Source organism: Mesoplodon mirus, assembly GCF_964341445.2.
Source record: "Mesoplodon mirus genome assembly, chromosome: X".
Lineage (NCBI taxonomy): Eukaryota > Metazoa > Chordata > Mammalia > Artiodactyla > Ziphiidae > Mesoplodon > Mesoplodon mirus.
Window position 1 is genome coordinate 80,898,318 of NC_138981.1, and position 144,179 is coordinate 81,042,496.

Sequence of the window (144,179 nt, forward strand, 5' to 3'; positions counted from 1 at the left end):
ATCCAAAAATGTATAAATACTATTAGAATATAGAACCTCTAATGCTAATAGGCATAATATAATAAAAATAAAAGCAATATGAAACAGCATGTAAAAGTATACTTTCTCTCTTGGATTTTACACAATTATTCCTTTGAAGGACCAGAAAACATTCGAATTAGGGAATTACTGATTAGACATATCTTTCACTATAATGAACCTTACAGGTCGGGTATATTCATGTCTGCCAAAATTCAGGAAAAAAAATGCTTTCCAAATAATTAAGGAGGAACGGGGATAGAAAAAATTAACTGACCTTCTTCTACAGGTTTCTATAAAGTTGCCAATAGTGTCTGTAAGCTTTTAAAACCAAAAACATATTTCATACTGGGATGAATTATTTTTGCATCTTTATCAAAAAACTAGGTTTTATATGTCTTTTTCACCTATGGAAGAAATGTCAAAGAGAAGCATCTCTCATTCATAAAATGGTGTTTCATAGGGTAATCAAGAACATTTTATATTAAGTTGCTAATTTGTTTATTCATTCAATCTGTTAACTTAATGAGGAACATATATGTAAATAATTTAGAGTAGAGGTGGATATAATAATGTATTTTTAAAAATAAGCATTCTAAGACCATGAGAATGATGGTATGAAAAACACACTGAAAAACAACAACTAAGAGGCCTCCTGGTGTGCTGCAATCAGAGGTGACTCATTTTGAGCAAAGGCTTCACAAAATCCGTGAGACAAACAGAGGTTGAGCCACAGCAGTGACAGGACTGGAAAAGGGTAATTATAACTGTACAACAAACCAAACGATAAGGTGTCAGAGCAACAGGTTACCCACATGGTGCCATTTCAGGAGTACTAGACAAACATATCTTCCCTACTAGTACAGACATAGAGTCTGAAATGCCCAGGTGAGTGAAATATCATATGAATTACTGAGGAGAGACAACAGAATAACCAATTATCAGTTATTAACGTGGAAACACAGATTTCTTTATTGTCCTAACACCTCTCCAGCATGATTCTGAGTGGAAGAGCTACTGGATAGATAAAGTTGAAGTTAAGAAGGTAGTTAGGATAAGTATGAAGTAAAGGAGGGTGGCAGGGTGAGATGGGGGACTGGCAAGAATCAGATCACAGGAATGTTCTCTAGAGGGCAGGAGATAAGACTTTGAGAAGTTAGTAGGACACAAAGGGATTAGCAAGTAAATAAAATAAGACATGATCTCAAAATTATGATTGGTTATGTTTACATAATAAACACTGTGATCTACACATATAAAATAGGTCACACTATATCTTAAGGATGTGACAAAAAATAGGAAATGTCTACTAATAAGGCTATTAATCTACATCTAATCGCAGAATCAGAATGCTCCAACTATCAATCTTTAGGCCAATTAACATGTATTTATTGAATTCCTACCACTGGGTTAGCAGCCACTGGTGATCCCAAAATGAAGAAGGTAAGGTCACAAAGTAGATTATCTAGGCATTAGAAGGTATACATAGATTTTAAAATTCCCATGAAGCTGAGAAATAGCATTACCATTACATTACTACTGCATCAATTCTTCCATATTTAAAAGTTATTTTCAATCTCTAATTCCACTTTTATTTCTAGCAGAGATCATAAAGTCACCGCACAGCTCCAAGAAAAAATCAAATCCTCAAAGCAATATTGATCATAGTGACCCCACCCCCACTGCTGTGTCACTTGACACAGCATATAATAGTTGAAGCACCATGGTGAAATCCTTCATTACTCAAAGCATGTTCCTTTGTACTCAGTAAATTGCCTTTTGTTCAATAGTAAACCCTTTAGTCAGCAAACATGTCTTTGCTTATATAGCTCTGGGTATACTGCCAGGACTTTGCAAATAACAAAATTATAATAATTAAACAGTTACTCATGAATGAACATACTTAACCCAACAGTGTTCCAGTAGAAAGGGCAGGAAGAACTAATATATTAGTCAGCAACACACAGACCAGATGGGTGAGTTTTGAAAATGTTATTTGAAACAAAGGATACAAGGACAGTCTGAGAGACCCATATTCCTAAATCAAGTTTTCTGGGGAAGGAGCCAATGAGGAAAAACAAAATTTTATGCATGCATATATTTAATTAAGGTTCAAGTAATAATGTGCACGAGGTGCTTTTTCATTTTTCCTTTATCTCAGGAACCCAGAGAGCTAAGGGATCAGTGAAGTGTGTGGTTGATAGCCCCTGACTTACCAGATTACCATGAGACAACCTAAAGTTCATATCTACTTGCTATATATTTAGCCATTTTTATTATAATGCATTGCATGCCAGTTTTAGAAAATTTTGAATATAAAATAGTATAAGGACAAAAGCATTCAATCCCAATGATAACGACTGTTCACAAAATGTAAGTGAATTATTCCTAGTGTGTATTCTCATCACTCTCACACACATGCACACACACAAATGGAATTATTCTTTACACACAATTTTGAATTTCTTTATGCCTAACATTATAAGCTTAATATTTTCCCATGTATTATGAATTATGTGAAAACAGTATTTTTATATATATTTTTTGTATTGAGGTATAATTTACATAAAATGAAATACACAGAGCTTACGGGTACAATTCAATGAGTTCTGATAGTGCATATACTCATATAATCAACACCCCTATCAAGATTTAGAATATGTCCATCAGCTAGGAGACTTCAACATTCCTGCTTCCTGTGGTGGTTTCCACTCATGAGTCTCTGCTCTGGTAAACCATGACTCCCTGTATTCACCTGCCTCTCCAATCCTAGAGACTGTGGTTTGTCCTGTGTCCTCCCTTTCCTTATGGATCCTAGAAGAACTGTTGACTTTTCAGTCAGTTTTGTTTGTTTTTATAGTTAGGATGTAGTGGTGACTTCCAAGCTCCTTACATGTGGAACTGGAAACCAGAAGTCTAGGTTGCCTTTTCTCTTGGTTGATTGTTTCCTTTCCTGTGAAAAAGCTTCTTAGATTGATATAGTCAAATAAACAGTACATGATAAATAAAACTGAGATATACCTAATCTACTTATCATATAAGAAATATCTATCTGTAACTTTTTTCCATAATATGCATCTTTATAATAGATTGTTCAGATAAACTATGCAAACTAGTTTTATTTGTGAGGATGGTGGTGAGATGTATTGTGTCACATTTATTTGTGCATGCCTTCAAACCTGCATCTTACTCTAATCTTAACATGTATAGTTTTAGCCAAGAAAATTGTAAATTGGAGAAGACTCTGATTTGGTTAATATATCCTGGAATTCTTTTGATTCTAAAACTGTCTTATCATTATTTTTTAGTAGGCTGGTTTTGTTATTGGAGCTTTATTACTAAGACTATGATGAGATATGCACATTTCAAGTATTTCTAGTAATTTTTCAAATTATTTTCCAGATATTTCACACAAAACATAAGACAGATTTCTTGAAAAACTCTAGGATAAAGCCAAAGCTTTTAAACATAAAATACTAACATCTTTATCATTGTCTCTGCCATACTCTCCAGACTCACCCTCCCACCGTCAAATCTGACTGACAATATATACTCCTAATCCAATAATGCTAAACTGCATGCAATTCAAGCACACACACACACATACACACACTGTGTTTCTTCTCACCTCCAGGCCTTTGCTCCTTTTTTCCTCTGACCAATTTCTTCTTTGTCTCTGATCTATTCATTGGCTTCTACTTTATGTATTATTTCCTCCAGGATTATTTACCTGACAGCCCATTCCACACCAAGCTAAGCAATGTAACCTTCTTTTGTACTCCTTTATATTCCTATGCATATCTCTATTATAACAATATAGCACAGAAAAAAGGACTTATTTATACATTTGTCTCCCTTTCTAGGCCATAAGACCCTTGAGGTTCCTAATTTGTGCTTTATCCCAGTGCCTCACTCTATTCCTGGTACATACAAGATATTCAATATACTGTGACTGAATAGATGGATGGATGGATGGATGGATAGATAGGCAGGTAGATAGATGAATCTATGACAGTTACTTAAATTGTGGCCTTAGACAAGTACATCATTAATCTAATATCTCTGGACAAGAGTATCATAACCTATAAAATGGAGAAGACTAAATGCTCTCTATGTTTCCTTCCAGGTCAAATTTCTCAATTTCTCTACTATAAGATTGCATCTCTCTTGTGTCAGTTCTTAGAATTCCTAATTATCCATTGAGTTTATCTAAATAGTAGAAAATATTTGAACATTAGGCAATAGTGAGGCTTCATTATTAAAACTGATGATATGCTATGAAAAGAAATGTGAAAGGCTTGAAAGCCTTTTCAAACCCCATCTTTGCTTATATACCATGAGCACTTTAGAAATAATCAAATAGATATCCATTTATTTGACCCCTGCATCCCACATAGACAAACTTATTTTTAAAATCCTGCATGGCATTATTTGGGGAATATTAAAAAACCCATTCAGACCAAAAATGTGTTGAAGTTGCATTTTCTTTTTTCTTTTTTTTTTTTAACTTATACCAATACCAATCCCATTGTACATGGAGAGCGTGAGGGAAAGAGAGAGAAAGGGGGAGAGAGAGAGGGAGAGAGAGAGCGAGCAGTACAGGTATGTATACTAGTAATTTGCATGCAACTGCACTCATTGAGAATTAGACCAAGAGTGAACTATTTTCATCCTTTAGTCAGTGGCCTTGTATGCCATTTAGGATCTAAGCTTTTTGACATCCTAAATGCAAATCTAAGTTTTCAAAGGTACGTTATTTTATAGCACATGGACCTTGACAACAAGCCAATGTATCTACACACAAGCAAGAAAATAGTGATATATTCCAATACTAGCAGAGAACTAATATAGGACTAATTAAGATTCTATTTATTATTTGTCAACATATGCCTTCCTATGGTATTTCAAGAGTAATTTTGACCATATACCCATTTCACTTTACAGGTTGACTTTATAATCTATTCCTAGGTAAGATACATCTCCACTATATCTCTTTCACCTGTCAAAGTTCCTAAATTCGACTCATTTAGCTTTACTCGGTAAAGGGTGATATTCATCTATGCTGTATAAGAGTTACCAGGTATGTAAAAGAATTTGGGAATTGTAATGTGTTGAGGGAAGAACAGCTGGGGGAAGCTAACGATGTAGGCCAGGGTTGCTATTAGCTGAAACAATAATTTTGTGCAAATGAAAGCTTAAAAACTTCCTTTTCCTTAGGGAAATTTACTTCCAACTATCAAAAAGATTTAATAGTATACTGATCTGTTTAGGCCAAGACCCTTCAGTGCTATCTTTCAGAAATTCATAGAAAATATACAAATTCAGGATGTATACAATGTGACTGGTACCCATTTTATGTGCTGTTCCCTTGTGAAGTACACAATCTAAACAACCACACACAGCAGCACTGGTCTGGGGACCTAAGGAAGACTCATCAAAAGGATATGGCAGGTTGGAGAGGGGTAAGATGGCAGAAGAGTAAGAGGTGGAGATCACCTTCCTCCCCACAGATACATCAGAAATACATCTACATGTGGAACAGCTCCTACAGAACATCCACTGAACGCTGGCAGAAGACCTCAGACCTCCCAAAAGGCAAGAAATGCCCCACGTACCTGGGTAGGGCAAAAGAAAAAGAATAAACAAAGACAAAAAATAGGGACGGGACCTGCACCAGTCGGAGGGAGCTGTGAAGGAGGAAAGGTTTCCACACACCAGGAAGCCCCTTCGTGGGCGGAGACTGTGGGTGGTGGAGGGGGGAAGCTTCGGAGCTATGGAGGATAGCACAGCCAAAGGGGAGCAGAGGGCAAAGCGGGATGATTCCCACACAGAGGATCAGTGCCGACCGGCACTCACCAGCCCGTGAGGCTTGTCTTGTCAGTCGCTGGGGTGGGCGGGGCTGGGAGCTGAGGCTCGGGCTTTGGTCGGATAGCAGGTAGAGGACTGGGGTTGGCAGCGTGAACACAGTCTGCAGGGGGTTAGTGCACCACGGCTAGCCGGGAGGGAGTCTGGGGAAAAGTCTGGAACTGCCGAAGGGGTAAGAGAATTTTTCTTCCCTCTTTGTTTCCTGATCCATGAGGAGAGGGGATTAAGAGTACTGCTTAAAGGAGCTCCAGAGATGGGCGTGAGCTGCGGTTATCAGCACGGACCGCAGAGACAGGCATGAGATGCTAAGGCTGCTGCTGCCGCCACCAAGAAGCCTGTGTGGCTAAGACTGCAGCTGCCGCCACAAACAAGCCTTTGTGCGAGCACAGGTCATTATCCACACCTCCCTTCCGGGGAGCCTGTGCAGCCCGCCACTGCCAGGGTCCCGGGATCCAGGGACAAATTCCCCAGGAGAATGCAGGGTGCACCTCAGGCTGGTGTAACATCCTGCCAGCCTCTGCCGCCGCAGGCTTGCCCCGCACACCATGCCCCTCCCTCCACCCTGCCTGAGTGAGCCAGAGCCCCTGAATCAGTGGCTCCTTTAACCACGTCCTGCCTGAGTGAAGAACAGATGCCCTCCGTCGACCTATGCAGAGGCAGGGCCAAATCCAAAGATGAACCCTGGGAGCTGTGCAAACAAAGAAGAGAAAGGGAAATTATTCCCAGCAGCTTCAGGAGCACAGGATTAAATCTACACAGTCAACTTGATGTACCCTGCATCAGTGCAATACCTGAGTAGACATCAAATCATCCCAAAGTGAGGAGGTGGACTTTGAGAGCAAGATTTATTATTCTTCTCCCCTTTTCCTCTTTCTGTGAGTGTGTATGTGTATGCATCTGTGAGAGATTTTCTGTACTGCTTGTATTGTCTGTATATCTTTTCTTTCACCATTGGTCCTAGGGTTCTATCCATCCGTTTTTGTTTTTTGTTTTTGTATGTTTTGCTTTGTTTTTCTCTAAAATTTTTTTTTCTTAATAATTATATTTTTATTTTAATATTTTTTTATTTTACCTTAAATTATTTTATCCAATTTCTTTATTTCTTTCTTTCTTTCTACATTTTCTCCCTTTAATTCTGAGCCTTGTGGATTAAAGGCTCTTGGTGCTACAGCCAGGAGTCAGTGCTATGATTCTGAGGTGGGAGAGCCAAGTTCAGGACACTGATCTACAAGAGACCTCCCAACTCCACGTAATATCAAATGGCGAAAATCACCCAGAGATCTCTATCTCAACACCAACACCCAGGATCACTCAACGCCCAGCAAGCTACAGTACAGGACACCCTAAGCCAAGTAGCTAGCAAGAGAGGAACACAACACCACCCATTAGCAGAGAGGCTGCCTAAAATCATAAGTCCACAGACACCCAAAAACACACCACAAGATGTGGAACTTCCCACCAGAAAGACAAGATCCAGCCACATACACCAGAACACAGGTACTAGTGCCCTCCACCAGGAGGCATACACAACCCACTGAACCATCTTTAGCCACTGAGAACAGACACCAAAAACAAAGGGAACTGTAAACCTGCAGCCTGCAAAAAGGAGACCGCAAGCACAGTAAGATAAGCAAAATCAGAAGACAGAAAAACACACAGCAGATGAAGGAGCAAGATAAAAACCCAGCAGACGTAACAAATGAAGAAGAAAGAGGCAGTCTACCTGAAAAAGAATTCAGAATAATGATAGTGAAGATGATCCAAAATATTGGAAATAGAATAGAGAAAATGCAAGAAACATTTAACAAGGACTTAGAAGAACTAAAGATGAAACAAGCAATGATGAGCAACACAATAATTGAAATTAAAAATACTCTATAAGGGATCAATAGCAGAATAACTGAGGCAGAAGAACGGATAAGTGACATGGAAGATAAAATAGTGGAAATAACTACTGCAGAGCAGAATAAAGAAAAACAAATGAAAAGAACTGAGGACAGTCTCAGAGAGCTCTGGGACAATAATAAATGCACTGACATACGAATTATAGGAATTCCAGAAAAAGAAGAGAAAAAGAAATGGACTGAGAAAATATTTGAAGAGATTATAGTTGAAAAATTCCTTAATATGGGAAAGGAAATAGTTAATCAAGTCCAGAAAGCACAGAGAGTTCCATACAGGATAAATCCAAGGAGAAACATGCCAACACACACATTAATAAAACTGTCAAAAATTAAATAAAAGAAAACATATTAAAAGCAGCAAGGGATAAACAACAAAGAGCACCCAAGGGAATCCCCATAAGGTTAACAGCTGATCTATCATCAGAAACTCTGCAAGCCTGAAGGGAGTGGCAGGACATATTTAAAGGGATGTAGGAGAAAAACCTACAACCAAGGTTACTCTACCCAGTAAGGATCACATTCAGATTTGATGGAGAAATTAAAACATTTACAGACAAGCAAAAGCTGAGAGAGTTCAGCACCACCAAACCAGCTTTACAACAAATGCTAAAGGATCTTCCCTAGGAAAGAAACACAACAGAAGGAAAAGACCTATAATAACAAACCCAAAACTATTAAGAAAATGGGAATAGTAACATACACATCTATAATTACCTTAAATGAAAATGGATTAATGCTCACACAAAAAGACACAGACTGGCTGAATGGATACAAAAACAAGACCCATATATATACTGTATAGAAGAGACCCACTTCAGACCTAAAGACACATACAGACTGAATGTAAGGGGATAGAAAATGATATTCCATGTAAATGGAAACAAAAAGAAAGCTGGAGTAGCAATTATCATATCAGAAAAAATAGACATTAAAATAAACACTACTAGAAGACACAAAGAAGGACACTACATAATGATCAACGGATTGATCCAAGAAGATATAACGATTGTAAATATTTATGCACCCAACATAGGAGCACCTCAATACATAAGGCAAATACTAACAGCCATGAAAGGGGAAATCAACAGTAACACATTTATAGTACAGGAATTTAACATCCCACTTTCACCAATAGACAGATCATCCAAAATGAAAATAAACAAGGAAACACAAGCTTTAAATGATACATTAAAAAAGATGGATTTAATTGATGTTTATAGGACCTCCCATTCAAAAACAACAGAATACACATTCTTCTCAAGTGCTCATGGAATATTCTCCAGGATAGATCATATCTTGGGTCACAAATCAAGCCTTGGTAAATTTAAGAAAATTGAAATCATATCACATATCTTTTCCGACCACAATGCTATGAGGCTAGGTATCAATTACAGGAAGAAATCTGTAAAAAATGCAAATACATGGAGGCTACACAATACACTACTTAATAAAGAAGTGATCACTGAAGAAATCAAAGAGGAAATTTAAAAATACCTAGAAACAAATGACAATGGAGACACGACGACCCAAATCATATGGGATGCAGCAAAAGCAGTTCTAAGAGGGAAGTTTATAGCAACACAATCCCACTTTAAGAAACAGGAAACATCTTGAGAAAACAACCTGACCTTGCAACTAAAGCAATTAGAGAAAGAAGAACAACAACAAAAAAAAAACCCAAGCTAGCAGAAGGAAACAAATCATAAAAATCAGATCAGAAATCAATGAAAAAGAAATGAAGGAAATGATAGAAAAGATCAATAAAACTAAAAGCTGGTTCTTTGAGAAGATAAACAAAATTGATAAACCATTAGCCAGACTCATCAAGAAAAAAAGGAAGAGGACTCAAATCAATAGAATTAGAAATGAAAAAGGAGAAGTAACAACTGACACTGCAGAAATACAAAAGATCATGAAAGATTACTACAAGCAACTCTCTGCCAATAAAATGGAATGGACAAGCTGGAAGAAATGGACGAATTCTTCGAATTGCACAACATGTCAAGACTGAATCAGGAAGAAATACAAAATATGAACAGACCAATCACAAGCACCAAAATTGAAACTGTGATTAAGAATATTCCAACCAACAAAAGCCCAGGACCAGATGGCTTCACAGGCGAACTCTTTCAAACATTTAGAGAATAGCTTACACCTATCCTTCTCAAACTTTTCCAAAATATATCAGAGTGAGGAACACTCCCAAACTCATTCTACGATGCCACCATCCCCTTCATACCAAAACGAGACAAGGAGGTCACAAAGAAAGAAAACTACAGGCCAATATCACTGATGAACATAGATGCAAAAATCCTCAACAAAATACTAACAAACAAAATCCAACAGCACATTAAAAGGATCATACACCATAATCAGGTGGGGTTTATTCCAGGAATGCAAGGATTTTTCAATATATGCAAATCAATCAATGTGATACACCATATTAACAACTGAAGAAGAAAAACCAATGGTCATCTCAATAGATGCAGAGAAAGTTTTTGACAAAATTCAACACCCATTGATGATAAAAACCCTCCAGAAAGTAGGCATAGAGGGAACTTTCTTCAACATAATAAAGGCCACATATGACAAACCCACAGCCAACATCGTCCTCAGTGGTGAAAAACTGAAACCATTTTCACTAAGACCAGGAACAAGACAAGGTTGTCCACTCTCACCACTCTTGTTCAACAGAGTTTTGGAAGTTTTAGCCACAGCAATCAGAGAAGAAAAGGAAATAAAAGGAATCCAGTTCAGAAAAGAAGAAGTAAAGCTGTCACTGTTTGCAGATGACAGGATACTATACATAGAGAATCCTAAAGATGCTACCAGAAAACAACCAGAGCTAATCAATGAATTTGGTAAAGTAACAGGATTCTAAATTAATGCACAGAAATATCTGGCATTCCTGTACACTAATGATGAACAATCTGAAAGTGAAATCAAGAAAACACTCCCATTTACCATTGCAACAAAAAGAATAAACTATCTAGGAATAAACCTACCTAAGGAGACAAAGGACCTGTAAGCAGAAAATTATAAGACACTGATGAAAGAAAGATGATACAAATAGATGGAGAGGTATACCATGTTCTTGGATTGGAAGAATCAACATTGTGAAAATGACTCTACTACCCAAAGCAATCTACAGATTTAATGAAATCCCTATCAAACTACCACTGGCATTTTTCACAGAACTAGAACAAAAATTTTCACAATTTATATAGAAACACAAAAGACCCTGAATAGTGAAAGCAATCTTTAGAATGAAAAATGGAGCTGGAGGGGTGGGATAGGAAGGGTGGGAGGGACGGAGATGCAAGAGGCAAGAATATGGGAACATATGTTTATGTATAACTGATTTACTTTGTTATAAAGCAGAAACTAACACACTATTGTAAAGCAATTATACTCCAATAAAGATGTTAAAAAAAAGAAAGAAATAGAGTGATGATTTACAGACTAGTAAAAAAAAGAAAAAAAGGATATGGCAAGAAGACTAGAAGTAGGGTAAGAACAAAACAAAAAGAATGGAAGAACAGCAAACACAAATTTGTCAACCTTATCAATTTGTTCAGAACCTCTCACTCATTCATGACACAGAATCATACATCCTGCCACCCAAGAGATCAGCTGCCAGCACAAGATTCTTCATTTTCAATCCTGTTATGCCCACTGATGGGAAATATCAAGAAGAGTTAGAACAACTTATCAAAGATTACATAAGAATTCAGAATGTTGCTTCTAACTTCATTATGCATCTCTAATAAATTATTCGGTATCTCTTATCAAATTCATTTGGTATAACTGAAATACAACTGAACTTGCTTTCCAGACAATATTCAGTGCCTCATACAAACTAAATTTGTCTTGGCCAGTGGTGACTTAAGCTAACACATTTCAAATGTATGTTTTACTAGCCACCAGAATTAATAATCTCACCTATCATTTATCAATCAAAAGAAAACAGAAAATGACAGAAAATTTGAAACACATGCTGACACTCATATACCACAGACACATACACACACACACACACACACACACATATACATACACACACACACAATTCCTGGCCTATAGCAATTTTTTCCAGTTCCTTTAAAGCTTGCAGAATTTCAAATGTGATGCATTGGCTGGGACTGAGCTATAGCCACAAGACAAAATCCAGAAACTCTGTTACAGTTGTAGCTTTCTTTCTTAATGGACACTCTTCCTTGTTACCAGATAAATATATCTGTGGTCTAGCCACAGGGTTTTCAGACCCTATGATATTTTATTTTGCTGTTTCAATAATCCAAAGCATTATATCTTAATAGGATAAAGGTACAAAAAATAAAAGATGTTATTCTTCACATGATGAGGCTGAAAACATATCCATAATCATTTTAAATTGTCTTTCCAGAAGTGGTGATGATTTATGGTGAGATGGCTACATTCCTCTCATCCAAGGCACATTCCCATAAGACAACAGCCTTACACAACGGAGTGCTTTCCTGGTGTCAATGTCCTACATGCAGTAGGATAATGTGATTAAGACGATAGGTTGGTAATAATATTTCAAAACATTATAAAGATGATTAAATGAGATAATCCCCATTAAATACTTGGCACACAATAAGCACTCAGTAAACAAGAGCTATTACTACTGCTGCTGTTTTAGGAGGATCTATCCTGTGATATTGGCTTAATTAGCACTACAATATATAACATTATAATAGCTATATTAGCATAGATATATCACTGACTGGAAATCAGGACAGAAGTGAATCTTCTTAATGCAGTAAAGCTTAGTTTCCATGAAGCCAACCTTAGGAGGACTCTAATAGACCTCTTTCCAATGAAGAGGGCAAAAAAATGTGAAGTTAATAGAAACTACTCAACTAGAGGCAACATTCTACTTCTTATTGTACTTTATCCCCTGTAATTAACTATATTTTTATCTGTTATCTCAATTAATTGAATTTCATTATCTATTTTTTATAGGATAATGATAGGTGTGAGTGAATACATAAAAAGAGAAATTTTGAATCAAGTTATCTATTGACAGAGAACCTGAGGTCATTCATCAAAGACATAAAATTGCAGATGATATATTAGGTGATCCAAAATAATGACAAGTCAAATTATGGCCCCCTTCCAAGACAGAGATATTCTTATTAGAAACTTCTTTGGTACCTTGCATAGACCAGATTAATAAGTTTTAAGGGGGACAAACTCAACTTGAAGGTGCCCCAGTTATTGGCTCCTCTATCCATTTAAAAAATGTCATTTCTCTAGTGGGGGGAAATAAGGGGTGTGCGGATTCATGGATGTATGCAAGTCTCCCTGAATTTAGCTCTCTCTAATTAGATACTTCTTTCTCTTTTCTTTCCACTAGGATTTGGATCACTTTAGCAATGATCTACCACAGAATCACCAAGAAGCAGAATGGATCAGACTCCTTGTTAGAACTAAGCCTTAAAAAGAGGATCAAACTGATCAATTTCCAGTAAAGAGAATCTGTGTATGGTGTGGTACTGGCACAAAAACAGAAAGATATATCAATGGAACAGGATAGAAAGCCCAGAGATAAACCCATGCACATATGGTCAACTTATCTTTGATAAAGGAGGCAGGGATGTACAGTGGAGAAAGGACAGCCTCTTCAATAAGTGATGCTGGGAAAACTGGACAGGGACATGTAAAAGTATGAGATTAGATCACTCCCTAACACCATACACAAAAATAAGCTCAAAATGGATTAAAGACCTAAATGTAAGGCCAGAAACTATCAAACTCTTAGAGGAAAACATAGGCAGAACACTCTATGACATAAATCACAGCAAGATCCTTTTGGACCCACCTCCTAGAGAAATGGAAATAAAAACAAAGATAAACAAATGGGACCTAATGAAACTTCAAAGCTTTTGCACAGCAAAGGAAACCATAAACAAGACCAAAAGACAACCCTCAGAATGGGAGAAAATATTTGCAAATGAAGCAACTGACAAAGGATTAATCTCCAAAATTTATAAACAGTTCATGCAGCTCAATAGCAAAAAAAAACAAACAACTCAATCCAAAAATGGGCAGAAGACTTAAATAGGCATTTCTCCAAAGAAGATATACAGACTGCCAACAAACACATGAAAGAATGCTCAACATCATTAATCATTAGAGAAATGCAAATCAAAACTACAATGAGATATCATCTCACACCAGTCAGAATGGCCATCATCAAGAAATCTAGAAACAATAAATGCTGGAGAGGGTGTGGAGAAAAGGGAACACTCTTGCACTGCTGGTGGGAATGTGAATTGGTACAGCCGCTATGGAGAACGGTATGGAGGTTCCTTAAAAAACTACAAATAGAACTACCATATGACCCAGCAATCCCACTACTAGGCATATACCCTGAGAAAACCATAATTCAAAAAGAGACATGTACCAAAATGTTAATTGCAGCTCTATTCACAATAGCCCAGAGATGGAAACAACCTAACTGTCCATCATTGGATGAATGGATAAAGAAGATGTGGCACATATATACAATGGAATATTACTCAGCCATAAGAAGAAACGAAACTGAGCTATTTGTAATGAGGTGGATAGACCTAGAGTCTGTCATACAGAGTGAAGTAAGTCAGAAAGAGAAAGACAAATACCATATGCTAACACATATATATGGAATTAAAAAAACATGTCATGAAGAACCTAGGGGTAAAACGGGAATAAAGACACAGACCTACTTGAGAATGGACTTGAGGATATGGGGAAGGGGAAGGGTAAGCTGTGACAAAGCGAAAGAGAGGCATGGACACATATACACTACCAAACGTAAAGTAGATAGATAGTGGGAAGCAGCCGCAGAGCACAGGGAGATCAGCTCGGTGCTTTGTGACCGTCTGGAGGGGTGGGTTGGGGAGGGTGGGAGGGAGGGAGATGCATGAGGGAAGGGATGTGTGAACAGATGTATATGTATGACTGATTCACTTTGTTATAAAGCAGAAACTAAAAAAAAAAAAAAAAGTGAATCTGTGGTAGGCCACGTTCAGGAGAAAAGTACATATCCTATTTGAACCAGGATATTTTCCTAATGATTAATGATAAGTCAATTTCAACAAGTCCTGTCCTCTTTTTACTTTATAGGAAATAAAATAAAATGTTAAACTAAAATTCATTCTTATTCATTCAACAAACATCTACTAAGCACCTACTATACCTTAAACATAAGGTAGAGGGTAATATGTACAGTTAGTGGAACAAAGGGCAATAGGAGAAAAAGGGAGAGAGAAATGAGATTGATTCCAAATGAATGATAAATAGGAAGGCCTTTTACAGTAGGTGGACTTGAGCACTGACTTGTCATCTCACGTTTTTTTAAAAAAGTTTTTGTATATCTCCTGGGTGCCAAGCATTGTTTTAGTTGCTCCTAAATGCACGTTGCCCAGAGCTACCTCTTACCAATAAAGAACAGTGAACTTAGTCTCATTCCACAGCTGACACTCCAAATAGCCTAAACACTAATATTGAGGGAAAGGATTATCTAAAGGTAGAGGAAACATCTGACTTTGGGGCACATATTTCCTTCCTTTGAAACAGATAAACAGTTCTACCAGAGTGTTCAAAATTACCAACTCATTCAGATAGAGTTGACACCTTCCAAATGGAACACATGCCTAAAGTTGAAAGATGAAATCCTGACCTGAAGAAGGTGACTTAGCTTTGAGGAGATGCAGTAGATAATTTACAGAAAATAGAATAACATTTGATTTTACTATATTTCATCCCATTACTCCTAAGTATAGGAGCCCTCTTTTACTTTCATAACTATTTTCCCACTTCCAGTACATGGATACTATCATCTTATGTTTAACTCCGGTATTAGTCAGGCTTCTCCAGAGAAACAGAACCAACATAGACACACACACACACACACACACACACACACACAGAGAGAGAGAGAGAGAGAGAGAGAGAGAGGTTTGCTTAAAATAAATGACTCAGACTTCCGGGTAAGATGGTGGAAGAGTAAGACGCGGAGATCACCTTCCTCCCCACGGATACACCAGAAATACAGCTACACGTGGAACAACTCCTACAGAACACCTACTGAACGCTGGCAGAAGACCCCAGACCTCCCAAAAGGCAAGAAACTCCCCACATACCTGGGTAGGGCAAAGCGGAGAGATCCGCACACAGAGGATCAGTGCCGAGCGGCACTCACCAGCCCGAGAGGCTTGTCTGCTCGCCCGCCGGGGCGCGCAGCGCTGGAAGCTGAGGCTCGGGCTTCGGTCAGAACGCAGGGAGAGGACTGGGGCTGGCGGCGAGAACTCAGCCTGAAGGGGGCTAATGTGCCACAGCTAGCCGGGAGGGAGTCCGTGAAAACTCTGGAGCTGCCGAAGAGGCAAGAGACTTTTTCTTCCCTCTTGGTTTCCTGGTGCGCGAGGAGAGGGGATTAAGAGCGCTGCTTAAAGGGGCTCCACAGACGGGCGCGAGTCGCGACTGAAAGCGCGGAGCCCAGTGACGGGCGTGGGACGCTGGGGCTGCTGCTGCCGCCGCCAAGAAGCCTGTGTGCGAGCGCAGGTCACTGCCCACACCGCCCTTCCGGGAACCTGTGCAGCCCGCCACTGCCGGGGTCCCGGGATCCAGGGGCGGCTTCCCTGGGAGAACGCACGGCGCGCCTCGGGCTGGTGCAACGTCACGCCGACCTCTGCCGCTGCAGGCTCGCCCCGCACTCAGTGCCCCTCCCTCCCTCCCGGCCTGAGTGAGCCAGAGTCCCCGAAGAGGCTGCTCCTTTAACCCTGTCCTATCTGAGCGAAGAGCAGACGCCCTCCGGCTACCTACACGCAGAGGCCGGGCCAAATCCAAAGCTGAGACCCAGGAGCTGTGAGAACAAAGAAGAGAAAGGGAAACCTCTCCCAGCAGCCTCAGAAGCAGCGGATTAAAGCTCCACAATCAACTTGATGTATCCTGCATCTGTGGAATACATGAATAGACAACACATCTTCCCAAATTGAGGAGCCCGGAGTCAGTGCTGTGCCTCTGAGGTGGGAGAGCCAACTTCAGGACACTGGTCCACAAGAGACCTCCCAGCTCCACATAATATCAAACGGCGAAAATCTTCCAGAGATCTCCATCTCAACACCAGCACCCAGCTTCACTCAACGACCAGCAGGCTACAGTGCTGGACACCCTGAGCCAAACAACTAGCAAGACAGGAACACAACGCCACCCATTAGCAGAGAGGTGGCCTAAAATCATAAAAAGTCCACAGACACCCCAAAACACACCACCAGACGTGGACCTGCCCACCAGAAAGACGAGATCCAGCCTCATCCACCAGAACACAGGCACTAGTCCCCTCCACCAGGAAGCCTACACAACCCACTAAACCAACCTTAGCCACTGGGGACAGACACCAAAAACAACAGGAACTACGAACCTGCAGCCTGCAAAAAGGAGACCCCAAACACAGTAACATAAGCAAAATGAGAAGACAGAAAAACACACAGCAGGAGAAGGAGCAAGATAAAAACCCACCAGACCTAACAAATGAAGAGGTAATAGGCACTCTACCTGAAAAAGAATTCAGAATAATGATGGTAAAGATGATCCAAGATTCTATTTCCCAGATCCAAAATCTTGGAAATAGAATAGACAAAATGCAAGAAACAGTTAACAAGGACCTAGAAGAACTAAAGATGAATCAAGCATCAATTAAAAACACAATAAATGAAATAAAAAATACTCTAGATGGGATCAATAGCAGAATAACTGAGGCAGAAGAACGGATAAGTGAGGTGGAAGATAAAATAGTGGAAATAACTGCTGCAGAGCAAAATAAAGAAAAAAGAATGAAAAGAACAGAGGACAGTCTCAGAGACCTCTGGGACAACATTAAACGCACCAACATTCGAATTATAGGGGTTCCAGAAGAAGAAGAGAAAAAGAAAGGGACTGAGAAAATATTTGAAGAGATTATAGTTGAAAACTTCCCTAATATGGGAAAGGAAATAGTTAATCAAGTCCAGGAGGCACAGAGAGTCCCATACAGAATAAATCCAAGGAGAAATACGCCAAGACACATATTAATCAAGCTGTCAAAAATTAAACACAAAGAAATCATATTAAAAGCAGCAAGGCAAAAACAACAAATAACACACAAGGGAATCCCCATCAGGATAACAGCTGATCTCTCAGCAGAAACTCTACAAGCCAGAAGGGAGTGGCAGGACATACTTAAAGTGATGAAGGAGAAAAACCTGCAACCAAGATTACTCTACCCAGCAAGGATCTCATTCAGATTTGATGGAGAAATTAAAACGTTTACAGACAAGCAAAAGCTGAGAGAGTTCAGCACCACCAAACCAGCTTTACAACAAATGCTAAAGGAACTTCTCTAGGCAAGAAACACAACAGAAGGAATATACCTACAATAATGAACCCAAAACAATTAAGAAAATGGGAATAGGAACATACATATCGATAATTACCTTAAATGTAAATGGACTAAATGCTCCCACCAAAAGACACAGAGTGGCTGAATGGATACAAAAACAAGACCCATCTATATGCTGTCTACAAGAGACCCACTTCAGACCTAGAGACACATACAGACTGAAAGTAAGGGGATGGAAAAAGATATTCCATGCAAATGGAAACCAAAAGAAAGCTGGAGTAGCAATTCTCATATCAGACAAAATAGACTTTAAAATAAGGACTACTAGAAGAGACAAAGAAGGACACTACATAATGATCAAGGGATCGATCCAAGAAGAAGATATAACAATTGTAAATATTTATGCACCAAACATAGGAGCACCTCAATACATAAGGCAAATACTAACAGCCATAAAAGGAAAAATCGACAGTAACACAATCATAGTAGGGGACTTTAACACCCCACTTTCACCAATGGACAGATCATCCAAAATGAAAATAAATAAGGAAACACAAGCTTTAAATGATACATTAAACAAGATGGACTTAATTGATATTTATAGGACATTCCATCCAAAAACAACAGAATACACATTTTTCTCAAGTGCTCATGGAACATTCTCCAGGATAGATCATATCTTGGGTCACAAATCAAGCCTTGGTAAATTTAAGAAAATTGAAATTGTATCAAGTATCTTTTCCGACCACAATGCTATGAGACTAGATATCAATTACAGGAAAAGAGCTGTAAAAAATACAAACACATGGAGGCTAAACAATACACTACTTAATAACGAAGTGATCACTGAAGAAATCAAAGAGGAAATTAAAAAATACCTAGAAACAAATGACAATGGAGACACGACGACCCAAAACCTATGGGATGCAGCAAAAGCAGTTCTAAGAGGGAAGTTTATAGCAATACAATCCCACCTTAAGAAACAGGAAACATCTCGAATAAACAACCTAACCTTGCACCTAAAGCAATTAGAGAAAGAAGAACAAAAACACCCCAAAGTTAGCAGAAGGAAAGAAATCATAAAAATCAGATCAGAAATAAATGAAAAAGAAATGAAGGAAACGATAGCAAAGATCAATAAAACTAAAAGCTGGTTCTTTGAGAAGATAAACAAAATTGATAAACCATTAGCCAGACTCATCAAGAAAAAAAGGGAGATGACTCAAATCAATAGAATTAGAAATGAAAAAGGAGAAGTAACAACTGACACTACAGAAATACAAAAGATCATGAGAGATTACTATAAGCAACTCTATGCCAATAAAATGGACAACCTGGAAGAAATGGACAAATTCTTAGAAATGCACAACCTGCCAAGACTGAATCAGGAAGAAATAGAAAATATGAACAGACCAATCACAAGCACTGAAATTGAAACTGTGATAAAAAATCTTCCAACAAACAAAAGCCCAGGACCAGATGGCTTCACAGGCGAATTCTATCAAGCATTTAGAGAAGAGCTAACACCTATCCTTCTGAAACTCTTCCAAAATATAGCAGAGGGAGGAACACTCCCAAACTCATTCTACGAGGCCACCATCACCTTGATACCAAAACCAGGCAAGGATGTCACAAAGAAAGAAAACTACAGGCCAATATCACTGATGAACATAGATGCAAAAATCCTCAACAAAATACTAGCAAACAGAATCCAACAGCACATTAAAAGGATCATACACCATGATCAAGTGGGGTTTATTCCAGGAATGCAAGGATTCTTCAATATATGCAAATCAATCAACGTGATACACCATATTAACAAATTGAAGGAGAAAAACCATATGATCATCTCAATAGATGCAGAGAAAGCTTTCGACAAAATTCAACACCCATTTATGATAAAAACCCTGCAGAAAGTAGGCATAGAGGGAACTTTCCTCAACATAATAAAGGCCATATATGACAAACCCACAGCCAGCATCGTCCTCAATGGTGAAAAACTGAAACCATTTCCACTAAGATCAGGAACTAGACAAGGTTGCCCACTTTCACCACTCTTATTCAACCTAGTTTTGGAAGTTTTAGCCACAGCAATCAGAGAAGAAAAGGAAATAAAAGGAATCCAAATTGGAAAAGAAGAAGTAAAGCTGTCACTGTTTGCAGATGACATGATACTATACATAGAGAATCCTAAAGATGCTACCAGAAAACTACTAGAGTTAATCAATGACTTTGGTAAAGTTGCAGGATACAAAATTAATGCACAGAAATCTCTGGCATTCCTATATACTGATGATGAAAAATCTGAAAGTGAAATCAAGGAAACACTCCCATTTACCATTGCAACAAAAAGAATAAAATATCTAGGAATAAACCTACCTAAGGAGACAAAAGACCTGTATGCAGAAAATTATAAGACACTGATGAAAGAAATTAAAGATGATACAAATAGATGGAGAGATGTACCATGTTCTTGGATTGGAAGAATCAACATTGTGAAAATGACTCTACTACCCAAAGCAATCTACAGGTTCAATGCAATCCCTATCAAACTACCACTGGCATTTTTCACAGAACTAGAACAAAAAATTTCACAATTTGTATGGAAACACAAAAGACCCCGAATAGCCAAAGCAATCTTGAGAACGAAAAATGGAGCTGGAGGAATCAGGCTCCCTGACTTCAGACTATACTACAAAGCTACAGTAATCAAGACAGTATGGTACTGGCACAAAAACAGAAAGATAGATCAATGGAACAGGATAGAAAGCCCAGAGTTAAACCCACGGACATATGGTCACCTTATCTTTGATAAAGGAGGCAGGAATGTACAGTGGAGAAAGGACAGTCTCTTCAATAAGTGGTGCTGGGAAAACTGGATAGGGACATGTAAAAGTATGAGATTAGATCACTCCCTAACACCATACACAAAAATAAGCTCAAAATGGATTAAAGACCTAAATGTAAGGCCAGACACTATCAAACTCTTAGAGGAAAACATAGGCAGAACACTCTATGACATAAATCACAGCAAGATCCTTTTGGACCCACCTCCTAGAGAAATGGAAATAAAGACAAAAATAAACACATGGGACCTAATGAAACTTAAAAGCTTTTGCACAGCAAAGGAAACCATAAACAAGACCAAAAGACAACCCTCAGAATGGGAGAAAATATTTGCAAATGAAGCAACTGACAAAGGATTAATCTCCAAAATTTATAAGCAGCTCATGCAGCTCAATAACAAAAAAACAAACAACCCAATCCAAAAATGGGCAGAAGACCTAAATAGACATTTCTCCACAGAAGATATACAGACTGCCAACAAACACATGAAAGGATGCTCAACATCTTTACTCATTAGAGAAATGCAAATCAAAACTACAATGAGATATCATCTCACACCAGTCAGAATGGCCATCATCAAAAAATCTAGAAACAATAAATGCTGGAGAGGGTGTCGAAAAAAGGGAACACTCTTGCACTGCTGGTGGGAATGTGAATTGGTACAGCCGCTATGGAGAACGGTATGGAGGTTCCTTAAAAAACTACAAATAGAACTACCATATGACCCAGCAATCCCACTACTGGGCATATACCCTGAGAAAACCATAATTCAAAAAGAGACATGTACCAAAATGTTCATAGCAGCCCTATTTACAATAGCCCGGAGATGGAAACAACCTAAGTGTCCATCATCGGATGAATGGATAAAGAAGATGTGGCACATATATACAGTGGAATATTACTCAGCCATAAAAAGAAATGAAATTGAGCTATTTGTAATGAGGTGGATAGACCTAGAGTCTGTCATACAGAGTGAAGTAAGTCAGAAAGAGAAAGACAAATACGGTATGCTAACACATATATATGGAATTTAAGAAAAAAAAATGTCATGAAGAACATAGGGGTAAGACAGGAATAAAGACACAGACCTACTAGAGAATGGACTTGAGGATATGGGGAGGGGGAAGGGTAAGCTGTGACAAAGTGAAAGAGCGGCATGGACATATATACACTACCAAACGTGAGGTAGATAGCTAGTGGGAAGCAGCCGCATAGCACAGGGAGGTCAGCTCGGTACTTTGTGACCGCCTGGAGGGGTGGGATAGGGAGGGTGGGAAGGAGACACAAAAGGGAGGGGTTATGGAAACATATGTATATGTATAACTGATTAAATTTGTTATAAAAAAAAAAAATAAATGACTCAAGTGATTATGTAGGCTGGCAAGTCCAAAATCTGAAGAGTAGGCTAGCAAGCTGGAGGCCCAGGGAAGAGTTAATGTTCCAGCTTAAGTCCAAAAACAGTATGGAAGCAAAATCCTTCTTCCCCGAAAGACTGTAGTCTGTTTTATTTATGGCCTTCAACTAATTGGATGAGATCCACTCACATTATGGACAGTTATCTGCTTTCCTCACAGTCTATTGATTTAAATATTAATCTCATCTAAAACATACCTTAAGAGTAACATCAAAATTGGTGTTTGACCAAATACATGGGTAACATGGCCTAGCCATGTTACACATAAAATTAAACATCACACCTCCCTAAGATATTATTTGGCTAAATAAAATGTATTTAGTCTCTTAATCTTTTACATGTGCTAATCCCATTAGCCTTTAATAATTTTTGTTGCTCTTCTCTGAATTTGTTCTAATATTTCCATGAATGATGCCAATTCATAAAATGCCAATTAGCCAGAAGATCTCAGCTATAAATATAGGACTAAGTGCACAAACCACTGCTCTATTACCAAGAAGTAAGAAAGCTACAGTCTCTGTTCTTATTGTACATTACTCTAGAGCTATGACTTTTAAATGAGTTCCTACATGTACTATGTTTCTCCATAGCAAAGAATAACCAGCATCTCAGCACAATTCTAGAAACGACCCATAATGCACTTTCGTGAATTGCATATTGTGTGCAAAATCTTGGACTATAGCCATGAACTATAGAATAGTACATTGGCACAAATTTTGGAAATATCACAATTAATTTATCATTTTGAATTTGCTTAATATACCCTGAGGACTAATGTTGAAAGGCATGTTTTAAATGAAGAAAAAATGCCTATTTACAGTTTAAAAATTGCTCAGCCAAATAATAAAAAGTGAATACATCTGGGTATTTTGAGGAAACAAAAAAAAAAGAGAAATTACATGCAAGTTCCTAGCTATTTAAATTGGTCATTCTTGAGTTTGCCACATATAGGTATTCTCCAAGTATATAATTCAGGAACAGATACTGGACATTAAGAAAAAATTCAATGTTCAGAAGTATTCGTTTCACTTTTTAAGTGGATTTACTCATGCCAGGGCAATTAACAAGTGCTGAAATGATCTTAGTTCAGTGTATTAACTCAAACTGAAAATACTTCCTCTAGGTAAGACACAGTTCACAGGTCCACTCAAAGAAATAAATGTTAATTGGAATCAAATTATATGAGACTTAAGCATTTAAATTTTTTAAAAAGAGCTATGCTTCATTCTTTGTTAGTTAAAATTATCAGTTAGTTTTATACAGTCTTATTTTACTGGCATGAGTTGTTCATTTCAGCTGTCCTTTCTGTATCACCTCCTCTGTGTTCCTACTGCTACTCATGTAAGTACAACTCTACTTGCCATTAATGTTATTACATCTAGATTATCTTTTCAGCATAACCTAAGTCTGATTACATCAGTTGTTCTGACCCAGCTCTTTGCTTTTTGGATTTTATTCTTGTTTTCAGGCATTCCAAAAAGCCAGAATGTGTTACTCGCTTACTTTATCAAATGGAAACCCTGGTACAAAAGAGAAAACAAAAGAGAAAACAAAACAAAACGAGAAAGCACGTTTGTATCTTTGAAAGTTTGCAACTTGAAGGTTTGTATGTAGGGAACTTACTGTATTCACATTATAAGGGAACCAGAAGATGAAGAGAAGGAGATATGAGCACAAAACATATTTGAAGACATAATAGATGAAAACTTCCTTAGCCTGGGAAAGTTTATATCCAGGTCCAGGAAACAAGAGATTCCAAAACAAGATCAACCCAAAGAGTTCCACACCAAGACACATTATAATTAAAATAGCAAACATGAAAACTAAAGAGAGAATTTTTAAAGCACCATAGAAAAGCATGTAGTTACACATGAAAACTACCATAATCCTATCAGCTGACTTTTCAACAAGAAACTTTGCAGGTCGGAAGGGAGTGCCATGATGTATTCAAAGTGATGAAAGGAAAAAACTTACAACCAGGGCTTACCTGGTGGCACAGTGGTTGGGAGTCTGCCTGCCGATGCAGGGGACACGGGTTCGTGCCCCGGTCTGGGAGGATCCTGTGTGCCACGGATTGGCTGGGCCCGTGAGCCATGGCCGCTGGGCCTGTGCATCCAGAGCCTGTGCTCTGCAACGGGAGAGGCCGCAGCAGTGAGAGGTCCGCGTACCACAAAAAAAAAAAAAAAAAAACAAAAAAAACCTTACAACCAAAATTAGTCTATGTGGCAAGACTATCTGTCAGATTTTAAGGATAGATAAAGTTTCACAGACAAGAAAAAGCTAAAAGAGCTCAGCACTACTAAATTGGTTTACAAGAAATGTTAAAGGTACTTCTCTAAGTGGAAAAGACACAACTAGAAATATAAAAATTAGAAAAGGAAAAATCTAATTGGTAAAGGCAAACATACAGTAAAGGTAGTAGATCAAACACATATAAAGCTAGTAGGAAGGTTAAAAGACAAAAGTAGTAAAATCATCTACATCCACATAAGTACTTAAAGGATACACACAAAAGAAGAAGAAAAATATAATGTCAAAAAACACTAAACATGTGAGTGGAGTAAAAATAGGGAGTTGTTAGAACGCATTTGAACATAAAAGATCATCAACTTGAAATAATCACATATATATAAAGCATAAATTCTGTATATATATATATAATATATATGTGTATATATATGTATCAATATATATAGACATATATATGCACACACAAACTAAAGATAGTTATTAAAACACAAGGGAAAAGAGCAAAGGAAGAAGAAATAAAAGGGACTACCAAAACAACCAGAAGACAATTAACAAAATGGCAATAAGAACATAGCTATCAATAATTACTTTAAATGTAAATAGGGTAAATACTCCAATCAAAAGACATAGAGTGGCTGAATGGATACAAAAACAAGACCTATATATCTCTGCCTACAAGAGATTCACTTCAGATCTAAAGACACACAACTGAAAGTGAGGGTCCTGAAAATGGTATTCCATCAAAATGAAATGAAAATGAAAAGAAAGCTGGGATAGTGATGATTATAACAGAAAAAAATAGACTTTAAAACAAAGACTTTAACAGGATACAAAGCAGGGCATTATATAATGATAAATGAATCAATCCAATAAGAAGATATAAATATTGTAAATACATATGCGCCCAATGTAGGAACACCTAAATACTTAAAGCAAATATTGACAAACATAAAGGGAGAAGTAGACAGTAATACAGTAACAGTAGGGGACTTTAACACCCCATTTACAGCAGTGGTTAGGTCATCCAGACAGAAAATCAATAAGAAAACACAATCCTTAAATGACATATTAGACCAGAAGGTATAGCCCACAGAATTATCTGCCATTATCTCATAATAAACTATAATTGAGTTTAAGCTGAAAAAATACTGAATCACTATTCTGTAAACCTGAAACTAGTATAATATTTTAAATCAACTGTGCTTCAATACAAAAAAGCACATTTTTAATATAGTGATATATTATTGAAAATGGAAATAATAAAATAATACCATTTATTATAGCAACACAAAACATAAAATACTTAGGTATAAATATTTCAAAATACAAACAAGACCTGCATGCTGACAACTAGAAAACACTAATGAAAGAAATCAAATCCTATATAAATGCAGAAATATAATGTGGTAGTGAATTGTGAGACTCAATATTGTTAAGCTGTCACTTCTCTACAAAATTATAATTTATATTATTATTGCATTCCCAATGAAAATTCTTGCAGGAAATTTTTGGGAAACTTCACAAGCAGATTCTAAAAGTTATATAGAAATGAAATAGAAATATGATATAAAAAAGAAGCTTGAAAAAGGAGAACAAAGATTTGATTAAACTTTCTAATATCTGGAGGATATAATATAAAAACTGTAATAAGTACAGAAAAAAAACCTATTAGATAAAGGATAGGCATATGAATCAATGAGACAGAAAAGAAAACCCAGAAATTTACCCACAAAAATCATCTCAATTGATTTTTGACAAGTGTGCAAATGCTTTTAAATGGGGAAAATATAATATTTTCAACAAATATCCATATAAACAATGAACCCTAATCCACCCTTCACACCCTATACAAAAATTTGCTTAAAATGGATTATAGACTTAGATATAAAACTATAATATTTTTCTGTGAAAACAGAAGAAAATCTTTGTAAACTTGGGTTAAAAGTAGTTTTTAAAGACAACTCAGTTTTTCTTTTTTTTTTAAATTAGTTTCTGCTTTACAACATCTTTTTTTTTTAATTCATCCCACCAACTGCTTTCCCACCTTGGTGTCCATACATTTCTTGTCTACATCTGTGTCTCTATTTCTGCCTTGCACACTAATTCATCTGTACCATTTTTCTATATTCCACATATATGTGTTAATATACGATATTTGTTTTTCACTTTCTGACTTCACTCTGGATGACAGTCTCTAGACAGCTTAGTTTTTCTGTAAAATAAAATTTCAATTAAAAATTATTGGATTTTATCATAATTAAAAAATTTACAATCTTCAAAAGACAATATTAAGAGAATAAAAAAGCCACACAATCTATGAGAAAATATTTCCATATCAACTATTCGATAAAGTACTTACACCTAGAATATATAAAAAACTCACAAGTCAATAATAAAAAACACCATTCCAAACAAATTGGGCAAAATATTTAAAAAGAGACAATGAAAAATAAAAGGATGGAAAAAAAGCACGTAAGAAATGATCAACATAATTAATCTTTAGTGAAATGCAAATTGAAACCAAAATAAGGAGAGACCTTCAAGATGGCAGAGGAGTAAGACATGGAAATCACCTTCCTATGCACAAATACATCAGAAATACATCTACATGTGGAACAACTCCTACAGAACACCTATTGAATGCTGGCAGAAGACCACAGACTTCCCAAAAGGCAAGAAACACCCCACGTACCTGGGTAGGGCAAAAGAGAAAAGGAAAACACAGAGACAAAAGAATAGAGACGGGACCTGCACCTCTGGGAGGGAGCTGTGAAGGAGGAAAATTTTCCACACACTAGGAAGCCCCTTCACTGGTGGAGACAGGGTTGGCAAGGGGGAAGCTTCAGAGCCACATAGGAGAGTTCAGCAACAGGGGCACAGAGGACAAAGTGGAGAGATTCCCGCAGAGGGGATTGGTGCCAACCAGCACTCACCAGCCCGAGAGACTTCTCTGCTCACCCACTGGGATGGGTGGGAGCTGGTAGCTGAGGCTCTGGATTCGGAGGTCAGATCCCAGGGAGAGGACTGGGGTTGGCTGTGTGAACACAGCCTGAAGGGAGCTAGTGTGCCACAGCTAGCTGGGAGGGAGTCTGGGAAAGTCTGGAACTGCCTAAGAGGCAAGAGAACATTGTTTTGGGGTGCACGAGAAGAGGGGATTCAGAGCACTGCCTAAACGATGTCCAGAGACAGGCCTGAGCCACGTGGCTATCAGCACGGACATGAGAGATGGACATGAAATGCTAAGGCTGCTGCTGCAGCCACAAAAAAACCTGGTGCAAACACGGATCACTATCCACACCTCCCCTCCTGGGAGCCTGTGAAGCCCGCTACTGCCAGGGTCCCATGATCCAGAGACAACTTCCCCAGGAGAACACATGGTTCACCTCAGGCTGTTGCAACGACAAGCTGGCCTCTGCCACCACAGACTTGCCCCACATTACATACCCTTCACTTCCCCGGGCCTGAGTGAGCCAGAGCCACCTAATCAGCTGCTACTTTAACCCCATCCACTCTGAGAGAAGAACAGACAACCTCAGGTGGCTTACATGCAGAGGTGGAGCCAAATCCAAAGCTGAACCCCAGGAGCTGTGTGAACAAAGAAGAGAAAGAGAAATTTCTCCCAGCAGCTTCAAGAGCAGTGGATTAAATCTCCACAATAAACTTGATGTATGCTGCAGCTCTGGAATACCTGAATAGACAATGAATCATCCCAAAATTGAGGCAGTGGACTTTGGGAGCAACTGTAGATTTGGGGTTTGCTTTCTGCATCTAATTTTTTCTGGTTTTATGTTTATCTTAGTTTAGTATTTAGAGTTTATTATTACTGGTAGATTTGATTATTTATTTCATTGCTCTCTTCCTCCTTCTTTTATATATATATATATATTTTTCCCTTTTTCTCTTTTTGTGAGTATGTATGTGTATGCTTCTTTGTGTGATTTTGCTTTAAAGGTTTGTTTTACAATTTGTCAGAAAATTCTATCTGTCTTTTTTTGGTTTTCTTTTTTCTTTTTTTTAAATACAGTTTTAGCCCTTGTTATCATTGGGGATATTGTTTGATAGTTTGTTTGCTCTCTTATTTCTTTCTCTCTTTTTTTTCTTTTCTATTACTTTTTAATTTTTAAATTTTTAACATTTTTTTTAATTTTTATTTTAATGACTATTTCTATTTATTTTATTTTTTCTTTCTTTCTTTCTTTTTTCTCCCTTTTCCTCTGATCATGTGGCTGACAGGGACTTGGTGCTCTGGCCGGGTGTCAGGCCTGTACCTCTGAGGTGGGAACATTGGTCCACAAGAGACCTCCCAGTTCCACAGAATATCAAATGGCAAAAACTCTCCCACAGGTCTCCATCGCAATGTTATAATGCAGCTCCACTCAAGGACCAGCAAGCTAAAGTGCTGGACACCATGTGCCAAAATAACTAGCAAGACAGGAACAAAACCCCACCCATTAGCAGAGAGGCTGCCTAAAATCATAATAATGTCACAGAAACTCCCAAAACTCACGACCAGACGTGGTCATGACCACCAGAAAGACATCATCCAAACTCATCCACCAGAACACAGGCACCAGTCCCCTCTAGCAGGAAGCCTAAACAACTCACTGAAACAACATTAGCCACTGGGGACAGACACCAAAAACAATGGATATTACAATCCGGCAAACTGAGAAAAGGAGACCCCAAACACAGTAAGTTAAGCAAAATGAGAAGACAAAGAAACACACAGCAGATGAGGAGCAAGGTAAAAATCCACCAGACCAAACAAATGAAGAGGAAATAGCCAGAATACCTGAAAAAGAATTCAGAATAATGATAGTAAAGATGAATCAAAATCTTGAAAATAGAATGGAGAAACTAGAAGAAACTTTTAACAAGGACCTAGAAGAAAAAAAGAGCAAACACACAACGATGAACAACACAATAAATGAAATTAAAAAATTTCTAGAAGGAATCAATAGCAGAATAACTGAGGCAGAAGAATGGATAAGTGACCTGGAAGATAAAATAGTGGAAATAACTACTGCAGAGCAGAATAAAGAAAAAAGAATGAAAAGAATTGAGGACAGAATTAGAGACCTCTGGGACAACATTAAATGTGCCAACGTTCAAATTATAGGGGTCCCAGAAGAAGAAGAAAAATAGAAAGTGACTGAGAAAATATTTGAAGAGACTATAGTTGAAAACTTCCCTAATATGGGCAAGGAAATACTTAATCAAGTCCAGGAAGAACAAAGACTCCTACAGAGGATAAATCCAAGGAGAAACACGCCAAGACACATATTAATCAACCTATCAGAAATTAAATACAAAGAAAAAATATGAAAAGCAGCAAGGGAAAAACTACAAATAACATACAATAGAATCCCTATAAGGTTAACAGCTGATCTTTCAGCAGAAAGTCTGCAAGCTATAAGGGAATGGCAGGACATATTTAACGTCATGAAAGGGAAAACCCTACAACCAAGATTACTCTACCCAGCAAGGATATCATTCAGATTTGACAGAAAAATTAAAATCTTTACAGAAACTCAAAAGCTAAGAGAATTCAGCATCACCAAACCACCTTTACAACAAATGCTAAAGGAACTTCTCTAGGCCGGAAACAAAAGAGAAGGAAAAGACCTATGATAAGAAACCCAAAACAATTAAAAACTTGGTAATAGGGACATAATACCAATAATTATCATAAAAGTAAATGGATTAAATGCTCCAATCTAAACACATAGACTGGCGGAACGGATACCAAAACAAGACTCTTGTATTTCCTGTCTACAAGAGAGCCACTTCAGACCTAGGGACACATACAGACTGAAAGTGAGGGGATGGAAAAAAATATTCCATGCAAAAGAAATCAAAAGAAAGCTGGAGTAGAAATTCTCATGTCAGACAAAATAGACTTTATAATAAAGACTATTACAAGACACAAAGTAGGACACTACATAATGATCAAAGGATCAATCCAAGAAGAGGATATAACAATTGTATATAGATATGAACCCAACATAGTAGCACCTCAATACATAAGGCAACTGCTAACAGCCAAAAAAGGGGAAATCGACAGTAACACAATCATAGTAGGGGACTTTAACACACTGGTTTCACCAATCGACAGATCCTCCAAAATGAAAATATATAAGGAAACACAGTCTTTAAATGATACATGAAACAAGATGGACTTAATTGATATTTAAAGGACATTCCATCCAATAACAACAGAATACACTTTCTTCTCAAGTGCTCTTGGAACATTCTCCAATATAGTTCATATCTTGGTCACAAATGAAGACTGACTATATTCAAAAAAGTTGAAATTGTAACAAGTATGTATTCCAACCACAATGCTATGAGACTAGATATCAATTATAAGAAAAAATCTGTAAAGAATACAAACACATGGAGGCTAAACAATACACTACTTAATAACCAAGAGATAACTGCAGAAATCAAAGAAGAAATCAAGAAGTAACTACAGGGCTTCCCTGATGGCGTAGTGGTTGAGTGTCCATCTGCTGATTCAGGGGACAAGGGTTTGTGCACTGGTCTAGGAAGATCCCACATGCCGTGGAGCAGTTGGGCCTGTAAGCCATGGCCTCTGAGCCTGTGCATCCAGAGCCTGTGCTCCACAACGGGAGAGGCCACAACAGTGAGAGGACTGCATACAGCAAAAAACAACAACAACAACAACAACAAAAAACTGACAATGAAAACACGAAGATCCAAAACCTATTGGATGCAGCAAAAGCAGTTCTAAGAGGGAAGTTTATAGCAACAAAATCCTACCTCAAGAAACAAGAAACATCTCGAATAAACAACCTAACCTTACACCTAAAGCAATCAGAGAAAGAAGAACAAAAAATCCCCAGAGTTAGCAAAAGGAAAGAAATCATAAAGATCAGATCAAAAGTAAATGAAAAAGAAATGAAGGAAATGATAGCAAAAATAAATAAACTAAAAGCTTGGGAATTCCCTGGTGGTACAGTGGTTGAGAATCCACCTGCCAATGCAGGGGACACAGGCTCGTGCCCCAGTCCAGGAAGATCCCACATGCCATGGAGCAGCTGGGCCCATGAGTCATGGCCGCTGAGCCTGCATGTCTGGAGCCTGTGCTCCACAACAGAAGAGGCCACAACAGTGAGAGGCCCGTGTACCACAAAAAAATAAAATAAATAAATAATAAATTAAAAATAAACTAAAAGCTTGTTCTTTGAGCAGATAAACAAAACTGATAAACTGTTAGCCAGACTCATCAAGAAAAAAAGGGAAAAGACTCAAATCAATAAAATTAGAAATGAAAAAGGAGAAGTAAAAACAGACACTGCAGAAATACAAAGGCTCATGAGAGACTACTACAAGCAACTATATGCCAATAAAATGGACAACCTGGAAGAAATGGACAAATTCTTAGAAATGCACAACCTGCCAAGACTGAATCAGGAAGAAATAGAAAATATGAATAGACCAATCACAAGCACTGAAATTGAAACTGTGATTTAAAAACTTCCAAAAAACAAAAGCCCAGGAAGAGATGGCTTCACAGGTGAATTCTGTCAAACATTTAGAGAAGAGCTAACATGTATCCTTCTCAAACTCTTCAAAAATATAGCAGAGTGAGGAGCATTCCCAAACTCATTCTATGAGGCCACAATCACCCTGATACCAAAACCAGACAAAGATGTCACATAGAAAGAAAACTACAGGCCAGTATCACTGATGAACATAGCTGAAAAAATCCTCAACAACATACTACATACGGAATCCAACAGCACATTAAAAGGGTCATACACCATGATCAGGTGGGGTTTATCCCAGGAATGCAAGGATTCTTCAATATACGCAAATCAACTCAATAGATGCATAAAAAGCTTTTGACAAAATTCAACACCCATTTATGATAAAAACCCTCCAGAAAGTAGGCATAGAGGGAACTTAACTCAACATAATAAGGGCCATATATGACAAACACACAGCCAACATCGTCCTCAATGGTGAAAAACTGAAACCATTTCCACTAGGATCAGGAGCAAGACAAGGTTGTCCACACTCACCACTACTATTCAACATAGCTTTGGAAGTTTTAGTCACAGCAGTCAGAGACGAAAAAGAAATAAAAGGAATCCAAATCAGAAAAGAAGAAATAAAGTTGTCACTGCTTGCAGATGAAATGATATGATACATAGAGGATCCTAAAGATGCTACCAGAAAACTACTAGAGCTTATCAATGAATTTGGTAAAGTAGCAGGATACAAAATTAATGCATAGAAATCTCTTGCATTCCTATACACTAATGATGAAAAATCTGAAAGAGAAATTAAGGAAACAATCACATTCACCATTGTAACAAAAAGAATAAAACACCTAGGAATAAACCTACCTAAAGTGGTTCAAGACATCTACTCAGAAAACTATAAGACACTGATGAAAAAAATCAAAGATGACACAAACAGATGGAGAGATATACCAGGATCTTGGATTGGAAGAATCAATATTGTGAAAATGAATATACTACCCAAAGCAAGCTACATATTTAATGCAATTCCTGTCAAATTACCAATGGTATTTTTTTCAGAAATAGAACAAAAACTCTTAAAATACATATGGAGAGACCAAAGACCATGAATATCCAAAGCAAACTTGAGGGGAAACAATGGAACTGGAGGAATCAGACTCCCTGACTTCAGACTATACTACAAAGCTACAGTAATCAATACAATATGATACTGGAACAAAAACAAAAATATAGATCAATGGAACAGGATAGAAAGCCCAGAGATAAACCCACACATCTATGGTCAACTAATCTATGACAAAGGAGGCAAGGATATACAATGGAGAAAAGACAGCCTCTTCAATAAGTGGTGCTAGGAAAACTGGACAGCTACATGTAAATGAATGAAATTAGAATGCTCCCTAACACGATACACAATAATAAACTCAAAATGGATCAAAGACCTAAATGTAATACAGGACACTATAAAACTCTTAGAGGAAGACATAGGAATAACACTCTTTGGCATAAATCACAGCAAGATCTTTTTTGACCCACCTCCTAGAGTAATGGAAATAAAAACAAAATAAACAAATGGGACCTAATGAAACTGAAAAGCTTTTGCACAGAAAAGGAAACTATAAACAAGAGTAAAAGGCAACTCTCAGAATGGGAGAAAATATTTGCAAACGAATCAAGAGACAAAGGATAATCTCCAAAATGCATAAACAGCTCATGCAGCTCAATATTTAAAAAAACAAACAACAAATCAAAAAATGGGCAGAAGATCTAAATAGACATTTCTCCAAAGAAGACATACAGATGGCCAAGAAGAACATGAAAAGCTACTCAACACCACTAATTATTAGTGAAATGCAAATCAAAACTACAATGATGTATCACCTCACACCAGTTAGAATGTGCATCATCAGAAAATCTGCAAACAACAAATGCTGGGGAGTGTGTGGAGAAAAGGGAACCCTCTTGCTTTGTTGGTGAGAATGTAAATTGATACAGCCACTATGGAGGAGAGTATGGAGGTTTCTTAAAAAAGTAAAAATAGAATTACCATATGACCCAGCAATCCCACTACTGGGCATATACCCAGAAAAAAAACCTAATTCAAAAAGACACATGCACCCCAATGTTCATTGTGGCACTATTTACAATAGCCAGGTCATGGAAGCAACCTAAATGCCCACTGACAGATGAATGGATAAAGAAGTTGTGGTACATATGTACAATGGAATATTACTCAGCTATATAAAGGAACAAAATCGGGTCATTTTTTGAGACGTGGATGGGCCTAGAGACTGTCATACAGCATGAAGTAAATCAGAAAGGGGAAAACTAATATCGTATATTAGCACATATATGTGGAATCTAGAAAATGGTACAGATGAACCTGTTTGCAAGGCAGAAATAGAGACACAGATGTAGAGAACAAACGTATGGACACCAAAGGGGGAAAGGAGGGTGTGGGGGTGGGGGTAGGATGAATTGGGAATTGGGACTGACATATACACACTAATATGTATAAAATGTATAACTAATAAGAATTTGCTGTTTAAAAAATAAATAAAATAAAATTCAAAAATAAATACAATATTTTACCTGGAGTGAATTATTCCTTGAATTATTTTTAAAATAAAAATTAAAAATACATTCTTAGACAATGTACCAAACATCACTCAAAGAAGAATAATATATATGAAAATTCTTTTTTAGTTTTTGTGAGGTTATTAAAAACTTGAGAGCACTACAGTTATTGATGTTTTATGGATCTTTTAAAATTTACAAACACACCAGAAAACCTTATAGCAAAGTGCAAAGAGAAAGCTAGGGCAAAACCATTCTGAAAACCATAATGTGATGAGGAATTAAAAAAGAAGGACACTAATTAAAATGCTGGTATCTTCATATAAATTTTATACCAAGTTTTCCATCATTTATCCTTTGAAAACCTGTCCTCTGCAGTGCCGCATAGTTGACATCTGCGGCAAGTTGGGTCCTGTTTGGGTCCTGTTTGGGTCCCACATGAATATCCTCTCTACTCCAATGAAATTAAGTGGTTTATTCATTCAAGATGGGAAAATATTGCTTAACATTAAGTATCTCATTATTTTCTGCAGCCTGACTTAGTTTTCACCGAAAGTCTAATGAATATATTCAAGCTCCAGGGGAAACCACAGCCAATCAAGCAAATGGTAGATTTGAGTCAGAATCAGAGTAACTGATTGTCTCTCCTCTCAACATGGGATGAACAATTCAGAGCATTTTCATTTTCCTCTTAAAAAAAAATTCTATCTTCTTGCAAAAAAAAAAAAAAAAACCTCACCTAACTGACTTCACATTTGCCCTTTGATTTTCCATTTGTCCTCTATTTTATATTTAAGTTCGTCATTTACTAGACAGAATTATGTTTTTAGATAACTGTTCAAATGTACAAGACAGAATTAGCTACGGAGTTTTCTGACTGTGATTTCAGCTATACTGTGCTTATGGAAATAAAATTCTTCCTGCTTACTTTTTTTTAAAGTTAATCCTTTAGTGGTTTATATTGAATATAAGGGAATTCATTGTACTGTGTAGTGGTTCAACTTAACTGAGATCATGACTATGCTGTGTAGAACTAAAAGAAAATGATCAGGACCTAGAAATTTATGTCCAAACATTCCAAAAATAAAGCATTGAAATCTAGACCTTAAGGTCATCTGCATAGATTTTCAGACAACCAGATGAAAATGGAAAATTGCATCATCAAAACAACAATGTAGGAGACCCCAGCCTCCATCATCCCATAACAATCAACAGTTAGACAGCCTCATGATAGCCACAAGTAAAAACCTACTGTAGTATTACAAAAGATACACAGAAGGGAATCAAAGCATACCACTAGAGAAAATCATCAATACACAAGGGAAGGCAGAAAGAGAGGAAAAAAGACCAAGAGAACTACAAAGCAACCAGAAAACAATAAGATGGCATTAGTAAGTCCTTACCTATTAATAATTACTCTAAATGTGAATGAATTGAATTCTCCAGTCAAAAGATGTGGAATGGCTGGATGTGGAGTTTTGATGGAAGAACCAACTATATACTGCCTACAAGAGTCTAACCTCCACATTAAGGACTCTCATAGTCTCAAAGTGAAGGAATGAGAAATGATATTGCATGCAAGTGGAAGCCAAAAGAGAGCAGGGGTAGCTATACTTTTATCATACAAAATAAACTGAGCCAAAATGATCATAAGAAACAGAGATGGTCATTATATAATGATAAAGGGGTCAATTCAACAAGAAGATATAACAATCATAAATATATATGCACCCAATATCATAATACTTAAATATTTTGAGAAAGTACTAACAGGTATGAGGGGTGAAATAGATAAAAATACAGTAATAATTGGAAACCACAATACCCAACTTTCAACAATGGAATGATCTTACAGAAGAAAATCAACAAGGAAACTTTGGATTGAACTTTAGACCAAATGGAACTAACAGGTATGTACAGTGTTGCATCCAACAGCAGCAGAATACACATTCTTCTCAAGCACACTTGGAATATTTTCCAGAATAGACTATATGCTAGGTCACAAAACAAGTCTTAGCAAACTTAAGAAGAATGAAATAAAAAAACTATATTTTCTTTATACCACAATGGTATAAAACTAGAAATCAATGTCAGCAGGAAAGCTGGAAAATTAACAAATTAGGTGGAAATTATACAACACACTCCTGAACAACAAATGCATAAATAACAAAATTAAAAAGAAAATCAAAAAATTATCTTGAAACAATTTAAAATGGAAACACAGCATATCAAAATCTATGGGATACTGCAAAAGCACTTCTAAGAGGAAAGTTTATAACAAACATTTATATTAAAAAAAGAGAAGGGTCTCAAAAAAATAAATAAACCTAACTTTACAGCTCAAGGAACTAGAAAAAGGAGAACAAACTAAACCCATAGTTAGCAGATAAAAGGAAATAACAAAAAATCAGCAGAAATAAATGAAATAGAATCAGAAAAAACAACAATAGAAGTGATAAAAAATAAAGCTAGTTTTCTTAAAAGACAACAAAATTAATACACTTTTAGCTACATTAACTCAGAATAAAAGAGAGGACTCAAATAAATAAAATTGGAAAATTTAAAAAGGCATTATAACTGATACTACAGAAATCCAAAATGCCATGAGAGTTACTATAAAAAATTATGTTGACAAACTGGATAACCCCCCAAAATGGATAAATCCCTAGAAACATACAAGTTACCAAGACTGAATCATGAAGAAATAGAAAATTTGAACATATCAATAATGAGTAAAGAGGTTGAATCTCTAATCAAAAAATTTCCAACACTTAAAAGACCAGGACCAGACTCTTACACTGATGAATCCTGCCAAACATTTCAATAATTAATACCAATCCTTCTTAAAGCATTCCAAAAATCTGAAGAGGAGGGATCATTCCCAAACTCAGTTTACAAGGCCAGCAATACTGATACCAAAGCCAGATAAGGACACTACAATAAAACAAAACAAAACAAACAAACATAAAACTATAGACCAATATCCCTGATAAATATGGATGCAAAAGTTTTCAACAAAGTATTAGCAAAACAAATTCAAGAACACATTAAAACGATAATAAGCCATGATCAGGTGGGATTTAGCTTTGTGATAACAAGGATATTTAAACATAGGCAAATCAATAAATGTGATTAATGGAATGAAGATAAAATAATATAATCATCATAATAGATACAGAAAAGACATTTGAAAAAGTACAACATTATTTCATGATAAAAAATACTCAGCAACTTGGATATAGAAGAAACATACCTCAACATATATGACAAGCCCACAAGCAACATCATTCTCAATGATGAAAGTTTGAAAACTTCCTCCAAGATCATGAACAAGAAAAGTTTCCTCAGAATCACCAATACTATTCAGTATAAAAATGGAAACCCTAGCCAGAGCAATCAAGCAATAAAGAGAAATAAAATGTATCCATATTGGAAAGGGAGAGGTAAAATGTTCTTTTTTGCAGATGATATGATCTTACATATAAAATCCTGAAGACTCCACCAAAAAAAAAAAAAGTTGGAACAAATTCAGTGATGTTGCAGGTTCCAAAAGCAACATACAGAAATCAATTGTGTTTCTATACTTAACAATGAAAGATATGAAAAAGAAATAAAACAATTCCATTCACAATAGTATCATAAACAATAAATTTAACCAAGAAGTTTCAAAATCTGTACACTGAAAACTAAAAGACTTCAAGAAAAGAAATTGAGGAACACAGAAACAAATGAAAATATATCCAATGTTCATGGACTGGAAGAATAAATATTTTTAAAATGGTCACAAGACCCAAAGCCATCTATAGATTCAATGCATTTTCTATCAAAATTCCAATAGCATTTTTCACAGCCATAGGAAAAACAATCCTAAAATTTGTATGGAACAACACAAAACACCAAATAGCCAAAGCATTCTGAGAAAAAAGAGCAAAGCTGGAAGCATCATACTCTCTGCTTTCAAACTATAGTACAAAACTATAGTAATTGAAACTGGATGGCACTGGTATAAAAGTAGACACATAGACCAGTGGAACAGAATTGAGAGCCCAAATATAAATCATTGCATATACAGTCAATTAACATTGAACAAGGGAGCCAAGAAGACTCAATGGGGAAAGGTTAATCTATTCAATAAATGTTGTTGAAGAAACTGAATAACTACAAGCAGAAGAATGAAATTGAACCCCTAACTTACACTACTCACAACAATTAATTCAAAATATATTAAAGACTTAAACATAAGCAATAAGTCTGTAAAACTCCTGGAAGAAAACATAAGAAAAATTTCCTTGGTATTGGTCTTTGCAATGATATTTTGGATATGACACCAATGCACAAACAAAAAAAGCAAAAATCAACAAGTGGGACTACATCAAATGAAAAAGATGTGAAACAACCTTAATATCCATCAATAGATGAATGGATAAAGAATATTTGTTATATATACCAAATGAAGCATCATTCAACCATGAGAAATAAGGAAATCCTGCCATTTTTGGCAACATGGGTGGACCTTGAGGGCATTATATTAAACAAGTCAGACAGAGAAAGACAAATAGTAGATGATATCATTTATATATATGACCAAAAAAAATAAAAGAGTAGAATGGTGCTTAACAGAGGCTAAGGGGTGGGAGAAATGGGGAGATGTTGGTCAAAGGGTACAAACTTCCTGCTATAAGACGAATAAGTTCTGGGGAGCTAATGTACAGCATGGTAATTTTAGTTAATTATACTGAATCATATACTTGGAAATTGCTATGAGAGTAGATCTTAAATATCCTTACCATAAAAAAGACATGGTAAGCATGTGCTGTGATGGAGGTGTTAGCAAGTGCTAATGGTGGTAATCATTTAGCAATACATAATTGTATCAAATCAACACACTATACATCTTATAAACACACGCAATGTTTCATGTCAATTATATCTCAATAAAGCTGGAAAAATTAAATGAAAAAAAATAATGCAAAGAGAAAATGGAAAATTGTGGTCACTATACATTTACTTGAAGAAGACCTGGACTTTAATCTGATGCTTTGTACATTTGAGATGCCTAGCGTTATAAAAACTGGCATGACATCTAATTATTGATCCAGTGCCACTTTGATTATTTTTGTCTAAAATTCGTAATAATTTCTTTTTTTTTTTTTTTTTTTTTTTCTTTTTGCGGTATGCGGGCCTCTCACTGTTGTGGCCTCTCCCATTGCGGAGCACAGGCTCTGGATGCGCAGGCCCAGCGGCCATGGCTCACGGGCCCAGCCGCTCCGCGGCATATGGGATCCTCCCAGACCAGGGCACGAACCCGTATCCCCTGCATCGGCAGGCGGACTCTCAACCACTGCGCCACCAGGGAGGCCCTCGTAATAATTTCTTAAACTCAGACTTAATACTTCTGTTTCTAGAATTCTGTTAGAATGTTCCTCTTCACATCATGTTAAGTCAGTGGAAGAGGGATATTTTTAAAAAGGGTTCCACTTTTTGCCATGCTCCTCAAAGGAAATGAGTATGCCATGCATATAATTTTTACCCTGGTAAGGTTTTTAACTACTTTCTCTCCACTAATCCATATTCATAAATCAGTGTTCCTACTCCAGTCAGGAATATATTTTGGATTGGGTTGATAATAGAATGAAGCACACTTTGAAGACCAGGAAAAGTGTATATGTTTTGGGAATATTGCGTGGAGGGAGTTGAGGGATGGATAATGGGGTGAGAGTCCAGTTTGACTAGAACAGTTTGACAGATTGTAAGCAGCCTAAGTGTCCATCAACAGATGAACAGATAAAGAAGATGTGGCACATATATACAATGGAATATTATTCAGCCATAAAAAGAAATGAAACTGAGTTATTTGTAGTGAGGTGGATGGACCTAGAGTCTATCATACAGAGTGAAGTAAGTCAGAAAGGGAAAAACAAATACCGTATGCTAACACATATATATAGAATCTAAAAAAAAAAAAAAAAACAGAAAGAAAAAAATGGTTTTGATGAACCTAGGGCAGGACAGAAATAAAGATGCAGAGTAGAGAATGGACTTGAGGACACAGGGAGGGGAAGGGTAATCTGGGACAAAGTGAGAGAGTGGCATGGTCATATATACACTACCAAATGTAAAATATATAGCTAGTGGGAAGCAGATGAATAGCACAGGGAGGTCAGCTCAGTGCTTTGTGTCCACTTAGAGGGGTGGGATAGGGAGTGTGGGAGGGAGACACAAGAGGGAGGAGATATGAGGATATATGTATATGTATAGCTGATTCACTTTGTTATAAAGCAGAAACAAACACACCATTGTAAAGAAATTATACTCCAATAAAGATGTTAAAAAAAAGAACACTTTACCTAGGGCAAAGTTGTCCTTCAGAATAAGGTGAGATAAACACATTCCCAGACAAACAAAAGCTAAAGGAGTTCATCCCACTAGCTCTGCCTTACAAGAAATGCCAAATGGAGTTCTTCAAGCTGAAATAGAAGGAGCTAATTAGTAACATGGAAAAATAATACACACGGGTTGAGGTAAGTATACAGTAAGATTGAGAATACTGTAATACGTTAATATGGGGATATATGTATATGTATAGCTGATTCATTTTGTTATAAATCATGTTGTTTACCATTGTAAAGCAATTATACTCCAATAAAGATGTTAAAAAAAACCCAAAAACTCTGGTTTGTGGGATTAGAAAAGGAATGAAACACCATTCCAAATTGTATGGATCAAGGGCAACATGCAAAAAGAAATATTAAACTGAGGCATAGGCATGAGGTAGAGTTTTGACAGGTACTCCTCAATCATTGGGGAAAAAAGAATCACGTAAACTTGGTCTTTGGACTTCTGTGACTGTTGATATGCATATGCGTGTAGGTGTGTGTAATGAAGATAATGATTAAGAGCTGTATGATATTAGGGGAAACTGTCAACATTGACATGGATTATAAAGATGAGTAAACCAGCAAATTGAGAAGAAAAAAATGTGATTTGGCAGATAAATCTGTTAGTAATTATAGTCATTTACTTGAAGTGCTTACTGTTGATGCCTAATTGCCATGCAGTTCAACAATAATTATGCATATTATTAAATATATGCCTTAACATTAACTTTGTGGTACATTGTGTTTGGTTATGGCACTCAATGCCATACATGTAGACTCCAGCCTTCCTAGTTGACCTCACTGGTTATCTATTCACAACTTAGGAAACAAAAGAGGGAACAACAGACAATATAAAGTTTAGTTTTATGAACCAGACTGAGGGATGACTGAGAAGCTCTGTGAGAGGCATATTTTCAGGCAGAAGAAAGCAGAGCTTTGGAGGTGCCATTTTATCAGAGGTTAAGTGCTAGGCTTTGCAGGTACTCCTCAGACCTCAGTTTGGCAAACTGACTCAGTAGATGCCAAGAATGACAACACCACAATGGAGTAATGAAACACTAAATAAATGCCTCAGTTACTTTATTGTCTCTGCACTATGCCTCCACCTCCATCTACTCACCCACCATCATCAGCTGTAGGGATAGTCTTATTAATACACAATAAACTCCTTCTAGGTTAATTTCAAGACTGAAATGGATTAACTGGATTCGTTAATCACTGAAAAAAAAATCTGTTGACTCAAAGAAATACCCAAAACATTTTCAAAGAGAAATGAAGCTGAAGGTCTAGCTAGTTCATATTATTTGGTGGCATTGATGACAAGTAATACACTGAGCTCTCTCAGGTGGTCTCATATAATAACCTGAAAATCTTATCAACTACAATTAGAATGAATTTCACCAGAGAAATGGCAACAGCTTCCTGAACTCTCAGCTCCATACTAGGGGTCACAGTCATTACTCAGATAAAGAGTTCAAAGAGAAGTGAGCCTACATATTGATTCAAGGGCATTCTTTTTATTCATAAACATGCATTCAACTCCAATTATGACAGAGAAGCACTTGGCTGTTTTCCATCTGGAAGGTTATTACACCATCATGTTTCATTTGATTAAATAGCCAAGCCTAGGCTCCCATTATACAGAATATCTTAGTTATGGTATCTCACTCAAGCAGTGTCCATTTTGAATTAGATCGAGTTGAGCAAGAATATTTTCAAACTTTTGAAATTATCATTTTCATTTTTCCTTTTTCCAGACATCTTCTTGTGCTCCAGTTATTTTTGTAGCCTCTAGGTTCACTTGACACATTACTTCTAAGGTGCCAAATACATGCTGTTGGTATTCATTCTGCCCTTAGCACAGAAAGATTGGTAGTGCCAGCAAAAATGTGTTAAAAATGTGTTAATGCAGGTAATTCACAACATTATCCATGTGAGAATGTGAACGTATTTATATAAGAAAAATATCTCTTGACAACAATGGGACTGATCTAAAAGTTTTGATGATGGAGAATTATTGAAGAACATTATTTTACTTGGGAATCCACAAACACTTTGGCAGGATTAGCAAGACCTTAGCCCTTCAAGCAATTTATATTTTATCAAATTAAATCCTTTAATAAGAAATCACTGGACACCAAAAATGATGGCAGAAGAATAAGAAGTGGAGATCACCTTCCTCCTCACAAATACATCAGAAATACATCTACATGTGGAACAACTCCTACAGAACACCTACTGAACGCTGGCAGAAGACCTCAGACCTCCCAAAAGGCAAGAAACTCCCCCACGTACCTGGGTAGGGAAAAAGAATAAAACAGAGAAAAAAGAATAGGGACGAGACCTGCACCAGTAGGAGGGAGCTGTGAAGGAGGAAAGGTTTCCAAACATTAGGAAGCCCTTTCGCAGGTGACGACTGCGGGTGGTGAGGGGAAACTTCAGAGACACGGAGGAGAGTGCAGCAGCAAGGGTGCAGAGAGCAAAGGAGAGAGAATCCCACACAGAGGATTGGTGCCAACCAGCGATCACCAGCCTAAGATATTGTCTGCTCACCTGCCGGGGCAGGTAGGGGCTGGGAGCAGAGGCTCAGGCTTCGGAGGTCGGATTCCAGGGAGAGGACAGGGGTTGGCTGTGAGAACACAGCCTGAAAGGGGCTAGTGCACCACAGCTAGCCGGGAATGTGTCCAGTAAAAGGTCTGGAACTGCAGAAGAGGCAAGAGACTTTTTCTTGCCTCTTTTGTTTCCCAGTGTGCGAGGAAAGGGGATTAAGAGTGCTGCGTAAACAAGCTCCAGAGACGGGTGCCAGTCACGGCTATCAGCATGTACCCCAGAGACTGGCACGTGCATGAGAAGCTAAGGCTGCTGCTGCAGCCAACAAGAAGCCTGTGTGCAATCACAGGTAACTATCCACACCCCCCTCCTGGGAGCCTGTGCAGCCCACCACTGCCAGGGTCCTGTGATCCAGGGACAACTTGCATAGGAGAAAACACTATGCACCTCAGGCTGGTGCAACATCATGCTGGCCTCTGCCTCCGCAGGCTCACCGTGCATTCCGTACATCACCCGCCCTCACCCCCACCTGCGTGAGTGAGCCAGAGTCCCCTAATCAGCTGCTACTTTAATCCGGTCCTGTCTGAGCAAAGAACACATGCCCTCAGGCGACCTACGTGCAGAGGCGGGGCCAAATACAAAGCTGAAAAACAGGAGCTGTGCAAACAAAGAAGAGAAAGGGAAATTTTTCCCAGCAGCCTAAAGAGCAGCGGATTAAATCTCCAAAATCAACTTGATGTACCTTGCATCTCTGGAATACCTGAATAGGCAGCGAAGCATCCCAAATTGAGGTGGTGGACTTGGGAGCAACGATATATATATTTTTCTCCTTTTTCTCTTTTTGTGAGTGTGTATCTGTGTGCTTCTGTGTGTGATATTGTCTGTATAGCTTTGCTTTTACCCTTTGTCCTAGAGCTCTGTCTGTCCTTATTATTATTATTATTATTTTTTAGTATAGTTTTTGAAACTGGTTATCATTGGTGGATTTGTTCATTGGTTTTGGTGCTCTCTTCTTTCTTTCTTTTTTTATTATTTTTAAATCTTTTTATTTTTAATATTTTTTTTATTTTAATAACTTTATATTATTTTATTTTTTCAGCTTTCTTTCTTTTTTTTCTCCCTTTTATTCTGAGCCATGTGGATGACAGGGTCTTGGTGCTCCAGACGGGCGTCAGGCCTGTGCCTCTGAGGTGGGAAAGCCAAGTTCAGGACATTAGACCAACAGAGACCTCCCAGCTCCATGTAATATCCAATGGCAAAAATCTCCCAGAGATCTCCATCTCAACGCCCAGACCCAGCTCCACTCAATGACCAGCAAGCTACAGTGCTGGACACCCTATGCAAAATGACTAGCAAGACAGGAACACAGCCCCACCCATTAGCAGAATGGTTGCCTAAAATCATAATAAGGTCACAGACACCCCAAAAAACACACCACTGGAGGTGGACCAGTCCACCAGAAAGAAAATATCCAGCCTCATCCACCAGAACACAGGCATGAGTCCCTTCCACCAGGAAGCCTACACAAGCCAATGAACCAACCTTAGCAACTGGGCGCAGATGTCAAAACAACAGGAACTATGAACGTGCAGCCTATGAAATGGAGACCACAAACACAGTAAGTTAAGCAAAATGAGAAGACAGAAAAACACACAGCAAAGGAGCAAAGTAAAAACCCACCAGACCAAAGAAATGAAGAGGAAATAGGCAGTCTACCTGAAAAAAAATTCAGAATTATGATAGTAGAGATGATACAAAATCTTGGAAACACAATGGAGAAAATACAAAAAAATGTTTAACAAGGACCTAGAAGAACTAAAGAGCAAACAAACAATGATGAACAACACAATACATGAAATAAAAATTCTCTAGAAGGAAAAAAAAAGCAGAATAACTGAGGCAGAAGAACGGATAAGTGACCGGGAAGATAAAATAGTGGAAATAACTACCACACAGCAGAATGAAGAAGAAAGAAAGAAAAGAATTGAGGACAGTCTCAGAGTCCTCTGGGACAACATTAAAGCAGCAACATTCAAATTATAGGCGTCCCAGAAGAAGAAGAGAAAAAGAAAGGAACTGAGAAAATATTTGAAGAGATTATAGTTGAAAACTTCCCTAATATGGAAAAAGAAATAATTAATCAATTCCAGGAAGCACAGAGAGTCCCATACAAGATAAATCCAAGGAGAAACATGCCAAGACACATATTAATCAAACTATCAAAAATTAAATACAAAGAAAAAATATAAAAAGCAGCAAGGGGAAAACAACAAATAACACACAAGGGAATCCCCAGAAGTTTAACAGCTGATCTTTCAGCAGAAACTCTGCAAGCCATAGGGAGTGGCAGGACATATTTAAAGTGTTGAAAGGGAAAAACCTACAGCCAAGATTACTCTACCCAGCAAGGATCTCATTCAGATTTGATGGAGAAATTAAAACCCTTACAGACAAGCAAAGGCTAACAGAATTCAGCAGCACCAAATCAGCTTTACAAAAAATGCCAAAAGAACTTCTCTAGAGAGGAAGCACAAGAGAAGGAAAAGACCTACAATAACAAACCCAAAACAATTAAGAAAATGGTAATAGGAACATACCTATTGAAAATTACCTTAAATGTAAACGGATTAAATGCTCCAACCAAAAGATATAGACTGGCTGAATGGATACAAAAATGAGGCCCGTATATATGCTGCCTACAAGAGACCGACTTCAGACCTTGGAACACATAGAGACTGAAAGTGAGGGGATGGAAAAAGATATTCTATGCAAATAGAAATGAAAAGAAAGCTAGAGTAGAAATTCTCATATCAGACACAATAGACATTAAAACCAAGACCATTACAAGAGACAAAGGACACTACATAATGATCAAGAGAAAAATCCAAGAGGAATTGTAAATATTTATGCACCCAATATAGTATCATCTCAATACATAAGGGAACTGCTAACAGCCATAAAAGGGGAAATCGACAGTAACATAATCATAGTAGGGAACTTTAACACCCCACTTTCACCAATGGACAGATCATCCAAAATGAACATAAACAAGCAAACACACATTTTAAATTATACATTAAACAAGATGGACTTAATTGATATTTATAGGACATTTCATCCAAAAAAACAGAATACACTTTCTTCTCAAGTGCTCATGGAACATTCTCAAGGGTAGATCATATTTTGGGTGACAAATCAAGCCTTGGTAAATATAAGAAAATTGAAATCATATCAAATACCTTTTTGACAACAATGCTAAGAGAGTAGATATCAATTACAGGAAAAAAATATGTAAAAGACACTAACACATGGAGGCTAAACAACACACTACTTAAAAACCAAGAGATCACTGAAGATATCAAAGAGGAATTCTAAAAATACACAGAAACAAATGTCAATGAACACACGATGATCAAAAACCTATGGGATGCAACAAAAGCAGTCCTAATAGGGAAGTTTATAGCAATACAATCCTACCTTAAGAAACAAGAAACATCTCAAATAAATAACCTAACCTTACACCTAAAGCAATTAGAGAAAGAAGAACAAAGAAAACCCAAAGTTAGCCAAAGGATAGAAATCATAAAGATCAGATCAGAAATAAAAGAAAAAGAAATGAAGAAAACAATAGCAAAGATCAATAAAACTAAAAACTGGTTCTTTGAGAAGATAAACAAAATTGATAAACCATTATCCAGACTCATCAAGAAAAAAAGGGCGAAGACTCAAATCATTACAATTAGAAAAGAAGAAGGAGAAGTAACAACTGATACTGTAGAAATACAAAGGATCATGAGAGATTATTACAAGCAACTGTATGCCAATAAAATGGACAACCAGGAAGAAATGGACAAATTCTTTGAAAAGTACAACCTTCTGAGACTGAACCTGGAAGAAACAGAAAATATAAACAGACCAATCACAAAGACTGAAATTGAAACTGTGACTAAAAAATTTCGAATAAAAAAAAGCCCAGGATCAGATGGTTTCACAGGTGAATTATATCAAACATTTAGATAAGAGCCAACACCTATCCTTCTCAGACTCATCCAAAATATAGCAGTGACAAGAACACTCCCAAACACTTTCTAAGAGGCCACCATCACCCTGATACCAAAACCAGGCAAAGGTGTCACTAAGAAAGGAAACTACAGGCCAATATCACTGATGAACATAGATGCAAAAATCCTCAAAAAATACTAGCAAACAGAATCCAACAGCACATTAAAAGGATCATACACCATGATCAAGTGGCATTTATCACAGTAATGCAAGGATTCTTCAATATATGCAAATCAATGTGATAAACAATATTAACAAATTGAAGAGTAAAAACCATATCATCATCTCAATAGATGCAGTAAAAGATTTGACAAAATTCAACACTCATTTTTGAATAAAACCCCCCAGAAAGTAGGCATAGAGGGGACTTACCTCAATATAATAAAGTCCATATATGACAAACTTAAAGCCAACGTCATCCTCAATGGTGAAAAACTAAAACCATTTCCACTAAGATCAGGAACAAGACAAGGTTGCCCACTCTCACCACTATTATTCAACATTGTTTTGGAAGTTTTAGCCATAGCAATCAGAGAAGAAAAATAAATAAAAGGAATCCAAATCAGAAAAGAAGAATTAAAGCTGTCACTCTTTGCAGATGACATGATACTATACATACAGAATCCTAAATATGCTACCAGGAATCTACTAGAGCTAATCAATGAATTTGGGCAAGTACCAGGATACAAAACTAATGCATATAAATCTCTTCCATTCCTACACACTAATGATGGAAAATTTGAAAGAGAAATTAAGGAAACACTCCCATTTATCATTGCAACAGAAAGAATAAAATACCTAGGAATAAACCCACCTAAGGAGACAAAAGACCTGTATGCAAAAAGCTATAAGACACTGAGGAAAGAAATTAAAGATGATACAAGCAGATGGAAAGATATACCATGTTCTTGGATTGGAAGAAGGAACATTGTGAAAATGACTATACTACCCAAAGCAAACTACAGATTCAATGCAATCCCTATCAAACTACCACTGGCATTTTTCACAGAATGAGAACAAAAACATTCACTTTTATGGAGACACAAAAGGTCACGAATTGCCAGAGCAAATTTGTCAAAGAAAAACGGAGCTGGAGGAATCAGGCTCCCTGACTTCAGACTATACTACAAAGCTACAGTAATCAAGACAGTATGGTAGTGGCACAAAAACAGAAATATAGATCAATGGAACAGGATAGAAAGCCCAGAGAGAAACCCACACACATATGTTCACCTTATCTTTGATAAAGTTGGCAAGAATATACTGTGGAGAAAAGACAACTTCTTCAATATGTGATGCCAGGAAAACTGGACAGCTACATGTGAAAGAATGAAATTAGAACACTCCCTAACACCATACACAAAAATAAACTCAAAATGGATTAAAGACCTAAATGTAAGGGCAGACACTGTAAAACTCTTAGAGGAAAACATAGGCAGAACACTCTATGACATAAATCATAGCAAGATCCTTTCTGACCCACCCCCTAGAGAAATGGAAATAAAAACAAAAATAAACAAATGTGACCTAATGAAAGGTAAAAACTTTTGCACAGGAAAGGAAATCATAAAGAAGATGAAAAGACAACCCTTGGAATGGGAGAAAATATTTGCAAATGAAGCAACTACAAAGGCTTAATCTCCAAATTTTACAAGCAGCTCATTCAGCTCAATATCAAAAAACAAACAACCCAATCCCAAAATGGGCAGAAGACCTAAATAGACATTTCTCCAAAGAAGATGTACAGATTGCCAACAAACACATGAAAGAATGCTCAACTTCATTAATCATTAGAGAAGTGCAAATCAAAACTACAATGAGACATCACCTCACACCAGTCAGAATGACTATCAGCAAAAAAATCTACAAATAATTAATGCTGGAGAGGATGTGGAGAAAAGGGAACACTCTTGCACTCTTTATGGGAATGTAAGTTGATACAGCCACTATGGGAACAGTATGGAGGTTCCTTAAAAAACTAAAAATAGAATTACCATACTACCCAGCAATCCCACTACTTGGCCTATACCCTGAGAAAACCATAAGTCAAAATGACTCATGTACCACAATGTTCATTGCAGCTCTATTTACAATAGCCAGGACATGGAAGCAACCTAAGTGTCCATTGACAGATGAATGGATAAAGAAGATGTGACACATATATACAATGGAATATTACTTAGCCATTAAAAGAAAGAAATTGAGATATTTGTAGTGAGGTGGATGGACCTAGAGTCTGTCATACATAGTGAAGTAAGTCAGAAAGAGAAAAACAAATACGGTATGCTAACACCAATATATGGAATCTAAAAAAGAAATGGTTATGAAGAACATAGGGCAGGACAGAAATAAAGATGCAGACCTACTAGAGAATGGACTTGAAGACACGGGCAGGGGGAATGGTAAGATGGGATAAAGTGAGAGAGTGGCATGTACATATGTACACTACCAAATATAAAACTGATAGCTAATGGGAAGAAGTCGCATAGCACAAGGAGATCAGCTCGGTGCTTTGTGACCATCTAGAGGGGTGAATAGGGAGTGTGAGAGGAATTGAGATGCAAGAGGGAAGAGATATGGGGATATATGTATATGTATAGCTGATTCACTTTGTCATAAAGCAGAAACTAACACACCTTTGTAAAGCAATTATATTCCAGTAAAGATGTTAAAATAAGAAATCACTGAATTTAATAGTGATATGTTTTCATCTTCAGTATTTCAAATGAATATTAAACTATTTCTCAAATGATTTTTGTTTCAAGAAATATTCCAAAGAGCCCAGACATCTGTGCAATGTTTATGCCAAAAAAAGAGAGAATGAAAACCTTCTATTTACCAAGAACATCCTGAAGAGTCTCCCAGAACCGGAGAGGCAACAATCAACACTTCATTTGCAAACAGTGCTCTGAGATTTTTCAGTGACTTCACTGTACACTTATGGTCAGTATTCTCCAAAAAGTATACCTTGAAAAATATTCCTGCAGCACTTCTTATCCCTGTCACATGCTGATTTTTCAAATGAAAAAAATGTGCTAAAATCACAGGACTTGCTTATCAGATCACCCTGCAGCTTCTAAAGAAATTGACCGAGGCTCGTACTTAACGGGAGTTGCTAATTACCTGCAAAGATCTGGGATGTGTGTTAATTACCAGAATTAATTTACTACAGAATAAAGACTGTTCACTCCAAGGAAGCCAAAGACATTTGTTTTAAATAGCTCTTAATGGGGTATTTGATTCAACAGTGAAGCTATGACTCTAGCAACAAGAATGAGAAGGGAGGTGAAGAAATAAACACCAAATAAAAAAGCGGAAAATTCCAGCGAAAGATAACTGTTGGAATGATCAGCATTGGTAGGTAAAAACAATTGATTCACAGATTCACTGACCTAACGACTATGAAAGTATTGTGGCACTTTCCTCCCTCATAATCAATGGAATAAATACATGACAGATGGTTTAATGCATGCTGGAACTATCATAAATATCTGTGGATCTGCCTTGATTACTTTTACCATATTAAAGTAGTTCTTCCAAGAAAAGTAGAGAGTTCTGATTGCTAATTGGGTGTTAATTAGGCAATGATAATTTGTCTTACAGCTACTGCATTTTGTTATTTCATGTTACATTTATATTTATTAAAATAAACTGAGGAAAATTGGATTAATTTTGGGAGTGGAAAGGAGTAAGAGCATTTTTTCACCTATGTATATTCTGAATTAAGTGTGTCAACTGCTTCATCTCTTGCCCAAATCATGACATGGCCAATGAACTTAGACAAGTGCATGGAATTAAAATCAGGAGCAATATAACATCCAACTGCATAGTAGCATAAAATGACTGGTCTATACTACAGATACATGTTTTCTTGGAAGAATTTGAAATATTTCAAGGCATAATGCTGTTATCTCCAAAATCCAGCTCACATGTCACGTTCTTTGTGAACAAAGCCTTTCTTGCAATCTCCCTACAAAATGAATACATAGCAATATTATATTTGTACTTTGTACATATGTTTATTTTCCACTTAGGACACTATAATCTAAGTATCATTTTACCTCTACTTTCCTATTAGGGTTTGTTTTATTCAACTTTATATCCTCAGTACCCACGCAGTACCTGGGCCATAGTAAACATTCAGTACATATTTGATGAATTTAATCTGATATTCTCTTCTATGATCAATTAATTGACAAATTTTGGTCTCATTTACCATACTTACAACTTCCTACACAATCTGTATCTCCAGTTCAGTACAGGGAAAACTGATATTCAGAATGCCAATCTTGGGGCCATTAGAGATTCTTTGAGTGCTTAGAACTGGCAATTTTCACTCTTTTTCACCTGGCCCACTCTCTACATGGCTCCAAGATTTTGTTACTTAAAACTATTTCCACATGCAGAGCCCTTAATAAGGAAATGTTTCAGCAAAATCATCTTCAGTGTGAGTTAAAGTGATTCTCCACAGCTTACTGTATTTGGACTATTTCTATTGAAAGTGACATAAAGTGGCTTTAAAAGGAGATTGGGATTACTAGCTCACATAAATGATAATCCAGGTACAAGTGGATTCAGGTATTAAAACGACATGGTCAGGAAAGTCTCAGTTCAGTTCTGTTCAGTGTTGGCTTAATTTTCAACCAAGCATAATCCAAATTATGAAAAAAATAAACAAATCATCTTCAGTAGTATGTTATACCAGCTTGGCAACACAAGCACCAAAAGACTGTTCTTTCCCAATAGTTCCAGTAAAGGGAATTTATGTCTCTGTGAATTTGACTATTCTAGGTACCTCACATAAGTGGAATCATATAATATTTGTCCTGTTTGTCTGGTTTATTTGATTTAGCATAATGTTTTCAAGGTCCATCCATATTGTGCCATGTATCAGAATTTTATTTCTAAGACTGAAAAAATATTCTACTATATGTGTATACCTTATTTTGTTTAGCTATTCATTCAATGATGGACATTTGGGTTGGTTCACCTTTTGGGTATTGTGAATAATGCTGTTTTTAATATCGGTGTTCAAATATCTGTTCAAGTCCCTGCTTTCAGTTATTTTGGATCTATGTCTAGGAGCAGAATTGCTGAGTGATGGTTCTATGTTTAAATTTTTGAGGGACCAGCAAACTGTTTTCCACAAAGGCTGTACTATTTTACATTCTCACTAGCAATATACAAGGTTCCAATATTGCATCCTCACTGACACTATTTATTTCTGGCTTTTGTTCTGTTTTGCTTTCAATAATAGTCATCTTAATGAATATAAAGTGACAGCTCATTGTGGGTTTGATTTATGTTTCCCTAATAATTAATGATGGTGAGTATTTTTTCATGGGTTTATTGGCCATTTGTGTATCTTCTTTGTAAAAATGTCTATTCAAGTCAATTGTCCATTTTTAAATTAGGCTGTTCATCTTCTGTTGTTGAGTTGTAGGAGTTCTTCATATATTCTGGATATTAATCTCTTATTAGATATGTGATTTACAAACATTTTCTTACATTCTGTGGGTTGCCTTTTCACCTTGTTGATAGTGCTCTTAGATGCACTTAGATGCACTAATTTTGGTGAAATTAAATTTATCTAATTTTTCTTTTGTTGCTTGTGCTTTTGGTGTCATATCCGATAAATCTTTGCCAAATCCAATACCATGAAGCTTTTCCCCCACATGTTTTATATACATTCACTATTTGTGTAACCATCACCACCATCCATCTAAAAACTTTTCATCTTGCCACGTTGAAACATCATACCCATTAAAAAATAACTCCCCATTCTTCCCTTCTTAAAAATCCTAGCAACCAACATTCTAATATTCGAGGTCCTTTGAGATTCCATTTGAATTTTAGGATAAGTTTTTCTATTTCTGAAAAACATTGCTGGGATTTTGATAGGGATTTCATTGAATCTGTAGATTGATTTATGTGATATTGTCATCATAAAAATCTTAATTTTTCCAATCTATGAACACTGGATGTGTTTTCATTTCTTTATATCTTTAATTTATTTCAGCAATGTTTTGTGGTGTTTAGTATATATGTCTTTTGGCTCCTTAGTTTATTTCTAAGTATTTTATTATTTTTTTATTCTATTATACATATAATAGTATTCTTCATTTAATTTTCAGATTATTCATTGTTAGTGTAAGAATGCAACTAATATTTGTGTTTTAATTTTGCATTTGTCAAATTTGCTGAATTTATTAGTTCTAATAGTTTGTTTTTCCTGGCATCATTAGAGATTTATACACAAGGTCATGCAATCTACAAAGAGATAGTTATACTTTTTCCTTTCCAAAGTGAGTGCCTTTTATTATTTTCTTTTGACTAATAGTTTTGGAGAGAACTTCCAATACTGTGTTTAATAGAAGCAACAAAAGCAGGCATCTTTGTCCTATTCTTTATCTTGGTGTAAAAGTTCTTAGGCTTTCAATACTGAGTGTGATGTTAGCTGTGGGGTTTCACATATGGCCATTATTATATTGAGGTAGTTTTCTTCTATTCCTGTGTTAATGAGTGTTTCTGTTGTTGTTGTGGTGGTGGTTTTTATCAGGAAAGGGTGGTGAATTTTGTCAAATGTTCTTTCTGAATCAAAATGATCATGGGGTTTTCCCCCTCATTCTGTTAACATGGTGTATTATATTAATTTATTTTTGTATGTTGAAACGTTCTTTCATTCCAGAAATAAACCCTACTTGGTCATGGTGTATAATCCCTTTAATATTATGCTGAAATCAGTTTAGGATTTTGTTGCACTTTTGCATCAAGATTCACAAGGGCTCTTGATCTATTGTTTTTTTGCAGGGGTGGAGAGGTGTTCCCTAGTGTCTTTGTCTGGTTTTGCATCAGGGTAAAGCTGACCTTATAGAATAAGTTGGAAATTATTCTCTCCTCTTCAATGTTTCAGAAGAGTTTGAAAAGGACTGGTGCTAATTATTATTTAAATGTTAAGGTAGAAATTTACCTGTGCAGACACTTTGTCCATGAATTTTCCTTTTAATATTTATTTATTTGGCTGCACTGGGTCTTAGTTGTTGCATGCAGATCTTTAGCTGCAGCATACAGGATCCAGTTCCCCAACAAGGGATCAAACCCTGGCCCCTGCATTAGGAGCATGGAGTCCAAATTACTGGACCACCAGGGAAGTCCCCATGACTTCTTTTTATTGGGAGGTTTTTGATTACTGATTCAATCTCCTAACTAGTTATATTTCTATTCCAATTTTCCGCTTATTTATGATTCATTCTTGTTAGATTGTGTGTTTTTAGGAATGTATTCATTTCACCTAGGTTATTGAATGCGTTGGTATACATTGTTTATAGTATTCTTTATAATTATGTTTATTTCTGTATAATTGGTAGTAATGTCCCCACTTTCATTTCTGATTTTAGTAATTTGAGTTTTCTCTTTTTTCTTAGTCAAACTATATAAAAGTTTGATTTTCTCTATTTTTAAATTAGATATATTATTTATCTCCACTATAATCTTTATTATTTCCTCCCTTTTGTTATTCTTTCTGTTAGCTTTGGGTTTAGTTTGCTCCTCTTTTGCTGGTTCCAAATGTGAAAAGTTAAGTTGTTGATTTGAAACCTCCCTTCAATTTTAATGTAAGAATTTATATCTAGATATAAATTTCTCTCTTAACACTTCTTTTTATGCATTCCATAAATTTTGCTATGTTTTGTTTTTGTTTTCATTTGCTTCAAGGTATTTTATAATTCTTTTGTTATTTCACTTTGACCCATTGGTTGTTTGAGAATATGCTGTTTAGATTCTAGAAATTTGTATAAAGCAAATCTATAAAGACTTGGAGATGTGGCTATTTTTTAAATGCATAAATTTCAACAAAAGATCACAAGGCATACAAATAAATGAGGAAACATGGTCCAGCTAATGAAACAATAAATCTCCAGAAACTGGTACCAAAGGAATGGAAATCTATTAATTACATTTTAAAGAATCCAAAATAACCATCTTAAATATGCTAAAAGAGCTAAAAAAGAAACACATAGTCAACTACACGAAATCAAGAGAAAAATGCATAAACAAAAAGAGAATATTAATAAAGAGATAGAAACTACTAAAAAGGAGTGAAACAAAAATTTTGAAGTTCTAGAATACAATAACTGAATTGAACAATTCAAAAGAGATGTACAATTAACAGATTAGATCAAGTAGAAGAAAGAATCAGAAAACATGAAGAGGAGTTATTTAAAATTATCAACTCAGAGGAGAAAAAAGGGAGTGAAAAGAGACTATGATTATTATAGGATAACTGAAAGTGGAACAATATATGCATTATGGGAGTCTCAGGAGAATGAAAGAAAGGGGTAGAGTGCCTATTTGAAGAAATCATGGCCAAAAACTTCCCAAATTTGAGGAAATAAGTTGACATACAATTTAAAGAAGCTCAATAAAATACACGTAGGATAAATCTAAAGAGACTTACACTAAGATAAATTACAGTTAAACTGTCAAAAGTCACAGACAAAGAGAGACTCTGAAAGCAGCAAGGGAAAAGTGCCTGGTCACATATAAAAGAAATCTTATAAAAATACTATAAAAGTTCTCAGAAAAAACTTTGCAGATCAAAAAGAAGTGGAATGATATATTTAAAATGCTGAAAGAAAATAAATTGCCAAGCAAGAGTAGTATATGCAACAAACTTAAATGGGGTTAAAGTTATCACTTTTTGATATCTTAAGATAGCTATAAGATATTCTATAGTAAGTACAAAGAAAATACCTGTAGATTATACAGAAAAGGAAAAAAGAAGGGGATCAAACCATGTTACCACAAAAATTAACATAAAGGAAAACAGTAAAAGAGGAAAAGGGGGACAAAATAGATCCAAGACATACAGAAAAAATTAACAAGATAACAATTGTGCTCCCTTCCCTATCAGTGATTACTTTAAATGAATATAAATTAAGCTTCCCAATGAAAAGACAAAGATTGGCTGAATGGATGATAAAAATAAAATTCAACTATATGTTGTCTATAATTAACTAACTTTATATTTAAGGACAAGCATATGATGGCAGCAAAAAGATGGAAAAAATATATTCCATGTAAATAGTAACCAAAAGACAAGTGTGGCCGTAATTATATCAGACAAAGGAGACTTTAGGTCAATAACTGTCACAAGATACAAAGGGCATAATATTGTATAATGATAAAAGGATCAATTCACCAAGAAAATGTAACAATTATAAATATGTATGCATCAAACATCAAGCCTTCCAAATATATGAAGTAAACATGACACTACTGAGGGAGAAATAGCACACAATAATAGAAGATGGCTTCAATACCCCACTTTCAGTAATGAATAAAGCAAGAAAAACTAAGATCACTAAGGAAACAGAGGATTTGAACAATACTGTAGACCAATTGGCACTAACAGATGTATACAGAATGCTTAATGCAATAGAAGAATACACATTCTTCTCAAGCTCACAAAGAACATTATCAAGGATAGATCACATATTAGTCCAAAAAACAAGTCTTAACAAATTTAGTAAGGTTAAAATCACATAAAATACCTTTTCCAACCACAGTGGAATGAAACTAAAAATCAATAGCAGAAAGAAAACTGGAAAATTCACAAATGTATGAAAATTACACAGCACACTTAAACAATGGGAAAAATAATCACAAGGAAAATTAGAAAATATCTTGAGACAAATGAAAACAAAAACATAACAGAGTAAAACATATGGGTTTTGCTTGTGAAAGCAGTACTACAAGGGAAGTTTATAAAGGTAAATGCTTACACTAAAAAAGAAGAAAAATCTCAAAATAACACATTAACTTTACATCTCTAGGAACCTAGAAAAAGAAGAATGAAGTAAACTCAAAGTTAGCAGGAAGGAAGGAAATAATAAAGATTAGAGCAGAGAAACAAAACAGAGAATAGAAAAACAATAGAAAAAAATCACAATTTAAGAGATTGTTTTTAATAGATTAAAAATTGGACAAATCCTCAGTAGGATTAACTACAAGAAGTTATAAAAGATTCAAACAACTAAAATTATAAATGAAAGAGTGGACATTACAACTGCTGCCACAGAAATGAAAAGGACCATAACAAGATACTATGAAAAATTATATGCCAACAAATTGGATTACCTAGAAGAAATGAATACTTTCCTAGAAACTTACAACCTATCAAGAATGAATCATGAAGGGGAAAAAAGTGATCTATAATTAATAATAGTGATATAGTTATCAAAATAAAAACAGTGATTAAACTATAAAATCTTCCCAACAAAGAGAAGCCCAAGACCAGATGGCTTCACAGGAGAATTCTTCCAAACATATAAAGAAAAATTAATACATTTCCAAAAATTTCAAGAGGATCAAATACTTCCAAACTCATTCTAACAAGTTAGCATCAACTGGGTACCTAAGCCATAAAAAGATTTTACAAGAAAGGAAAACTGCAGACCAACAGCCCTAATGAATGCTGATGCAAAAATCCTCAATAAAGTATTAGTAAACTGAATTCAACCACACAGTGATAGAATTATATCCCATAATCAGGTGACATTTATTCCTGGAATACAAGGATGTTTCAACATACAAAAATCAATCAATGTAATATACTACATTGACAAAATGAAGGACAAAAACACATGATCATCTAAACTGATGCAGAAAAATAATATTTGACAAAATTCGACACTCTTTCATGATGAAAACACTCAACAAAATAGGAACACAAAAAAACTGCCTCAAGATAATAAAGACCATATGTGAAAAGGCCACAGCTAACATTTTACTCAATGTTGCAAGACTGAAAGCTTTTCCTCTAAGATAAGGCAACGATACCCACTCACACCACTTCTATTCAATATAACACTAGAAGTTCTAGCCAGTGTGATAAGAAATAGAAACAAAAGGCATCCAAATTGTAAAGGAAGAAGTAATTTTTTTTCTGTTCACAGATGGCATGATCTTATAGGCAGAAAACCTTAAAGATTCCATAAAAGATACTGTTAGAGCTAACAAAGAAATTTAGCAAAGCTACAGAATACAAAATTAACACACCAAGATCAGTTGTGTTTATATACATTAATAAAGAACAAAATAAATAAAGAAATTGAGTAAAGGACCCCATTTACAATATCATGAGAAAAAACAAAATATTTTGAATAAACTTAACCAAGGAGGCAAAAGACTTGCACACTGAAACTACAAAATATTGCTAAAAGAGGTTAAAGAAGTCATAAATAAATGGAACATCTTCTGCTCATGGATTGGAAGACTTAACATTGTTAAAATAGAAAAAACATCCTAAAATTTATATGGCATCTCAAGGAACCCTGATATCCAAAACAATCTTAAATAAGAACAACAAAGTTGGAATCCTCACACAATTCCTAGTACCAACTTAAACAAAGCTATAGTAAATAAAGCAGTGTTGTACTGGCATAAAGACAGATATAGACCGGTGGAAAAGAATACAGTGCCCAGAAATAAACCTTGGTGTAAAAGGCAAATAATCTTTAATAAGGGTGCCAAGACCACAAAATAAGGAAAGAATAGTCTCTTCAACAATGTTGGGAAAATGGGATATCCAGGTGCAAAATAGTTTTCTGGATTTTTTTCCTTTGAATTTACCATGTTTTTCTCTTTCTCTGTATGTCTGCATTTTTTTTTCTTTTTTTTTTTTTGGCTGTGTTGGGTCTTCATTAGTGTGTGGGGGCTTTTCTCTAGTTGTGGTGAGCAGGGGCTACCTTTTGTTGCAGTGCTCAGGCTTCTCACTGAAGTGGCTTCTCTTGTTGCAGAGCACGGGCTCTAGGTGTGCAAGCTTCAGTAGTTGTGGCACGTGGGCTCAGTAGTTGTGGCTCATGGGCTCTAGAGCGCAGGCTCAGTAGTTGTGGAGCACAGGCTTAGTTGCTTCTCTGCATGTGGGATCTTCCCAGACCAGGGCTCAAACCCATGTCGCCTGCATTTTCAGGCGGATTCTTAACCACTGCACCACCAGGAAAGCCCTGTCTGCAATTTGCAATTTTTTTCCTTTGAATTTACCATTTTTTTTTGTTTCTCTGTATGTCTGCATTTTTTGTTGTTGTTGAAAATCGGGCATTTGAAAAAAAAAAAAAACTCTCCCAGTCTTTGTAGATTGGCTCTATGCCAAGGCAGTTTTTCACTGGTTAGCTGATTATGCTCTGAGAAAACGTTTCAGCTCAAAATGAAAGCTTAAGGCATTTTCAGGTCCATTCTGAGTATGTGTTTTGCATGGGTCTATGCATAGCTTTCTCAACCTCCCCATATATAGAATTGTATCAAATATTTTAATTTCCAAAGAGTCTCACCCAGCTTCTTCTCAGAGCCTTAGACATTCTAAATATTCTATGCCTTTACCTGTAGTCTCTTGCCCTGTGCATCTGTGGTTCTGTAGTCCTCCTGTAGCTTTCATGACCAATGACCACTGCCTTTCTTTGCCTCAGATCAGACACATGAAACATTGCACATAAGATCTACTCTCTGTTCTCTCGTTTAAGAGAAGGAATTGGGAACTGGGCTGCTGTCTCCTCCAGATCACACACCAGGAACGTTTCGGGACATAGATAAGTAAAAGTGCCATGACATTTTCTATCATTTTAAATGTGGCTTTGCTGTGATTGGGCATTCACTTATTTAGTTGTAGATCTATGGTTGTTTTCCAGAGTTCCTATAAGGTTGTTTAGTCAGTTTCTGGGGTGGGGTTGGAATATTTTTTTTGTTTGTTTTGTTTTTATATTTCTATAGAGGGACAAGGGCTTGGCACTTCCTAATCCAATATTTTGCTGATGTCAGCTTCATGGAATTTTGAAGCCAAAAGGGTGGTGGATAAGTAGGGCCTTTGAAGTACTACTAACTAAAAGTTTGATAGTTTTTATTTTAGGTCACCTCCACTTCACTTGATATAAGAATCTCCATTCCTAAATCTCAAGAGAAGCATTAAGCTGTGGTAGCCAGCAGTGCTACAGAGGGTACATTTGGACTGCATAAGTAGATATAGATATGACTGCATAGCCCATATCTCTTTCAAAGAAAACTAATAATCCAAGTGGAAACAAAGGTATTATGGGCTGAATTGTGTCTCCCAAAGTTCATGTGTTGAAGCCCTTACCCTTAGTACCTCAAAATGTTATTATATTTGGAAATAAGTCTTTAAAGAGGTAATTAAGGGTAAACAAAGTCATTGGGCTGGGCTTTAATTCAATATGACTGGTGCTCTTATAAGAAAAGAAGATTAGGCACCAGACATGTGTGCACACAGAGATACAACCATGTGAATACACGATGAGAACTTGGCCATCTACAAACCAAGGAGAGAAGTCTCAGAAGAAACCAAACCTGCCAACACCTTGATATTGGATTTCCAACATTCAGAACTGTGATAAAATAAATCTCTATTGCTTAAGCCACCCAGTCTGTAGTATTTTGTTATGGCAGACCTAGGACACTAATATAAAGTATATCAGTGTCAGAATTAAATAAGAAGAGAGAAGAAAATGACTTTGCCTTTTAAAAAAATCTAACAAATATTGAGTGATTTGTACTTGCAAATAATTTTTCCAAATAATAATCTAATGGTGCATCTGATTTGTATATTGGACATGGGTACTTAATCAGCATTTTTTTCATGTTTAACAGTGTCTTCTTGTTAAGAGAAAACAAGAGGAGTATCACTTTGCACTTTCTTAAATTATAGTGTTCAATTACTGTTAGCTGAAAGATCCACATCTGTATCAACAGCAGCTTATGAGTTGTCAAGTATTTTAAATAGCATTTTGCAGAGTTCAGAGCATTATTTGTTGTTGAAATATTTTTATAAACCATGAGGGACAGCTATGTAACTCATTAAAATGGAAAACAATAGAATTCATAATCAATTTCTTCTAATTCCCTCCAGCTAGGTATTCTGTTTTATTTTTCCAAGAGAAAACTTTTTTTCTATTGATACAAAAATAACACCAAAGGAACCCATATTTGAAAGGAACATTTAAATTCTCACCTGCACCTTTGTACCCCACAATAGTGGAGTGAGCATTTTTAAGTGAAGATGCACTTAAATGAACAATCTGTTTATGAGCCTTTGGGTGGATTGAATGGAAATGCTAGAATTGAGTAGACATTTTCAAATACAAGATTAACCCTAATTATTCCAAGGATTCTCATGAGAGGAGCACTAAACCTGCTAATTGTGAAACATTGAGCAAAGTACCTATCCTATCAGAAACTTGGTATCCTCATTTATAAAAGGATAGTGATAATTATTTCTTAATACTTTGGAAGGAATCATGAGATAATGTACTGAAAGTTATTAGCATGTGACTAGCATCTAATGCTCGTTCACTTAGTGATAGTTTTAATTATTTTTTTGTTATTTTTTACCTATGGCCTGATGTGAATATCCTAGGAAAGATAATATCCCCACTCGTCCACCCCATGAAGGAACTTCCAATAAATCTCTCTCCAGTTATGGACAATGATATATTTTACCTTGATTAATGAGAGATGGTAACATTAATTGAATGACTCAACAGCTAGCTAACCCAGTAGAAAGGATTCATTTATCTGGGTAGGTCCATTATAACTAGAGTGATCATACATCCCAGTTTGCCTAGGAAAGTTATGGTGTGTGTCCCTTTACACTCTCAAAAGAATTGTCACTTGAATGATCAATTATATGGTTACACTGATTATTACTTAAAGTAACAGGAAAAAAAACCTTGCAGGACAATATTTATTGAGAAGAGATAAGGACCATCAAGAGCTCTCTGGAACTAGTAGATTGGAGGTGGTAGTGAAAAATACCAGGCAGACATGGCGTATGAAGGTACCAGATCCTTGAGTAGCAGGTTGGGCTAAAAGAACAATAATCACAAGGGTTAATGGGGTAATAGACAATAATCTATTGCCATTTGGGGTAAGATAAGACAGTTAACGTTCTGCTCAGAGCAGGAGTCAGTAAACTACAGCCCGTTGGCCAAATCTGACCATCTGCATCTTTATTGAAATGAGGTTTTATTGTAACAAAGCCATATTCATTCATTTACATATAATGTATGGCTACTTTCATACCACAAAGGAAGAAATGAGTAGCTGTAATAAGGCAAAGGCTAAAGTTTGTTGACCCTTGGTTTAGAGACATCTATAAAGGCTCAGAGCCAATAATAAATTTGTAATTTAATAAGCTAAGTCAGTATCAGGGTGAGTAACCAGAGAATATGAGCCACAAAAAAAGATATGTGCTCATAGGGTACAGCCATACTCTCAAAAGTGCTTTTATGCTCTTTCATCAATACAGAGCATGAAAAAAACAAAGAATGGTTCAATGGATGGTTCTGAAGGAGAGAAGAGGTAAGGGATGCAAATCAAGAAATAAAGAATATTTTTGTGTATGCTGTTAAGGTGTGTTATAATTGCATTCTTTTACATGTAGCTATCCAGTTTTCCCAGCACCACTTATTGAAGAAACTCTCTTTTCTCCATTGTACATTCTTGCCTCCTTTGTCATAGATTAGGTGACCATAAGTGCGTGGGTTTATCTCTGGACTTTCTATCCTGTTCCATTGATCTATATTCTGTTTTTGTGCCAGTACCACACTCTTTTGATGACTGTGGCTTTGTAGTATAGTCTGAAGTCAGGGAGCCTGTTTCCTCCAGCTCTGTTTTTCTCTCTCAGGATTGATTTGGCCATTCAGGGTCTTTTGTGTTTCCATACAAATTGTAAAATGTGTTGCTCTAATTCTGTGAAAAGCGTCCTTGCTAATTGGATAGGGATTGTATTGACTCTGTAGATTGCTTTGGGTAGTATAGTCATTTTCACAATAGTGATTCTTCCAATCCAAGAACATGGTATATTTCTCCATCTGTTTGTGTCATCTTTGATTTCTTTCATTAGTATCTTATAGTTTTCTGATTATAGGTCTTTTGTCTCCTTAGGTAGATTTATCCCTAGGTATTTTATTGTTTTGATACAATGGTAAATGGGATTGTTTCCTTGATTTCTCTTTCTGATCTTTCCTTGTTAGTGTATAGGAATGCAAGAGATTTCTGTGTATTAATTTTGTATCTTGTAACTTTACCAAGTTCATTGATGAGCTCTAGACGTTTTCTGGTAGCATCTTTAGGGTTTTCTATGTATAGTATCATGTGATCTGCAAACCGTGACAGTTTTATTTCTTCTTTTCCAATTTGGATTCCTTTTATTTCTTTTTCTTCTCTGATTGTCATGGCTAAGACTTCCAAAACTGTGTTGAATACTAGTGGTGAGAGTGACATCCTTGTCTTGTTCCTGATTTTAGGGAAAATGCTTTTACCTTTTCACTGTTGAGTATGATGTTAGTTGTGGGTTTGTCATATATGACCTTTATCATGTTGAGGTATGCCCACTTTCTGGAGAGTTTTTTTTATCATAAATTGGTGTTGAATTTTGTCAAAATATTTTTTCTGTATCTATTGAGAAGATCATATGTTTTTATTCTTCAATTTGCTGATGTGGTATATCACACTGATTGATTTATGGATATTACACAAAAATAAACTCAAAATGGATTAAAGACCTAAGTGTAAGGCTGGATACTATAAAACTCTGAGAGGAAAACATAGGCAGAACACTCTTTGATGTAAATCACAACAAGATATTTTTTGATTCACCTCCTAGAGTAATGAAAATAAAAACAAAAATAAATAGATGGGACCTAATTAAACTCAAAAGCTTTTGCACAGCAAAGGAAACCTTAAACAAGATGAAAAGACAACTCTCAAAATGGGAGAAAGTATTTGCAAATGAACCATCCAACGAGGGATTAATCTCCAAAATTTACAAACAGCTCATGCAGCTTAGTATCAAAAAAACAAACAACCCAATCAAAATATTGGCAGAACTAAATAGACATTTCTCTAAAGAAGTCATGCAGCTGGATCAAAAGCACATTAAAAGATGCTCAACATCACTAATTATTAGAGAAATAATCAAAACTGAAAAGAGGCATCACCTCATACCAGTCAGAAAGGCCATCATCAAAAAATCTACAAACAATAAATGCTGGAGAGGGTGTGAAGAAAAGGAAACCCTCTTGCACTGTTGGTGGGAATGTAAATTGGTACAGCCATTGTGGAGAACAATATGGAGGTTCCTTAAAAAACTAAAAATAGAACTGCCATATGATCCAGCAATCCCACTCCTGGGCATATATACAGAGAAAACCATAATTCGAAAGGATACATGCACCCCAATGGTCATTGCAGCACTATTTACAATAGCCAGGACATGGAAGCAACATAAATGTCCATCAATGGAGGAACTGATAAAGAATATGTGGTACATATATACAATGCAATATTTCTCAGCCTTAAAAAGGACAAAATAATGCCATTTGCAGTAACATGGATGGACCTAGATGTTGTCATACTGAGTGAAGTCAGCCAGAGAAAAAGACAAGTATCATATGATATCACTTTATGTGGAATCTAAAAAAATGGTTGCAAATAAACTTATCTACAAAACAGAAATAGAGTTACAGATGTAGAAAATAAACCTATGATTACTGGAGGTTAAGGGGGGGATGGATAAATTGGAAGAATGGGATTGACACATACACACTACTATATACAAAATAGATAACTAATAAGGACATACAGTATAGCACAGGGGACTCTACTCAATACTCTGTAATGGGCTATATGAGAAAATAATCTTAAAAAGAGTGGGTATATGTATACGTATAACAGATTCACTTTGCTATACACCTGAAACTAACACAACATTGTAAATCAACTATACCCCAATAATAATTTTTTAAAAAGAAATAAAGAATAAATGTCTATAGTGAGAATATATGGAATTAATTAGATCATAGTAGTTTGAAAGGCTTTTTCATCTATACACAGGTCGTTCTTAAGCATCTATGTATCTAAAATTCCTTATATATTTTAAACATAACAGGATAAAATATTTCAGGAAGGGTAACTAATATGTCCTCTGTGTGGTAACTGCTTTGGAGGGTTTGGAGTTTATTCTGGGGGCAATGAAAATAGCTGAAGTAAATTGTGATGTGATTTGTATTTCAAATATGTTTCTCAGACTGCTGTTAATATTGGAATTTAGTGAAGTGGTGGTGTAGACAGAGTATCAGAGAGGATATTAGTGCATTTTCTTGGGTGGAGAGATGATGGTGACTTGTAATGGGGTGGTAGAAAAGGAAATGGAGAGAAGTGGACAGTTCTGGGATATATTTTAGAAGTAGTATTGACATTGTTCCCATATAAAAATTTTTAATTTATAAAATTAGGCCACTAACTTTCTAAACTGTAGTTAAGGCTATATGTTGCTATTTAACAATAGAAAATAAAAGCTCAGACAATAACTCATTGATCAAAAGTTTCCCCACACTTTTTTTGCCCTAGAGTTTCTATCTATTTTCTCTCTTTCCTTAGTTTCGGAAGTTCTCAAAACTTGAATAATATTAAATGCTTTTCATATAGTAGTACATAGAATTAGATAAAACACGTAGAATTAAATTCACAGCATTCTACATAATTTCTAGATCTTTCATTTTTCCCTTCCTCCTGGACTCCCAAGAGAGTTAGGGGATGGTCAGTGTAGCAACTTCTAGCAGGAGATACAGCAAAGAATGAGGAGAAGATGAACACCAATGGAAATCACTTGTAAATAATTGAGGTGGAAAATGAATTTTCCCTGCTTGAGGACTTCAGTTTTCTCACAAAGTAGAAGGAAGAATAATTTGCAAGAATTAGAAAGAAAAGGATGAGTTATGTGTCTATGGAAAGAAGTGCAAGTTTGACATAGTTGCAGTGTTGATATCCTAGTTAAGTTTGGAAGTCACAAATTCAAAATGGCACTGCAGTGTTGTGCAGGATTCATTAGATTTTCAGAAATCAATGAACTATTGGGTTTTCATTTTAGATACTTTTCACATAGGCACTGATGATATCCAGAATGATTTTGAGACCAGTGGTAGAGAGGATCACTGTGTACTCAATGAACTCTTCTATTGAAAATTTCATTTCCCCCACACTGTCCCTGACTAGCAACTCCTGTTCATTCTTCAAGACTCAGACTAGGTAGTACTTCCACCAATAAGTTTGCTCTGGCATCCTTCTACAACACATACAATCACTGCTTATGGTGCCCTTGATGTCCTATTCATACTGTTGCATTTGTTCTTATATTGTATTCTCATTTTCTACTTTTATGTCTCCTTTACCAGATTTTAAGAATCTTGAAGTCAGGAACTTTTTTTTTTTTTTTTTTTTTTGCAGTATGTGGGCCTTGTTTTGCAGTATGCAGGCCTCTCACTGTTGTGGCTTCTCCCATTGTGGAGCACAGGCTCTGGACGTGCAGGCTCAGCGGCCATGGCTCACGGGCCCAGCTGCTCCACGGCATGTGGGATCTTCCCAGACTGGGGCACAAAACCGTGTCCCCTGCATCAGCAGGCAGACTCTCAACCACTGCACCACCAGGGAAGACCAGGAAACATTTTTAATTCAGCATGTTATTGATGGTGACTTGATAGTAAGCATTTATTATAGTATGTAGGAGGGAAGGAAGGATCAATATCTCATTTTGCTAAGTAAATGTATAGAAAGAAAAATGTGTCAGAAAAATAACAATACTGTGCAGGTATATGTCTACAAATATTTAAAGACAAATACATCCCACTATATAATTATTCTCCATTTTCAAAATGTTAGTTGTAACAACTATTCCTGGCATGGTCCAGGGGACAAAACAGTTACACAGCTTAGGTTAATTGCACAATTATTAGGCAATAATGCTTGGCAATTAGTGTGCAGAATGGAGAACCTAATCTGCCAATGAAGCTGTATAATAACAGCCTGTCAAGGAATTTCTGAACACATGATAGGAACTTTCAATAAACTCCAGACACCAAATGCCCTTTCTCTTCCCCCACTTCACTTTTCAATGATTCTCCTATATTCAACTAATACAAAAACTAGGGATGGAGCTGACCTGATTGTGTTATAGGGTTACCAAGGGCCAACATGTTTTTTTAGAGCAGAATTTTAAAAGCCCCTAAGACAATGCTTTTAGAAGTATCATTCTTAGGTACTCGATAAAATATTTGTTGAATGAATGAATCATTTTTCTATCCTCCAATGGCCATCATTTGAAGATGACAAGCTTATATCCAAAATAATTGGAGAGTTGAGGGAAGATTCAGACCTTCCTTACCTGACTCTTTGCTTCTTAATTTGCAAGAAAATATCAATTCAAATATGCAATATTTTAAAATATATCTATGTGTATGTATGTACATATATGCATATGTATGCAATATATTTTAAAATATATACAGTTCAATTTAAAGCAGAATTTATATGATTTCTATGAATTCTGAGTTTAATTACTTTTCTTTATTAATTGGCTATTATTTGTCTCTATAAATTTTGAAAATATGACATCAGCTACCCTGATATGGTGCTATACTTAGGGTTGTATTGCTTTCTCTCTCTGTCCCCTAGGTGAATTGCAGATTTAAACCCATACAGGAAACATCTCGAATAAACAACCTAACTTTGCACCTAAAGCAATTAGAGAAAGAAGAACAAAAACATCCCAAAGTTAGCAGAAGGAAAGAAATCATAAAAATCAGATCAGAAATAAATGAAAAAGAAATGAAGGAAACGATAGCAAAGATCAATAAAACTAAAAGCTGATTCTTTGAGAAGATAAACAAAATTGATAAACCATTAGCCAGACTCATCAAGAAAAAAAGGGAGAAGACTCAAATCAATAGAATTAGAAATGAAAAAGGAGAAGTAACAACTGACACTGCAGAAATACAAAAGATCTTGAGAGATTACTACAAGCAACTCTATGCCAATAAAATGGACAACCTGGAAGAAATGGACAAATTCTTAGAAATGCACAACCTGCCAAGACTGAATCAGGAAGAAATAGAAAATATGAACAGACAAATCACAAGCACTGAAATTGAAACTGTGATAAAAAATCTTCCAACAAACAAAAGCCCAGGACCAGATGGCTGCACAGGCGAATTCTATCAAGCATTTAGAGAACAGCTAACACCTATCCTTCTCAAACTCTTCCAAAATATAGTAGAGGGAAGAACACTCCCAAACTCATTCTACGAGGCCACCATCACCTTGATACCAAAACCAGACAAGGATGTCACAAAGAAAGAAAACTACAGGCCAATATCACTGATGAACATAGATGCAAAAATCCTCAACAAAATACTAGCAAACAGAATCCAACAGCACATTAAAAGGATCATACACCATGATCAAGTGGGGTTTATTCCAGGAATGCAAGGATTCTTCAATGTACACAAATCAATCAACGTGATACACCATATTAACAAATTGAAGGAGAAAAACCATATGATCGTCTCAATAGATGCAGAGAAAGCTTTTGACAAAATTCAACACCCATTTATGATAAAAACCCTCCAGAAAGTAGGCATAGAGGGAACTTTCCTCAACATAATAAAGGCCATATAAGACAAACCCACAGCCAGCATCATCCTCAATGGTGAAAAACTGAAAACATTTCCACTAAGAACAGGAACAAGACAAGGTTGCCCACTTTCAACACTCTTATTCAATATAGTTTTGGAAGTTTTAGCCACAGCAATCAGAGAAGAAAAGGAAATAAAGGAATCCAAATCAGAAAAGAAGAAGTAAAGCTGTCACTGTTTGCAGATGACATGATACTATACATAGAGAATCCTAAAGATGCTACCAGAAAACTACTAGAGTTAATCAATGAATTTGGTAAAGTTGCAGGATACAAATTAATGCACAGAAATCTCCGGCATTTCTATATACTAATGATGAAGAATCTGAAAGTGAAATCAAGAAAACACTCCCATTTACCATCGCAACAAAAAGAATAAAATATCTAGGAATAAACCTACCTAAGGAGACAAAAGACCTGTATGCAGAAAATTATAAGACACTGATGAAAGAAATTAAAGATGATACAAATAGATGGAGAGATGTACCATGTTCTTGGATTGGAAGAATCAACATTGTGAAAATGACTCTACTACCCAAAGCAATCTACAGATTCAATGCAATCCCTATCAAACTACCATTGGCATTTTTCACAGAACTAGAACAAAAAAATTCACAATTTGTATGGAAACACAAAAGACCCCGAAGAGCAAATGCAATCTTGAGAACGAAAAATGGAGCTGGAGGAATCAGGCTCCCTGACTTCAGACTATCCTACAAAGCTACAGTAATCAAGACAGTATGGTACTGGCACAAAAACAGAAAGATAGATCAATGGAACAGGATAGAAAGCCCAGAGATAAACCCACGCACATATGGTAACCTTATCTTTGATAAAGGAGGCAGGAATGTACAGTGGAGAAAGGACAGCCTCTTCAATAAGTGGTGCTGGGAAAACTGGACAGGGACATGTAAAAGTATGAGATTAGATCATTCCCTAACACCATACACAAAAATAAGCTCAAAATGGATTAAAGACCTAAATGTAAGGCCAGACACTATCAAACTCTTCGAGGAGAACATAGGCAGTCTATGACATAAATCACAGCAAAATCCTTTTTGAGCCACCTCCTAGAGAAATGGAAATAAATACAAAAATAAACACAAGGGACCTAATGAAACTTAAAAGCTTTTGCACAGCAAAGGAAACCATAAACAAGACCAAAAGACAACCCTCAGAATGGGAGAAAATATTTGCAAATGAAGCAACTGACAAAGGATTAATCTCCAAAATTTATAAACAGCTCATGCAGCTTAATAACAAAAAAACAAACAACCCCATCCAAAAATGGGCAGAAGACCTAAATAGACATTTCTCCACAGAAGATATACAGACTGCCAACAAACACATTAAAGGATGCTCAACATCTTTAATCATTAGAGAAATGCAAATCAAAAGTACAATGAGGTATCATCTCACACCAGTCAGAATGGCCATCATCAAAAAATCTAGAAACAATAAATGCTGGAGAGGGTGAGGAAAAAAGGGAACGCTCTTGCACTGCTGGTGGGAATGTGAATTGGTACAGCCACTATGGAGAATGGTATGGAGTTTCCTTAAAAAACTACAAATAGAACTACCATACGACCCAGCAATCCCACTACTGGGCATATACCCTGAGAAAACCATAATTCAAAGTGTCATGTACCAAAATGTTCATAGCAGCCCTATTTACAATAGCCTGGAGATGGAAACAACCTAAGTGTCCATCATCAGATGAATGGATAAAGAAGATGTGGCACATATATACAATGGAATATTACTTAGCCATAAAAAGAAACGAAACTGAGCTATTTGTAATGAGGTGGATGGACCTAGAGTCTGTCATACAGAGTGAAGTAAGTCAGAAAGAGAAAGACAAATACTGTATGCTGACACATATATATGGAATTCAATAAAAAAAAATGTCATGAAGAACATAGGGTTAAGACAGGAATAAAGACACAGACTTACTAGAGAATGGACTTAAGGATATGGGGAGGGTGAAGGGTAAGCTGTGACAAAGTGAAAGAGTGGCATGGACATATATACACTACCAAACGTCAGGTAGATAGCTAGTGGGAAGCAGCCGCATAGCACAGGGAGATCACCTCAGTGCTTTGTGACCACCTGGAGGGGTGGGGTATGGAGGGTGGGAGGGAGACGCAAAAGGGAGGGGATATGGGAACATATGTATATGTATAACTGATTAAACTTGTTATAAAGCAGAAAAAAATATATACAACTTGTTAAAAATATAAAAAAATAAGATTCAAAAAAAAAATTAGTGCTCTTGAGTGAGATGGTTTGAACTTGAATCAAACTTCACTTGTTGTCACTTACTAGCTGTGTGACCTTTTCTTGGAGTATAGTTGATTTACAATGTTGTGTTAGTTTCAGTTGTACAGCAAAGTGATATATCTCATGAAAAAAAAACCTATACATAGGACTGAGACTACATTTCTGCAAAAAATGTCAGCAAAGTCAACAATAATGGTAGTAATATCATTATTAGCTGAACCATCTACTGCTGATATTCCCCTGTCTCTAAACATACTTTCATTTGCTCTCCCACATAACTAACTTTTATTCTCTTCAGTATGATATGCCTGGTGTTTTATCCCCACTCATAACTTTAATTTTCATATCTTCCTCATGTTATTATGTTATTTACACAATTCCCTTAAAGATTCATTGCTCTATTACTGGCCAAAGAGATGGTGGTAACTTCTCTAATTTTAGGAGCACCCTTTTATGGCTTAGAGGAGTTTTATGGGATCATTCAAGGAATGGGATTATACCTCACATACTATCCATGTCCATAATTTAATGTTGCACCAAGCAAAGATGTAGTTACAACAAATATTAAGGGTCAAAATCAACCTGGAAAATGAATCTTACTCCATAAAGCATTTTTGATATAGAAGTTGTATACAAAGATGCAAGATATAATAAGCTATTGGACACAAAATTAATAGTTGTGTTTGCTGTGCCAAACCAAAATAATGAATTGAACTATATGGAAGCTAGAAAAGCTTCTAAAATAAAACCACAAAGTTTTGCACTCAGAGATACTGAAACAAGAAAATTCATTGAAAAGTTAGAAAGAAATCTGGGATAAATGATTAAACAAGCACAGGGAAATTAGACACTTAAGATTACTTTTAAATTGGTGAAATCTGCAGCCAGCAGAGCAGCTTGAGAACTTAAGCAAATAGCATTTTGGACACTATATTTTTGATCAGCCAACTGACCAAAGAAAGACTTTAATGTAGTAAAACAAAATAGTTTTCCAAACCAATAGGTTCAAACATTGTATCAGATGCATATTTTACTCATTAAGATCCCAGCTATAATCCATATACACAGTTTCAGTTCTTTTTAAAAGATTTCTTCTCTTTGGGATCAACATAGTTTGAAAAATTCCAGACACAACCACAATAAGATGGTTTTTGAAACTCAGTTTAATTCTGACAGTTTTGATGCAGATTAAGGTAAAGACATGAAATATAATACTAATACATTTTCTTAGATAGGGAAAAGAAGACTGCATATCCTCCTCAAATGTTTCATGTATGTTGACCCAAAGGGGCTTTTCTAATTTTTTTTTGTGTGTGTGGTACACGGGCCTCTCACTGTTGTGGCCTCTCCTGTTGCAAAACACAGGCTCTGGACACGCAGGCTCAGTGGTCATGGTTCACAGGCCCAGCAGTTCCACGGCATGTGGGATCTTCCCTGACCGGGGCATGAACCCATGTCCCCTGCATCGGCAGGTGGACTCTCAATCACTACACCACCAGGGAAGCCCGGGCTTTTCTAATTTTATTTGATTTCCCAAATATCACACAGGATGTTTGTTCTCATAGGTAACGTTTTTTCATACAAACACTTAATTCTCAACAGGCCTTAGGACTTGTTTCTCTTACTCAATGCCTCAAGAACATAGCCATTTCCTCCTAAATAGAAGCAATATTTGGGATACTGATGAGAATCTGGAAGAGATGGAAGCAAGAACATAAAATTAAAAAAAAAAGAAAAGAAAGCTAATAGGATAAACTGGCAAATTTAGACTAGGTCCCAAAGTAGTCTTTTATGTGTTCATATCATTTAACAAGCCACTAAAATAAATTGTATTTTAATTTTCTGAAAATACAGAACTGTGTTCTCAAGGGAGTCAATAAACTAAATAAATAGTTGCAACTGGTGCTTTTGAAATACATAATCTTAAGTCTGAAAGGGTAGAACTAGGTCATAGTGAAGGAGTCAGGGGATCTGTGCAGTTTACTTTGGGTTTTAATCACTACTTTCTCGGGGAAAGCTGAGATAATGAGCTTCAGAGAGTTGCAAAGTATAGAAAGAAAAGCCATCATCTAGCAAGGAAAGAATTTTCAAAGCCCTAGTTTAAATTGTTCTTATCCAATGTGAGCAGTCCTCTCCACCCTTTTACCCATCTCCCTCCTACCCTCACATCTATTCACTCTCCTTTCCTACCACCAATCCAAACAAACAAAAGCATACTCATATAATTTCTTGTCACTTGGCAATAGTTAAAAGGAAAGAGAGGGGAATTAATAGGTGGGTATAAGACTGTCTAAACAGTGCTGAATATCTAGATGAATCTGAAATGTTTAGTTTAAAATAAATGTTCTAGTTTAAAATAGCTATATATATATATATATATATATATATATATATATATATATATATATATTAATCAATGAGATACAACAATTTGAAGTTACTGGCACATAGCCACAGCCAGGGGCATAGTCTCTTCTTTGAATGAATGCACAAACCATGAGATATGTTTTTCAAATAAACACTGAGTAAGGTCATACATCATAAAACTAGAAAGAGAAGACACCTTTAGTATATATTCTTTAAGAAACAGATTAAACTTGAGTATCTGAATTGGTCCACAGATATTATCCAAGATATTTCTACAAAGTAGATTGTAAGGAAAACAATAATAAAAGCATACTATTTGTGCCAGATTCTTCTATGCCTAACTTGAGTTGAGAGAAGTTTGATATTTAAGGAAAAAACCTGAGTCCATTTAAATTTGATTAAGCAATATTATGACTCTCTGTCAGTATTCCATTCCCAGAGTTTGCTCTGTAAGAACTTTCTGAAAGTAACTCAACTTGGCAGGAAGCTATGAGGGAGACTTGGGTACGTGAAATGTTGGCATGGATCACCAGTCCCCTAACAGCATAATCAATTTGTGCACTGTTTAATGGTTGTAGTTTAAGAGAGACAATTTTTTCAAATGACTTCCTAGACTTTGTAATCTTAGCCAACATCATCTCCTTTTAGTATTTTTCTTCAAATAACTACATTAGAATAAATAAAAATCTAGGCTAGTTCAATGTTTTGGGGGAAGGGCCATGTAAAAAATGTCTTTAATAAAAAATTTGTCCCATTGGTCTCTAAGACCAACTTCATTTCTTTTCATTCTTTTTTCTTTACTCTGTTCTATGGCAGTGATTTCCACCATGCTGTCTTCCAGTTAACTTATCCATTCTTCTGCTTCAATTATTCTGCTGTTGATTCCTTCTAGTATATTTTTTAATTTCAGTTACTGTATTGTTCATCTCTGTTTGTTTGTTCATTGGTTCTTCTAGATCTTTGTTAAACATTTCTTGTATCTTCTCCATCTGTGCCTCCATTCGTTTTCCTAGATCGTCACTATCATTACTCTGAATTATTTTTCAGGTAGATTGCTTATTTCCACTTCACTTAGTTGTTCTTCTGGGGTTTTATCTTTATTTTTCATCTGGGATATATTCCTCTGCTGCTTAATTTTGTCTAAATTTCTGCAATTGCAGTTTCTGTTCTGAAGGCTGCAGGATTGTAGTTCTTGCTTCTGCTGTCTGCCCTCTGGGGGATGAGGCTGTCTAAGAGGCTTGTACAGGCTTCTGCGTTGGAGTGACTGGTTCCTCCCCACTGGTGGGTGGAGCTAGTTCTTATCCCTCTGGCAGGCAGGACGGGGCTCAGGAAGACTTTAAGAGCCTCTCTGCTGATGGGTGGGGCTATGTTCCCACCCTGTTTGTTGTTTGGCCTGAGGCATCCTAACACTGGAGCCTACAAGCTGTTAGGTGGAGCTAGGTCTTGGGGAGAAAATGGTGGCCTCCAGGAGGGCTCATGCCAATGAGTACACCACAGAACTACCACTGCCGGGGTCTTTGTCCCTGAAGTGGACCACAGCTGCCCCCTGCCTCAGCAGGAGTCCTTCCAATACTAGCAGGTAGATCTGGCCCAGTCTCTTATGAGGTCACTGCTTTTTTCCCTGGGTCCTGCTATGTGCAAGACCTTGTGTACACCCTTTATGAATGGAGTTTCTGTTTCCTCCAGTCCTGTGGAATTCCTGGGATCAAACCTCAATGGCCTTCAAAGCCAGATTCTCTGGGGGCTCCTCCTCATGTAGCCAGATCCCCAGGCTGAGAAGCCTAACTTGGGGCTCAGGTCATTCACCCATTGGGATAACTTGTGTCATATAATTATTTTACAGTTTGTGGGTTGCTCACCTGTCAGATAATGAGATTTGACTTTACCATGATTGCACCCCTCTTACCATCTCATTGTGGCTTCTTTGTCTTTGGAAGTAAGGTATCTTTTTTCATAGGTTCCAGCATTTTTTGTCGATGATTGTTCAGGAGTTAGTTGTGATTTTGGTGTTTCTGTAAGAAGAAGTGAACTCACATCCTTCTACTCTGCCATCTTGAGAAATTCTGACTATACTACCCAAGGCAATGTACAGATTCAATGCAATCCCTATCAAATTACCAATTGCTTTTTTCACAGAACTAGAACAAAAAAAAATTTAAATTTGTATTGAGACACAAAAGACCCAAATAGCCAAAGATTTCTAGAGAAAAAAAAACGTAGCAGGCTCCCTGACTTCAGACTATACTACAAAGCTAGAGTCATCACAACAGTATGGAACTGGCATAAGAAACAGAAATATAGATCAATGGAACAGTATAGAAAGCCCAGAAATAAACCCTTGCACCTATGGTCAATTAATCTATGACAAAGGAGGCAAGACTATACAATGGAGGAAACACAGCCCCTTCAATAAATGGTGCTGGGAAAGTTGGAAAGGTACATGTAAAAAAAATGAAATTAGAACATTCTTTAACACCATACACAAAAATAAACTCAAAAGGGATTAAAAACTAAAATGTAAGATCAGATCCAATAAAACTCTTAGAGGAAACATAGGCAGAACGCTCTTTGACATAAATCGCAGCAATATCTTTTCTGAACTGTCTCCTAGACTAATAGAAATCAAAACAAAAATAAGCAAATGGGACCTAATTAAACTCAAAAGCTTTTGCACAGCACAGGAAACCATAAACAAAACAAAAAGACAACCCTCAGAATGGGATAAAATATTTGCAAACAATGCAAACAACAAGGGATTAGTCTCCAAAATTTACAAACAGCTCATGTGGCTCAATATAAAAAAAAAACAAACAACCCAATCAAAAAATAGGCAGAACACCTAAATAGACATTTCTCCAAAGAAGGCATACAAATGACAAAGAGGCACATGAAAAGATGCTCAACATCACTAATTATTGGAGAAATGCAAATCAAAACTACAATGAGATATCACCCCACATCAGTCAGAATGGCCATCATCAAAAGGTCTACAAACAATAAATGCTAGAGAGGGTGTGGAGAAAAGGGAACCCTCCTATGCTGTTGGTGGGAATGTAAATTGGTACAGCCACTGTGGAGATTATAGAGGTTCCTTAAAAAACTAAAAATAGAGCTACCATATGATCCAGCAGTCCCACTTCTGGACATATATCCAGAGAAAAACATGGTTTGAAAGTATATTTGTACCCCAATTTTCATTGCAGTGCTGTTTAAAATAACCATGACATAGAAGCAACCTAATCAATTGACAGATGAATGTATAAAGAGGATACAGTACAAATATACAATGGAATACTACTCAACCATTAAAAAGAATGAAATGATGCCATTTGCAGCAACATGGATGGTCCTGGAGATTACCATACTAAGTGAAGTAAGTCAGAGAAAGACAAATATATGATATTGCTTATATGCAGAATCTTTAAAAAATGATACAAATGAACTTATCTACAAAACAGAAATGGACTCACAGACTTAGAGAACGAACTTATGGTTACCAGGAGAAAAGGGTAGAGGGGAGGGATAGATTGGGAGTTTGGGATTGACGTGTTCACACTGCTATATTTAAAACAGATAACCAACAAGGACCTACTGTATAGCACATGGAACTCTGCTCAATATTCTGTAATAACCTAAATGGGAAAAGAATTTGAAAAAGAATTGATACATATATATGTATAACTGAATCACTTTGCTGTACACCTGAAACTAGCAAAACATTGTTAATCAACTATATTCCAGTATAAAAAAATTAAAAACAAACAAACAAACAAAATTTGGGTGTTGGTTACACAAATATATAAACTTAATAAAAATAAGTTGTATATTTATAATTTGCACATAGTATGTATATATATACTAGTATATATATACATATATTTCTATTAGATCCCTGATGTTTCTAACAACATGGGAGTATTATTGTTATAATAAAAGAAATAGATCACAATTATTGTTAATATTCTGATTCCAAATATAGGGCCAACATCCATGATCAGGAGGAAAAGGAGACTTCTGCAGCTATTCTATTCTCTTGAAATATATAGTAGAGAATAAATTAGCAAATTATTTAATTTAAAGCATCACGTTACTAATGGTCAATTTAAATATAAATAATTATTCCTTGCAATTGTATGATATTTTCACTTTTCTCCAGCACACTTTGTTGTCTAGTATTTTATTTGATACTCACACATCCTACCGAAATAAAGAGATTATTCTATCTTTTTTTTATAAATTGAGAAGCTAAGGCAATAAGAAATAAAATGATTTGGATGAATCTAAGTGAAATTTAAATTAGAAATTCAATCTTTCACACAGCACCAAACTGATTTTGCTATTTACTTTTCCTACCAAGAATCAGTGATCTATAAATATAGGCTGTGTCTAGAAGGAAAAAAAGGGACTGCATTCACTTAAACCCCTCACAATTACCATCACAGATTCAAAGAACATCTATTCAACATTACACCAAGTAAAATTGTGAGGGGAGGAAGTTGTGCTTTCTTTCAGTGTTTCTTTCACCTTAATTCTTTCTTTTTTCACTTCATAATCTAACCAGAAAATATAGCATAATCTTCCAGTTATCTTTCCTGTGGAGAATATCTGAGTTGAGATAGGAGAGGATTTTAAAAAATTCAGTGGGAAAGTTTATTTGATCCCTTACTTAAATGTAATATCTTAACATATATAAGTTAATACTTTGGGAAGGAAGTGAGGTATCTTTATTATGACCACAGTAAATGGGTAACTTTGCAAATTTAACTGTTGCTTTTTGTCGTTTTGTTTTTTTAATGGAATATTTGTGCAGTTGACTTGTATGCAAGAACCTAAGGCTAAAAAAGCATAATCAGCAATGTTCAGCCAAGGAATTAAGAAAATTGCTGAGCTTCTTGCTGATATATCTTCCCAGGTATATATAGGGACACACATTATTATAGTAAAGTGCATCATTTTTTAATGCATTAATTCCAATTATGTGATTTATAAAACATAATATTCATAAAGTTTAATATTCACAAAGTTAGACATAAGTGCTGTATATTAGAACATTGTTGATATAATATCCTATTATGTATCGTGATCAATTATCTTGAAGAGTTTTGTGAGTAGCTTATCTTATTTTATTTTACTATTATGGACTATGGTTAAAAGTAATAAACTGAATATTGTTACCAGTGATCTACAATTCGGATTTCACATTCATTTTAAAGTATTATCCAAAGCTAATATTTTATGAATCTTATTAGAACTTTTCTTCTTAGCCAAACATATAATATTTTATTGTATCTCTAATATCTAGAGATCTATCTATCTATCTATGTTGATTTTTCTAAAGATACTAAAATTATTAATTTAAAAAAAACACTTCTTCCTTACCTATATTTTAAAACAGGATATTAGTCAACTTTCATGATATCTTCTAAAAATGGAAAAGGGTCTATTATATCTTGTATTTCTCCTTTGTTATCAAAGAAAACCACTTAATGATCAATTCCTTTACCTCACCAACTCTCTTTATTTCTAAGAAAATTGTCCAGTTAATGGTATTCCAAGAAATTTTACCTTTTCCCCCTCTGACTAAACAGAGGTCCTTTCCACAACCTGTATTTTAATGAACCCATAAAAAATATCATTGGGATTTCTTCTTTGTATTAATGGTACTGCCAAGGATGTTGAAGTTTGTACTTGTAAGTGAATACAAAATTTCCCTGAAGATGAAAATCTCTCTTTCATTCTCAGCCCTTCATATCCCTTAGGAAAATTGGATCAAATTAATGTTTCTTTCAAAAGCAAGAAATCTGGATAGAAAAAAAATATATAATCTGAATTAGACATTTCAAGATTTTAAACCCCATCAGTGGAGTTTACAAATTTCAATTGTGAGCAAAGAATTTCAAGAGGTAATGTAGTGCACTGTTTTTTTAAACATCTTTATTGGCATGTAATTGCTTTACATTCTTGTGTTAGTTTCCGCTGTATAACAAAGTGAATCAGCTACATATATACATATATTCCCATGTACCATCCCTCTTGCATCTCCCTCCCACCCTCCCTATCCCACCCCTCTAGGTGGTCACAAAGCACCTAGCTGATCTCCCTGTGCTATGCAGCTGCTTCCCACTAGCTATCTATTCTATATTTGGTAGTATATATAAGTCCATGCCACTCTCTCACTTTGTCCCAGCTTACCCTTCCCACTCCCCGTGTCCTCAAGTCCATTCTCTACATCTGCATCTTTATTCCTGTCCTGCCCTTAGGTTCTTCAGAATCTGCTTTTTTTTTTTTTTTTTTTTTTTAGATTCCATATATATGTGTTAGCCTGTGGTATTTAAAATAATGTTGTAATGTTTAATTATCTATATTCTACTATTTGGCAAATATATGCTATTTCAGCAACATAGGTAAATTTACATAGGTAAATTCTTTTTCATATTATTTTCCATTATGGTCTATCACAGGATATTGAATATAGCTCCCTGTGCTATAGAGTAGGACCTTGTTTTTTCATCTTTCACTCATTATATTCATTGTAATGTGGAAGCTAAATAGGTTAATTTTAAAATATATTAACTATAAGAGTTAGCTTATGTTTTTAATACGTATTTTGACCACAATAGTAGACATATATTATTATACAGTTAGAAGAAAAATATTATTAACAATGATGTTTCTTGAAGGAGTCTTGTGAAAAATACCTACATATACATAAAAATGTATCTGTGTGCAGGTTGGTAAGAGGTGGTGTGCACTTGGACCTTCACACAATTGGTAAGTGAGATTTATTGTATGGAAGTCTCTGCTCTACCCAGATATCTACCTCACACAGGATTTGAGTTACTGTAAGGAAACTGCATTCACAAGAGTTCCCTTGATATAAGTTTCTCTCTTAACAAACAGAATTTCTAGATTTCTATGAAACACTGAGACTGGCCTCCTCCAAAATAGAGTACCAAGGATTTGGGGAGAATATTTTTTCTAATTAGACCTTAAAAACTTTATGAAAGATAAAATCCTTGGGGCTATGGTGCATCCTGTGAGAGATATAACATAAACATAGCATAGCTAGTGTTAAGTCAGGGAAAAGTCTAACATATATATAAAATTTTCACTTTACAACTTCACAACATTTTATTGAGCATTTCTCTTATCTGTATGGTTCTTAGCCTATTAAAAACTTTGTTCTGATAATTCAGTTTTTTTCTGCCCCTTCTCTATATAAGCAAGGATATTTTCATGAGAGGACAACTTGCAAAGACTGCACTTTTATCTATTTTTATTGGAGTATAATTGACATAAAATAAATTGCTCAATTTGATAAGTTCAGAGATACACACACACACACACACACACACACATATCCTAACAATCATCATCACATCTAGGTTATGACAGGCATTGGAGAGATATAAACTAGTTTAATATAGGTTATTGGTGACTGTGTCCAAGAAGGAGAAGAGAGTGAGAAAGAGTCAGAAAGAATAATTGAAGAATTAATGGCCAAAATTTCCCCAATTTGATGAGAAACATAAATGTACACACCCAAGAAGCGTAAAAGCTCAAAGACTGATAAACACAAAGAGTTCCACATCAATACAAATTGTAATCAAACTGTTCAAAAGCAAAGATAAAGAAAAAATCTTGAAAGCAGCAAGAGAGATATGGTTCCTCATTTACAGGGATTATCAATAAGAATTGTGGCTGGAGGGTTGCTATCTGGGGCTCAGGCACCATGGACGCATGCTTGTCTGGCCCACCACTCACGCTTCTTCTTGTTTCTGACCAGCGTTAGGATGTCACCTCTCACCGTCTCAGCCCCCGTTGGCATCCAGGCAAGTCAAACCACTCAACCCAAGAGTAAATTCCTCATCTCCAGATCTTGTCTGCCACTGAAAATTACATTGTATCATGTCCTTGCATTGGAAGTTGGGTTAGGAGACCTTCAAGATGGTGGAGGAGTAAGATGTGGAGATGACCTTCCTTCCAACAAATACACCAGAAACACGTCTACATGTGGAACAACTCCTACAGAACACCTACTGAATGCTGGCAGAAGACCTCAGACTTCCCAAAAGGCAAGAAACTACCCATGTACCTGGCCGTGTGGCTGACTGGGTCTTGGTGCTCTGGCCGGGTAACAGGCCTGTGCTTCTGAGGTGGGAGAGCCGAGTTCAGGACACTGATCCCCCAGAGACCTCCTACCTCCACATAATATCAAATGGTGAAAGTTCTCCCAGAGATCTCGATCTCAGTGCTAAGACCCAGTTCCATTCAACAACAAGCAAGTTACAGTGTTGGACACCCTATGCCAAACAACTAGCAAGACAGGAACACAACACCACCCATTAGCAGAGAGGCTGACTAAAATCATAATAAGGTCACAGACATCCAAAAACACACAACCAGATGTGGTTCTGTCCACCAGAAGGACAAGATACAGCCTTATCCACCAGAACACAGGCACTAGTCCCCTCCACCAGGAAGGCTACACAACCCACTGAAACAACCTTAGCCACTGGGGACAGACACCAAAAACAAAGGGAACTATGAACCTACAGCCTGCGAAAAGGAGACCCCAAACACAGTAGTTAAGCAAAATGAGAAGACAGAGAAACACAAAGCAGATGAAGGAGCAAGGTAAAAACCCACAAGAACAAACAAATGAAGAGGAAATAGGCAGTCTATCTAAAAAAGAATTCAGAGTACTGATAGTAAATAGGAACCAAAATCTTGGAAATAGAGTGGAGAAAATACAAGAAACAGTTAAAAAAGACCTAGAAGAACTAAAGAGCAAACAAACAATTATAAATACATAAATGAAATTAAAAATTCTCTAGAAGGAATCAATAGCAGAATAACTGAGGAGAAGAAAGGATAAGTGACCTGGAAGATAAAATGGTGGAAATAACTACTGCAAAGCAGAATAAAGAAAAAATAATGAAAAGAATTGAGGACAGTCTTAGAGACTTCTGGGACAACATTAAACACAGCAAGATTCGAATTAGAGGGGTCTCAGAAGAAGAAGAGGAAAAGAAAGGGACTGAGAAAATATTTGAAAAGATTATAGTTGAAAACTTCCCTATTATGGGAAACGAAATAGTTAATCAAGTCCAGGAAGCACCGAGATTCCCTTACAAGATAAATCCAAAGAGAAACAGCCAAAACATATACTAATCAAAGCATAAATAATTAAATACAAAGAAAAACTATTAAAAGCAGCAAGAGGAAAACAAAAAATATCATACAAGGGAAACCCCATAAGTTTAATAGCTGATCGATCAGCAGAAACTCTGCAAGCCAGAAAGGAGTGGCAGGACATATTTAAAGTGATTCAAGGGAAAAACCTACAACCAAATTTCCTCTACCCAGCAAGGATCTCATTCAGATTTGATGGAGAAATTAAAATCTTTACAGACAAGCAAAAGCTAAGAAAATTCAGCAGCACCAAATCAGCTTTAAAACAAATGCTAAATGAACTTCTCTATGCAGGAAACACAAGAGAAGGAAAAGACGTACAATAACAAACCCAACACAATTAAGAAAATGGTAATAGGAACACACATATTGATAACTACCTTAAATGAAAGTGAATAAAATGTTCCAACCAAAAGACATAAACTGACTGAATGGATACAAAGCAAGACCAATATAAATGCTATCTACAATAGCCCCACTTCAGACCTAGGGACACAGGCAAGCTTAAAGTGAGGGAATGAAAAAGATATTCCATTCAAACAGAAATCAAAGGAAAGCTGGAGTAGCACTTCTCATATCAGAAAAAATAGGCTTTAAAACAAACACTACTACAGGAGATAAAGAAGTACACTACATAATGATCAAGGGATCAATTAAAAAGAAAATATAACAATTACAAATATTTACTCAAACAACATAGCAGCACCTCAATACATTAGGCAAATGCTAACAGCGATAAAAGGAGAAATTGTTAGTAACACAATCAGAGTAGGGGACTTTAAAATCACACTTTCACCAATGGAGAGATCATCCAAAGTGAAAACAAGGAAGGACAAACAAGCTTTAAATTATACATTATAAAAGATGGACTTGGGCTTCCCTGGTGGCACAGTGGTTGAGAGTCCACATGCTGATGCAGGGGACACAGATTCGTGCCCAGGTCCGGGAAGATCCCACATGCCATGGAGCGGCTGGTCCTGTGTGCCATGGCCGCTGAGCCTGCATGTCCGGAGCCTGTGCTCCACAGAGGAAGAGGCCACAGAAGTGAGAGGCCCGCGTACGGAAAAAAAAAAAAAAAAGATGAACTTAATTGATATTTATAGGACATTCCATCCAAACAAAACAGAATACACTTTCTTCTCAAGTTCTCATGGAACATTATCCAGCATAGATCATATCTTGGGTCCAAATCAAGCCTTGGTAAATTTAAGAAAATTGAAATCATATCAAATACCTTTTCCATCCACAATGCTATGAGACTACCTACCAGTTACAGGAAAATTCTGTTAGAAATAAAAACACATGGAGGCTAAAAAATACACTACTTAAAAACCAAAGGATCACTGAAAAAATCAAAGAGGAAATCAAAAATTACCTAGAAACACATGACAATGAAAACACTATGACCCAAAACCTATGGGATGCAGCAAAAGCAGTTCTAAGAGGGAAGTTTTTAGCAATACAATCCTACCTCAAGAAACAAGAAACATCTCAAATAAACAACCTAGTCTTACACCTAAAACAATGAGAGAAAGAAGAACAAAAAAAAAAAAAACAACCCAAAGTTAGCGAAAGGAAAGAAATCATAAAGATCAGATCAGAAATAAATGAAAAAGAAATGAAGGAAACAATAGCAAAGATCAATAAAACTAAAAGCTGGTTCTTTAAGAAGATAAACAAAATGATAAGCCATTAGCCACGCTCATCAAGAAAAAATGGGAGAACACTCAAATCAATAGAATTCAAAATGTAAAAGGAGAAGTAACAACTGACACTGCAGAAATGCAAAGGATCATGAGAGATTATTACAAGCAACTATATGCCAATAAAATGGACAACCTGGAAGAAATTGACACATTCTTAGAAAAGAACAACCTTCTGACACTGAACCAGGAAGAAAAAGAAAATATAAACAGACCAATCACAAGCACTGAAATTGAGACTGTGATTAAACATCTTCCAACAAACAAAAGTCCAGAACCAGATGGCTTCACAAGCGAATGTTATCAAATTTTTAGAGAAGAGCTAACACCTATCTTTCTCAAACACTTCCAAAATATAGCCAAGGGAGGAATATGCCCAAACACATTCTACGAGGCCACCATCACCCTGATACCAAAACCAGACAAAGATGTCACAAAGAAAGAAAACTACAGGTCAATATCACTGATGAACATAGATAGAAAGAACCTCAACAAAACACTAGCAAACACAATCCAACAGTACATTAAAAGGATCATACAACATGATCAAGAAGGATTTATCCCAGGGATTCAAGGATTCTTCAATATATGAAAATCAATCAATGTGATAAACCATATTAACAAATTTAAGTAGAGAAATCATATGATCACCTCAGTAGATGCAGAAAAAGCATTCAACAAAATTCAACACTGATTTCTGATAAAAACCCTGCAGAAAGTAGGCATAGAGTGAACTTACCTCAATATAATAAAGGCCATATGTGACAAATCCACAACCAACATCATTCTCAATGTTGAAAAATTGAAACCATTTCCTCTAAGATCAGGAAAAAGACAAGGTTGTCCACTCTCACCAATCTTATTCAACATAGTTTTGGAAGTTTTATCCACAGCAATCAGAGAAAATAAATAAATAAAAGGAATCCAAGTAAGAAAAGAAGAAGTAAAACATTCACTCTTTGCAGATGGCATGATACTATACATAGATAATCTAAAGATGCTACCAGAAAACTGCTAGAGCTAATCACTGAATTTGGTGAAGTAGCAGGATACAAAATTAATGCACAGAAATCTCTTTCATTCCTATACAATAGTGATGAAAAATGTGAGAGAGAAATTAAAGAAACACTCCCATCTATCATTGCAACAAAAAGAATAACATACATAGGAATAAACCTACCTAAGGAGACAAAAGACCTGTAAGCAGAAAACTATAAGAGAGTGATGAAAGAAATTAAAGGTGATACGAACAGATGGAGAGATATACCATGTTATTCAATTGGAAGAATCAACATGGTGAAAATGACTATACTACGCAAAGCATTCTACAGATTCAGTGCAATCCCTGTCAAATTACAAAGGGCATTTTATTCAGAATTAGAATTAAAATTTTTACAATCCGTATGAAGACATAAAAGATCCTGAATAGACACAGCAATCTTGAGAAAGGAAAATGGAGCCGGAGGAATAAGGTTCCCAGACTTCGGACTATACTACAAAACTACAGTAATCAACACAGTATGGTACCTGCACAAAAAAAAAAAAAAAAAAAAAAAAGAAATATAGATCAATGGAACAGGATAGAAACCCAGAGGTTAACCCACACACATATGGTCACTATATTTTTGATAAAGGAGTCAAGAATATACAATGAAGAAAAGACAGCCTCTTCTATAAGTGCTGCTGGGAAAACTGGACAGCTACATGTAAAAGAATAAAATTAGAACACATCCTAACACCATACAGAAAAGTATACTCAAAATGGATTATACACCTAAATGTAAGGCCAGACACTATAAAACTCTTAGGAAAAAGAATAGGCAGGACACTCTATGACATAAATCACAGCAAGATCCTTTTTGACCCACCTTCTAGAGAGATGGAAATAAAAACAAAAATAAATAAATGGGACCTAATGAAACAAAAGCTTTTGCACAGCAAAGGAAACCATAAACAAGACCAAAAGACAACTGTTAGACTGGGAGAAAATATTTTCAAATTAAGCAACTGACAGAGGATTAATGTTCATAACTTACAAGCAGCTCATGCAGCTCAATATCAAAAAAAATGAACAACCTAATCCAAAAATGGACAGAAGACCTATATAGACATTTCTCCAAAGAAGATATACAGATTGCCAACAAACACATGAAAGAATGCTCAGCATCATAAATCATTAGAGAAATGCAAATCAAAACTACAATGAGGTATCACCTCACACCAGTCAGGGTGGCCATCACCAAAAATCTACAATCAATAAATGCTGAAGAGGGTTTGGAGAAAAGGGAACCCTCTTGCACTGTTGGTGGGAATGTTATTTGATACAGCCACTATGGAGAGCAGTATGGAAGTTCCTTAAAATACTAAAAATAGAACTACCATACGACCCAACAATCCCACTACTGGGCATATATCATGAGAAAACCACAATTCAAAAAGAGACAATTACCACATTGTTCATTGCATCTCTATTTACAATAGCCAGGACATGGAAGCAACCTAAATGTCCATTGACAGATACATGGATAAAGAAGATGTGGCATATATATAGAATGGAATATTACTCAGCCATAAAAAGAAATGAAATTGAGTTATTAGTAGTGAGGTAGATGGACCTTGAGGCTGTCATACAGAGTGAAGTATGTCAGAAAGAGAAAAAAAATACCATATGCTAACACGTATATTTGGAAGCTAAGAAAAAAAAAAAGGTTCTGAAGAACCTAGGGACAGGAAAGGAATGAAGATTCAGAACTAGAGAATGGATTTGAGGACACGGCGAAGAGGAAGGTTAACCTGGGACAAAGTGAGAGAGTGGCATGGACTTATATATACTACCAAATGTAAAATAAATAGCTAGTGGGAAGTAGCTGCATAGGAGAGGGAGATCAGCTCAGGACTTCATTACCACCTAGAGGGATGGGATAGGGAGGGTGGGAGGGGGAACCACAAGGGAGGAGATATGGGGATATATGTATATGTATAGCTGATTCACTTTGTTATAAAGCAGAAACTAACACACCATTCTAAACAACTATACTCCAATAAAGATGTTAAAAAAAAGAAAATTATTGTGACTAATTTCTCAGGAGAAACCAGAGGTGAAAAGGCAGTGGGGTAATATTTTTTTAAGTGCTTAAAGAAAAAAATTATCAGCCACAATTCTGTATTTGGTAAAGTATACTTCAAAGATGAAGGAGAAATAGAGCTATTTTGAAATAAATGAGAGCTGAAGCAGATTTTCCCTAGTGGACCTGCCCTGTAAGACATGGTAAAAGGATGCCATTGGGCTGTAATAAAAGTCCACTAGACAGTAACTCAAATCTGTATAAAGAAATAAAAAACATAGTAAAAGTAACTACATAGGCAAATTCAAAAGCCTGTATTTTTAGTTTGTAAATACTCTTCAATGTGATTTAAAAGAAAAATGCATAAAACAATAATTACAAATCTATGTTAATGGTCACACAATATATAAAGATGTTATTTTTTGCAATAAAAACATATAAAGAGGAACATGTATGTATATAGGAGCAGAGAGATTTTTTGTATACTACTGAAGCTATGTTGGTATTAATATAAACTAAATCTTTATAAACTTAAGACATTAATTGTAATACCCAAAATAACCACTAAGAGCATAACAACAACAACACCAACAACAACAACAACAAAAAATATGGAAAAGGAAAGAGGAAGGGAATCAAATGGTACAGTATAAAAATCAATTAAACACAAATGAAGGCAGTGATGAAGGAATGGAGAACTAAAAAAAAATAACAGAAAATAATAGAAAACTGGCTGAAGTAATTCCTTCCATATCAACATTTAAATTAATTGTAAATGGATTAAACACTCCAGTTAAAGGCAGAGACTGACCAAATGGATTTTTAAAAACATAATCCAACTAGATGCTGTCTATAAAAGAGTACTTAAATCTGAAGACACAAATAAGTTAAAAGTGAAAGGATGGGTAAATATATACCAGGAAAGGAGCAACCAACATATCTTGGTTGGCTAAATTAATATCAGATGAAATGGCTTTTAAAACAATAAGAAAAATGTTATTAGAGATAAAGAGTGACATTTCATAATGACAAAGGGTCAATCTACCAGGAAGATAGAACAATTGTAAACATACGTACACCTAATTACAGAGCACCAAGATACAAGAACCATGCTCTGACAAAAAATAAAAGTGAAATAGACAATTCAACAAAAATGGTTGAAATACCTCAATACCCCTCTCTGAATAATGAGTAGAAAACTAGGCAGAAAATCCCAACAAGTAATTGAAGACTTAAGCCTATAAACTGACTAGATCTAACATATATCTAGAGAATATTCTACTCAACAAGTGCAGAAAATACACTTTTTTCAAGTGGATATGGAAAATTCTCCAGGATAGATTATATGTTAAGTCATAAAACAAACTTCTATAAGTTTAAAAGAATAGAAGAAATACAAAGTACGTTCTTTAACACAATTCAATGAAGTTAGAAATTAGTAACATAAAGAAATTGGGTAAACTCACAAATATGTAGAAATTCAACAAAACACTCCTAAATGGGTCTAAGAAGAAATCAAAAGGGAAATCACAAAATATTTTGAAATGAATGAAAATGAAAACATAACAAAACTTATGGAATGCAGCTAAAGCAGTGCTTAGACGTAAATTTAGATCTTTAAATGCCTATATTAAGAAAGAAGAAATATCTTAATAATCTAACCTAGAGAAACTGCAAAAAGAAAAGCAAAGTATACCTAAAGCAAGCAGAAAGAAGGAAATAATAAATATAAGAACAGAGATAAATGAAACAGAATTGTAAAACAATGGAGAGAATCAACTAAACCAAAAGTCAGTTCTTTTAAAAGATCAACAAAATTGACAAACCTTTAGGTAGATTGACTATGAAAAAAGACAAAACTTTCAAATTACTAAAATGAAATTGGAAGTGGAGGGCTTCCCTGGTGGCCCAGTGGTTGAGAGTCCGCCTGCCGATGCAGGGGACATGGGTTCATGCCCCAGTCCGGGAAGATCCCACATGCTGCAGAGTGGCTGGGCCCATGAGCTATGGCCGCTGAGCCTGTGTTTCCAGAGCCTGTGTTCCACAACGGGAGAGGCCACAACAGTGAGAGGCCTGCGTACCGCAAAAAAAAAAAAAAAAAAAAAAAAAAAAAAAAAAAAATTGGAAGTGGAAACACTAAAGATTTAGCAGAAATAAAAAAGTTATAAGAGCATACAATAAGCAACTGTAGACCAACACATTCAATAACCTAGATGAAATGGAAATTCCTAGAAACACAGTCTAAGAATGAATCATGGGCTTCCCTGGTGGCACAGTAGTTAAGAATCTGCCTGCCAATACAGGGGACACCAGTTCGAGCCCTGGTCTGTGAAGATCCCACATTGCCTTAGAGCAAATAAGCCAGTGCATCACAACTACTGAGCCTTCACTCTGGAGCCTGTGAGGCACAACTACTGAAGCCCATGTGCCTAGAGCCCGTGCTCTGCAACAAGAGAAGACACCGCAATGAGAAGCCCCTGCACCAAAACAAAGAGTAGCCCCTGCTCACCGCAACTAAAGAAAACTCACACACAGCAACAAAGACCCAAAGCAGCCAGAAATAAACATAAGTAAAATAAATTTATGAAAAAAAAGAATGAATGATGAAGAAATAGAAAAGCTGAATAGATCTCTAACAAATAAAGGGATTGAGTGAGTAATTGAAAACCTCCCAACACAGAAACGTTCAGTACCAGGTGGTTTCACTGGTGAATTCTACGAAACCTTTAAAGAAGAATTAACACTTCTTTCTCATGATCTTCCAAACAATACAAGAAAAGTTTATACTTCCTAGTCCATTACATGAGGCCAGAATTACACTGATACTAAGCTATGCAAAGACATAAGAAAATAAAAATACAGACTGATATCCCTTTAAAAATAGATGCAATATTTCTCAACAATATACTTGCAAACCAAATGTTGCAGCATATGATAAGGATTATACACCATAACCAAGTGGGATGTATCCCAAGAATGCAAGGGAATTTAACATACAGTTAAAAAACATCTTGTTACTCCACATTATCAACAACACTTGGTATGTCAAACTTTAATTTTGGTCATTCTAATGTGTATGTAGTGGTATCTTATGGTGTTTTTTTTTTTTTTTTTTCTTTTTGCGGTATGCGGGCCTCTCACTGTTGTGGCCTCTCCCGTTGCGGAGCACAGGCTCCGGATGCGCAGGCCCAGCGGCCATGGCTCACGGGCCCAGCCGCTCCGCGGCATATGGGATCCTCCCAGACCGGGGCACGAACCCGTATCCCCTGCATCGGCAGGCGGACTCTCAACCACTGCGCCACCAGGGAGGCCCTTCTTATGGTGTTTTTAATTTGCATATCCAAAATGACTAATGCTGTTGAGCCTCTTTTCATAGGTTATTTGCTACTCATGTATCTTCTTTGGTGATAATCTGCTCAAATATTTTGTACATTTTTGTTATTATTTTTTCCTTATTATCATGTCCTTAGAGTCCTTTGCATATTTCAGACATAAGAACTGTATCTGATACATGCTTTGTAAATACTTTCTCTCAGTCTGTGGATTGTCTTTCCATTCTCTTGAATACATCTTTCAGAAAGGAGAAGTTCTTAATTTCAATGAAGTCCAATTTACTATTTTTTTCTTTCATAGATGGTCATGATACTTACAAAATATTTGAATAATTCAAGGATACAAATATTTTCTCCTATTATTTTTCTAAAAGTTTTATAGTTTTAGGTTTTACATTTATGTTTATGATCAATTCTGAGTTTAATTTGGCATGTGGTTTGAGTTATGAATCAAATATTTTTGTTTTTTCATATGGGCATATGTGTATCAAATTGTTTCAGCCCTATTTGTTGAAATGACCATTTTTTTACTCACTAAATTGTCTTGCAATTTTGTCAAAAATCAGCTTTTAGTGTGTGTGCGGGTCTATTGAGGGAATTTATTATGTTTCACTGATGTATTTTTTGTTGTTACACCAGTACCACACAGACATGATTAATGTAGCTTTATAATGTCTTTAAAACAGGTAAGTCTTGCCTCTCTGATGTTCTTCCTTTTCAAAGTTCTTTAGCTATTCCAGGTCCTGTGTATTTACATGTAAACTTTAAATCAGGTTGTCAAATTCACATACACACAAAAACCTGCTGGGATTTTGATTGGAATTCTGTTCAACACATACATCAGTTTCAGGAAATTTAACACTGTATCTATATAGACTCTTCAGACCATGAAAAAGACACATCTCTCTAAGTACTCAGGTCTTATTTAAATTCCCTCAGAAATGTTGAGGGCTTGCAGATATTTATCAGATTTATAGTTATTTCATATTTTTTATGCTCTTGGAAGTAATATTACCTTAAATTTAATTTCTAATTTTTGTTGCTACAGCAATATGGTTGAGTTTTGTATATTGATTTTGTTACCTGTTAATTTGCTAAATTTACTTACTAGTTCTAGTAATGTTCCTGTAAATCACATAAAATTTTCTACATAAAAAAACATGTCATCTCCAATTAAAACAATTTTACTATTCCCCTTACAATGTGATTCCCTTTTTAAATTGCTGGCCTTAATGCACTAGCTACAACCTGCAGTACAATGTTATATAGAATTGTTGAGAGCAGACATCTTTGTCTTGTTTCTAATCTTAGAGGAAAGCATTCAGTGTTTCACCATTACATATGATGATACCAGAAAACTTTAATAGATGTTCTTTATCAGGCTGAGGATGTTCCCTTTTATTCCTTTTTTGTTGGATGTTTTTATCATAAACGTGTCTTGAATTTTGCCAAGTTATTTTTCTGCATATTTTGAGATGCTACTATGCTTTTTTTTTTTGCTTATTAATATGGTGAATGACATTGGCTGATTTAAAAATGTTAACCCAATATTGGTCATGGTATATTATAGTTTTTATGTATTGTTCGACTATATTCTATAAAATCTTGTTTAAAATTTTTACATATAGATTCCTTAGGGATATTGATCTTCAATTAACTTGAAATATTACATGCTTTTTTTCCTGATTTGGGAATTACAGTAATGCTCCTCTCCCAGAATGAATTGGGAAATATTCTCTCCTTTTCAATTTAGTAGATGAATATTTGTATAATTGGTATTACTTCTTCCTAGTTTGTAGATATTTTCAGAGATACCTACCTTCTGAAACTGGAGTTTTCATGGTGGGAAGGTTTTCCACTAAAATTTCAATTTACTTAGTGAACAAATGTCTCTTTTTTTTCTTCAGTAAATTTTGGTTGTATGTGTCCTTAAAGAAATGTCTCCTTTAAGTTTTGAATTTGATGACATAAAGTTATTTATATATTTCTCAAATTATCATTTTAATCTCTTTAGAATTTATAGTGAGATCATCTCTCTAATTCCTAATATTTTTAAGGCATGCCTTCACTCTTCTTTCCCCTGATAAGTCTGACTGGAGATTTATCAATTTTATTGATTTTTATCAAAGAACCAGCTTTTGTTTACATTGATTTTATCTATTATTTTTTTCTGTTTTCTATTTAATTGATTCCTTCTTTGATCGTTATTATTTTTTCTCTTCAAGTTAAAATTGCTCTTCTTTTTCTAGTTTCCTGAAGCAGGTTTCATGTAGGCAACATATAGTTGGATCTATCTTCTTCATCCAACCTGACAGTGTCTTCCTTTTAACTGGAGGTATTTAGACATTAACATGTTTATTATTGTGGTTAGGTTTAAGTCTATCATCTTTCAATTTGTTTTCTACCTGTCTCATCTGTTTTTGTCCTCCTTTTCCTATATTTTTTGTATTCTTTTAGACTAAGTGGTTATATATATGATTAACATTTATCACCATTTTTAGCTTATTACCAATAGCTCTTTTTTTTTTTTTTTTTTTTTTTTTTTTGTGGTACGCGGGCCTCTCACTGTTGTGGCCGCTCCCATTGCGGAGCACAGGCTCCGGACGTGCAGGCTCAGCAGCCATGGCTCACGGGCCCAGCCACTTCGCGGCATGTGGGATCTTCCCAGACCGGGGCACGTACCCGCGTTCCCTGCGTCGGCAGGCGGACTCTCAACCACTGCGCCACCAGGGCAGCCCCCCAATAGCTCTTTGTTTTCTAATTTTACTGTTGGCTTTAGGGTTTATAGGATGCATTGTTAACTTAACAGTCCATTTTCAGTGATACTATAACACTTCACATATAATGTAAACTCCGTTTACTTCCAATCCTCCTCTCCTGGACTTTGTGCTATTACCAAATTTAATTGTTATTTTGTTTATTTGTTTGTTTAAGCAGTCAGTTACATTTTATAGTGATTTAAATAATAATAAAACACTTGTGTATTTACGGATATAATTACCATTCCCAATGTTCTTCATTGCTTTGTGTTGAACCAGATTTTTTTAAAATAAATTTTATTGAAATATAGTTGCTTTAAAATGTTGTGTTAGTTTCTGCTGTACAGCAAAGTGTATCAGCTATACACATACATATATCCCCTCTTTTTTGAATTTCCTTCCCATTTAGGTCACCACAGATTACTGAGTAGAGTTCCCTGTGCTATACAGTAGGTTCTCATTAGTTATCTATTTTAAACAGAGTAGTGTATATATGTCAATCCCAATCTCTGAATCCATCCCACCCCCTATGTTCCACACTCAGTATTCATGTTTGTTCTCTAACTCTGTGTATCTATTTCCTCTTTGCAAATAAGTTCATCTGTATCACTTTTCTAGATTCCACATAAAAGCGATATTATACAATATTTACTTTTCTCTTTCTGACATGATTCACTCTGTATGACAGTCTCTAGGTCCATCCATGTCTCTGCAAATTACCCAATTTTGTTCCTTTTTATGGCTGAGTAATATTCTATTGTTTATATGTACCACATCTTTATCCATTCCTTTGCTGATGGATGTTTAGGTTGCTTCCATGTCCTGGCTATTGCAAATAGTGCTTCTATGAACATTGGGGTGCTTGTATCCTTTTGAATTATGGTTTTCTCCAGGTATATGCCCAGAGTGGGACTGCTGGGTCCTTTGGTAGTTCTATATTTAGTTTTTTAATGAACCTACATACTGTTCACCATAGTGGCTGTATCAACTTACATTCCCACCAACAGTGCAAGAGGGTCCCCTTTTCTCCACATGCTCTCCAGAATTTATTGTTTGTAGGTTTTTTTCATGATGGCCATTCTGACAGGTGTGAGGTGGTACCTCACTGTAGTTTTGAATTGCATTTCTCTAATAATTAGTGACGTTCAGCATGTTTCTATGTGTTTGTTGGCCATCTGTATGTCTTCTTTTGACAAATGTCTATTTAGGTGTTCTGTCCATTTTTTAATTGGGTTGTTTGTTTTTTTGATATTGAGTTGCATGAGATGTTTGTATATTTTGGAGATTAATTGCTTGTCAGTTTCTTCCTTTGCAAATATTTTCTCCCATTCTGAGGGTTGTCTTTTCCTCTTGTTTATGGCTTCCTTTGCTGTGCAAAAGCTTTTAAGTTTCATTAGGTCCCATTTGTTTATTTTTGTTTTTATTTTCATAACTCTAGGGGGTGAGTCAAAAAGGATCTTGCTGTGATTTATGTCATAGAGTGTTCTTATGTTTTCCTCTAAGAGTTTTATATGATCTGGCCTTACATTTAGGTCTTTAATCTATTTTGAGTTTATTTTTGTGTATGGTGTTAAGGAGTGTTCTAATTTCATTCTTTTACATGCAGCTGTCCAGTTTTCCCAGCACCACTTATTGAAGAGACTCTCTTTTCTCCACTGTATATTCTTTCCTCCTCTGTCATATTTTAATTGACCATAGGTGTGTGGGGTTATCTCTGGGTTTCCTATTCTGTTCCACTGATCTATAGTTCTGTTTCTGTGCCAATACCATACTGTCTTGGTTACTGTATCTTTGTGGTAGAGTCTGAAGTCAGGGAGCTTGATTCCTCCAGCTTCGTTTTTTTTTTTTTCTCAAGATTGCTTTTGCTATTCAGGATCTTTTATGTCTCCATGCAAATTGTAAAAATTTTAATTCTAATTCTGAATAAAATGCCCTTGGTAATTTGACAGGGATTGCACTGAATCTGTAGGTTACTTTGGGTAGTATAGTCATTTTCACAATATTGATTCTTCCCATCCAAGAACACGGTATATTTCTCCATCTGTTTGTGTCAACTTTGGTTTCTTTCATCAGTATCTTATAATTTTCTGAGTACATGACTTTTGCCTCCTTACATAAGCTTATTCCTAGGTATTTTATTCTTTTTGTTGTTATGGTAAATAGGATTGTTTCCTTAATTCTCTTTTTGATCTTTTGTTGCTAGTGTATAGGAATGGAAGATATTTCTGCATATTTATTTTGTATCCTGCAACTTTACAAAATTCATTGATCAGCCCTAGTAGTTTTTTTGGTCACATCTTTAGGATTTTCTATGTATAGTATCATGTCATCTGTAAACAGTGACAGTTTTACTTCTTTGCCAATTTGGATTCCTTATATTTATTTTCCTTCTCTGATTGTTGTTGTGAGGACTTCCAAAACTATGTTGAATAAACTTGATGAGATTGTACATCCTTTTCTTGTTCCTGATCTTAGAGGAAGTGCTTTCAGCTTTTCACATTGAGTATGATATTAGCTGTAGGTTTATCATATATGGCCTTTATTATGTTGAGATACGTTCCCTCTATGCCCACTTTCTGGAGAATTTTTTATAAATTGGTGTTGAATATTGTATTTCACTGAGAAATATGTGGTGTTAAAGTATGATTTTCTCATACTCATATTTCTCTATCTAAAAATGACTCATATTTAAAACCAATGCAATTAATATAGATTTCTCCAGACTCAAAGAATAATGATTTCTCTATTCTACACAAGGTCAACCCACCTACTTTTAAAAATTGCCCAAAATAAATGTTAAAGGATTGGTGGCCATCCCTTGATCCTCTACCTCCTCTTGAGTCACTACCCAAACTTGCTTATCCTTCTTAGCTAAGCTTTCTGAATGAATAATATGTGTACAATGTCTGTACTTCCTTACACTTTCCTGGATTCTCAATCTGCTGTAATTTTGTTTCTGCTTTCCACATTCTATTGAAAGCAGCCTAAGTAAATTCACCAAGAACCGCCAGTTGCCAAATTAAATGGGCATTTTCTAGTATATGTCCTGATGGTCCTCACTCCTGTAGTTGACATTGATGATATCTGCTTTAACTGTTCTTCTTCCTTGGCTTCTGTGACTCCAAGTTCACCTAAATTTTCTCATACATGTCTGACCACTATTTTTATTTTTTTCTTTCTTTTTGAAGAAGCTCTTCTTTCTCTTCCAATCTTTAAAAATTAGTTCAGAGATAGATATAGTGACATGATATTGTGTTCATATAGAGAATAAGCATCTACATCAACAGGTTTCATACTGTTTCATTATTCTCTGTTTAGTTGAATGCCTCCTTCATAAGCACGTGATCACCTTTAGAAAAAGTCTGTGTCTGACTCCTGCACAGTAAGGCATCAAAAATACTTATTAAGATAGTAAGTTTGTTTTCAAATCCTTATCTAAAAGAGAATATGCTTTTTTTCTGTATGTATGTCAAGTGGAATTTCCCATTTTCATTGTCTTAAACTATGTTATTAACACTTCAGTTATTTTAACACTTTTAATTCTTATAAGAACCTGGTGAGGTAGGCAAGAAAGATATCATCATTCTTGTTCTATGGATTTAAAAAAAAAGATTCAGGTAGTTTGAGCAATTTTTTTAAGGTTACATGGCTGTCATATATTGGATTCAGACAAAAACCTAGGTGATTTTCTTTGCATGCTTTTCTAATCCTCATCTTTAAAATTCTTGCATCACTACATTATTCATTGTTGTTGTTGTTCAAACTAATATTCACAAGAGCAGGCATTTGACTCATTTTACATACTTAAAATCACTAGGGAAGATAAATAAGGGCAAGGGATGCAAGAAACTGGCTAAGTATATATTAAATAATATATATTTTGGAAAAATAAACTAAAAGACATGTATTTGACTGTGCTTTTAAAAACAAAGTTTAATCTAGAATGTGAGAAAATAAGTACAGAATGTACAAAACTTTAAAGTCAACCCCAAACTACATATTTCAAAAACCACAACCCAAAACAGTAAACAGTGGATACCAATATATTACTCTTAAATATATGTCTTCATGAGATTACCTATCTATCTCCAAAAATGTCCCAAGCACAATTTAGAATATTAAATTGCAAAGCACATAATCTAACCTAATTGTATATTAAAGTTAACTGGGACTTCCCTTGTTGTCCAGTAGTTAAGACTTCACCTTCTAATGCAGGGGGTGTGGGTTCAATGCCTGGTTGAGGAGTTAAGATCCCACATGCCTCGTGGCCAAAAAAACAAAACATAAAACAGAAGCAATATTGTAACAAATTCAATAAAGACTTTAAAAATGGTCGACATCAAAAAGAATCTTTAAAAAAGAAAGAAATACAACTGCGTTTTTAAAAAAATAAAAAATAAATAAAGTTCACTGACAGATATTAAACCATGCAATAACTTTAAGAGGTACTACATAAATGAACTTTAGATATTTCAGTGAAAGCCACAGGGATTTGCCATATAGAACCTAAAAATAAAGTATCTTATCATTTCTAATTCCCTGGTGGTTTAAGTTTATAATTCACCAAAAGGAAACTATTTTTAGACATGGTAATATTTCACTTAACATTTGAGGAAAGAATTTTCTTATATCTATTAAAACTGTCAGAGGTTGAGTCAATACAGCAGTGTGGGAAGATGTGGAGTTAGCTTCTCCCCACAACTAGGGTTCCTACCAGCTGCTGGTGGGTGACTCTGATGCCCAAGGAGAGAGGAGGAACTCCCAAGTGAACTGGTAGTAAGTAGGGGGACTGAGGGGGGAGGAGAAGTGGAGGTCAGACAAGACTGGCACCCCTGAGGCTAAGGGGTTCAGGAGAGGCAGGTGGGAGGGCCTTCTGGGAGGAACAGAAGAGAAGTGGAGGGCAATTCCCTGCCCACTGGGGCATGGGGAGCCTGCTGAGCTCCCAGGCTGGTCCCATGCCCTCCAAAACCCCCTCCAGGCCACGTGGGTGCTTGGAAGCATAGGAGGGAGGCTGGGGAGATCAGGAGAGGCAGGCAGGATGTGCCCTCCCAGACTGGAGGAGCAGGAGAGTAGAGGAGGGCATTTTCCCTTCTCACTCGAGCCCAGGAAGCATGCTGGGCTCCTAGGTGAAGTCCCCTGTCCTCTGAGACCAGGGATGGGGGCCACGCCTGGGCCACTTCTGTTCCTTGAGCTGAAGCCCCACCCCACAAAACCTCCAGGACATTTTACAACTCTGTTGGTCCTAAGCATAGGCCCCGGCCACTGCCCAAACCTTGCCCTTGCTTAGGCCCTGCCCTCCACAGCCAAGACATTCCCCCCTTTCTTCTTCCTTCTTTTTTTTTGTCTTTTTTCTCCTCCTCTGTTTTACTACTGTGGTACTGATATACATTTTGGTTGTTGATTCATCTATATTTTAATGTTTACATTCTTTCTAACATATCTGTTAGTTTCCTAGTCTAATTTTATATTATTTTATTTTTTTGCCATTGCACATGGCTTGTAGGATCTTGGTTCATGAGTTGGGGGTTGGGCCGAAACACCATTCATTAGAGTGAGGTCTCACGTACTTCCTCATCTCAGCACCAAGACCCAGCTCTACACAATAGCCTACACACTCCAGTGTAAGAAGTCTCAGGCCAAACACCAGTAAGACAGAAACAAAATCCCACTGATAAAAAAAAAGGAGATAGCAAAAACAGTATGTCAAAGATGAAGGAGCAAGGTACAAACTTACAACACCAAATAAATGAGGAGGAAATAGGCAGTCTACCCGAAAAAGAATTCAGAGTAATGATAGCAAAGATGATCCAGAATCTCGGAAATAGAATGGCGGCACGGATTAAGAAAATAAATGTTTAACAAAGATCTAGAAGAATTAAAACACAAACAAACAGAGATGAACAACACAATAACTGAAATGAAAAATACACTAGAAGTTATCAATAACAGAATAACTGAGGCAGAAGAACGAATAAGTGAGCTGAAACACAAAATGGTGGAAATAACTGCCAAGAAGCAGAATAAAGAAAAAAGAATGAAAAGAATTGAAGACAATCTCAGAGACCCCTGGGACAACACTAAGTGCACTGACATTCGAATTATAGGGGTCCCAAAAGAAGAAGAGAAAAAGATAGGGTTTGAGAAAATATTTGAAGAGATTATAGTCAAAAACTTCCCTAACATGGGAAAGGAAATATCCAAGTCTGGGAAGCAAAGAGAGTACCATACAGGATAAACCCTAGGAAAAACACACCAAGACATATATCAATAAAACTAAAAAAAAAAATTAAATTCAAAGAAACAATATTAAAAGCAGCAAGGGAAAAACAAAAAATAACATACAAAGTAATCCCCATACGGTTATCAGATGAATTTTCAGAAAAAAAACTCTGCAGGCCAGAAGGGAGTGGCAGGATACACTTAAAGTGAGGAAAGAGAAAAACCTACAAACAAGATTACTCTACCAAGCAAGAATCTGATTCATATTCGATGGAGAAGTCAAAAGCTTTTCAGACAAGCAAAAGCTAAGAGAATTCAGTACCGCCAAACCAGCTTTACAACAAATGCTACAGAAACCTCCCTAAGCGGGAAACACAAAAGAAGAAAAAGACCCACAAAAGCAAAACCAAAATAATTAAGAAAATGGTAATAGGAACATACATGTTGCTAATAACCTTGAATATAAATGGATTAAATGCTCCAACCAAAAGACACTGATTGGCTGAATGGATACAAAAACAAGACCCATATATATGTTAGCTATAAGTGAACCACTTCAGAGCTACGGACACATACATACTGAAATTGAAGTGATGGGAAAAGATATTCCATGTAAATGGAAATCAAAGGAAAGCTGGAGTAGCAATACTAGTATCAGATAAAATAGATTTTAAAATAAAGACTGTTATAAGAGATAAGGAGGGACACTACATAATGATCAAAGGATCAATTCAAGAAGAAGATATAACAATTATAAATGTTTATGCACCCAACATAGGAGCACATCAACATATAAGGAAAATGCTAACAATCATGAAAGGAGAAATCGGCACTAACACAATAACTGTAGGGGGCTTTAATACCTCACTTATATCAATGGTCAGATCATCCAAACAGAAAATAAATAAGGAAACACAAGCTTTATATGAAACAATAAACCAGATAGATATAGTCGATCTTTATAGAACATTCCACCCAAAAGCGGTAGAATGCACTTCCTTCTCAAGTGCTCATGGAACATTGCCCAGGATAGATCACATTTTGGGTCACAAATCAAGCCTTGGAACATTTAAGAAAATTGAAATCATATCAAGCATTTTTTCTGACCACAATGCTATGAGATTATAAATCAATTACAGGAAAAAAACTGTAAAACACACAAATACATGGAGGCTAAACAGTGCACTACTAAATAACCAAGAGATCACTGAAGAAATCAAAGATGGGCTTCCCTGGTGGCGCAGTGGTTGGGAGTCCACCTGCCAATGCAGGGGACACGGGTCCATGCCCTGGTCCAGGAAGATCCCACATGCCACAGAGCGGCTGGGCCCGTGAGCCATGGCCGCTGAGCCTCCACGTCCGGAGCCTGTGCTCTGCAATGGGAGAGGCCACAGCAGTGAGAGGCCCACGTACCACAAAAAAAAAAAAAAAAAAAAAGAAATCAAAGAAGAAATTTTTTAAAAAATAGAAAAAAATGACAACAAAAACATGATGACCTGAAACCTATGGGATGCAGCAAAAGCAGCTCTAACAGGGAAATTAATAGCAATTCAATGTCACCTCAATAAACAAGAAAAATCTCAAACGATCTAACACTGCACTTAAAACAACTAGAGAAAGAAGAACAAAGAAAACACAAAGTCAGTAGAAGGAAAGAAATCATAAAGATCAGAGCAGAAATAAATGAAATAGAAATGAAGAAAACAATAGCAAAAATCAATAAAACTAAAGCTGGTTCTTTGAGAAGATAAACAAAATTGATAAACCCTTAGTCAGACTCATCAAGAGAAAAAGGGAGAGGAGGCAAATCAATAAAATTGGAATGAAAAAGAAGAAATCACAAAGGACACTGCAGAAATACAATGGACTATAAGAGACTACTACAAACAACTATATGCCAATAAAATGGACAACCAGGAAGAAGTGGACACATTCTTAGAAAGGTACAATTTTCGAAGACTGAACCAGGAAGAATTAGAAAATACAAACAGACCTATCATAAGTAATGAAATTGAAACTGTAATTAAAAATCTTCCAACAAACTAAAGTCCAGGACCAGATGCCTTCACACGTGAATTCTATCAAATATTTAGAGAAGAGCTAACACTGACCCTTCTCAAACTCTTCCAAAAAATTGCAGAGGAAGAAACACTCCCAAATTCATTCTATGAAGCCACTGTCACCCTGATGCCAAAAACAGAAAAATATATCACAATAAAAGAAAATTATAGACCAATATCACTGATGCACATAGATGCAAAAATCCTCAACAAAATACTAGCAAAAAGAATCTAACAGCACATTAAAAGGATCATATACCATGATCAAGTTGGATTTATCCCAGGGATGCAAGGATACTTCAATATATGCAAATCAATCAATGTGATACACCACATTAACATATTAAAGAATAAAAAACATATAATCATCTCAATAGATGCAGAAAAAGCTTTTGACAAAATTCAACTCCCATTTCTGAAAAAAAACTCTCCAGAAAATGGTCATAGAGGGAACCTACCTCAACATAATAAAGGCCATATATGACAAACACACAGCAGGCATCATATTCAATTGTGAAAAACTGAAAGCATTTCCACTAAGATCAGGAAAAAGAGAAGGATGTCCACTCTCACCACTCTTATTCAACATAGTTTTGGAAGTCCTAGCCACAGCAATCAGAGAAGAAAAAGAAATAAAAGGAATCCAAATTGAAAAAGAAGAAATAAAACTGTCTCTGTTTGCTGATGACATGATACTATACATAGAAAATGTGGAAAATGCCACCAGCAAACTACTAGGACTAATCAATAAATTTGGAAAGGTTGCAGGATACAAAATTAATGCACAGAAATCTCTGGCATTCCTATACATCAACAATGAAAAATTAAAAGGAGAAATTAAGGAAACACTCCCATTTACCATTGCAACAAAAAGAATAAAATAACTAGGAACAAACCTGCCTAAGGAGGCAAAAGGCTTGCACTCAGAAAACTACAAAACACTGATGAAAGAAATCAAAGATGACATAAACAGATGGAGAAATGTACCATGTTCTTGGACTGTAAGAATCAATATTGTGAAAATGACTATACTACCCAAAGAAAGAAATCTACAGATTCAATGCAATCTCTATTGAGCTACCAATGGCATTCTTCGCAGAATTCGAACAAAAATTTTACAATTCATATGGAAACACAAAAGACCCTGAATAACCAAATCAATCTTGAGAAAGAAAAATGGAGTTGGAGGAATCAGGCTCCTGACTTCAAACTATACTACAAAGCTACAGTAATCAAGACAGTATGATACTGGCACAGAAACAGAACTATAGATCAATGGTACACGATAGAATGACCAGAGATAAACCCATGAGCATATTGGCACCTAATTTATGACAAGGAGGCAAAAACATACAATGGAGAAAAGACAGCCTCTTTAGTAAGTGGTGCTGGGAAAACTGGACACCTATATGTAAAAGAATGAAATTAGAACACTACCTAGCACCACACACAAAAATAAACTCCAGGGCTTCCCTGGTGGTGCAGTGGTTGAGAGTCCACCTGCCGATGCAGGGGACACGGGTTCATGCCCCGGTCTGGGAAGATCCCACATGCCGTGGAGCGGCTAGGCCTGTGAGCCATGGCTGCTGAGCCTGCGTGTCCGGAGCCTGTGCTCCGCAACGGGAGAGGCCACAACAGTGAGAGGCCCATGTAACGCAAATAAATAAATAAATAAATAAATAAAATAAAATAAAATAAAATAAAATAAACTCCAGATGGGTTAAAGAATTAAATGTAAGACCAGACGGTATAAAATTCTTACAGGAAAACATAGGAAAAACACTTTTTGACATAAACCACAGCAAGATCTTTTTTGACCCACCTCATAGAGTAATGGAAATAAAAACAAAAATAAACAGATGAGACTTAATGAAACTTAAAAGGTTTTGCACAGCAAAGGAAACCATAAACAAAATAAAAAGACACCCCTCAAAATAGGAGAAAATATTTGCAAATGAAAGAACAAAGGATTAATCTCCAAAATATACAAACAGCTCATGGAGCTCAATATCAAAAAAGCAAACAATCCAGTTAAAAAATGGGTGGAAGACCTAAATAGACATTTCACCAAGGAAGACATACAGATGGCCAAGAGGCACATGAAAAGTTGCTTAACAACCCTAATTGTTAGAGAAATTCAAATCAAAGTACAACGAGCTATCACCTCACACCAGTCAGAATGGCTGTTATCAAAAAATCTAGAAACATTAAATGCTAGAAACGGTGTGGAGAAATGGGAACCCTCCTGCACTGTTGGTGGGAATGTAAATTGATACAACCACTATGCAAAACTGTATGAAGGTTCCGTAAAAACTAAAAATAGAACTACCATATGACTCAGCAATCCCACTACTGGACATATACCTGGAGAAAACCATAATTCAAAAAGAGACATGTACCACAATGTTCATTGCAGCACTATTTACAATAGCCAAGACATGGAACCAACCTAAATGTCCATCTACAGATGAATGGATAAAGAAGATGTGGCACATGTATACAATGGAATATTACTCAGCCATAAAAAGGAACGAAATAGAGTTGTTTGTAGTGAGGTGGATGGAATTAGAGTTTGTCATACAGAGTGAAGTAAGTCAGAAAGAGTAAAACAAATACCATATACTAATGCATATATTTGGAATCTAAAAAGAAAACAAAACAGTACTGATGAACCTAGTTGCAGGGCAGGAATAAAGAGGTAGACATAGAGAATGGGCTTGAGGACATGGGGTGGGAGGGGGAAGCTGGGGTGAAGTGAGAGTATCATCGACATATATACAGTAGCAAATGTAAAATAGTTGGCTGATGGGAAGCAGCAGCATAGCACAGGAAGATTGGCTCAGTGCTTTGTGACCACCTAGAGGAGTGGGTTAGGGAGTGTGGGAGAGAGAGCCTCAAGAGGGAGTGGGTATGGGTATATATGTATACATATGGCTGATTCACTTTATTGTGCAACAGAAACTAACACAGTATTGCTCCCAAATATTAACCTCACACTTTGTTTCAACTTTCCATAGTCACTTTCCTCAAATGTTCTTAAATTCTTGGTATTCTAGGTTGGCCACGACTTTAGTTTAATTAGACCAAACTTTTTTTTCTTGCCTTAGGTATTTAGCCACTTTTACAGGTACTTTTGTACCAGAAAATCTATAAATATATATATTTTTAAATTTGGAATCCTAGTAACTCCCAGAGTCATTTTGCAGCAAATTTCTAGAACATTAACCAAGATTCCACAGTAAACATATTTATCTGAACTCAACATAAAATGCTGGCTGGTAACAATAAATAGTACATCTAGAGAAAACATATTAAATTATAGTTTTGGACATGTAATATGACATAACAAGTTCCTTTAGAAATTTGGTCAAACTTTGATGATTTTAGGAGTTCAAAAAATGAAAAGTTTAGGATTTTTAAATCATAACAAGAACAGTACTTAAAAATTATAGATATTTGCATTTTGAGAAAATATTTGGAAAGTTTTTTTCATAAAATTTTAATAATTTTCAAGGGGTGAACTTCATTTCACCGAGTAGGAAGTTGGTTACCCTATGTTGGTTCTAATTATGATACTACAAATATTTTGTAATACAATGTTTTTACTCCAAATCTGACATGAATTCCTTCTAAAGAGTAAGAAAAAGTCACCACCAATATATTTTCAGAATCTTTTAGGTTCATGCTTTTGTTTTAATGTCTCAAAGTTGTGTATATGTTCTGGCCCATTGTCTAGCTACCTCTGTGGTGAGATTGCATGGGATTGGGTATTTTCTGTTAAACAAAATATATGTCCATCCACCAGTGGCTAGTTCTTTATATTATACCCTTATTGCTTTATCCAACATACTTACAGCTTCAATCCCTATTGACAGTGAAAATATTCCTGAAAATGCTACCATCCTAGTTGGAGGGTCCCAAAATCTCTCACTGAGACTACAATGGCATCTTCCCAGTACTCTGCTTCTACTATTGCTTTGATTCTCTACACAGTAGAAACAATAATCTTTTCAAATGATATTCTGATATTATTTCCCTGGAAAAATCTTTCAAAGGCTTCTTATTATAATTATAATAAATTTCAAACTCTTTATTAACAAGGTTTATCATGATCTGGCTCCTGTCTTTCTAGCTTCATTTCTTATGTTCCTCCATCTTACTTTCTTCACTTTAACCAAATGACCTTCTCATAGGCCTTAAATATGCTCAAAACATTCCAGCATCAGGGACTTTTCTCCTTCTACCCTACTTCCTGGAAAAAAATCTCAGAATTCCATTTGACCAGCTCCTTAGCACCATTCAGGCTTTAGCTAATAAGCCTTACTTAACAAGTCTAACTAAAGTTGACCTCCACCTCCAGTCACTCTTTCCATTTGGTTTATAAGACATTTTGTTCTCTGAAATATTTTATTTTACAACTTATATCACCCACATATACACTAGAATGTAAGATTTAATATGGTAGGGATTTTCTATATTTGCTCAATGTTGTAGTCCTAGCACATGAAAAAACATCACAAAGTAGGACTCAAATATATTAAATATGTTTGGAAGGAAAGAAGGCTTATCAGTCTGGTAAATCTCAGCAAAGCTCTATGGATCAAATTCCTTATTGTGAGAAAAAAGAAAAGGCAGCATACATGAAACTGGATACCTGATATTAAGGTGTGGGGAAGGATGGGATAGGGATTTCCTATTCTCAAGATAGGGAAAAGTTGCAGAAATTAGGGTACTAGTGTTATTTTCCTTGCTTTACTGTTTTAAATAAGCCTGGTCTTGTTTTGAATAAGACGGGCACTACATATTTCAGAAATAGTAATGAAGATACAGTCATCTTCCAACAACACATTTATGTACACAACAAATTTGGTGAATTTATATACCAAAGTGAGGTTTGTAGGCTGAATGCTTAAATTTGGTTTTATTCATAGCTGTTTATCCATTTGCATTTGTAGTTACTCAGCCTCATACTAACCTGACTAGAAAGATGTTGAATTATAGCAGATGATGCGGTGTGTCATTAAGATCTCCCCTCATCAGGACTAAAATACTCATTCTCACATCTCTCCTGTTGTCAATTATGCCAATTATTAGTGTTAAATTACAACATAATTTTGCCAGAGAAATGTTGTGCTGGCTAGGAGAAAGCAGAGCATATACGCCAAAGGAGCTATGGTACCTAGGCAGCATATACTGGTAGTGGCCAGGCCAGAATACATAGCCCTGGATTCTGAGGATACTGGATCAAGGATTCTGAGGATACTGGCTCAAGGAAGATGAAAGATAAATTTGGATGAGAGAGAATTTATCAGTATGAGAGAATATCAATATGAGAGTACCCCAGAATATAGTTTATAATGATGGTCAGCAAAGTACAGCCCACTCCTGTTTCTATAGAGAAAGCTTTCTTTAACCAGAGACTATATGGTTTGAAAAGCCTAAAATATTCACTATCTGACCCTTTACAAAAAAAGTTTGCTAACACCTGATCTGTAAAAAGGATTCACAATAGATGATACTACCAGGTTAGGAGAATGGCTCTTAGAAATGTAGAGAAAAAAATTAACCTCACTAAGTAAAGTAGAAATGGCAAAACAGCCATGGAAGAACATGAAATAATAGATCAAAAGGCTTAGAGAAAAAAAGAAAAAAAAAAGGCTTAGAGAATTAATCATGTTAGAGTAGATATATCAGGTAAGGCTAGAAAACCACCAGATAATTGTGTTCCATGGAGGGCCTGGAAGAGACATCATTAATCAAACAATAAAGAACTTCCTGGTGAGAGAAAGACCCTTACTATAAGCAGCAGGGTCATAGCAGTATGGGAGGGGAGTGTGATCTTCAGAGAGCAATGGAGATGGTTAAAACAATATTGTGCCCTGTAGAGCTCAAACTATGAAGTTGAAAGAAGTCAAGGTTTACTGAGGGCAGCTGTCTCAAAAATGTCATGATCACTTGTCTAGTTTCTATACTGAGCCTGTAACCCATTGTCTGAAGAAGAGGCCAGGTCTCCATGAGGAAGAAAGTTGCAATGTGGCAAGCATATAGCAATGATTCTGTCAATCATTCCTCAAAGAAACCTATGACCACTTTCTTATATAAGAGTATACTATGCATAGAGGAACACCAAACATTTTGAGGACTGTTGGGCACAGGGTCTGAATTAACATTGATACTCAGGGACACAAGGTGTCATTTATGGCCCCCAAATGGAGTGGGGGTATATGTGAGCAGGTAATAAATGGAGGAATCTTGGTCTAGGTCTGGTTCACAGTGAGTCTACTGGGTTCACAACCAGCCAGTGGTCATTTTCATGATCCATGAATGTATAATTGGAATGGATATACTTGGTAGTTGGCAGGTAGCTCCATATTGTTTCCTTGGGTTAAAACTCTTTTAGTAGAGAATGCCAGTTGAAAGTCTCTCAAACTGTCTACTTCCCATACAATACAAGATAGTAAAAATGAAAAATGTTGTCTCCTGGGGAGTGGTACAGATTAATACCAACTATACAGAACTAAAGGATAAAGGGGTGGTGATCCCCATTATATCTGTATTTAATTCACTAATCTGAGTTTAGCCCATACAAAAAACCAATTGGATCCTAAAAGATGACAGAGGACTATGACAAACTCAACTATGTACTAGCTCCATTTCCAGCTGCTGTGCCAGCTGTGATATTGTTGATAGAGCAGGTTAACAAGGCCGTCAAGTACCCGGCCTGTAGTTATAGATATGGCAAATGTGTTCTTTTCAATCCTAATCAGAAATTAGGATAGAAACAGATCTCATTCATTTGGGATGGACCACGGTGTACAATTATAGTCTTGCCTTATGGCTGTGTTAACTCTCCTGCTCCCTGTCATAAAATAGTCTAAAGATACCTGGACAATCTGAATATGCTGCATGACATCCTACTGATCCAACATATCATGATATGATGTTAATCAGACTGAGGTAGCAAGAAGTGAAAAGTACTTTAGAGACCTTTGTAGGAAGCATGCATTTCAGAACATGGGGGATATACAAAGGTTCAAGGGCCAACCACATCAGTGAATAATGAAGGGCCTAGTGGTCTGGAGCATGACAGGATATCCTCCCAATATAAAGGACAAATTATTGCAACCCACATTTCTAACTACTAAGAAGGAAGAACGAATCCTGCTAGGCCTCTACAGGTTCTGTGGAAAGCATATTACATATTTGGGAATACTATTCTGACCCATGTAATGGGTGACACAAAACTCTATCAGCTTTGGATGGACTTCAGAGCAAGAAAGAACTCTGTAGCAACGTCAGATGGCAGTGTAAGCAACTACTGTGATCCATAGACTCTATTGTATTTAAATGTTTGCAATAGTAAAGTGACCATGCAGAGGTATGGCAAATTCCAACAGGAGAATCAATTACAAAATAGATTCTTATGTGGCCTATACCCCCATATCATCTGCCACTGTAACCCTAGAACCTCTCCTTCAGCTTATGCTTAATGGATACTGGGAGAGGTGGGTCACATTCAACCAGCTGGTAAAGGAGGAGAAAGACTGAGTTCGGTTTATAGATGGGTTGGTTTGGCATGTGGGTGGAAGAAGAAAGTGGACTATGGCTATAATATAAGCCCACTCAGGGATGAAAGAAAGCCATGTGGAATAAATTATCCCAATCCAGAATTGGGAAAATCCCAAATTGTCCAGAATGTTAGTCAGTACACTGGGTTATCCACTTGTAGAAATAGAAGTGGCCTGAGATTAAAAGTTGTTCAGATTCATAGACAATAGCTAGTGTTGTGGGTAGTTGGTTGGGAGCCTGAAAGAAGGAAGACTGGAAGATCAAGGATAAGGTGGCTTGGGGAAGAATCATGTGGTTGGTCCTATGGGAATAGGAACAAACTGTGAAGATGTTTATATCTCATGGTGATATCCTTTAGAATGCACCCATCACAAAAGTGTCACTAAACAACCAAATAGAATGATTCATCCAGTTGACAGCAGCAAGTATCTGTCATCACGCACATAGTACTGGCACAATGTGCAGAAGAACAGAGTACCCATTGTATATCTGAAGAAAGTGAAAACACTAATTTTATAAGATACATGCACCACAATGTTCATAGCAGCACTATTCACAATAGTCAAGACATGGAAGCAATTTGTCCACCAACAGATTAACTGATAAAGAACATATGATACATATATATATACAATGGATATTACTGATCTATAAAAGAAGAATAAAATTCTGTCATTCTCAACAATGTAAATGGACCTGGACCCAGAGAAAGAGGAATACTGTATGTTCTCATTTATATGTGGAATCTAAACAATAAAACAAAAAATGAATAAAACAAACAAACAGACTCACAGATATAGAGAACAAACTAGTGGTTACCAGTGGGGAGAGGGAAGGGGGAAGGGCAAGATAGGGGTAGGACTTTAAGAGGTACAAATTACTATGTATAAAATAAGGTACAAGGATATATTGTACAGCACAGTGAATATAGCCCATATTTTATAACTATAAATGGAGTGCAATACATAAAAGTTTTGAATCACTATGTTGTATACCTGAAACTAATATAATATTGTAAATCAACTATACCCCAATTAAAAAAATAGACTTAGGGCTGGATGAAAACCAGAAAAAAAAAAAAGAACAGGGTACGTATGGTGGCCACCAGCATAAGCTGGCATACACCAAAGATGATATTACAACTGTATCTCCCAAATATCCAACCTGCCAGCAATAAAGACTATTTTCAAATCACTGATATGGCCCTATTCCTTGAGGAGACCAACCATCCACTTAGTAGTAACTTGAATACATTAAATATTAATTCATCTTGACTGGGTAAATGTTTGCCTTAACTACATACAAAGCCTGAAGCAAAGGCTTACTGAGTGTTTCACTGATATTGAACATTACCTAATGTGGCATCAAACCAAGAGACTGGCCCACTTTAAATCAAACAAAGTACAGTAGTGGGTACCTGGTTTTAATTACATGCTACACCAGCCCGAAGCTACTGGTCTGATAGAGCAATGCAATAATCTGTTAAAGGCACAGCTAAGGCACTCGTTTAGAGATATTATCCTGTGAGAAAAGGGTAGTGCCATATTCCAGGACACAGGGAATATTCTAAATTAATGACCATTAAATGGGCTGGTGTCCCAGATTGGTGGAATATATACATCCAAGGATGAAGATGAGAAAAAACGGGAGTGAACTTGCTTACTGACACTTTCAGTGACCAATTTGTAGAATCTATGTTTCCCTAAATGACAATTGTGAGCTCTGTAGGTTTAGGAGTCTTGGCTTTAAGATGTAAATGCATCTACCAAGAGACAAAGCAAAATTCCCATTTAAATTTCAAACTACCCTTGCTACTCTTTTACTTTGCACTCATTCTACCAAGAGAACAGCAGACAAGGAAAGGAGTCACCATCATTGCAGGGTAATTGACCCTGATCATCAAGGAGGGAGTACGGATGCCATTACTCAGTGAGGGCATGGAATAATATGTTTGCACTCAGGTGACCCATTTGATTATTTCTTGGAATACTTTTTCCTAATTTTGAAGGTAAATGAACAAACAAAGCAGTTATAGCTTCAGAAGGGACATGGTGAGTAGAAGTCCAGACCCCTCATGAATGAGGGTTTGAGTCACCCATGAGGAAGTCATGTAGACCAGCAGAGGCACTAGATAAAAGACATCTAAAATGAATAATAAGGGAGGAAAATGAATAACACTTGTGGCGTCAAGACCAGCTGCTGTGGTGGAGGCTGTATTTTGTTTAGCACACCTTCATCTTGTAATGTTCCCCTCATACAATAAGCCCACTAGAATGCAGAAGGAGCTGCATCTCCAACTTAAATGAAGTAAATAGATCCATGTGACAAGATTAGAGTGGAATGGGCACTATAATGTGTTTCTCAGATTACACCTCTTCCCCAGTTTGGGACTGATGCACTCATACTTTGAGAAGGTTGAAAGATCACAGCTGAGTATTATCTGCTAGCATGTACCCTCAGCTTAAGAGGGCTACCTCACTAAAGATCAACAACCCCTTGAGGTATAGTCCATATATTCAATGATTAATTGATGCATGAGTACAAAGATCTGGTTTCCTTGCCACAGTTCAGGACAAATCTGAAGGGTTTTCCCAGCTACAGAACTCCCCAGGGAATGAACTGAGGTCTTTGTTGTGACTTCCTTACAGCTTAAATTCCCTCTCTTCCCAACCCTTCTTCCTTTACTCACTCACAGGTATTGACTCAGGAAGTACAACCCAATGAACTTTCTGCAAGCAATTGTCCATTTCAGAGTCTGGTTCTTGGAGAACTCCACTGGTGACGTATACCCTACAGCATTATATTTTTGGTTATCATTTTATTAAATCTATCTGAATTTTAGACAAACATTGTATAGTAATGAAGTTGTAACCACCACATAGAAAAGTATGTAATATACTGGACTACACAGACATTGACACTGTATTGATACATTCACTCAACCAATATTTATTGAGCACCTATATAAACCATCATTCAAGGAGATAGGTATACAGTGCTGCACCAGAGAAACACAAGACAGCCTCCTAATGAAGTTTATGGCCTAGCAGGTAAGAGAGACATTAAGCAAATAGATGCACCTTAATTATTTCATTACAATAGTAATAGGTGAAACAAAGGAGAAATAAACTATTGTGAATGCATGTGACAAAGGAGAATGACCTACTCTAGGGATCTAGGGAAGAGCAGCACTAATAAACAGACATTTAGAATGAGATATGAAGGATAAGCAGGAGTTAACTAACAGGACAGTAGGGAACAGGAGGAGAGTCAATCATATTTTTATTCCAAAATTTGTGTTCAATTTCATAGTCACTATATACACAAATACAAGAAGAAGCCTGAGGTATGATTGTCAGTATTTTATAACATTGATGAGAACAGACAGTTGAAAATCCATGCATACTCTTCATTCATTCATTCATTCATTCAATAAACATTTATGTAGATGTTATATTCAAAGAGTTTGGTTAGATATTATAGAGATTCACTAAGAAATATGGCACCTTTCCTTTCCTTAAGTGTACTACACAATAGTAAAGACAAAAGGCAAATGAAAACATGACATGTTGTAAGTTCTACAAGAGAATCTCAGCAGACAAAGGAGATACTTCTGACCCATCTCAGGATGAAAGCTGATGCAAACTGAAAGTCTACAAATTTAAAATATAAGCTAATTATTAGAACTATATTTATAATGTTATAATATAAAATATCTATAATATTTTATTAAACAAATTAATATGTTTAAATAAGGTTTTTCTTATTACCTATACTAAGGATTATTGAACTCATATTTTACCTGTATATGAAGTTGATGGTATTTTAAACTAGTTCATCCTATGCTATGTTTACAGGGTGATAATTCTCATAAGGACAAAGGATCACATTTATAACTAAAAATGATCCCCAATGCAAATATTAAGGGGGCCCAGGTTAATAGCTGTTCTTTATGATAAATAATATCTACCCAAATTTGGATATTCCTCCTCTGTAATTAATATTGCTAACAACAACAGCAACAACTATCATTTTTATATTGATTTAGTGAGAAAGGTGAGATATCATTATTTCCTTTTTATAAATGAGGAAACTAAGGCTCAAAGAGGTTAAGTAACTTTCCTGGTCATACAGCAAGTAGTAAATGATAAAGCCAAGACTATATGCCATGTCTTTTGAATATTGAGTCCATACACTTTCTGTCCCATCACAATGCCTTACACTAGATCATCCTTGCCTGTTGTCCATTAATATGTATATCTGTTATTAAAAATAATAATAGCTAATACATATTCAGTACTGCCTATGTACCACACATTCTTCTAAGCACTTTTAACGTAGAGATGTATGATTCTCATGAGAAGCATATGTGGAAGGTATTGTTATCATCAAATTACAGATAAGGAAAATGAGGTACAGAGAGATTAAGTCACTTACACAAGGTCACACAGCCAGGAAGGGATGGTTTTCAAACTCAGAGAATCTTGCTCCAACGTTTAAACTCCTAACACTACATGAACTCATTCAACACAAGTAGAAAGCTACTAACCCTCTACTCCTTTGGAAACACATTACTGTATATTAAAAATTAGACAAAATGTAATGCTCTAATCATAATTAACTACTTTTGGTCCCCAATTATTTATTCTCTCTCTGGCCTCTGTCTTCACTGCCTAGATTCTAGTCCCCAGAAAAATTCCACCACCCCCTTTCCCATCCTCACCTATCTACTAATCTTACTTCAGGACACTCAACTTAGATATCCCCTTCTCTAACAAGCCTTCCTTGAACTCCAAAGATGGGACTAGGTGGTCCTCCTATGTGTTCCCAGAGCACTTATGACACCTATTTGCATTGCCTGTTATTTGTCTGTCTTCCACATTAGACTCGAAAAGTCCTTGATATTTTGGACTGCATCATATATAATTTTGATTACCCACAATCTAATATACTTCCTTGTTTATAGGGGTAATGTTCTAAATGTGTGTTTATTTCTTACAACCATCTACTTTTTAGCACTTATAAATCTGATTAAATAGCACTATGTTTAGATTCTTACAAGTTACCCTTCTACACTAGAATATAAGCTCCATGAAGGTAGGAACACTGTGTCTTTTTTATTTCCTAGCACAGTGCCTGACCCACAGCTGGCAGTACATCAATAGTTTTTAATTAAACAGAACAAGTAAAAGAGTAAGGAATGATTCATAGAAGCATATACTCAGTAATTTCTCAGAAGATACCAGGTACAAATCAGCGTGCACTTATCACTTTGTATCTAATAACTGAAAAGGAAAGACATGCCAATAGAAATAGGTAGGAAAAACTATGGAAAGGTTGTGATGAGAACATATTTTTGCATAAAATATATAAAAATACTTTTGCATAAAGTGAAAAATATAAATGAAATGTATAACAGATGGCACAAGTCAAAAAATTCCTCATACAGCACATAAATAAATTTTAATATAGTTACCTTAATGCATTCAAAAATAATGTTGCTATTCACTTATGCAGAATGAGGGGAACCAATTTTTTTAAAAATATATGTTTGAAGTATATTTTTCCATGTGGTATTTATCTAAACACCCATAAGTAAATCAAACAGGCAAAACCTAAAAAAAAACAAAAGTAAAACCAAGTTTATAATTTTACAGGTAATATTATCAATATAGGCTCCCATCTGGCTCATTCAGGTTTTAAGCAGGAAGGCATTTAATCTCAATTATGTTACAAAATAGATTAAACTTTGCCCTTCAATTGAATAATATGACAAATGCCATGGAAAATAATTGAATCAACTGATTGTTTTTCTATTTACTATCAAACAATCATTTCACTGACTTTAAAAACAATGGAGATGGAAACATGTGCATGACATTTAAAGTTTCTTTAGTATTATTTCCACATAGCCTATGTCTGTGAAAAAAAAAAAAAGAAACCATTCTCCTTTCTAGCACTGTTCTTATTACCCCATTAAGATTAAAGGTTAAATATGGCCAATACACTGATCACTTAACATTCTCTTATACACAAAATGAAGAACTGTGATGAGAAGAACATGAAAATATACATAAGTTTACACCAGAATATAGTTAAAATTTACATCTGCTCTGACAGGACTAGACAAAGAGAAGAGAATTTATCTGTGAGTAGTACGTCACATAGGTCTAGCCATTTAGTTGCATAAGAAACACTTTAACAGATTTGAATGACTACCTAAAGACAAATGGATATATATTTGATTGATCTTTTTTAACTAAAAGATTGTTTTTGTTCCATAAAACATTTATTTTTATGTATGTGTGCTCTTAAGTGTTTCTAGAATTGTTCTTGCATTATTGTTGTTGTTGTTAAAATTCTCATGTCTCTTTTCCACCTTCAGTGGAAGCACTTGCTCTATGTTGAGCTTTGCCTTTCTCCCTCAAGTGTCCGAGTACTCAAGTGGGTTGCAGTTTTGTTCTCTTTGCCAGCTAATGGATTTGTGTTCTTTTATTACCCATATAAATCAGGTTACTGGGCACACTCATGCTGCACTACACAAGTAAGTGGTTGAAGGTAGAGCAGTTGCTACACCTGTGATCTGACTAAATACACATGACAAACCACTGTCTCAGGTGAGGGTCTGAAAACAATATCCTATTCTCAGGCCTCTCCAAGTTCAAGTAGCAGACCTTTCCTAATCAGAGGAAAAAAGTCCATTTGCCTCACCAACGCAGGTCTCCTACAGGTTTACTAGGGTAAAAATATTGGAAATCTCTAAGAGTATCAAAGTAAGCCAAAGAATTTGTAAGTTCATCACTTACTGGAAGAGACTCATGAGCCTCAGCAAAACAAACTTCCTCAGGGAATCCAAAAGTCCTAAATTTCACTTATTTCACTGTAGCCCCCATAGAGAAGTAAACCTAGTACTCTGCTTCTTCCCCTTAAGTCCCCAAAGCACAAAAGAATCAACAAAAATAAAAAAACAAAATTTCCAATCTCTCTCTCTAGCTCAGACACATGCACACATGCTAAAAAGTAAATAAGAGTCTCAAAGGACAGGTACAGGATATCAAGTACCTGAATAATTAAATTCCCAAAAGGAAATAAAGAAATAAATGGAGGAGGAGTGATGATTAAACATAGAGTAAAAGATTATTCCAAGCTGATGAAAGACCTGAGAGTAGGTTGAAATTTTTCACTGAATAACAGGTAAGATATATGAGAAAAATAATATAGATATGTCATAGTGAAATTTCTGAATATAAGGATAAAAGAAAATATTACAAGCTTACCAAAGGAAATAATAGCCTACTTACAAAGGAAATAAAATCAGGCCATTACCTATAATGTACCTATAGGACTTCAGAGCTGTGAGATGATATTGAAGGTTAGAGGACAAGAGAAATGATCCACAAAACACTGAGAGAAAAGTTTTATAATCAAAAACTATAATACCCAGTCAAATTGTATTCATCTGTAAAGGAAAAAAAAATTTTAAGAACACATGAGCATTCATATATCATTAACAGCATGAACCCTAATCTAAGAAAATATGTGAGAAAGTGTTACAAATGCTAATTTAGTTAGAACAGAGAAATCAATAGAGGGGAAAGAGCAATGTAAAGAAAAATTAGTGATAAATGTATTTCTTACAGTATTAAAAATTTAGACTAATGCTTCTTATGTAATTGAGAATTTATAGCATACAAGTTTAATAGGATTTCTAAAACAGAAAAGAAACATATAAAATAAAATATTATAGCCTAGAACTAATTTTTTAAAACTAGTGCCTTAAGGTTCGTTTGAAAATCACTTTTAAGAATAGAAATGTAACCACCTGCAGAATTAAAAAGTATAGTAGAATGTCAAATTTAACAAGGAAGAAGAAGTAATGAACAAAATCTTGATCAATTAAGCAAAAATAAGAACAGAGGAAAACAACAACAACAAAATAAATAGCAAATACAAAATAAGATTGAAGGAAGAAAACCAAATATATCAGCTATTAAATTAAATGTGAAATGCCTAATTGACATATTTTAAAATAAAAAAAAGTCAGGTGTAGTTAAAACCCATATCAAAACATATGCTGTTTTCAAGAAATATATCTAAAACCAAGTGGAAAAGTGTTTAAAATGGTCTATGATATTACAAGTGAATATAAATGAAAAGACAGCAGAAGTGTTACCATTATTATCATAAAAAGTTAATTCCATGGTCAAATAGCATTAAACAGAAAAAAGATGGACATTAACTTTATATATGTGAAACATAAGCTAGAGAGAGAGATCAAGCAATCAACAAATAAGAATATAAGGATTTGAAAATATATGCAATAAGCTCACTTATACAAAATTTTTTATCCTACAAAAGAAAACATACATTTTTCTTATAATCCTGGAATACTTACAGAAATTAATGTGTTTATCCATTAAAAAGTTTAATCAATTCAGCAAAGTAAAACTTTTAGAAATTATATTCCCTTAATCACAGTAACATTTAAAATTAATAAAAACAACTTGAAATATATGAAAATTAAAAAACAATTTATTCCCAATAGCCCCTGATCAGCAAGCAAATAAAAACAAAACTTAAAAATTATCTGTAAACACATGAAAAAGAGAACCATTATCATAACATATGAGACACACCTAAAATTTGAAATTTACATGGTGTTTTAAACTGAAAATAAATTAACTAAATATTAACGTAATACATTATAAAATCAATATCAATAAAAAAACAAATGAAACTAGAATAAAAGACATAAAGAAATATGTAATGAAATAACCAGAAAGATAGTAAAATGGATAAATAATGTTAAAAACTTCTTCTTGGAAATAAAACTTTGAAAAGCTTAACATCTTTCAATATTAGAAATAAAGCATATGTAATAACTATAGATATAAAAGGGGTGTAAGCATTAAGGGAATATTACTGATGATTCCACAGAAAAAAAATTAATAAAATTCACATAAGAAGAAATAGTAAAAGAAAAACCAACTGAGTAACCATAGATATTATTAGAAAGGTAGTGAAAGTTCTATCGGGAGAGATCAAGATGGCAGAGTACGAGGATGTGGAGCTCACCTCCCCTCACCAACACATCAAAAATAAATCAACATCTGGACCAATTCTCAATGAAAACTAACTGGAAACTGTCAGAAGGACTCCTGTACAACCAAGGCTGTAAGAAACATACACATGTAATTGGGTGGGCAGGGGGGAAGTGACTGGGTTGGGATCTGTGCCCCTCAAAGGAAAAAGGGGAATGGCGTGGGTGGACACCACTCTGAAAGAGCCATAGAATGGGTGTCTCAGTTCTGGGGTCTCACACATAGGAGATAAGCCCCATTGGCTGGTTGGAGAATTATTGGGAAAGATAGAAAGGCTAGAGAAACCTAGACTCTACTTGTGAGGAGCATGCAGGTGCTGGCTTGACCCCAGGCAAGGAGGAGGGAGGCCTGCCCTAGCAACTGCTGGGATCCCTGTGACCATGTCACTGGGTTCCCAAGCCCAAACCAAGCAAATGTCCCAGCTCTGCAAACTCCAAGTCAGAGCACAACACTAGATCTGGGATGACCATGATTGGGGAAAATATGTGACAGTGAACTGCATCTGAGCAGAGGCACAGACATCTACGCAGCCAGAACATCCACTGAAACTCTAGGCACACAAATCTCACTTGCCTCAGCACTCCTCTCCTTTGGGGCAAATGTCCCACTGCTGAGGGAAGGAAAAACACACACTTGAAGGAAACAGAGCCAACTCAGACCTGACCCTTAGGGCTTCTGCACCATCAACTTGCGAGCAGACCCAGCCCCTGACAGGGTGGTGATGGCCACTGAGCAGATAGGAAGCCCCACTTCACACCCTGCACTGGTTCTATCCACTTCATCTCCAGCCACACCCCCTTTCAAGTTGATAGCTGCCAGCACACCCTGAGGAAAGACGTGATTGGATTCACATCAAATCCAGCTCTCCAACCAAAGGCACTGGGCACACGCAGCCTGCATAGGGATGTTCCCACATAAGAACACATTTCAAAACCACAATAGTTAACTGTTTCATCTAAATTCATAGGAGGAGAGAAAGTTAAGTAAAATGAAAAGGCAGAGGAACTAATCTCAAATGAAATATCAAGAGGAAAACTGTGAAAAATACATAAAGAAACAAAAATAAATAATTTATCAGATAAAAGTAAATAAAAATGTTAACTGAATTAGGCAAAATAATTGATCTAAACACAGGTCCTTTTAACAGGGAACTAGAAAACATAAATAGACCCAATCAAAAATAGACAGTTCAATATCTGAAATAAAAAACACTCTAGAAGGGGAGATTGATTCAAGATGGTGGAGTAGAAAGATGTGCACTCACTCCCTCTTGTGAGAGCAATGGAATCACAACTAACTGCTGAACAATAGGGGCACAATGACAATAAAGTCAAATCCCATAACTACTGGGTGGGTGACTCACAAACTGGAGAACACTTATACCACAGAAGTTCACCCACTGGAGTGAGGGTTCTGAGCCCCACATCAGGCTTCCCAACCTGGGGGTCCAGCAATGGGAGGAGGAATTCCTAAAGAATCAGACTTTGAAGGCTAGCAGGACTTGATTGCAGGACTTCGACAGGACTGGGGGCAACACAGACTCCACTCATGGAGGGCACACATAAAGTAGTGTGCACATCAGGACACAGGGGAAGGGGCAGTGACCTCACAGGAGACTGAACCGGACCTGCTAGCGCTGGAGGGTCTCTGGCAGAGATGGGGGTGGCTGTGGCTCACCGAGAGGACAAGGACACTGGCAGCAGAAGTTCTGGGAAGTACTCCTTGGCATGAGCCCTCCCAGAGTCTGCTATTTGACACACCAAAGAGCCAGGTAGGCTCCAGTGTTGGGTCGCCTCAGGCCAAACAACCAATAGGGAGGGAAGCCAGCTCTACCCATCAGCAGACAAACAGATTAAAGTTTTACTGAGCACTGTCCACCAGAGCAACAGACAGCTCCACCCACCATCAGTGCCTCCCATCACGAAACTTGCACAAGCCTCTAATATAGCCTCACCTACAAGAGGGTAGACAGAAGAAGCAAGAAGAACTACAATCCTGCAGCCTGTGGAACAAAAACCACATTCACAGAAAGTTAGACAAGAAGAAAAGGCAGAGGGCTATGTACCAGATGAAATACGAAGATAAAACCCCAGAAAAACAACTAAATGAAGTGGAGATAGGCAACCTTCCAGAAAAGGAATTCAGAATAATGATAGTGAAGATGATCCAGGACCTCGGGAAAAAAGTGGGGGCAAAGATGGAGAAGAGGCAACAAATATTTCACAAAGACCTAGAAGAATTAAAGAACAAACAAACAGAGATGAACAATACACTAACTGAAATGAAAATTACACTAGAAGGAATCAATAGCAGAATAACTGAGGCAGAAGAATGGAGAAGTGGCCTGGAAGACAGAATGGTGCAATTCAATGCTGTAGCACAGAATAAAGAATAAAGAATGAAAAGAAATGAAGACAACCTAAGAGACCTCTAGTACAACATTAAACACAACAACATTCACATTATAGGGGTCCAAGAAGGAGAAGAGAGAGACAAAGGACCTGAGAAAATATTTGAAGAGATTATAGTCGAAAATTTCCCTAACATGGGAAAGGAAATAGCCACCCAAGTCCAGGAAGCAGAGAGAGTCCCAAGCAGTATAAACCCAAGGAGAAACAAGCCAAGGAACATAGTAATCAAACTGACAAAAATTAAAGACAAAGAAAAATTATTGAAAGCAACAAGGGAAAAACGGCAAATAACATACAAGGGAACTCCCAAAAGGTTAACAGCTGATTTCTCAGCAGAAAATCTACAAGGCAGAAGGGAGTGCCATGATGTATTTAAAGTGATGAAAGGGAAGAACCTACAACTAAGATTACTCTACCTGGCAAGGATCTCATTCAGATCCAACAGAGAAATCAAAAGCTTTACAGACAATTAAAAGCTAAGAGAATACAGCACCACCAAACAAGCTCTACAAAAAAAAAAAAATGCTAAAGGAACTTCTCTAAGAGGGAAACACAAGAGAAGAAAAGGACCTCCAAAACAAACCCATAACAATTAAGAAAATGGTAATAGGAACATACATATTGATAATTAACTTAAACATGAATGGATTAAAAGCTCCAACCAAAAGACACAGGCTCACTGAATGGATAGAAAAACAAGACCCATATATATGCTGTCTACAAGAGACCAAATTCACAACACGGACACATACAGACTAAAAGTGAGGGGATGGAAAAAGATATTCCATGCAAACGGAAATAAAAAGAAAGCTGGAGTAGCAATATGCATATCAGATAAAATAGACTTTAAAGTAAAGAATATTACAAGAGAGAAAGAAGGACACTATGTAATGATCAAGGGATCAATTCGAAATGAAGATATAACAATTATAAGTATATATGTACCCAACATAGGAGCACCTCAATACATAAGGCAACTGTTAACACTTATAAATGAGGAAATCGACAGTAACACAATAATAGTGGTGGACTTTAACACCTCATTTACACCAATGGACAGATCATCCAGACAGAAAATTACTAAGGAAACACAAGTTTAAATGACACAATAGACCAGATAGATTTAATTGATATTTATAGGACATTCCATCCAAAAACAGCAGATCACACTTGCTTCTCAAGTGAACAGGGAACATTCTCCAGGATAGATCACTTCTTGGGTCACAAATCAAGCCTCAATAAATTTAAGAAAATTGAAATCATATCAAACATCTTTTCTGACCACAACACTATGAGATTAGAAATCAATTACAGGGAAAAAAAAACGTAAAAAACACAAACACATGGAGGCTAAATAATACGTTACTAAATAGCCAAGAGATCACTGAAGAAACCAAAGAGGAAATAAAAAAATACCTAGAGACCAATTACCACAAAAACACGATGATCCAAAACCTGTGGGATGCAGCTAAAGCAGTTCTAAGAGGGAAGTTTATAGAAATACAAGCCTACCTCAAGAAACAAGAAAAATTTCAAATAACCAATCTAACCTTACACCTAAAGGAACTAGAGAAAGAAGAACAAACAAAACCCAAAGTTAGTAGAAGGAAAGAAATCATAAATATCAGAGCAGAAATAAATGAAATAGAAACAAAAGCAAAGATCAATAAAACTAAATGTTGGTTCTGTGAGAAGATAAACGAAATTGATAAACCATTAGCCAGACTCATTAAGAAAAAGAGGGAGGTAAAGGGGAGGAACCAAGATGGCTGAGTAGAAGGACATGCTCTCAGTCCCTCTTGCGAGAACACCAGAATCACAGCTAGCTGCTGGACAATCATAGACAGGAAGACACTGGAACTCACCAAGAAAGATACCCCATATCCAAAGACAAGGGAGAAGCCACAATGAGATGGTAGGAGCTGCTCAATCACAATAAAATTAAATCCCATAACTGGTAAGTGGGTGACTCACAGACTAGTGAACACTTATACCACAGAAGTCCACGCACTGGAGTGAAGCTTCTGAGCCCCATGTCAGGCTTCCCAACCAGGGGGTCTGGCAACAGGAGGAGGAATTCCAAGAGAATCAGACTTTGAAGCCTAGTGGGAATTGATTGCAGGACTTTGACAGGACTGGGTGAAACAGAGACGCCACTCTTGGAGGGCACACACAAAGTAGTGTGTGCAACAGGACCCGGGGGGAGAAGCAGTGACCCCAGGGGAGACTGAACCAGACCTACCTGCTAGTGTTGAAGGGTCTCCTGCAGAGGTGGGGTATGTCTCTGTTTCACCGTGGGGACAAAGACACTGGCAAAAGAAGCTCTGGGAAGTAATTCTTGGCTTGAGCCCTCCCAGAGTCTGTCATTAGCCCCACCAAAGAACCCAGGTTGGCTGCAGTGTTGGGTTGCCTCAGGCCAAACAACCAACAGGGAGGGAATCCAGCCCCACCCATCAGCAGTCAAGCAGATTAAAGTTTTACTGAGCTCTGCCCACCAGAGCAACAGTCAGCTTTACACACCAACAGTCCCTCCCATCAAGCCTCTTAGATAGCCTCATTCACCAGAGGGCAGACAGCAGAAGCAAGAAGAACTACAGTCCTGCAGCCTGTGGAACAAAAACCACATTCACAGAAAGATAGACAAGATGAAAAGGCATAGGGCTATGTACCAGATGAAGGAACAAGATAAAACCCAAGAAAAACAACTAAATTAAGTGGAGAGAGGCAACCTTCCAGGAAAAGTATTCAGAATAATGATAGTGAAGATGATCCAGGACCTCAGAAAAAAACGGAGGCAAAGATTGAGAAGTCACAAGAATGTTTAACAAAGACCTAGAAGAATTAAAGAGCAAACAAACAGAGATGAACAATACAATAACTGAAATGAAAATTACACTAGAAGGAGTCAATAGCAGAAAAACTGTGGCAGAAGAACGGATAAGTGACCTGGAAGACAGAAAGGTGGAATTCAATGCTGTGGCACAGAATAAAGAAAAAAGAATGAAAAGAAATGAAGACAGCATAAGAGCCTTCTGAGAAAACATTAAATGCAAAAACATTCACATTATAGGGGTCCCAGAAGGAGAAGAGACAGAGAAAGGACCAGAGAAAATATTTGAAGAGATTATAGTCGAAAACTTCCCTAACAGGGGAGAGGAAATAGACCCCCAAGTCCAAGAAGCAGAGTGAGTCCCATACAGGATAAACCCAAGGAGAAACACATCAGACACATAGTAATCAAATTGGCAAAAATTAAAGACAAACAAAAATTCTTAAAAGCAGCAAGGGAATAATGACAAATAACATACAAGGAAACTCCCAAAAGGTTAACAGCTGATTTCTCAGCAGAAACTCTACAAGCCAGAAGGGAGTAGCATGATATACTTAAATTGATGAAAGGGAAGAACCTACAAGAAAGATTACTCTCACTGGCAAGGATCTCATTCAGATTCAATGGAGAAATCAAAAGCTTTACAGACAAGCAAAAGCTAAGAGAAGTCAGCACCACCAACCAGCTCTACAACAAATGCTACAGGAACTTCTCTAAGTGTGAAACACAAGAGAAGAAAAGGACCTACAAAAACAAACCCAAAACGATTAAGAAAATGGTCATAGGAACATACATATCGATAATTACCTTAAACATGAATGGATTAAATGCTCCATCCAAAAGACACAGGCTTGATGAATGGATAAAAAAGCAAAACCCATATATATGCTGTCTACAAGAGACCCACTTCAGACCTGGGGAAAAATTCAGACTGAGACTTAGGGGATGGAAAAAGATATTCCATGCAAATGGAAATCAAAAGAAAGCTGGAGTAGCTATACTCATAGCTGATAAAATAGATTTTAAAATAAAGAATGTTAGCATTGACAGGAAAGGACACTACATAATGCTCAAGGGATCAATTCAAGAAGAAGATATAACAATTATAAATATATATGCACCCAACATAGATGCACCTCAATACATAAGGCAACTGCTGACAGCTATAAAAGAGGAAATAGACAGTAACACAATAATAGTGGGGTACTTTAACTCCACACTTACACCAATGGACAGATCATCCAAAATGAAAATAAATAAGGAAACACAAGCTTTAAATGACACAGTAGACCAGATAGATTTAATTGATATTTATAGGACATCCCATCCAAAAACAGCAGATCACACTTTTTTCTCAAATGCGCACAGAACATTCTCCAGGATAGATCACATCTTGGGTCACAAATCAGCCTCAGTAAATTTAAGAAAATTGAAATCTTATGAAACTTATTTTCTGACCACAACACTATGAGATTAGAAATCAATTACAGGGAAAAAAACGTAAAAAACACAAACACATGGAGGCTAAACAATATGTTACTAAATAACCAAGAGATCACTGAAGAAATAAAAGAGGAAATCAAAAAATACCTAGAGACAAATGACAATGAAAACACGATGATCCAAAACATATGGGATGTAGCAAAAGCTGTTGTAAGAGGGAAGTTTACAGCTATAAAAGCCTACCTGAAAAAACAAGAAAAATCTCAAATAAACAATCTAACTTTACACCTAAAGGAACTAGAGAAAGAAGAACAAACAAAACCCAAAGTTAGCAGAAAAAAAGGAATCATAAACATCAGAGCAGAAATAAATGAAACAGAAACAAAGAAAACAGTAGCAAAGATCAATAAAACCGAAAGCTGGTACTTTGAGAAGATAAACGAAACTGGAAAACCATTAGCCAGACTCATCAAGAAAAAGAGGGAGAGGACTCAAATCAATAAAATTAGAAATGAAAAAGAAGTTACAACAGACACTGCAGAAATACAAAACACCCTAAGAGACTACTACAGGCAACTTTATGCCAATAAAATGAACAACCTGGAAGAAATGGACAAATTCTTAGAAAGGTATAACCTTCCAAGACTGAACCAGGAAGAAACAGAAAATATGAACAGACAAATCGCAAGTAATGGAATTAAAAGTTTGACAAAAAATCTTCCAACAAAAAATTGTCCAGGACCAGATGGCTTCACAGGTGAATTCTACCAAACATTAAGGGAAGAGTTAACACCCATCCTTCTCAGACTCTTCCAAAAAATTGCAGAGGAAGGAACACTCCCAAACTCATTCTATGATGCCACCATCACCGTGACACCAAAACCAGATAAAGATACTACAGAAAAAGAAAATTACAGACCAGTATCACAGATGAATATAGATGCAAAAATACTCACCAAAATACTAGCAAACAGAATCCAACAACACATTAAAAGGATCATACACCAAAATCAAGTGGGATTTATCCTAGGGATGCAAGAATTCTTCAATATACGAAAATCAATCAATGTGATACACCATATTAACAATTTTTTTAAGAATAAAAACCATATGATCATCTCGATAGATGCCGAAAAAGCTTTTGACAAAATTCAACACCCATTTATGATAAAAACTCTCCAGAAAATGGGCATAGAGGGAACCTACCTCAACATAATAAAGTCCATAAATGACAAACCCACAGCAAGCATCATTCTCAATGGTGAAAAAATGAAATCATTTCCTCTAAGATGAGGAACAAGACAAGGATGTCCACTCTCACCACTATTATTCAACATGGTTTTGGGAGTCCTAGACACGGCAATCAGAGAAAAAACAGAAATAAAAGGAAAACAAATTGGAAAAGAAGAAGTAAAACTGACACTGTTCGCAGACATAATACTATACAAAGAGAATCCTAAAAATGCCACCAGAAAACTACTAGAGCTAATCAATGAATTTGGTAAAGTTTCAGGATACAAAATTAATGCACAGAAATCTCTTGCATTCCTATACACTAATGATGAAAAATCTGAAAGAGAATCTATGGAAACACTCCCATTTACCATTGCAACAAAAAGAATAAAATACCTCGGAATAAACCTGCATAGGGAGACCAAAGACCTGTATGCAGAAAACTATAAGACACTGATGAAAGAAATTAAAGATGACACCAACAGATGGAGAAATATATGATGTTCTTGGATTGGAATAATCAATACTGTGAAACTGTCTATACTATCCAAAGTGATCTACAGATTCAATGCAATCCCTATCAAATTAACCAATGGAATTTTTTTTACAGAACTGGAACAAATCATCTTAAAATTTGTATGGAGACACAAAAGACCCCGAATAACCAAAGCAGACTTGAGGGAAAAAAATGGAGTTGGAGGAATCACACTCTCTGACTTCGGACTATACTACAAAGCTACAGTAAGCAAGGCAATATGTTACTGGCATAAAAACAGAAACATAGATCTATGGAACAAAATAGAAAGCCCAGAGATAAACCCACACACCTATGGTCAGCTAATCTATGACAAAGGAGGCAAAGATATACAGTGGAGAAAAGACAGTCTCTTCAGTAAGTGTTGCTGGGAAAACTGGACAGCTACATGTAAAATAATGAAATTAGAACACTCCCTAACACCATACACAAAAATAAACTCAAAATTGATTAGAGAACTAACTGTAAGACTGAACACTATAAAACTTTTAGAGGAAAACATAGGAAGAAAACTCTTTGACATAAATCACAGCAATATATTTTTGATCCACCTCCTAGAGTAATGGAAATAAATAAAAACAAAAATAAACAAATGGGACCTAATGAAACGTCAAAGCTTTTGTACAGCAAAGGAAACCATAAACAGGACCAAAAGACAACCCTCAGAGTGGCAGAAAATATTTGCAAATGAAGCAACTGACAAAGGATTAATCTCCAAAATTCACAAGCAGCTCATGCAGCTCAATAACAAAAAAACAAGCATCTCAATCCAAAAATGGCAGAAGACATAAATAGACATTTCTCCAAAGAAGGCACTCAGATGGCCAAGAAGCACATGAAAAGCTGCTCAACATCACTCATTATTAGTGAAATGGAAATCGAAACTACAATGAGGTATCACTTCACACCAGTTAGAATGGGCATCATCAGAAAATCTACAAACAACGAGTGGTGGAGAGGGTGTGGAGAAAAGGGAACCCTCTTGCACTGTTGGTGGGAATGTAAAGTGATACAGCCACTATGGAGAACAGTATAGAGGTTCCTTAAAAAACTGAAAATAGAATTAACATATATCCAGCAATCCCACTACTGGGCATATACCAAGAGAAAACCATAATTCAAAAAGACACATGCACCCCAATATTCATTGCAGCACTATTTACAATAGGCAGGTCATGGAAGTAACCTAAATGCCCATTGACAGAAGAATGTATAACGAAGGTGTGGTACATATATACAATGGAATATTACTCAGCCATAAAAAGGAATGAAATTGGGTCATTTTTTGAGACGTGGATGGTTCTAGAGACTGTTTTACAGAGTGCAGTAAGTCAGAAAGAGAAAGACAAATATCGTATATTAACGCATGTATGTGGAACCTAGAAAAATGGTACAGATGAACTGGTTTGCAGTGCAGAAGTTGAGACACAGATGTAGAGAACAAAAGTATGGACACCAAGGGTGGAAAACCGCGGTGGGGTGGGGATGGTGGTGTGCTGAATTGGGCGATTGGTATTGATATGTATACACTGATGTGTATAAAATTGATGACTAATAAGAACATGCAGTATAAACAAACAAACAAACAAAAATAAACCCAACTAATACTAAACTTTTTTGGGTTGTTTGTATGGAAATATGTTAATATAAATGTTTTAGACATTTCATGAAATTTCTAAAAATCTTATATGTTCTTGTACAGTGTTATAAGTCATAATTCTAGTTATTACCCTAAAATGAATATTTCAGACATAACTAAATTTCCTTGTCAATTGCATTATTATGAACTTTCATCAAATCTTTACCCATGGTAATTTTTAAGTCTTTTGTTATTTACAGACAGTTCTGGGTGTGCTCTGATGCTTTTGCAAAAATGTTCCTATAAAAGGGTTTCATCTTCAAGGAATTCATGGAAAAGCCTCTGACAAGTACAGGTTTCTGGTAGATGACTATACTGCTGAACTGAATGAATAAGTATTTTCAGAACTCTAATGGAAAACTGACAAATTCATAAAAGTGCTAAGAAATGACCAAGATGAAAAAAATTAATTACATATGACTGAGTGAACTGCTGAGGATGATTATAATTTTTGTGACTTTTTGTTGAATAAAGAAACCCAAAATTCCCACAAAGACTCAGAGTGAAAAAATATACAAATAAATTTTCAATGCAAAGTAAAGGAGATGTTACAATGGAGGATTACGGGACTGAATCTCAATATTATGACATAGTATGAGTGTGTTTCATGTTTGGTAACTGCAAACATTGTTGCTTTTGTTGTGGTCATCCATTTAATATGTTTGGTGTCATTTTGGTCTTGTTTATGGCTTCCTTTGCTGTGCAAAAGCTTTGAAGTTTCATTAGGTCCCATTTGTTTACTTTGTTTTTATTTCCATTCCTCTAGGAGGTGGGTCAAAAAGTATGTTGCTGTGATTTATGTCATAGAGTGTTCTGCCTATGTTTTCCTCTAAGAGTTTTAGAGTGTCTGGCCTTAGGTCTTTAATCCATTTTGAGCTTATTTTTGTGTATGGTGTTAGGGAGTGATCTAATCTCATACTTTTACATGTCCCTGTCCAGTTTTCCCAGCACCACTTATTGCAGAGGCTTTCCTTTCTCCACTGTACATATCTGCCTCCTTTATCAAAGATAAGGTGACCATATGTGCATGGGTTTATCGCTGGGCTTTCTATCCTGTTCCATTGACCTATCTTTCTGTTTTTGTGCCAGTACCATACTGTCTTGATTACTGTAGCTTTATAGAATAGTCTGAGGTCAGGGAGCCTGATTCCTCCAGATCTGTTTTTCGTTCTCAAGACTGCTGTGGCTATTCGGGGCCTTTTGTGTTTCCATACAAATTGTGAATTTTTTTTGTTCTAGTTCTGTGAAAAATGCCAGTGGTAGTTTGATAGGTATTGCATTGAATCTGTAGATTGCTTTGGGTAGTAGAGTCATTTTCACAATGTTGATTCTTCCAATCCAGGAACATGGTATATCTCTCCATCTATTTGTATCATCTTTAATTTTTTTCATCAGTGTCTTATAAATTTCTGCATACAGGTCTTTTGTCTCCTTAGGTAGGTTTATTCCTAGATATTTTATTCTTTTTGTTGCAATGGTAAATGGGAGTGTTTTCTTGATTTCACTTTCAGATTTTTCATCACTAGTGTATAGGAATTCCAGAGACTTCTGTGCATTAATTTTGTATCCTGCTACTTTACCAAAATTCATTGATTAGCTCTAGTAGTTTTCTTTTAGCATCTTTAGGATACTCCATGTATAGTATCATGTCATCTGAAAACAGTGACAGCTTTACTTCTTCTTTTCCGATTAGGATTCCTTTTATTTCCTTTTCTTCTCTGATTGCTGTGGCTAAAACTTCCAAAACTATATTGAATAAGAGCAAAGGAAACCATAAACAGGACCAAAAGACAACCCTCAGAATGGGAGAAAATATTTACAAATGAAGCAACTGACAAAGGATTAATCTCCAAAATGTATAAGCAGCTCATGCAGCTCAATAGCAAAAAAACAAACAACCCAATCCAAAAATGGGTAGAAAACCTAAATAGACATTTCTCCAAAGAAGATATACAGACTGCCATCACACACATGAAAGAATGCTCAACATCATTAATCATTAGAGAAATGCAAATCAAAACTACAATGAGATATCATCTCACACTGGTCAGAATGGTGATCATCAAAAAATCTAGAAACAATAAATGCTGGAGAGGGTGTGGAGGAAAGGGAACACTCTTGCACTGCTGGTGGGAATGTGAATTGTTACAGCCACTATGGAGAACAGTATCGAGGTTCCTTAAAAAACTACAAATAGAACTACCATATGACCCAGCAATCCCACTAATGGGCATATAACCTGAGAAAACCATAATTCAAAAAGAGTCATGTACCAAAATTCATTGCAGCTCTATTTACGATAGCACAGAGATGGAAACAACGTAAGTGACCATCATCCGATGAATGGATAAAGAAGATGTGGCACATATATACAATGGAATAATACTCAGCCATAAAAAGAAACGAAATTGAGCTATTTATAATGAGGTGGATAGACCTAGAGTCTGTCATACAGAGTGAAGTAAGTAAGAAAGATAAAGACAAATACCATATGCTAACACATATATATGGAATTTAAGGGAAAAAAAGTCATGAAGAACCTAGGGGTAAAACAGGAATAAAGACACAGACCTACTTGAGAATGGACTTGAGTATACGGGGAGGGGGAAAGGTAAGCTGTGACAAAGCGAGAGAGAGGCATGGACATATATACGCTACCAAACGTAAGGTAGATAGCTAGTGGGAAGCAGCCGCATAGCACAGGGAGATCAGCTCAGTGCTTTGTGACCACCTAGCGGGGAGGGATAGGGAGGGTGGGAGAGAGGGAGATGCAAGAGGGAAGGGATATGGGAACAGATGTATATGTATAACTGATTCACTTTGTTGTAAAGCAGGAACTAATAAATAAAATAAAATAAAATAAAATAAAATGCTTGGTGTCAGTTTATTTATGTCTTGTAAAAATAAAATACAGTGTGTGTGTGTGTGTGTGTGTGTGTGAGAAATAAATAAATAAAAGAAAAAAATTGATAACAAAGATTGATAACCCATTATTAAACTTTAATAAAGTTTAAGAAAAGAAAAAATAGTTCACATTAAAAGAAATACTAATAGCTTTTAAACATGTGTAAGATGTTCAAATTCATTGGTAACATGGGGAAGTATGCACTAAAACTACAATGCAGTAATACCACTCAACCGCCCTACCCAGCAAAGGTAAAGTCTGGTAGTACACCGAGACCCTTCCACACTGGTGAGCCCTGGATTGAGAGGTACTTCTGTACGGCTCATGTGAGCACAAGCCCAAAGAAGATGACTTGGCAATATCCAACAAAATAAAAAATATACTTCACTTTGACCTAGCAAAAAAAAAAAAAAAAAAGAGGGAGAAGACTCATATCAATAAAGTTATTAATGAAAAAGGAGAAATTACCACAGAAATACAAAGTATCCTAAGAGACTACTACAAGCAACTCTATGCTGATGAAATGGACAACCAGGAAGAAACGGACACATTCTTAGAAAGGTATAACCTTCCAAGACTGAACCAGGAAGAAAAGAAAATATGAACAGACAAATCACAACTTATGTAATTGAAACTGTGATTAAAAATCTTCCAACAAACAAAATTCCAGGACCAGATGGCCTCACAGTTGAATTCTATCAAACATTTAGAGAAGAGATAACACTCATCCTTCTCAAGCTCTTCAGTAAAATTGCAGAGGAAGGAACACTCGCAAACTCATTCTATGAGGCCACCATCACGCTGACACCAAAACCAGACAAATATACCACACACAAAAAATTACAGACCAATAACACTGATGAATAAAGATGCAAATATCCTCAACAAAATACCAGCAAACAGAATCCAACAGCACATTAAAAAGATCATACACCATTATCAACTGGGATTTATCCCAGGGATGCAAGGATTCATCAATATATGCAAATCAATCAATGTGATACACCATATTAACAAATTGAGGAATAAAAACGATATGATCATCTCAATAGATGCAGAAAAAGTTTTTGACATAATTCAACACCTTTTATGATAAAAACTCTCCAGTGAGTGGGCATAGAGGGAACTTATCTCAACATAATAAAGGCCATATATGATAAACCCACAGCAAACATCATTCTCAATGGTGAAAAACTGAAAGAATTTCCTCTAAGACCAGGAAAAAGACAAGGATATCCACTCTCACCACTATTATTCAAAATAATCTTGGAAGTCCTAGCCATGGCAATCAGAGAAGAAAAAGAAATAAAAGGAATACAAATTGGAAAAGAAGTAAAACTGTCACTGTTTGAAGATGACATGATACTATACATCGAGAATCTTGAAGATGCTACCAGAAAACTATTAGAGCTAATCAATGAACCTGGTAAAGTTACAGGATACAAAATTAATGCACAGAATTCTCTTGCATTCCTATAAACTAATGATGAACAATATGAAAGAGAAATTAAAGAAACACTCCCATTTACCATTGCAACAACAAAAAAATGAAATACCTAGGAATAAACCTACCTAGGGAGACAGAAAGTCTGTATGCAGAAAACTATAAGACACTGATGAAAGAAATGAAAGATGATAGAAAGGTGGAGGGATATACCATGTTCTTGGATTGGAAGAATCAACATTGTGAAAATGACTATATTACCCAAAGCAATCTACAGATTCAGTGCAATAACTATGAAATTACCACTGGCATTTTTTTCAGAACTAGAACAAAAAATCTTAAAATTTATATGGAGACACAAAGACCCTGAATAGCCAAAGCAGTCTTGAGGGAAAAAAAACGGAGCTGGAGGAACCAGACTCCCTGACTTCAAGCTATACTACAAAGCTACAGTAATCTAGACAATATGGTACTGGCACAAAAACAGAAACATAGATCAATGGAACAGAATAGAAAGCCTGAGATAAATCCATGCACCTATGGTCAACTAATCTATGACAAAGGAGGCAAGGTTATACAATGGAGAAAAGACAGCCTCTTCAATAAGTGGTACTGGGAAAACTGTACAGCTACATGTAAAAGAATGAAATTAGAACACTCCCTAACAACATACACAAAAATAAACTCAAAATTGATTAGAGACCTAAATGTAAGACTGGACACTATAAAACACTTAGAGGAAAACCTAGGAAGAACACTCTCTGACATAAATCACAGCAAGTTCCTTTTTGATCCACCTCCTAGAGTAATGGAAACAAAAATAAACAAATCAGACATAATGAAAGTTCAAAGCTTTTGCAAAGCAAAGGAAGCTACAAACAATATGAAAAGACAACCCCCAGAATGGGAGAGAATATTTGCTAATGAATAAACGGACAAAGGATCAATCTCCAAAATATATAAACAGCTAATATAGCTCAATGTTAAAAAAACAATCAACCCAGTCAGAAAATGGGCAGAAGACCTAAATAGACATTTCTCCAAAGAAGACATACAGATGGCCAAGAAGCACATGAAAAGCTCCTCAACATCACTCATTATTAGGGAAATGCAAATCAAAACTACAATGATATATCACCTCACAGCAGTTATAATGGGCATCATCAGAAAATCTTCAAACAACAAATTCTGGAGAGGGTATGGAGAAAAGGGAACCCTCTTGCAGTGTTGGTAGGAATGTAAATTGATACAGCCTCTATGGAGAACAGTATGGAGGTTTCTTGGAAAACTAAAAATAGAACTACCATACAACCCAGCAATCCCACTACTGGGCATATACCCTGAGAAAACCATAATTCAAAAAGAGTCATGTACCAAAATGTTCACTGCAGCTCTATTTACAATAGCCAGGACATGGAATCAACCTAAGTGTCCATCATCAGATGAATGGATAAAGAAGATGTGGCACATATATACAAATGGAATATTACTCAGCCATAAAAAGGAATGAAATTGGGTCATTTGTAGTGGATTGGATGGACCTAGAGTGTGTCATACAGAGTGAAGTAAGTCAGCATAGTAAATGATGTCAACTATTCATGGGCCTCTTCACTAGAATCTATCTTGACTAAGAGATGTGCATGCACACAGCGTAGGATCCTGAGATATACCAAATCTGGACTCCGAACCAGGCAAAACAAGATGATTTGTTAAAGGAAACTGGGAAGAAATTCCCCATATAAGTGATTTAAACTACCATGATTGTGTGATTCTCTCTCTGAGCCCGCTTTTGTGTCTATCCGCATGTACTTTTTCCTCCTAATAAACACTTTACTTATTTCACTACTTCCTGTTTCTATGTGGAAATTCATTTCTATACAGCTGACAGGCCAGGGCCTGTCATTTGCCATTTGTCCCTGGTAGTCTAGTGGCTAGGATTCAGTGCTCTTACTGCTGCAGCCTGGCTTCAGTCTCTGGCCAGGAACTGAAATCCTGCTTCTAGCTGCTGCAGGCCAAGGCCACCAAGATCATATTGACCTAAAATAGGTCTAAATGTCTATGGGAAATTAAATTTTGGTACAGTGCTCTTTCAATTTAGTGCCAAAAGAGTGTTTCATTTAATTAATGTAGTTAGCATGGTAGGCCAATCATTTTGAATAAAAAAGACAGACCTCCCTTCTGGGTAATGGAATAAAAAAAAATCTAGAAGAATTTTATGGTATTGGTGTGTGTATTAAAATAAAATCTAAGTAAATGTTTTCATAATCTAGGAGTGGGAGAAATCTTCCCAAACATGTCAGAAAAATAAGAGATAAAGAGAAGAAAAATATATTTGATTTCATAATAAAAATAATAAAGGGAAAAGATATAAAGAATGAATCAAACAAGAAAGCATATATATGCTAAAATGTTTGTAGTGCATATCATTTACAAAGGATCAATTTCTCTAATATATAATGTTTCTATATGTTATTAAGAAAAAGAAATAGACCAAATATAAAAAAGGGCTAAGATTATACATTCATGGAAGAAAAAAATGTTACATATATATGTATATATTTCATATATACATGAAACTACAGACTAATAGGGAGATGTACATTAAAACAACCATGAGAACCATATTTTATTTATCGAATTTGCAAAATTAACAAATCAATGGCATTTGTTCTGGCAAAAATATGGAGAAGTAATTACACTTACATGTTGCTTTGGGGACATATTAATTACTATAATATTTTTGAGAAAGATACCTGTGGTATCACCCACAATGCATACATTTGTCCGTACAGAAATAAAAGCACAAGTCTATAAATATAGGCGTGCAAAAATGTTTATTTTAGCATTGTATTTAATGCTAGAAATAAGTAAATCAATTTAACTCTCCATTAATATGAGAGTCCTTAAGTTATGGAACATCCACATTATTAAAAAGAATATCTTAAATCTATGTCTAGTGTTCTTGACTGATGTCCATAATATATTGTTGACTAAGAAAAGCAAGCTACAAAATAATGTATACATTTTGAATATGCTTTTAAAAATAGACAACCACAAAATCTCATATAAATGTAATTACATTTGTCTATGTTTATAGGAACATGGAGAAATGTGTCAAGAGAGGATGAGAAAGGTTTTGGGCATAGTTTTGTATATATCTTTGTATAGTTCCACTAGTTACAATGAGTATATATTACTCTTGTCCTTAATATGTTAATAAAGGGGAAAAACTGAGAAATCATTACCGTATGTGATAGACTGCATTGCCAGTTTTGAGCTCGTGCTGAAATGAGATTTATTCAGTGATGCATCAGCCTGTCTAAAAATGTTTATATTCTAAAATAATATTGCAGCACTTTACCTCAACAGTTACTCTGAGCGTTGATATTTCATTAAAAACTACCACAAGAAACTTGTAAAACTCTGAAAATATATAAATTCCCAGTGTATGGAAATTCAGCAAATGTGCTATTCCAAGGAAAATAATTTCTAATTATTTCTTTACCAATTTGATTTAAAATAAATTGCAACCAACCAGTTTCAGTGCCTTAAAAATTACAAGGAGTTCACTTAAATACTTAGATCTTCAATAAAAGATTACTTTACTTCTTATCATGAAATACCCATTTTCTGGTTTTGAATAGAATCTTCATAATTCAAATGCATTAAAAATAATATCCCACACCTAAAGTATGCATAATAAAATCAAATCACTTTTATGTTGAGTAATATAAACATGATAATTTTGTTTCTTGAGTATCAGAAATATAGGCATGGCTTTAAATAAGACAACTGCTTCAATCTTTACTGCAGATCAGAAAATTAATAGGCATATGAAATAGCTGTATTAGTACAATAGACTTAAATAAACTGAAGTCAACAGTTCAAAAAATTTAATAATGTGCACAAAGAAACCAACCATATTATATGCTTTTTGAGCATATAATACAAATATGAACAAATGAACAATCTGGCCTGACATGACAATCTTTATAACAATATAAAATGTAACACGCACTTAAACCAAACATAAGTTTATATCACTAACTCATACACTATGAAGCTGACAATTGGTTTATGTTAAGATACTTAATTGTTAAAACTAAGAGGGATGATAAAGTTATGATGATTCATTACCTCTGAAAAAGCCTTATTTTAAAGAACCACTCTGCTTTAGAAGGTAATGTAGAACTTTTCTTTGATTTTAGTATTGTAATGACAGTAGCCCTTTCATAGATTTCACAAAATAAATATAATTTGATTAGTGATTATCTAGTATTGAAAGCTGATGCTATTTTTAATTGTGACCATATTCATTATCACTCTACTTTTCCCTCTCCATTCATTCAAATAAGATCATTATGGAGTCTCATCATTATAGCTCAGCTTTAAAAGGCCCACATTTCCTAATTCCTCAAGAATCATTCTACAGTATCATCCATTCAACAAATAGTTATGGAGCTCCAAACATGTGCCAGGTGATACTTAGACATCGATAGAAATAAAAATACATACATTTCCTTAAGAAGCTTATTATTCCTTCTGAAGATGAAGAGGCTCCCATGCAAATCTGTGAGAGCTACAAAGATAACAAGCATCTTGAATTTATATGAACCTATCAAAACAGTTGAAATAATAGATAAGAAATTCATGTTTTGACTTGTTCATATAGCTTTCCGTTGATCCCAAGTTACCTTGAACTAAACACCCTTTTTCCATCCAGCCACATCAATTCAAAAACTGCAACTCAAGTGGCTTCTCAGGAAAGATCTCTTTTCTAAACTGCACTATCAAAATAATTCATAGACTTGTTGGGTTCTGGCTCCTCTATACCATGGTCAGACTGATTAACTGTATCAAAGAGAGGCCTGAGATATGATCCCACAAATTGGAGTGTGATTTACATGAAGCCAATTTCATAGCCTTTACACATCAAGGTGTTTGCTCATTCTAGTAAATAAGCTCAGATATCTACCTACCATTTGTTACCTGTTTCAAGAATTCAGTGTCAGTGTCATATATAATATGCCAAAAATTAACAGAAACACTTTTATCCATGTCTGATAAAATTTTCTTTAAACAATAAAGAATATACAGGTACCAAGATGCATGTACAATCTAAGCCACAATTACAATTACATCTGTGTACTGGCAAATCAAAAAGTGTGAGATGATCCTTCTTCTCCACCTCCACCCTCTCCTAAATAGAGGTTACTAAGTTGACCCAATTTTAAACTCTAACAGTATTGTAACAGGGATATGAAAGAATGTTTTGCCTTCAATTCCTGCAGGGTGTCAAATGTGCAGTTGTAACACTCGAAGTTTTCCAGTGTACACTCAAACATAGAAATCTATGTAAAAAGAAATGAAGATTTGCATATTTAGAAGAGCTGAAAAGGAGATTCAAATCATAGGGCTGATTGCAACTGGCCTCTGATTATGAATAAGGATCAATTCAAATAAGTACCATCTATGCTAACTCCCTGTCATAAGATCTTTATCAAGGCACAGATGAGCAATTTTTCAGGCCACACTCATTATTTAAAGACCAGCATGTGGCCACCTGTATTTAACAAAGGCATGAAAATTCTAAAACCTTGCAAGTTTGACATTCATTTCTGACTACCCTGAGAAATGAACTTGATCTAGATGACTAATGAATACATGAGCACTGTATTGTGATGAGATTCATATTTTATAATTCTATATATTTACCAGTGATGACTTTCTAAATTGGCTTGGTTTCATAATTGGAGAATGCTGTTGAAGCACTAACTAGATTTATAGAAAATAGGAATGATTTCCAAAACAAGTTGCACCTACATCTGTTGTGCCCGCAGCAATATAAGTACAATGGACTTGGGTTTGGCATCAATGACCACATCTGAGTGCCAAACCTAGCCATGTACACCTGCATCTCAGCACTTATAGACACTAACTTTGTCAAATATTTGGCTCAATAAATTTCTGAAAAGCAAAAATGGTAAATTTTGGGGGGTAATATTCAATATCTGAATTGGAAACACAGGAAGATTCAAAACAGAGTTGTTGAAAATGAGAAAGTTTCAGTGATTCAGATGAAATGCTCAATTACTTTTCAATGCATAGACCTTACATTTTAGGATGAATTTTTGGCATTTTCTTTTGATTTGAAATAGCATGTCTTGTTCTTTACTGATGAAAGCTTAAATCACATCAAGATGAGAGAATGGAAAACTGCTATTTTTAAGTTCAAAGTTTATATTGCTTTCCCAGGAAGGACTAAATTTTTTTGAGGATGGGGATCTTAGAGAATTCCCTTAAAGTTTTCTTTCTTTTTGTCCAAAGAAGTTCCCTCCTACTTCCGTGTAAGCAACCTAGTGATAAACTATGCTCAGAAAACCAAGAACAGCAGATAAAACTCACTGGAAAATCATTCAACAGTACAATCATATATGAATGCGTATGGAGTTTGAAATTCAGTTTGCTGTTCCAACTACCCTATGCTCTAACTATAAGCATATCACAGTATTATATTTTCCCTTAGACACCCTGAGTTGGAAGCAGAATACTAACCCCCAAAAGGTTTTTGTTTGGTTCTTTCCAGTTGAGGAAATAAAGAAAATAACTCCTAGCGTCTGTTTCCCACAGCCCAGTTTTGCTGATGCCATCGGCAAAATCTTTAAAATAGTAATTCAGATTCCAAACACTTCAAACCACTAAGCATATTTTAGTTTTATTATTTTCTAATTATGGATGTTGCAAGTGCAAGACAATTGCAAAGATGACCCTTAGGTTTAGCTTGAATACAATATTTCCCAGGAGATTTGACAGAATTTAATGTTTCAATGGAACTAATGCTCCTATATAATGAAAAGGGAAAACTGATCAATACTGAGAGGGAAGTCTTTCAACTTCCATCTTAAACTGGCAGTAAGTACTTCCAAAGGCTGGCTGAAAACCATGAATAGGATGGCTAGAGTAGTTTGAACTTCCCCACTCTTTTGAAGTATCACCCTGATGAATACTGCTGCTAAACCAGTTTTCTTGACTCCTGAAAAGAAGGAGCATTCTGATTTGGAACCTCAGCCTGTATTTCACTTAGGAATGACTAGGAATATGTGTTTACATGCTCATATGTGCTCATTTCCCTCATGATGCTCAGCAAAGGTATACCTTAATTAAAATCATATATCTCTGAAAGATTCTTTATAATTGAATGAGGCTAAAAGGCTTAGGTGAACTTTTTAATAATCCCAACAAAACCACATGAGAAATGTTTCCTTCTTTGGTATTCTAGATTCCCCAATATCCAAAATAGTAACCATTGTTAGTACAAAAGCAAATAACAATTACTATAAACATACAATTTACAAACACATGCCATTCTATAATTTTTTCAAAGCCTATTCACAAGTGTTGGGTGGATTTTCCTGTGCAATTATACTGTTGTCCTCATTTTATGGAGAAAAGGCAGATTATCATAGTAGAAAAAGTATGCATTTTGTCATCCATCAGGCCAGAATTTTTATTTCAGATTTATTACTTGCTAACTGGATGAATTTAGGCAAAGCATTTGATCTTTCTGAGACCTCGTTTCTCCATATTTGAAAAAGGATTGTTATGTATAAGTAAATTCAGTTATGGAAGCAGTGATAATAATTACATTAATTGCATGATTCCTCTGTGCCAGTCACTGTGCCTAGATGCTTTGTCTATTTAGGAGATAGAATATTAGTTAAGAGAGTAACATTTGGGGTCGGATCTGAGTTCAATTCCTAATTCTACTATCTGCTAGCTGTGTAATACTGGGGAGATTACTTTTCTGAGTTGAGGTTTCCTCAACAACAGTATGAGAATACAAATGCCTATCACACAGGGAGATTGTTTTATGATCAAATGAGATTAAAATAATTTAACCCTTCACCTCCCTATCCTATCACTCTCTAGTCTCCCAAATTGCCTTTATTTTTTTTCCTCCAATAGTATTATCACCATTGACATTATATTGCATATTTTTAAACTTGTTCATTTTATGTTCTCCCACTAGTATGTAAGTTCCATAAGGAAAATGATTTATTTTATATCATTATACCTCCAGTATCATGGTTTATCTCATTGAAGGTATTCAAATATTTATCAAATTAATGAGCGACTGTCAAGAGTTTGAAACTAATATATTCAAAAATAAAGATTCAATAACTGTTCACTAATTTTATGAAAATACATGGAGAGTGTAAACTGCTCAGTGACTGTGATAAATTAGGACCCAGATTTCTTTACTTCTGGCTCATTCTTTATGCTACGCTAGTGGTTCTTCAAATGTAGCCCCTGGGCAGGTAACATGGTATCATCTTGGAACCGTGTTAGAAACACAAATTCTCAGGTCCCAACCCAGACCTATAATCATTTGGGGTGGGGATAAGCAATCTTTGTTCAAACAAGCAATCTTGGCAATTCCAAAACATGCTAAAGTTTGATAACCACTGAACTGTAAACTCCAACACTTTCTAATACCATGACCTCTTTCTATTACCGTACCTTCTTCAATATCAAATTGGAAAAAGTTATTATCATTAAATATAAACTAAAGATTTATTACTTGTTATAAAGATTAACTCATTCAACTTTAAGTAACTTTTTTTCTGTTAGTATCAAACAAAATAGTCCTAGTTTTATCTAACCCTTGGTTTCAGCAAAAGCAGAGAGTAAATTGCTATAGGGTTATGCACACACAGATTTGCCCTTTTAAGCTGATCTAGCTATCCTTTCACAGACTAACATAAATACTCTAGATCATGAGAATCAATTTATTCTTTGAATGCTACTTAATCAGATGTGCCATGTGCTTTCAACATTTTAAAATACCTTCTCAAGCAAATAACTTGCAAAAGCTACCTTGATCTAGCTTCCCTGCAAAATGATTGCCAGATATATTTTTTATAGTTTTTAAAACAGTTTGAGGATCTTAAACTACCCAAAAGTGAAAAAAAATCCACATTCAATTATTGATTGTTGGCTCTGATTCTGTAGGAGGAAACAATATTTTACATCTTATTCTTCAATTCATTGATTAAACAGTAAAAATTGGTTCTGCTCAGATTATTCTTAGAAAGAAAGAATAATAAAGAAACGACAATACTCAGAGTGTTCTATTTTTGTGAAGAAACTTTAAGCCTTTATTTATTAAACTTTTTCTTCTTTCACTTCATAAATCTTGATCTTACATTGGCATTATGGTGCATTGCAAGAATTCAGTGACGAATCTTCCATTCTCTTGGAATTAATAATACTACAGTGTTGGTGAGCATAATTAGTCCTCATTTTATAGAGAAAAAATGAAGATAATATTTTTGTCCAAATAATATTTTGCTCAGTAATATTTTGCCTGTGTATCTAGGCCTTTCAGTAGTGGAAAGTTACAGTTTTCTCATAAGAATATCACTGCACAACTGACAAAGGTTATTTATTCTTGTTAGAACAATTTCATTTCATGTAAAGGCTGAATGAGCTTGTTCCACGGAAATAAGAAGGATTATGAAAATTAAGTGAAAAAAGTCAGAATAGTCGTGGATTCAACCTCGAAAACAATGGGAGGAAATATCTGAATATTAATACTTCTTCTTTCATGGTAACTAGACATTCGACAGAGTATGTTATAGATTTCTGTGTTCATGCAACCTTCAGTACCAGTACCAATTCTGCATTTGTTAGTTGCAGGTAACCCCAGCCTATTCTAAGTGAAGATTTCCAAAGAAGATTCTAATCTAAATAACTTGTTAGCTTGAATGATTTTGTTAATAGTAAGAATTTACCATTCCATGTTTCTTACACAAGTAAATTATTATCTTTGTATACTATTTCACAATAAATCTTACTCCCTGTAAACAAATGAAAATATTTCTTCATCATGGTTCACAACAGGGCATAACATTTAGACTTCAAATATTTATCTCTCTGAGAATCCTACTCTAGATTATAAGTATCACTGAGAAGGGTAAGGCATTAGGCTGGAGTAGTCACTCAGTAACACCCTAGTGAATATTAACCATATATGACCACTTCCTTACCAGGGAACTAGCAATGAGGTGAAAAGAGGAATGAGTGATGGCAATAAGAGGACTGAGTGAGGTTAGATCATGAGTAGCTGTTTGTGATGAAATATCAAACAAGAGTGATGAGATTGCCATAATGTTGAGAAAGTGAGAGCAACCTAGGGGAAAAGGGGTTTCCACACTTCCATATGTGAACAGCATCAGTCCCCAGGAACCAATTCTCACATATTGTGCAGATAGATAAGTGCCTGGGCTGACAGAAATTCTCACCTAACTGTCAGTGTGCTTTGGGAGCTAGAGAGAAATACGAGAGAGGTGTTGGAAATGAGTAATATCACCTCTGTCCTCAGACAGTGCTTTGTTTCCAGATGCAGAAGGGACAATCAGGCTCATTGCTGCAGTTAGTCAAACAAGATCACCTACATGTCACCTGCTTTACACCTGATCGATGTTATCAGGGAAGTGATATGACCTCTATTTTGTGACCATGTGACCTCTTTTTGGGGAAATTTTAAAGCCCAAAAAGAAGAGGCCAATCCAAATTTCAATCCCTGCATTTTACCCTTTTAGTTATCTCAGATCAATAACCATTCATTGGCTACTGTGATTCTCAAATGGAGGAGGGAACTACACATTTTTCTTAATAACAGCAACTGTTGAAATTTAGCTATAAATGGTTTAGTGTGATTAAAAAAGAACATAAATCACCATGGAGTACTTCAGCATTCCATTGTGTGTCTTTGTACACTATTATGTTAAAA